We start from the raw sequence: 114,820 nt of genomic DNA, 5'->3' as shown, positions 1-114,820 counted from the left end.
ACTTGATTCATAATGATGAGTGCTCGCTAAGATTTGGAATATATGAGTACCAGTCCAATCAAAGCTACTGTAGATATAAGGTGATTTGACATCATTTTATCTGTAGTCAATAACTCTGAGAATTCTTGGATGTGCACTTCTAATGTAACTCAGGAAATGAAGCTTTGAATGCAGAGGTTATTCTTATTGTACCTACCACTAGAGCACTACTGCTTTCCTGGAGCTGAGCCCTACTTGTGTGATGTACTTTTCTAAACATTGTATTCATTCATAGAGTGGGTGGGGCAATAACTCACTATATTATGCCTGGTTTTGGTTTGGTACATAGTAAGCATAATACTGAATAAACCCAGTTATTATTACCACTTTGACACACTGATTGTCAGCACTGTGACCTCATCTCTATGGCCTTATGTCCTACTGTACCTGGGACGAAGTGAAATCAGTAAGTAAAGTATGAGTCTACAGTATAATAATGATGCTGTAGTGTAGGGGCTGCCATGTATCTGTGTGTATACATATTAACCTCCAAAAGAAGTTGAAATGACAAAAATACAATACTTTATCATGATATTGAAGATAATGAGCAGATTTTTGAGCGATCACAATCAAGTTCAACTCACTCAAAATAACATCAGCCTCCCTTCACTATACAGGTCAGTCAGATACAGTAGAAGATGGCAAAGACACTGATCAATGGCTTATGGCAGAATCTTTGGATTCCATTAATCTCTCCAGAGCTGTGGGCAGTGTGTGTGTATGATGAGAGACAGAGAAGGAGAGAGTGCATTCACATGTTGATGGGTGTAGATGCATGTTTTGCAATTATTGCAGGCCTCTGTTTCTTAATCCTCGGTTAAGGATGGGTGGTGTGTACCTTTTTCTCTCTCTTTCTAAATCTCCATTTCTCTCTCTCACTCTCTTGGCAGGTTTCGGCTGTCACCAGCCCTGTAAATGTGCATGACATGTCCCTCTCCCTGTGAAAAGGTTCATAGTGGGGGTTGGGGTGGCATTGGGGAGGCGGTCTAGGTGCTGCCGAACCTGTTCTACAGCTCAGGTTGCGGTCAGAGAAGGCATTTAACATAATGTATTTAACACAGATCCTCTTAGGTTGACAGAACAGCTAAGGTACAGAGGAGACAACATTGCCTGGGCTTTCAGAGGACGCATATCTAGGAGCATCACAAGGTGAGTCCTTCCCATCCTATGCCCCAATCTGAGCCCAGCACAGGCCCAGCATATATGTATACGAGCTACGCGGCCACATTATAAGGCTTTTGGTGCCATTAGAATAAGATATTTAACAAATTGATGTAATTCGTGCTGATGGTACAATGGGAATTTTAATCATAGTTCAGTGCTCTTGTTTCTGCTGTGTCAACTGATAATAGAATGAACCTTATAAGTCCTGAGACCCCAGCCCTAAACAGTTGAATTCATGAGTTGTATTGATAAAGGTGAATATCCAACTAGTCAGTGACAACTGTGTGGAGTTTGGCATTTGTGACAGCAACTATGTGAGCTTATTACATTATTATAGGTACAAGGTCCTTGGATTTCCTAGGATCTTCTATGTAGAAGAACCCCTTACCTGCTAATGACTCTTGTGTAGCTTGTGAGCATTATATAGTTCGTGAGAGTCTCAGCTTTTCATAGAAAGCTTTTAATAGTTTGTAGCTCAAACCATACAGACGTTTTTATAAAAAGAACCGGCCCCTAGTCTCACAAACACTATTCTACTCAGCCCCCGTTAAACACAGAATAATGGTTGGTACCAATGAATGCAGAATAAATAGACAAATCTAATGGTACAACCCAAAAGTCTGTAGCTCATTGTGTTAACAATTCATTCTTTGTAACACTAATACTAAAAATCCTCTTCTCCTCATAAATTATGTCCGATTCACTTCAGATTTTGTATTTCATAACTGCACATAAAAGAATATGCATACATTATAGAGTGCTTGCTTTTGTTATCCAACTGACCTTGTGTCCTTTCGGTCATCCTGTGAACCCCGTTCGTTGCTGCTCACAGCGATATTATTGTATTTTAAATGTCTTGCTATTCAGATTAAATAGTCCCTCATTTAATTTCCTTGAAAGAAATATACATTTAACATTACATTTAAGTCATTTAGCAGACGCTCATACATGTAAATATATATAGATATCGACCTGTGTAACCTTACAACTTCATTTGAATATGTGACAAGGGAGGATGGTTGTTTTATATGTTGTGCTTTTAGTGTCGTTGTCTCGATCCATTTAGTTTCCTGAAGATACTCCCATAATTGCTCTCTGGTTGGGGGTTTGTGAGTCATCGTCTGAGCAAATTTGTTGTGTTATCTGAAACATTGTGAAATTATGGGGATTATATCGATGTGTGGGTGTAGGTGGTGGATGTAGGGGCATATTTCAGTAATGTATTACAGCACATGGGTTATTGCTGTTGGATGGTTTCTAATGAACTTGGCATCACCCTTGCAAGGCATTATGAAAAATAAACTTTAATGCCCAGAACTGTAAATAAATCAATTAAGTGGATTTTGCTTGTGGGTTACTATTCATCAAACATATAGGGCTGGTTTCCCAGACCCAGATTAAGCATAGTCCTGGAATGAAATTCTCCATTGAGCAAGCTTTTTAGTCCATGACTATACTTAATCTGTCCGGGAAACCGGCCCACAGTGTCTTTTATAGTACCATTGTTACTTGATATCTGTTTGAGGTGTTGCTGTTGTATTACATTCTCCATAGTGGTCAGATGAGAATGAAGCCACCATACAATTATTATCAAATATGCAAATAGACCTCCCTAACATATGGAATGTGTTGCTTGTTGTGATATACAATATGAATTACATACTAAGCCATTCATGTGGGATTTTTTCTGGCCTTTAAACGAAGCCACAATAATAAAGCCACAACTGCTTACTTTCTTCAACTGTCTTACCTCTAGTATTAGTCAGAGATTGAAAACAAACCTTTTCCTTTTCATGAAACACAAAGAGACCAGTAAAAAGTTATAACCCAATGTTTGTGGCCTCAGGTTTTACATTTTCACAGAATGCATTTGTGCTGGTGGACAGGGGCAGACTAGTTATTTGGCAATTCTGGCAAATGCCCGAAGGCTGGTACATTTTGTGGTTGGGTGAGCAGGTCGAAATTGACACACACAAAAATATTTGTTTTATATAAATAAATAAAAATGAAAAAGGTGAATGGCTGGCGGCTTGTGGACCTGTTAAGATTTTGTATTTTGCATTTATTTTTGTGCAATTTCTTGGTTATACTAGACTTGCTTCGACTCTGTCATCAGTTAGACAGCCAAGATCATGCATCATAAAAATGTTTTAAAAAAGGCACCCTAAAATTAAAATAACACATTCTACACTGAACAAAAATATAAACGCAACTTGTAACCTGTTGGTTTCATGTTTCATGAGCTGAAATAAAAGATCCCAGAAATGCTCCATATGCACAAAAAGCAGATTACTCTTACATTTTGTGCATACATACATTTGTTTACATCCCTGTTAGTGAGCATTTCTCCTTTGCCAAGATAATCCATCCACCGGACTGGTGTGGCATATCAAGAGCTGATTGAACAGCACAATCCTTACACAGGTGCACCTCGTGCTGTGGACAATAAAAGGCCACTCTAAAATGTGCAGTTGTATCACACAACACAATGACACAGATGTCACGGAGCATGCAATTGGCATGCTGACTGCAGGAATGTCCACCAGAGCTTTTGCCAGAGAATTGAATGTTAATTTCTCTACCATAAGCTGCCTCCAATGTAATTTTAGTGAATTTGGCAGTACGTCCAACCAGCCACACAACCGCAGATCATGTGAATGGCATCATGTGGGCAAGTGGTTTGCTGATGTCAAAGTTGTGAACAGAATGCCCCATGGTGGCTGTGGGGTTATGGTATGGACAGGGATAAGCTACAGACAACGAACACAATTGCATTTTATCGATGGCAATTAGAATGCACAGAGATAGCGTGAAGAGATCCTGAGGCCCATTGTCGTGCCATTCATCCGCTGCCATCACCTAATTTTTCAGCATGATAATGCATGTCGCAAGGATCTGTGCCCCTTTCCTGGAAGCTGAAAATGTCCCAGTTCTTCCATGGCCTGCATACTCACCAGACATATCACCCATTGAGGGTGTTTGGGATGCTTTGGATCGACGTGTACGACAGCGTGTTCCAGTTCCCGCCAATATCCTGCAACTTCACACAGCCATTGAAGAGGAGTGGAACAACATTCCACAGGCCACAATCAACAGCCTGATCAACACTATGTGGAGGAGATGTGCCGTGCTGCATGAGGCAAATTGTGGTCACACCAGATACTGACTGGTTTTCTGATCCACGCCTCTACATTTTTTTAAAGGTTTCTGTGACAGATGCATATCTGTATTCCCAGTCATGTGAAATCCATAGACTACGGCCTAATTTATTTATTTCAATGGACTGATTTCCTCATATGAACATTTTTGCATTTATAATTTTGTTCAGTATACATTGTCACCTCACTCAAAAGTATGTGGACACCGGCTCGTCGAACATCTTATTCCAAAATCATGGGCATTAATAGCTCTTATTGGAAGGCTTTTCACTAGATGTTGGAACATTGCTGTGAGGATTTGCTTACAATTTTAAGGGGTGTCCACATACTTGTGTATATATAGTGTATAACAGCTACTAATTTCCAATATAGCCTAAGTCGCTAGCTTGGCTTTTATAACGTCTGTTTTATAAGCCTTATAAGGCTTAAGCAGACAGGCAGGCAGAGAACCATAAGAAGCACAGAGTGACAGCAGAGAAGATGCAGAGACAGACAGCACAACAAGGAGGCAAATAAAATGGCTAGCGCAGAGGCACAGTTATTGTCACCAGTGGTGTTTTTACATATTGTGTTTCTTTTGAACATGAGCTGCTTAAAAGAAGTTGAGTAGGGCCTCTCAAGTGGCTCAGTGGTCTAAGGCATTGCATTTCAGTGCTAGCTGTGCCACTAGAGATTCTGGGTTTGAGTCCAGGCTCTGTCGCAAGCCGGCCATGACCGGGAGACTCGTGGGGAGGCGCACAATTGGCCCAGCGTTGTCCAGGTTAGGGGAGGGTTTGGCCAGCAGGGTCCCATCGTGCACTGGGGGCTGGGCGCAGTGCACGGTGTTTCTCATACGGACTCATGATGTTTCCTGCAACACATTGGTGTGGCTGGCTTCTGGGTTGTGTCAAGAAGCAGTGTGGCTCTCGACGTATGGCTCTCGACCTTTGCCTCTCCCGAGTCTGTATGGGAGTAGCAGTGATGAGACAAGACTGTAACTACCAATTGAATACCATGAAATAGGAGGGTAAAAGTAAAAAATAAAAAAAAAATTGTACAAAAAAAAAGTTCAGGGGGAAGTCAGTCACTGTTGAATAACGCTGTACTGTACTGCCAATGTTATGTGTCAGCACTACAGCACTACTGCCTGTGTCCAGGTAGGGTGTGGGGATGGGATGTGTGTGTATGGCTGTGGATGAGTTGGCAGCGTGTACAGTGATGTGGGCTGGTGTGGATGAAATGCCTGTGCTGGATTCTTGTCCCAGTCTGCCTCTTCCGGTACAATAATGTAATGTTTTGAAGCCAATATCATGGCACTCATAATTCCGTTTACACCATTCACTATTTCTGACATGCTGCCCAAACCCTCAGCATCACAATGCAGGTGAATACGTTGACATTCATGAGAGTAGTGGATGTGGCAGTATGTGGCTGTGGTAGTAGGAATGGCATGTAAGCTATCATGCATCTAAACCAACTTGTTTGGGAAACATTCCCCTGAGCATCCTGGCAATGGCCATTCCTGGGGTTCCTAAGGTGTGCGGCTGTCTGTGTGTGGGTGTCGCTGTCACTCCCTCTGTCAATCAGCCAGCAGTAAATTAAAGGCAGAGAGCTTTGTCAAAAGCTTTAGAGTGGTTATCAAGATAATTATTGTCATTATAACAATAGTGATGATACCTTTCAGCAGACATAGTCCAATGACTATTTTGGTTGGTTTTTACATGTTAAGTTATGCAACCTGGTCTCAGAACATTTCATATTATTCTGTATGTAAATCACCCTCCATTTGTGAAATGCTCAAGCATTCATCCAACCTCCTGCCTTATCTTGTGATGCAGCAAAAGTCTAGCAAAGAATGTTTAGGTGTCAGTCTGAGCAGAAATGAATTAACTGTGTGCAACTCTGTTTCTGTGTGGATGTTTCACCCACCGAGCTGGGAGAGGATGTGGTTTTTCTCTGCAAGCTACACCTCACAAATGTTTTAATTATCATATATATCACCACATACAGACATTATAATCATGTGAGGCAGTTTTGTAATTAGTAAATGCAATATTTCCAAAGCTACCCATAGATTTCTCATTTGGCCCCTACAAAATGATAGGGGAAAATCATCCTTAAGGATTTTTCAATGTACATTTTATTGTTGTGCAACATCAAACCCTGTAAGATGAAATGTCTTATTTTAGAGGGATTTTTGCTTATTAAATCACATTATAAACTGATAGTAAAGAAACACTGTACCACTTCTTTATTGTTGTTTTTACAGGTTATAGTGAGGACATTTTTCTTGATATGCCGCTGTAAATATACTTCAGAAATCATGGTGAGTCAAATAATTTATAACGTTCCCTGAAATTTTATAACCTTTCATGCTTCCCATTAAAGCGACAATCTGAGATTGGTACATCCAATCATTTTTGTACTTAAATAAATTATATATTCCATTGATTCATGAAGAATATAACTTGTGAAATCCTCGTGTGCTTAGGTCAACTGTCATAACCCATCAGAACCCAAAATATAAGAAAATGTTACTTCGTGTTAGTAAACAATATCATTGTAAACAAACCCTGTATAGTCAAAATATATTTTAAACTATAATGTTTATATCATGGCTGGTCAGGCATTGTAACCATAGCTCTATCTATGAATTTGAGAGTGATAACATTTCTCCAGACCCATCCCTCAGGCTTTTACAAAAACAATGGCAGGTGACTTCTTTGTTAATGCTTGAAAAGCAGATTGCCCCTTTAAAGAGCAGGAGTCAGCTTGTTTTTACGAGAACAATCTATCCTGGGGTGTATTCACTCTGTTCCGGAGTTCTAAATTGAGCAGCTGCTGAAAAATGAGCTCCTGTATATATTGAGATTTAAATGTTTTTTTAGAGTGAAGTACATCAAAAAAATCAAGAGAAAACTGCAAGACTCAATAGAAGACAAAACAAGGAACAAACCAAAAAGACAGGCTTTTGAAAAATTAACTATTTTTCATAAAATTGTACAGTTATCTTAGCTAGCTGAATTGCTAGCAGAATTGTTTACTTGTTGCTAAGCAGTTGCTAGGGACTCTCCTGGAAGAAGCTAGCTAGCTTACAAAGAATAACAACAAAAAATATCTAGTTAACAGAAGAAAGGAAGACAAAATAAGGACAAAAGAAGGACAGAAGAAAAAGGAAAAGAAAGAGGACAACATAGTGAAACAGTACTTCTATTGCAACTTGTATTTCGTCGTCCTAACGTAGTCTACACTGCTATCTGCCCAGCAGCTAGCCAGCTAGCATACGTCCACCGTCTACCGAATTGCAGCACTGTAGAAACTATTACACTCAACTGAACGACTTGATTAGTGTAGTGTTAGCTAGTTACATAGTTGTCTTTGCTGTCTTCGTATCCAAGATAATTGTGTAGTTTAGAGCGTGTAGTCTTAGAGTGATTATCTTAATTTACTGAGGTTAGCTAGCCAGCTATTTGTCGTCCTTAACGTAGGAGACACTGCTAGCTAGCCAACAGCTAGCCAACGTCTACTGAATAGAACTTCCGCACTCAACAACCCGGTCGCATTCCGCTTCGCTCCACAGGTAGTATCACATTTTTCATTTCATTTCATTACAGCACAACGGTTTGATTTGTTTGATCGTAGCTAGCTACATAGCTAGCTACATAGCCGTCTGTGTATCAAAGAAATTGTTGTCGTTCTTTTAACGCAACGTAACGTAATCAACACTGCTAGCTAGCCAGCTAGCCCCCGAATAGCAGCACTGTAGAAACTATTACACTCAACGGAACAACTTGATTAGTGTAGTGTCAACAACGCAGCCACTGCCAGCTAGCCTACAAAGTCAACAACGCAGCCACTGCCAGCTAGCCTACTTCAGCAGTACTGTATCATTTTAATCATTTTAGTCAATAAGATTCTTGCTACGTAAGCTTAACTTTCTGAACATTTGAGACGTGTAGTCCACTTGTCATTCCAATCTCCTTGCATTAGCGTAGCCTCTTCTGTAGCCTGTCAACTATGTGTCTGTCTATCCCTGTTCTCTCCTCTCTGCACAGACCATACAAACGCTCCACACCGCGTGGCCGCTGCCACCCTAATCTGGTGGTCCCAGCGCGCACGACCCACGTGGAGTTCCAGGTCTCCGGTAGCCTCTGGAACTGCCGATCTGCAGCCAACAAGGCAGAGTTCATCTCAGCCTATGCCTCCCTCCAGTCCCTCGACTTCTTGGCACTGACAGAAACATGGATCACCACAGATAACACTGCTACTCCTACTGCTCTCTTTCGTCCGCCCACGTGTTCTCGCACACCCCGAGAGCTTCTGGTCAGCGGGGTGGTGGCATCGGGATCCTTATCTCTCCCAAGTGGTCATTCTCTCTTTCTCCCCTTACCCATCTGTCTATCGCCTCCTTTGAATTTCATGCTGTCACAGTTACCAGCCCTTTCAAGCTTAACATGCTTATCATTTATCGCCCTCCAGGTCCCCTCGGAGAGTTCATCAATGAGCTTGATGCCTTGATAAGCTCCTTTCCTGAGGACGGCTCACCTCTCACAGTTCTGGGCGACTTTAACCTCCCCACGTCTACCTTTGACTCATTCCTCTCTGCCTCCTTCTTTCCACTCCTCTCCTCTTTGACCTCACCCTCTCACCTTCCCCCCTACTCACAAGGCAGGCAATACGCTCGACCTCATCTTTACTAGATGCTGTTTTTCCACTAACCTCATTGCAACTCCCCTCCAAGTCTCCGACCACTACCTTGTATCCTTTTCCCTCTCGCTCTCATCCAACACTTCCCACACTGCCCCTACTCGGATGGTATCGCGCCGTCCCAACCTTCGCTCTCTCTCCTCCGCTACTCTCTCCTCTTCCATCCTATCATCTCTTCCCTCTGCTCAAACCTTCTCCAACCTATCTCCTGATTCTGCCTCCTCAACCCTCCTCTCCTCCCTTTCTGCATCCTTTGACTCTCTATGTCCCCTATCTTCCAGGCCGGCTCGGTCCTCCCCTCCCGCTCCGTGGCTTGACGACTCATTGCGAGCTCACAGAACAGGGCTCCGGGCAGCCGAGCGGAAATGGAGGAAAACTTGGCCTCCCTGCGGACCTGGCATCCTTTCACTCCCTCCTCTCTACATTTTCCTCCTCTGTCTCTGCTGCTAAAGCCACTTTCTACCACTCTAAATTCCAAGCATCTGCCTCTAACCTTAGGAAGCTCTTTGCCACCTTCTCCTCCCTCCTGAATCCTCCTCCCCTCCCCCCTCCTCCCTCTCTGCAGATGACTTCGTCAACCATTTTGAAAAGAAGGTCGACGACATCCGATCCTCGTTTGCTAAGTCAAACGACACCGCTGGTTCTGCTCACACTGCCCTACCCTGTGCTCTGACCTCTTTCTCCCCTCTCTCTCCAGATGAAATCTCGCGTCTTGTGTCGGCCGGCCGCCCAACAACCTGCCCGCTTGACCCTATCCCCTCCTCTCTTCTCCATACCATTTCCGGAGACCTTCTCCCTTACCTCACCTCGCTCATCAACTTATCCCTGACCGCTGGCTACGTCCCTTCCGTCTTCAAGAGAGCGAGAGTTGCACCCCTTCTGAAAAAACCTACACTCGATCCCTCCGATGTCAACAACTACAGACCAGTATCCCTTCTTTCTTTTCTCTCCAAAACTCTTGAACGTGCCGTCCTTGGTCAGCTCTCCCGCTATCTCTCTCAGAATGACCTTCTTGATCCAAATCAGTCAGGTTTCAAGACTAGTCATTCAACTGAGACTGCTCTTCTCTGTATCACGGAGGCGCTCCGCACCGCTAAAGCTAACTCTCTCTCCTCTGCTCTCATCCTTCTAGACCTATCGGCTGCCTTCGATACTGTGAACCATCAGATCCTCCTCTCCACCCTCTCCGAGTTGGGCATCTCCGGCGTGGCCCACGCTTGGATTGTACCTGACAGGTCGCTCCTACCAGGTGGCGTGGCGAGAATCTGTCTCCTCACCATGCGCTCTCACCACTGGTGTCCCCCAGGGCTCTGTTCTAGGCCCTCTCCTATTCTCGCTATACACCAAGTCACTTGGCTCTGTCATAACCTCACATGGTCTCTCCTATCATTGCTATGCAGACGACACACAATTAATCTTCTCCTTTCCCCCTTCTGATGACCAGGTGGCGAATCGCATCTCTGCTTGTCTGGCAGACATATCAGTGTGGATGACGGATCACCACCTCAAGCTGAACTTCGGCAAGACGGAGCTGCTCTTCCTCCCGGGGAAGGACTGCCCGTTCCATGATCTCGCCATCACGGTTGACAACTCCATTGTGTCCTCCTCCCAGAGCGCTAAGAACCTTGGCGTGATCCTGGACAACACCCTGTCGTTCTCAACTAACATCAAGGCGGTGGCCCGTTCCTATAGGTTCATGCTCTACAACATCCGCAGAGTACGACCCTGCCTCACACAGGAAGCGGCGCAGGTCCTAATCCAGGCACTTGTCATCTCCCGTCTGGATTACTGCAACTCGCTGTTGGCTGGGCTCCCTGCCTGTGCCATTAAACCCCTACAACTCATCCAGAACGCCGCAGCCCGTCTAGTGTTCAATCTTCCCAAGTTCTCTCACGTCACCCCGCTCCTCCGCTCTCTCCACTGGCTTCCAGTTGAAGCTCGCATCCGCTACAAGACCATGGTGCTTGCCTACGGAGCTGTGAGGGGAACGGCACCTCAGTACCTCCAGGCTCTGATCAGGCCCTACACCCAAATAAGGGCACTGCGTTCATCCACCTCTGGCCTGCTCGCCTCCCTACCACTGAGGAAGTACAGTTCCCGCTCAGCCCAGTCAAAACTGTTCGCTGCTCTGGCTCCCCAATGGTGGAACAAACTCCCTCACGACGCCAGGACAGCGGAGTCAATCACCACCTTCCGGAGACACCTGAAACCCCACCTCTTTAAGGAATACCTAGGATAGGCTAAAGTAATCCTTCTCACCCCCCCCCCTTAAAATATGTAGATGCACTATTGTAAAGTGGCTGTTCCACTGGATGTCATAAGGTGAATGCACCAATTTGTAAGTCGCTCTGGATAAGAGCGTCTGCTAAATGACTTAAATGTAAATGTAATGTAAAAAAAAAATCAGGGTCTAAAACCATACAGATACTTTGTTTTACCAGATTCTTAGTCCACTTTGGATGAGTACTGCACACACGCTAATGTAACTGTTACAAATAGTTGCTGCTTGATGATAGTGACTATAATTGTTATTTCATTTTATTTGACATCTTACTAGAATGGGGAAAGTCAGCAAAGACGTTACTCCAAAAGCTTGGTCCTGGAGGATTCAGAAAGAGGAGGAGTTGTCATCACTGGAATCACAGACCCGAGTGTCACTGATAGGATTGGCTTAAAAGAAGGTCAAATGTCACATACTAGTTTATTTCTGATCAAAAACATTCATAATTATAACATACAAAGCATAATAGATCATTATTAGTAAAACGTTTTTCTCTCTACTCTTTTAGACAATGAGATTGTTGCGGTCACCATCAATCTGAATCACCTCAGTAAAGAGGACAGGGTGAAATTACTCAAGATCATGGAGCCTTACAATGACAACATGAGAGTTATGAAAAAGCAGGATCTGAAAGCCAGCGCCAGTCTCGGATCATTGGATGGTGGCCTCAAAGATCCTGGGGATGTAAGTGTCAGAATCAAATGTACTTAATGATTTATGCAAGCAGTCATTGAAGAATTAGAGTGCCTTTGGAAAGTATTCAGACCCTTTTGCCACATTTTGTTACGTCACAGCCTTACTACTCTAAAATTGATTCAAATTTTTTTCCCCTCATATGTTTTTAGAATTGTTAGCTAATTTATGAAGAAAAATAGAAAAATGACATTTACATAAGTATTCAGACCCGTTACTCAGTACTTTGTTGAAGCCCCTTTGGCAGCAATTACAGCCTTGAGTCTTCTTGGGTATAACGCTACAAGCTGGGCACACCTGTATCTGGGGAGTTTCTCCCATTCCTCTCTGCAGATCTTCTCAAGCTCGGTCAGGTTGCATGGAGAGCATCACCGCACAACTATTTCCAGGTCTCTCCAGAGATGCTTGATCAGGTTCAAGTCCGTGCTCTGCCTTGACCACTCAAGGACATTCAGAGACTTGTCCTGAAGCCACTCCTGCGTTGTCTTGGCTGTGTGCTTAGGGTCGTTGTCCTGTTGGAAGGTGAACCTTCGCCCCAGTCTGAGGTCTTGAGCAGGTTTTCCCTGCCCTTCTCCCCCGATTGCTCAGTTTGGCCGGGCGGCCAGCTCTAGGAAGAGTCTTGGTGGTTCCAAACCTCTACCACTTAAGAATGATGGAGGCCACTGTGTTCTAGGGGACCTTCAATGCTGCAGAAATTTGTTGATACCCTTCCCCAGATCTGTGCCTCGACACAATCCTGTCTCGGCACTCTACGGACAATTCGACCTCATGGCTTGGTTTTTGCTCTGACATGCATTGTCAACTGTGGGACCTTATATAGACAGGTGTGTGCCTTTCCAAATCATGTCCAATCAATTGAATTTACCACAGGTGGACTCCAATCAAGTTCTAGAAACATCTCAAGGATGATCAATGGGAACGGGATGCATCTGAGCTCAATTTTGAGTCTCATAGCAAAGGGTCTGAATACTTATGTAAATAAGGTATTTCTGTTTTGTTTTGTTGAAAAAAAACTGGTTTTGCTTTGTCATTATGGGGTATTGTGTGTAGATTGCTGAGGAATTTTTTTATTTAATCATTTTAGAATAAGGCTGTAACGTAACAAAATATGGAAAAAGTCAAGGGTCTGAATCCTTTCTGAAGGTAATAAAATAATGTATTGTGGATCAAAACCTTAATATTTGCCCACTGAGTACCACATAGCACTATGCTTTATTTACTATTTGATTGTCTACAGATGTTCAAGGATACCTACAGCAGAATGCAGCAATCAGTTGAGGCACCAACTATCGAGGTCAATCGCCTCAGTGGACAATTAAATGCTGAAGGGGGGTTGAAGAGTGAAATCAATGGTCCCACTTTGAATGGGGAATTGCCCAATGTGACATTGGACACACCTGGAACTGATGGTGATGCAAAGTTCACAATGCCCACCATTGGAATATCTAGGCCTATAATGAAAGGAGCAGATCTCGATGGCACCCTCAGATGCCTTGAAGACAGTCTATTAATACTAAAGCTCCGCACTCCAGATGCCTCACTTGACTTGGAGAAACCAGAGGTTAAGACAAATGCATATAAGTACAAGGAGTCAAAATTAAAAATGCCTCACTTCAATCTACCACACATAAATGCCAAAGCACCAAAGGGACACGTGAACATATCAGGAGAATTAGAAGGCCCTGGTCTCAGTGGAGAGCTGGAGACACCAGACCTGAAGATTTCAGCCCCTGATGTGGAAATTAAAGCCCCTAATGTAGATTTGAATGATCCAAATGCTGATTTGGAAGCTCCAGATGTTGACATAGAGGCTCCTTCAGGCAAATTCAAATGGCTAACTCAAACAAAGCCCAAGTTTGGATTATCAGGAACAAAAGTGAAGGGACCTGACGTCGACATAGATGCTGGCCTGTCTGCAGCTGATGTGAATCCCTCCACTCTCAACATTGATGGAGAGATAAGGGCATCAGATGTAGATTTGAGTTCACCAAAAGCTGAGGTAGATTTGCAAGTTCCAGATATCAACATTGAGGCTCCCTCAAGTAAATTCAAATGGCCTAATTTAAAGAAACACAAATTTGGTCTTCATTGGCCAAAAGTCAAACCTCCTGGTGTTAAGACCGACCTGGAGACACCACCCGTTGATCTTTCTGCCTCAAAGTTTGAGGGTGAGATGAGCACACCAAATTTAGAATTGAATTTACCCAAAACAGACCTGAGTGGCCCTGATGTTGACATTCATCCTCCCATTGACAAATTTAAGTTCCCGACACTCAAAAAGCCTAAGTTCAGGCTCTCTGGACCAAAGATTAAAGCTCCAGACGTTGATGCAGATCTGAAGGTATCTGACCTCAGTCTCTCTGTCCCTGATGTTGATGCAGGTCTTGACACGCCTGATTTGGATACTAATTTGTCAAAAGCAGATATCAAATGGCCTGAAGTAGACTTTAACGCACCAGAAGTGAACATTGAGCCCCCTTCAGGGAAATTCAAATGGATTACTCTAAAAAAGCCTAAATTTGGACCCTCTGGACCCAAGGTTAAGGGACTCCAAGTCGACATAGATGCTGACCTGTCTGCACCTGACTTGAATCACTCCACTCCAAACATTGATGGAGAAATAAGCGCACCAGATGTATATCTTATTTTACACAAAGCTGACCTCAATGCTCCAGATGTTGACACTAATGCTCCCTCTGGAAAATTCCAGTTGTTCAACCTAAAGAAGCCTCAATTTGGACTCCATGGTCCAAAGGTGAAGGAGACAGAAATGGTTCTGGATGCTAATCTGACTGTACCTGACATGAGTCTCTCTACCCCTAATATTTACAGGGATATAAGTGCACCAGATGTAGATGTCAATTTACCCACAGCTGACTTGAAAGGTCCCGATGTAGATCTTCAGGCACCAGAGGTCAACGTTGAGGCACCCTCTGGAAAACATAGATTTCCAACTTTTAAAATGCCCAAAGTTAACTGGTCTGGACATAAGGTGAAGAGACCAGACCTTGATGTTGATCTGAAGACACCAGATTTGGACCTATCAGCAATTGAAGGTCACATCGCTGTTCCAGATCTCAATGTCAGTTTGCCTGAAGCTGACCTCAAAGGACCAGATGTAGATCTTGATGCTCCCTCTGGAAAATTAAAGTTGCCGAAAATAAAATGGCCAAACATAATTCAAGTAAAAGGACCGGAACTTGATGTAGATGCTGATTTTAACACCCCAGAATTAGATGTTGATTTACCCGAAGCATATCTGAAAGGGACTGAAATTGTTTTGAAAACAGCAGACCTCTTAGCATCAGCAATTGAAGGAGACATCGCTGTTCCAGATCTCAAAGTGAGTTTGCCTGAAATTGACCTCAAAGGACATGTTGTGGATATTCAAGTCTCAGATGTCGACCTTGATCCCTCTGGAAAATTAAAGTTCACTCAAATCAAACTGCCAAATTTGGGTTTAACAGGGCCAAGAGTTAAAGGATCAAACCTGGATGCTAATCTAAAGGCCCCAGAGTTGGACGTCTCGGTTCCTGATCTGGATGTCAATTTGCCAACAGCTCATCTCCAAGCTCCTGTAGTAGAGCTGAAAACACCAGACCTGAACCTTTCTGCCCCTCAAATTGAGGGAGCCATTGCTGCTCCAGATTTGAGTATCAGTTTCCCTGAAGCTGACATCAAAGGTCCAGAGGTAGATCTTCAAGCCCTAGATGTTGACCGTAATGCTCCCTCTGGAAAATTCAATTTTCCTAAAATCAAACTGCCAAATGTTGGTTTAACAGGGCCAAGAGATAAAGGACCAAACCTGGATGTTAATCTAAAGGCCCCAGAGTTGGATGCCTCTGTACCCGATGTGTATGTTGATTTGTCAACAGCTGACCTCCAAGCCTGTGTTGTAGAGCTGAAAACACCTGATCTTTCCACCCACAAAATTGAGGGAGCCATCGCTGCTCCCTGTCTTGATATTAATTTGTCTGAAGTAGACCTTAAAGCCCCTGATCTCAACATTGAGGTTCCAATAATTGAGCTTAAGACACAAGATTCAGGCATATCAGTTCCAAAGGTCGATGTGAATTTACCAAAAGCAGATATTCAAGGGACTGATCTAGACCTGAATGCACCTGACCTCAACTGCTCAGCTCCAAAAATTGAGGGAGACATTGCTGCTCCAGGTATCAATGTCAGTTTGCCTGAAGCTGCCCGAAAAGCCACTGATGACCAGCTGCAAATATCAGAGCTGAACCTTTCTACCCTAAAGGTTGAAGGAGATATCTCTGCTCCAGATTTAGATATCAGTTTGCCCAAAATGCACCTTGAAGGACTAGATGTAGAACGTCAAGCCCCAAATGTTTACCTTAATTTTGATGTTGATCCAACGACACCAGATTTAGACATCTCAGCTCTTGAGGTTGATGTGCATTTACCAAAAGTAGACCTTAAAGTTCATGATCTAGACCTGAAAACACCAGAGCCCAATCTTTCAGCCTCCAAACTTGAGGGTGAAGTGAATGCACCAGAGATGGATATCAACGTACCCAAAGCTGACCTCAAAGGATCTGAAGTAGATCTAAAAGCTCCAGATATAGATAAGGATGCCGCTTCAGGCAAATTCAAATTCTCTTATTTTAGGCACCCCTCATTTGTTCTTTCAAATCATAAACTAGAGGAACCTAACTTTGACGTTGATGCACCTGACATAAATATTCTAGTTCCCACACTTGAGACTGGGCGTGTAGCCCCAAAGGTACCTCAAGCAGACAAAAATCTATCTGCTCCTAATGTTGAAAGTGATATCAGTGCTCCAGATGTAAATCTAAGTTTACCAAAAGCTGACCTCTCCGGCCCGGAGGTGGAATTGAATGCTCCTGGTCTTAATCTATCTACTCCAGAGATTGGAGTAAGTGTCCCAGACATTGATCTTAAAGTGCAGGGAGACATTAAAAGCCCTGGGGTTGAGCTGAAAGCTCCAGATGTTGACATTGAGGCTCCCTCTGCAAAACTGTCTCATTTTAAGATGCCAAAGTTTGGTCTCTCAAGACCTAGAATAAAGGTACCAGAACTTGATACCAGTGCAGATGTGAATGCGCCTGATGTGGAAGTTTCTGTCCCCAAAGTTGAGGGAGAGATTAGTACACCTGAACTGAGTCTCTCTGCTCCTGACATCAAAATAGATGACACTCACAAAAGTAAGTTAAAATGGCAATTAAAGTGGCCAAGGTTTAGATTCTCTGTCTCAAAAGGTAAAGATTCTGACATGGATAATGAGGAAGAGCAGAGTATGGATGAAACAGAGAGTGGTCAGGTAGAAGTACCAATGTTTAACTTTCACAGACTTCCAAAGAACAACAAGATTGAGAGTGCGCTCAAAGATGCTGCGGAGGCCCTTTTTGAGGCCATTGACACACCAAAGCTTGAAGGAAGCCTTGATACAGCTAGTACAGAGGTCAGTTTGTCTAAAGTGAATGTATCTTTGACTGAAGGAGGGAAAGAGACATCACCTTCAGGACCTATTAACATCATGGAGCGGTTGAAGTTGTTCAAAGCAAAAATCACCTCAGATGCACTAGACTCATCGGATGAAAACAACAGGATATCAATAAGCCTCTCCAATATGCTTGGTCTAAATATCACAAATCCCGATGCAGATTATTCTTGGTTTCCAGCCATGTGAACCTTACACTTGGGACAAACCAACATGAATGCAACTTTTTTGTAAATAAGCACCATTCCATTTGTGCATGAGTTGACTCCATGTTGAGGATGTGATTTGTTTCTATGTAGAAAACATAAACATGTCATTATTTTTTTATGTAGATTTGTCTCAGATATCTCTTTGTATTCATCTATATGCTACATCTATATTTAAACAGTTGACATCAAAATGAAGGAAAATGTGCTCATTAGCTCTATGTGTACTCAAACTTATTTAAATTATGGTACTATTTCCCAACTTCTGTTCACTTGGAAGTATACTCATTTTTACAAATGCCTCAATATTGTATCTGTCACAATTCAGACCTATTTCACCCACAAATGGGACACAATCTTTATGGAAGATGTCATCTTTACATTTTAAGCAAAAACAATAGTTGAAAAGTGAAATGTAATGAAACTTTTCATGAGATGTTTTTTCCAATAAACTATTATATTAAATTAATACATCCATTATGTTTCTTTGTCATTTATTGATGATAGACTACTAATTTATAATTGACTACAACCATATGATACTGTATAATTAAATGACAAGCTTGAATTCCTGGATATTCATCACTGAAATCTAGATAAATAAACATTTACCAAGTTATATAATCATATACACAGAAAGCTCAAACTCTCATGGGTAACTTCCAATAGAAATCCTTTTTTTTCAGTGCTGTATTTTTCAATGATGACTTTTGAAACGTGTTGATTAAGAAAAGTTCATAAGATTAGCAAGAAGCTGGAAAACATCTAGCTTTTATTTGCTTCAAGTGGGGGTGGGGGGAATTGTAACCACAAAAAAAATATAAAACGTAAGGGAAAATTGCTAATTAGGATTCAGACCGGAGTGTGATCTCATTTGACAACATTACCTCAGCTTCATCAAACTATCCCAAAATAAGCAAGACTCATTAACTATTAATACAAACAATACAATATTTGGAGATGATTCATGTTTTTATGAGACTATAAAGACCAATACGCAACACTGTCATATTATATACAGTGCCTTGCGAAAATATTCGGCCCCCTTGAACTTTGCGACCTTTTGCCACATTTCAGGCTTCAAACAAAGATATAAAACTGTATTTGTTTGTGAACAAACAACAACAAGTGGGACACAATCATGAAGTGGAACGACATTTATTGGATATTTCAAACTTTTTTAACAAATCAAAAACTGATATTGGGCGTGCAAAATTTAGCCCCCTTAAGTTAATACTTTGTAGCGCCACCTTTTGCTGCGATTACAGCTGTAAGTCGCTTGGGGTATGTCTATCAGTTTTGCACATCAAGACTGAATTTTTTCCCCATTCCTCCTTGCAAAACAGCTCGTGCTCAGTGAGGTTGGATGGAGAGCATTTGTGAACAGCAGTTTTCAGTTCTTTCCACAGATTCTCCATTGGATTCAGGTCTGGACTTTGACTTGGCCATTCTAACACCTGGATATGTTTATTTTTGAACCATTCCATTGTAGATTTTGCTTTATGTTTTGGATCATTGTCTTGTTGGAAGACAAATCTCCGTCCCAGTCTCAGGTCTTTTGCAGACTCCATCAGCTTTTCTTCCAGAATGGTCCTGTATTTGGCTCCATCCATCTTCCTATCAATCTTCTCCATCCATCTTCCCACCCAACCATCTTCCCTGTCCCTGCTGAAGAAAAGCAGGCCCAAACCATGATGCTGCCACCAACATGTTTGACAGTGGGGATGGTGTGTTCAGGGTGATGCGCTGTGTTGCTTTTACGCCAAACATAACGTTTTGCATTGTTGCCAAAAAGTTCAATTTTGGTTTCATCTGACCAGAGCACCTTCTTCCACATGTTTGGTGTGTCTCCCAGGTGGCTTGTGGCAAACTTTAAACAACACTTTTTATGGATATTTTTAAGAAATCGCTTTCTTCTTGCCACTCTTCCATAAAGGCCAGATTTGTGCAATATATGACTGATTGTTGTCCTATGGACAGAGTCTCCCACCTCAGCTGTAGATCTCTGCAGTTCAGCCAGAGTGATCATGGGCCTCTCGGCTGCATCTCTGATCAGTCTTCTCCTTGTATGAGCTGAAAGTTTAGAGGGATGGCCAGGTCTTGGTAGATTTGCAGTGGTCTGATACTCCTTGCATTTCAATATTATCGCTTGCACAGTGCTCCTTGGGATGTTTAAAGCTTGGGAAATCTTTTTGTATCCAAATCCGGCTTTAAACTTCTTCACAACAGTATCTCGGACCTGCCTGGTGTGTTCCTTGTTCTTCATGATGCTCTCTGCGCTTTTAACGGACCTCTGAGACTATCACAGTGCAGGTGCATTTATACGGAGACTTGATTACACACAGGTGGATTGTATTTATCATCAGTCATTTAGGTCAACATTGGATCATTCAGAGATCCTCAATGAACTTCTGGAGAGAGTTTGCTGCACTGAAAGTAAAGGGGCTGAATAATTTTGCACACCCAAGTTTTCAGTTTTTGATTTGTTAAAAAAGTTTGAAATATCCAATAAATGACGTTCCACTTCATGATTGTGTCCCACTTGTTGTTGATTCTTCACAAAAAAATACAGTTTTATATCTTTATGTTTGAAGCCTGAAATGTGGCAAAAGGTCGCAAAGTTCAAGGGGGCCGGATACTTTCGCAAGGCACTGTATACTAGATTAATTATTATTGTCTGGCATTACTATGGTGACTGTTCTAATAAGTAAAAATGTACTAACAGTTCACCATTTAAATCTTCGCTCTTTTCCACTTCTTGATATGCCATGTTGGTTAGCACAGCTCCACTTAAGATTGACCTAGAACCATGATTTCCAATCTCCAACGTAAAGCCCAAAAGATAGGCTACCATTATGTCAGATCATGAAATACGTGTTCAAACAAATGTTTACGTGGTCAAATTATTAGATCGGTCCCAGAAAAATGGTGTTCATTTTTAACGCACTGCAAAAATGAATGTGGACCAGAATGTACACGTTATATTTGCATAGTAGCAGTATGCAAATCAGGGAGCCAAATGAACGTCTCTTTCAACGATGCGATTTGTTTCCTGAAGTTCACCAAAAAGGATCTGTTCATAAAGAGCCGTTTGTTCGCGAACAACCCATCACTATTGGACACACAGCAATTCTGAGGTTGCGGGACCTTTGAAAAATAAAATAATGAGGTGGTTGAGATGCTCAGAACTACATTATTGGTAAAGAGTACACAATGGAAATCAGTCCTATTAAGTCCTCAACTCCGCAGGAGTCATAAAATGTGATCCACCGGTCTTTTGCACACCAACTCAACCAAAATCCTTGAACCACTGGATGTTAAATAAATGGGCTTCTGTTAAAGAAAAAAATGGTCCAAGTCCCTGTTGCTAATTCAATAAAGTGTATAGCAAAATGTAAAAAGTAATATGCATAATTTCTGAGGGATTTTCAGGGGTTGGGGCAAGTGGTTAATGAGCATTTTGCCAGCGTGAGGGCCAGTCGTTATCCATCCAGCGTTGCAGAAGCCGCAGTACATCAATGCGCTGGTACACCCGGCAAAGTTCGGTGAGCTCAGTGACGGTCTTGTGGTTGTTGCGCAGCAGGAACTCTTGTGTGGGGCTGTGGCACATTGAGCCCTGGGTCCGGTGCTCCAGCAGAGTCAGCTCATCATAGCTCATACCCCAACGGCTCGCAAAGTTCTTCCAGTTCTTAACAGTGCAATGATTTGGGTCCAGTTTAAGACGCAGTAAGTCCAGCAAGTCCTTGTCATCCATCAGGTCACTGATCTTTGGAGGTGGAGCTGAGCAACAGCACTTCTCACAGGGGTTGTTCAAGAACTGCAGCTCCTTGGGGAAGTCTAGGGGGTAGGAATTGGGGCAAGGAAAATGGAATTACCAACAGCCTTGGAAATATATACACTGTACATGGAAATGATTAGACTACCATTTTAGGTACACGTATGTTAGTGTAATGCATCTGTGTCGAAAATATGTAGAACATATGCTTGGAAATGTTGTTCGGAAATACAGTATACATCATGATAAAAACGCTAATTTAATTTACCTTGTAAGATGGAGCCTGTGCAGATGCACTCCACACCAACTTCTACTGGCTGTATGAGGTTGGGTAAAACAAAACATTACATTCAGTTGTTGTAATTCTAGAGTGGAATTAACTACAAATATGATTCAGAATACCTCACAATATTCTTATTGATACCATTAAAATAATCACAACCTTTTTAAACCAACTCACAACACCTTTCCTATGGAAAAAAAGTGATAATTCTCACCCATCAAAATGGTCTTGTGGTTTTGACACCAACAGCTAGTTTCCGTTACAAAGGCTCAAACATTACAGATAGCCAGGGTATGACATTTTCAGATGCTGGGTAGGAGGTTTGGAGTTATATTTAAAAAGCTACAGTGTACAGGAGCATCCTGTCAAGACTAGTCACCACATTTTCACATTAATATCATAAACAAAGAAACAATACACTTTAGCTCAGTGCAAGTGACCCCATTACACACCTGTCTTATTCTGCCTGAGGGAGGTGTGAGGTAGCCAGGTGGCATGGACCTCAGCTGCAGTGTCACTGCATCTGGAAAGGACAGATGGACGGTGTAAGTGAGTGCTGTACTTTCTCATCAGAGTGCACAGAAAGGCACATCAGTTGTGTGAACAGATGTACTGAGCTTAGAGCACCCACCTTGAGGTTCTGTGACTTGGACTGGATAGTTGGACTTCAAGGACTAAGAGACACAAAACACACATGTTCAGCTTTGCTGGGAAGTGGCACACTGATGGATTGTGATCTTCATACTATATATCAATGCAGATATTTATGCCGATATACATCTTTTAAGACCGAGAGGTAGCAATGATAAACGTCTGTAAATTGTGTGAGAAAATTATACTCTGTTGGATAGCGAAAAGTGGCTTGTTGCAACTTGCTTCTATATCAGTCCCTGGGCATAAGAAATTCCAGCATAATGTACTCAACTATGCTTCAATGACTTTACATGGCTATTTTCTTCTCAATCTAAACAGGCCGAAGAGTTAGCTCAAAAGAATATAACAAAATTATTGCTAACAAAAACAATGTATCTATTCAATTAAAGGGATAATCCACCCCAAACCTCTAATTCCAATTATTAACAATGTTAAAGAGTGTTAAATAACACTAATATGTGAAAACAATATTTTTTTGTGAACAAATGTTTCATTTTGTCATTATAACAAGCTTGGTAGCAACATGAAAATAATTGTGGGAAAATGTTGCAGTTCAAGTTAACTACAAAACCCACCATGCAATGCTCTCTCTGGGCTGGCTGACAAGTTAGCTAGGTAGCTAGCTAGCAAATATAGCTACACACAATAATACCAAAGTCCATATCAGCATGTGAAGTAGCTAGCTAGCTGTAAAATCACCTAAACAAACTGCACTGTCAATTTAGGAGTGTCTCAGTGAGTTAAATTTGCAGTTCGTCACTACCGAGAGCATTGCAGAGTATGTTGCTATGGCACATTGTGAGATGGTACTTAAAGGAGAAACTGAGTTGAATAATTTGGTACACTGTTTAGATTGAGCACATCTAAGCGAAATATATACTTTGTCATGACGATATAAAACGGATTAATGTGTTCTATTGGCCGATCTGGAGGGCAGGTAATTGTTTTAAAAGCGTTATGAAACGTGATAGTGTGTTATCACCTATCTCCAGTGACGAGAAACTGGTAGCTATGACGAGTTTCTACATGATTTTCAGATTTCCCAGACGGACCATTTAGAAGTTAAATCATTGGGTATAGTTCTATTTTAACCACTGATAGAACATAGGCTTTCACCAAATTGACAGGTGTTTCATGATTTTTTATTTCTGGGGGTGGATTATCCCTTTAAATTCAGATAGTACATTTGTTTACACTAGTTTGTTTCTGATGATATTAGGAGGGTCGTACCATTTCTGCCATGAAGCTACTAGTATCTGTGTCCTCCACTGGTTCAGAGATTATTCTATCTGTCGAGACAAGACAGGTGTAACAGGGAGATTACATGAAGAGAACAATGCACAAAGGACAATATTGCAGATTTGATAGAAAATGATGGCTGATGGAAATGGAATGCAGTTTTTCAACAAAGCAAATATCAGCATGAAGAGGACACATTAAATCTGAACTTATTGAGTGTCCTGGGTCCTGATAGTTGCAGACGTACAAAGCCCTCTTTTCAGCTCTAAAACATACCTCTACAAGGCTATGCAGGCCTCTATCAGTCTGCGTCACTGTGAGGCTATTGTATGAGACCTCAGAGTTCCAAATAAAGAGCTACTCTGACCTTTCTTAGGTTACACTCCATGAAGCTGACACTCACTTCAGCTTAAATGGGAACCTTGGATTTATAAACACATTCTAGTTACCCAAAGACCATTTCACATGGGTTATATTAATGAAGTTGTTGACATAGTTAAAACTACAGTGTTAGTCAGACATAGATCTCAAAACGACAATACGTGGGTGGATTCACTTCCTCAAACAAGATTTTAAAAAATAGCAGGGTTTCTCACATTGGTGACATGAGTAAACACACACACACACACACACACACACACACACACACACACACACTTTACTATAATGGAGAAGGGGCCTGTGTCATTGATTGAACATATCACCAACAAGAAGGGAAATATTGTCAAGATGTCACTTCTTTTGTGGGAGGCAAACTGTGTCAGAGTTTTACATTGCAGCCATACCAGACTAAAATAAATACTAAAACACCATTACCAGCTTTGATTAGCCAGCAGCATAACACCCTGCATACCACTGCTGGCTTGCTTCTGAAGCTAAGCAGTGCTGGTCCTGGTCAGTCCCTGGATGGGAGACCAGATGCTGCTGGAAGTGGTGTTGGAGGGCCAGTAGGAGGCACTCTTTCCTCTGGTCTAAAAAATATCCCAATGCCCCAGAGCAGTGATTGGGGACACTGCCCTGTGTAGGGTGCTGTCTTTTGGATGGGACGTTAAAACGGGTGTCCTGACTCTCTGCGGTCATTAAAGATCCCATGGCACTTGTTGTAAGAGTAGGGGTGTTAACCCCGGTGTCCTGGCTAAATTCCCAATCTGGCCATCAAACCATCACGGTCACCTAATAATCCCCAGTTTACAATTGGCTCATTCATCCCCCTCCTCTCCCCTGTAACTATTCCCCAGGTCGTTGCTGCAAATGATAATGTGTTCTCAGTCAACTTACCTGGTAAAATAACAGATAAATAAATTGAACAATATTATTTTAAACATATCACAGTCCAGAAACTGTGATAATTTCTGTGGAGGGTACAAACAAAATATTGCAGTATTTTCTCAATCGTTTTTGTTGTTACATAGATGATGATGACAGTGAGACAAGAGAGGAGAGGACATGCCAGTTAACTCACCATATGCCATACTCTCAGTTAGATCAATAACAGCAGAGCAGTGATGATCACTGTAATAACCGTGTAATTGCTGATGGACACAAAAATAGAATCTCATTCTAGGTCTGTGGTTACATAGATGTGTACAGATGCTTTGGTAATGCATACTCAATATCATTTTACCTTCCTCTTTATTAGTGCTATGCTGAGACACATCAGCCCCATGTCCCCTACTCATCAACTGTAAGCAGAAACCCATCTCAGCTCAGCATTGTTTCTGCTCCACAGGGAATGCACAGACATGTACCTACTCGCTCTGCAAGAAGTTCAATAGATGAAATATAAACCACATCATAATAGATCCCTCCAGGCCATGATTCCATAGAGATTAACCTAGATTTTCTCCTTTTTGACCACCCATGCCTTTGCTACTAAGATAAGTCGAGTTTCTAAAAGTTTAATCAGACCGTGCAATGTTGCATTTGCTCTGCAGCGACCAAGGCATGCTTTTTTCCACACATGGCTTGAGATGAATGGCGCGCTAATACCTAACTCAATCCATGCAGTTTCTATACCTAAAGCAGAGATGGACAAATGCTTTGAAAGTTGCCTTGTCTATGTACGGTGAATGATTGAGGGTTGTGTGTGTGTGTTGTAAAACTCAAGTTCCAGCAGGACAAATAAGTTCTGTGATTTTGTTGTGTGAGAGGAGGCTTACTTTGCTGGCCTAAAGCCCTCAGCTTCTGCACAGGCCTTGGCTGCTATATGAAGATTCACAATGCAATAGTAATAAAGAATAAAGAGCTTGTTCTTCAAGGCTTGCTGATGAGGACAATGTTTCAGCATTAAAAAAAGCACAGACATTTTTATGAAAGAATCAGAGCATTGTGCAAAATTGGGGTATTATTGTTCTGCTCATTCAACTGAGCAGGCATCCTCAAGACCCAACAGGTATCTGTCCAAACAGATCACTGAGTAAATGTAATTTATATGTATGAGCTCGAGGGGACAGCTCACATTTTCATACATTTTACACAGTGTGCGGGAAGTAGGGGTGCTGAGGGTGTTGCAGCACCTCCTAAAAAACACATTTAAAAAAAAATTGGAATAAAAAAATGTTATAATCTATGATACCAGTCAAAAGTTTGAACACACCTACTCATTCCCGTGTTTGTCTTTGTTGTTACTATTTTCTACATTGTAGCAGCGAAGACATCAAAACTATGAAATAGCACATATGGAATCATGTAGTAACCCCCCAAAAAAGTGTTAAACAAATCAAAATATATTTTATATTTGAGATTCTTCGAAATAGCCACCATTGGCTTCGATGACAGCTTTGCACACTCTTGGCCTTCTCTCAACCAGTTTCATGGGCTAGTCACCTGGAATGCATTTCAATTAACATGTGTGCCTTGTTAAAATTTCATTTGTGGAATTTCTTTCCTTCTTAATGCATTTGAGCCAATCAGTTGTGTTGTGACAAGGTAGGGGTGGTATACAGAAGATAGCCCTATTTGTAAAATACCAAGTCCATATTATGGCAAGAACAGTTCAAATAAGCAAAGAAAAATGACAGTCCATCATTACTTTTAGACATGAAGGTCAGTCAACCCAGCAAAAGTCAAGAACGTTGAAAGTTTCTTCAAGTGCATTTGCAAAAACCCTCAAGTGCTATGATGAAACTAGGACTGCCACAGGAAAACAAAGACCCAGAGTTACCTCTGCTGCAGAGGATAAGATCATTAGAGTAACCAGTCTCAGAAATTGCAGCCCAAATAAATGCTTCACGGAGTTCAAGTAACAGACACATCTCAACATCAACTGTTCAGAGGAGACTGCGTGAACCAGGCCTTCATGGTCAAATTGCTGCAAAGAAACCACTACTAAATGTTAGCAATAAGAAGAAGAGATTTGCTTGGGCCAAGAAACACGAGCAATAGACTTTAGACCGGTGGAAATCTGTTCTTTGGTCCGATGAGTCCAAATTTGAGATTTTAGCTTCCAACCGCCCTGTCTTTGTGAGACGCAGAGTAGGGGAACGGTTGATCTCCCCATGTCTGGTTCCCACCGTGAAGCATGGACACTGTCATTTGTTTTTCAACAGGAAAATGATCCAACACACCTCCAGAATGTGTAGGGGCTATTCGACCAAGAAGGAGAGTGATTGAGTGCTGCATTAGATGACCCGGCCTCCACAATCACCCGACCTCAACCTAACTGAGATGGTTTGGGATGAGTTGGGCCGCAGAGTGAAGGAAAAGCAGCCAACAAGTGCTCAGCATATGTGGTAACTCCTTCAAGACTGTTGGAAAAGCATTCCAGGTGAAGCTGTTTGAGAGAATGTCAAGAGTGTGCAAAGCTGTCATCAAGGCAAAGGGAGGCTACATTGAAGAATCTCAAATATAAAATATATTTTGATTTGTTTAATGCTTTTTTGGTTACCTCATGATTCCATATGTGTTATTTCATAGTTTGATGTCAACACTATTATTCTACAATGTATAAAAAAAGGCAAAATAAAGAAAAACCCTTGAATGAGTAGATGGATCCAAACTTTTGACTTGGTATTGTATATATTATTATTGTTTCAATGTTTTTCCACAAAAGTAGTGCACTGGGCCTTTACTAGTATTAGTGGATCGATATAAAAATTCTGTAGGGCTGGCAACATTTTTTTTCAGCATCTCTGCTTTGGCAGAAAATGTTGTTGTACAATTAAGAACAGTATCTTTCGGGATTCAATAGTTAGAATTACAAGAGTTGTTGCCCTGTCCCTTTCTCTGTTATTCTGGATTCCATTAGAATGACAAAGAACAAAACCTTGTCCTCAAACATTTACATCAGAAGGTGCAAAGTTATGGGCAAAGACACAAAATATCCAAATCAAAGTAAATATTTTCTTGATCATATATATATATATATATATATTATAACATGGAAAATAACCACTTTTGTTCAGTATCAATTTACCATCCTTACAAGCCACTTAATGTAAATGTACAGTACTATATTGTATAAAGGCTGGTCATCTAGGTTTGTACCTGTAGACTTTCCATCACCATGAAGAAAAACAATGGACAATAAAGTTATTGAGTACATTGAGACATCAAGTGGTTTGCGATGATGTGATGAGGCTCAGTTGGTGGAGCATGGCACTTGTGATGCTAGGGTTGTCGGTTTGATTCCCATAGATGACCAGTATGAGGGGTATTTTTATGTTTGGGGAAATCCCACTTGTGAGAAGAGCACATTGAAATTGAATCATTGGAATGCAAGTTATCTTAATTAAATTATGTCAATGTGAAATTAATTATAAAACATTTTTTAAACGAATTATTTAAAAAGTTCAGATAACCAACATTTAAAAAACAAAATTACTTTTACATTTCGATATTACAGTGGGTCTATTTATTTGTAAATGAGAAGGTTGCTCAAAAAGAACCACTAGCAAAAAGGTGGCATCATAAACGACATAGCCTATCTATACCATTTAACGTTTGAAATAACAGTGCAGACTTACCGAATGGCTCCTTAAACGCCTTCAAGCTAGTCATCTTCACACAAATAGATGTGAACATAAGAGAAAAGTCCGTTGCACATAAGAGTAAAATGACAACGGATGATAACGAAATTGAGTCGAATAGTGCAACCGCGTTCCCGAGAGTGCGCTGAGGGGGCGGGAGGTGTAGTTGGTCAAATGACGCTCAATGGGAGAAAAACAAGTTCTGACCTCAATGCTATTGGTGCTTTCAAGACAACTGGAAACTCGGAACAAAACGTTTTGAATTGTCATCAAACTCGGAATTCCAAATCGGAAACTCAGGCATCTTTATAGAGCCCTGCCTTTCCGACCTGAAGATCACCAACGTCATAACCTGATCTCGGTTATTTCCCAGTCTTGAAAGCACCATAAAACCTCTCCCCGACCACAAGTGTCACGTAACTTCCCATACACATAAATAAATGGTAGACATGGAGGCTGACAGACCCCTTCTACAGATTTACCATTCACTTTCCGCCATGTCTGATGACCCGACAATGGGGACTTTTTAGTCTATACTATAGGATGCTATTTTAAGCTATATAGCCAAGGAAACAGACCGATGCTATGCCCCATAACACTGGTGTGGAAAATAGTCTAAAAACAGTTAAGGCTATGCAGTGGCTCCAGTTAACCAGTGGTCCAAATTAAAGCATAGGCCTACTTTTTTTTAATGCAGCCACACTTTCTGGGCTGCATTTACACAGGCAGCCAAATTCAGATCTTTTCTCCACTGATTGTGAATATTGAACAGTAGGAAACATATCAGAATGAAATATGGCAGCCACTCCAATTAATATGAAATGTTACGTTTTGTATGGTATGTAGGCTATTAATTTGTGGATGTCCATCATCCATTTTGTATATGTTACAAGTTACAAGTCATACATTTTACAATTGCAATTCGTACAATATGTTACGAATAGCAATCCATACAATATGTTATACATTTCAAAACGTATGATATGTTACGAATTCCAATTGTGTGGCAAAAGTGGCTAATGTTAGCTAGGGTAGGGCATAGGGTTAAGGTTAGGTTTAGGAGTTAGGTTAAAGGGGAAGGGTTAGCTAACATACTAAGTATTTGCAAAGTTGCTAAATAGTTAAAATGTTACAGTTGTCCATGATGACATTCGAACACGCAACCTTTGGTTAGCTCGATATTTACGTTGTTGTATAAAACAGATGATTAAGTCATCTTCTGTCTTGTGTAACCATACTTAACGTAATATAACATTAAGTTGAGTGTCCTGAATTTACATTGACTATGTTACGTCTACTCTATGAGACCAGGCTGCATCGTATAACAACAGTTCATTTATACTGCATAATATATTAATTATCCCTTTAGAGAGTCCATTGAAAATTCAAATGTAAAGTTGCTGCCATCTGCTGTACTGTATGGGTATGTCCTGCAAAATGTGGACAAAACACAGCTTCTCTTAGAAATTCAATAGACCACATAATTTTATGCCTAGGCATTTATTAAGATTTAAGAGTGTTCTGTTGGGGAGTAACTGATTACATGTAAGCATGTACATGTAATCTGATTACTAAAAACTGTAATCAGGTACATTACCAGCGGTAATATTGTCATCAGATTACAGATATTTTTGAAAAGCTAGTTAATTACTTATTTGATTACTTTTAAAATCAGAAAGGTTTGCGAAAAAATACATGAGGACACCTTTCCGTTTTCTCAATCACATTCAATTAAGCATTGAAAAAAGGTGCAAGTGTACTCCACCTGAGCGAGTCTGACCACAAGGCATACCACTATAAATGACACACCAAATGTGCTTGATGGATCCTTCTCGTCTTCTTCTAATTTACATTTACATTTAAGTCATTTAGCAGACGCTCTTATCCAGAGCGACTTACAAATTGCATGCCATTCAAGGGGCAAGTAATCCAATACAATGAATCAGATTACTTTACTGAGTTTGACTAATCCAAAAGTTACGTTACTGATTGCAATTTGACAGGTAACTGTAAATGATTACATTTATAAAGTAACTTATCAAATTAACGTGGATTGTTTTTAATAATGTCAATAAAAAAGGCATAGAAACCGTAAATTACTTGATAACAGAAAATAAACGTATTTCAATGACACAGTTAAAAATACATTTTTGACTGACCAGTGTTGATAGTTTCAAATACATACAATTTAAAATTCACGAAATTTCGATTTGAAATATTTTAGACAACTGCGCAACCTTGAGGGAATCTTACTTGAGTCAGAAAATGATGTTCATATGATAGGTAAAATGTTCAAAACCTTGCAGTGAACATATTCAATTGAAAATCTCTTCGAAAAAATAAACTATTCGAACCAAGACCTGAAAAGAACTGATGTTGGCACAAAATGGAGGGAAAGTTGGAGCATAGCGAACGAAATTACGGTTAACGAATTTGTACGATGAATCCAGTATAAAGATAATGTATAGAATGTACTATACAAGAGACAAAATTCATACATTTTACATCATAACGGCAGAGGTATGTCCAGGTCCTGCCGCAGAACAAATCAGTTGGACCGGCGTTTTATTTCCATAAGCAGGAAATACCTCACATTTTTTCATGGGTGTAATGGTAAATACCAGACAGCTAATCAGCCTCAATGAAGTGAAGTATTTTTAATTAATTAATTTAGACCAGAGTAATTATATAGTTGTGGCAAAACATACGATTACTTTAGGGGAAGCCAGCACCCGAACAGTGCACTGTGCAATCACCAGCTTTCCTTTCCAATTTGCAAGATGCTGAAACCAGAGATCTGTATATCTGTATATCTATATATATATATTTATATCTATATTTTTATTTATTTAAATTTTTTAAGTTTAACCTTTATTTAACCAGGTAGGCTAGTTGAGAACAAGTTCTCATTTGCAACTACGACCTGGCCAAGATAAAGCATAGCAATTCGACACATACAACAACACAGAGTTACACATGGAATAAACAAAACAAACAGTCAATAATACAGTAGAACAAAATAAAACAAAATGTCTATATACAGTGAGTGCAAATGAGGTAAGTTAAGGAAATAAATAGGCCATGGTGGTGAAGTAATTACAATATAGCAATTAAACACCAGAATGGTAGATCAGCAGAAGATGAATGTGCAGGTAGAGATACTGGGGTGAAAAGGAGCAAAATAAATAAATGCCAGTATGGGGATGAGGTAGGTAGATAGATGGGCTGTTTACAGATGGGCTATGTACAGGTGCAGTGATCTGTAAGCTGCTCTGACAGCTGGTGCGCTTAAAGCTAGTGAGGGAGATGTGAGTCTCCAGCTTCAGAGATTTTTGCAATTCGTTCCAGTCATGGGCAGCAGAGAACTGGAAGGAAAGACAACCAAAGGAGGAATTGGCTTTGGGGGTGACCAGTGAGATATACCTGCTGGATCGCGTGCGCACGAGTGGGTGCTGCTATGGTGACCAGTGAGCTGAGATAAGGCGGGGCTTTACCTAGCAGAGACCTGTAGCCAGTGGATTTGGCAACGAGTATGAAGCGAGGGCCAACCAACGAGAGAGTACAGGTCGCAATGGTGGGTAGTATATGGGGCTTTGGTGACAAAACGGATGGCACTGTGATATACTGCATCCAGTTTGTTGAGTAGAGTGTTGGAGGCTATTTTATAGATGACATCACCGAAGTCGAGGATCGGTAGGATGGTCAGTTTTACGAGGGTGTGTTTGGCAGCATGAGTGAAGGATGCTTTGTTGCGATAAAGGAAGCTGATTCTAGAGTTAATTTTGGATTGGAGATGCTTAATGTGAGTCTGGAAGGAGAGTTTACAGTCTAACCAGACACCCAGGTATTTGTTGTTGTCCACGTATTCTAAGTCAGAGCCGTCCAGAGTAGTGATGCTGGACCGACGGGTAGGTGCGGGCAGTGATCGATTGAATAGCATGCATTTAGTTTTACTTGCGTTTAAAAGCAGTTGGAGGCCACGGAAGGAGAGTTGTATGGCATTGAAGCTCGTCTGGAAGTTAGTTAACACAGTGTCCAAGGAGGGGCCATAAGTATACAGAATGGTGTCGTCTGCGTAGAGGTGGATCAGAGAATCACCAGCAGCAAGAGCAACATCATTGATGTATACAGAAAAGAGAGTCGGCCTGAGAATTGAACCCTGTGGCACACCGAAAGAGACTGTCAGAGGCCCGGACAACAGTCCCTCCGATTTGACACATTGAACTATCAGAAAAGTAGTTGGTAAACCAGGCGTGGCAATCATTTGAGAAACCAAGGCTGTCGAGTCTGCCAATAAGAATGTTGTGATTGACAGAGTCGAAAACCTTGTCCAGGTAGATGAATACGGCTGCACAGTAATTTCTCTTAACGATGGCGGTTAGAACCTTGAGCGTGGCTGAGGTGCACCCATGACCAGCTCTGAAACCAGATTGCATAGCGGAGATGGTATGGTGGGATTCGTAATGGTCAGTAATCTGTTTGTTAACTTGGCTTTCGAAGACCTTAGAAAGACAGGGTAGGATAGATATAGGTCTGTAGCAGTTTGGGTCTAGAGTGTCACCCCCTTTGAAGAGGGGGATGACCGTGGCAGCTTTCCAATCTTTGGGAATCTCTGACGATACGAAAGAGAGGTTGAACAGGCTAGTAATAGGGGTTGCAACAATTTTGGCAGGTAATTTTAGAAAGAGAGGGTCCAGATTGTCTAGCCCGGCTGATTTGTAGGGGTCCAGATTTTGCAGCTCTTTCAGAACATCAGCTATCTGGATTTGGGTAAAGGAGAAATGGTGGGGGCTTTGGCGGGTTGCTGTGGAGGGTGCCGGGCAGTTGACCGGGGTAGGGGTAGCCAAGTGGAAAGCATGGCCAGCCATAGAGAAATGCTTATTGAAATTCTCAATTATAGTGGATTTATCGGTGGTGACAATGTTTCCTAGCCTCAGAGCAGTGGGCAGCTGGGAGGAGGTGCTCTTATTCTCCATGGACTTTACAGTGTCCCAGAACTTTTTTTGAGTTAGTACTACAGAATGCAAATTTGTTTGAAAAGCTTGCCTTAGCTTTTCTAACTGCCTGTGTATATTTGTTCCTAACTTCCCTGAAAAGTTGCATATCACGGGGGCTATTCAATGCTAATGCAGAACGACACAGGATGGATGTTTTTGTGCTGGTCAAGGGCAGTCAGGTCTGGAGTGAACCAAGGACTATATCTATTCCTAGTTCTACATTTTTTGAGAGGGGCATGCTTATTTAAGATGGTGAGGAAGGCACTTTTAAAGAATAGCCAGGCATCATCTACTGACGGGATGAGGTCAATGTCATTCCAGGATACCCCAGCCAGGTCGATTAGAAAGGCCTGCTTGCAGAAATGTTTCAGGGAGCGTTTGACAGTGATGAGGGGTGGTCATTTGGTCGCAGACCCATTACGGATGCAGGCAATGAGGCAGTGATTGCTGAGATCTTGATTGAAAACAGCAGAGGTGTATTTGGAGGGCGAGTTAGTTAGGATGACATCTATGAGGGTGCCTGTGTTTATTGATTTGGGGTTGTACCTGGTAGGTTCATTGATAATTTGTGTGAGATTGAAGGCATCAAGCTTAGTTTGTAGGATGGCCGGGGTGTTAAGCATGTCCCAGTTTAGGTCACCTAGTAGCACGAGCTCAGAAGATAGATGGGGGGCAATCAATTCACATATGGTATCGAGAGCACAGCTGGGGGCAGAGGTCTATAGCAAGCGGCAACAGTGAGAGACTTGTTTCTGGAAAGGTGAATTTTTAGAAGTAGTAGCTCAAATTGTTTGGGTACAGACTTAGATAGTAATACAGAACTCTGCAGGCTCTTTGCAGTAGATTGCAACACCGCCCCCTTTGGCAGTTCTATCTTGGCGGAAAACATAGTTAGGAATGGAAATTTCAAGGTTTTTGGTGGTTTTCCTAAGCCAGGATTCAGACACGGCTAAGACATCTGGGTTAGCAGAGTGTGCTAAAGCAGTGAGTAAAACAAACTTAGGGAGTAGGCTTCTAATGTTAACATGCCTGAAACCAAGGCTTTTACATTTACAGAAGTCAACAAAATGAGAGCACCTGTGGTGTGGGAGTGGAGCTAGGCACTGCAGGACCTGGATTAACCTCCACATCACCAGAGGAACAGAGGAGAAGTAGGATAAGGGTACAGCTAAAGAGTATACGAACCGGCCGTTTAGCACGTTCAGAACAGAGAGTAAAAGGAGATATCGTACTATTTTTGTCAAAACAGCATCAGATACATGGTTTACACATGCTAAGACAGAGGGGCGCTGTTTCGCTCGATCAGATGTTTTATATGAGATTGATGCGTCTTTCTGACGATGCGTGTCTCAGTCAAATAAATCAATATTTCAATATTTTATTTGGACGGGCAAGGAGGTACGGTAGTGTGGGCCAGGCCTCCTAAGGCACTCCAATTATAACGCTGCCCAAGTCATGTCTTAAGTGTAAAGTAATAATGACTCAATAATCAAAAATCCAACCATGCTTTCTGGGAATGCTATAAAGTCCGGAAGTTGTGTGCAGAGGTAGAAAGTTGGATGTCAGAAGTATTATAATGAACATTTACCTTTAACCCGTCGGTCTGCTTATTACAACACATTGCATGTGGGGTGTAGTGAGATACCCGATGGATTGGACAATCCTCTTTTCATCACTCATCTTGTAAGGTATTTTCTCCTCTTCTTCCGAAGAGGAGAGGCGAAAAGGATCAGAGGACCAATATGCGGCGTGGTAAGTGTCCATGGTTCTTTTAATACGTAAATGTACACATGAACAACTGAATACAAGCACCGTGAAAACCCCAAACATTCCTATCTGGTGCAGAGACAGGAACAATCACCCACAAACACACAGTGAAACCCAGGCTACCTAAGTATGATTCTCAATCAGAGACAACTAATGACACCTGCCTCTGATTGAGAACCATACTAGGCCCAAATCATAGAAAAACAAACAGACTGCCCACCCCAACTCACGCCCTGACCATACTAAATAATGACAAAACAAAGGAAATAAAGGTCAGAACGTGACACATCTTGAGAAAATGTAAACAAAAAACGTGGAAATGAATCACTCCGCCATCATTAATTACAATGGAAAAATCAAATGATTTATTATTTAAATAATGAAAGTGCTGGGCTACGGAGAGAAAAAATGGTGCAGTTTCAGGCTTTGTGGGGGAAAGTGATGTGTGCTAGTGGGTCTGGGCAGGTGTGATCAGTTGATGTTTGTTTGATGATGTCGTTTGCATGTGTATGCTTTGTATTGTTTTTACAATACAATATTTATGTCTAGGTTAGGCCAGAATTGATGTACAAAATTGGGTATGTACCACAGCTAAGGCGAGGCGAGGGAACAACCAATGGTGGCGTGATACGTCACCAACAAATAAAAATACTATAACATGGGTCTAGTTAGCGAAGACACTTAAAATACTTATCCAGGAGTTGTAAGATCTGCAAGCGTTAGCAACGTTTAAGCGTAGTTAGCTAACAGCAAACTGACAACATTGAAATGTCCATGTTAGGTATGCTAAGCTAGCCCGTCTAATAGACATCAATACAAATAGTGGGGAGGTTAAATTGTATATTTTGTTGTAGGTGGTACAGAATCTGATTCCACCCACATGCTCTTCCAACCTCTAGCTCTGTACAAGGTGAAGGTAAGTTGGCACATTTACTAAGGTCGCTCAATTTACAGTAAGCATGGTATAAACATAAATTGGGTAGTGTTTGTTATGGGGTTCCAAGTGTTTTTTTTAACCTTTTCCTTTTTTTAAACCCGGGTAATCTGGAGCCATTCCCCAGTGCCCTGCTGAAAAATACCCCAAAGCAGTGACATTTTGGATACACGCATGAGGGAGCGGACACACCTTTCTGTTATGGAGCACAACAAGATTGTGGGACAGAAACCAGAAAGGGGCACTTGAAGGATATAAAATAAAGATAACAGTAATGACACAAACACTTCATTTACAGACAGTACTTTGAGATGAGAAAGTTTTTTTTGGTTGTGCAGGGTTCTGCTTAGACAGTAAATGTATTGTTGTCTATGAGAGCGATTGAGGTGCCATTTCTCCATCTCCAACACAACTATTCATACTGTGTAAGAACTTCCTTTCAAAGACTTTTTACACTTTCTTTAGCCCCCCAGCCCATTCACTGTGTTGACTGATCTTTCCTCTCTAAAGCACCTCCCAATGTCCCCTCATTGTCCCTAAACAATACGCTAAATGGTCCCATTCTGTTGATACCTTTACCAACAAAGGCATGTTGCCCTACATGCCTTCCACAAAAAGTGTCTTTCCAGCAGACGAGCAGTACCAGCAAATCTTCTGCAAGAGGACCAAACAGTTGTTGGTTAAGAAGCCCTACACCACTTTTGGCAGAGTCTTACCCAGCTGGCCACTTACCGCAGACAGGACAAGAACATTCGTCATAAGCGCAAAGTCTCAGCTTCCCCAACCCACCAATGCCGAACACCATTGCCAGTGTACAGAAGCCGGGTAAAGGACTATGGCTGCGTTTACACAGTCGGCCCAATTCTTATATTTTCTTCACTAATTGGTATTTTGACCAATCAGATCAGCTCTGAAAAAGATATGTGATTAAGACCAAATAGTGGGATAAAAGATCACTATTGGGCTGCCTCTGTAAACACAGCCAGTGTGGCTCAGCATAAGACCATGTGTAGAACATGGGTCTCCAAACCTGTTCCTGGAGAGCTCCTCCTTTATGTTTTTGCTCCCACCACAGTTGTAACTAACCTGGTTCAGCTTATGTTGAAGGAATTTAATTCCTCTGTTTTAATTCCCAATTAAAATTAAACACTGTCAATTCATAAGAATTTGTAAGACCCTTATTTTATAGGAATGGACAGAGCCCCGGTCTTAAAGTCAAGTAACAGCCTTTATTCAAGAGAGTACTGAGTACACACACATTTTGCCACAGGTTATAAACTGACAATGACATCAGGGTTTTCTAAATGTTCCATCTCTTCTTGACACTGATAGAAAGGCTCTATAGCTCTCAAGCCTTCCCTCCTCGCCTAGACCCAAGGTCAGTCAATGTAGATAAGCATTCCAGTCAGTCTGGAGATATAGTTAATTCATTTGTACCAAGGAACAGACCGTCATTGTTCTAAACTCTTGACCACATACACACACACATTATTTTCAGTACTGGGATCAAGAAAGAAAACTCATACATATACAGTAACATTTAGTATTCTGATTAGTACATCCTGATTGAAATGTATACATAATTAGTCATTATAGATAAAAAATTCCCTTAACAGCTTATCAACCACCTAATTATTAAAATCAGGTGTGCTAGATTATGGTTGAGGGAAAATGTACAGAACGGTAGCTCTCCATTAACAGGGTTGTAGAGCCCTGATGCAGAATCACCATGAGATAAATATGGATCTTTTCTTTCAAATTATCTTGGAAATTTGTATGCCTTTATGGATTCAGAGAATATATTTATATTGCCTGTACAGGGCTATGTAGCATCAAACAGATGCTCAACATTGTTTTTGTCAAAATCTAAAATGCAAGGGTACACTATTTAATGCTAAATCAAGTAGAAAAACAAAAACATTGTATGAACACTGTATTACAGTTCAGTGTGTCTGGGTGTTTCTCAGGTGTAGAGACACACAAGTGCAGGGAACTGTAGCTACATATTGTTACACCAGATAATGTGATTTACCCAAAGATTCTTACAGACATCGTCTAATTTCAGGTCTTCTCTCATTGATCGAGACAGGTGGGTGTGCACCCCAAAGAGCTGCATGGCATGATAACCGAGACCTACTTCGATTACTGAGAGAAGACTTGAAATAGACAAGATGGCGGCTTACAAATTGATGGATTATGTCATGGAGCAAAAAGTATTTTATTAACAGAGCATTTTTTAAAATCCAAACTGACCCCCTGCAACTGGATGCAGACATTTTATGAGACTCTTGTTTCCCTGAATCAATGATGAAGACGACATCGTTAAGATTGGTTAAATTCTCTGTGCTATGTCAAACATAACCTATCCTGTAACTCCCAGTAATTGAATAGCATAACTCTTTGGTTAAATCACATTATATGGTATAACAATCTGTAGCTATGAACTAGTGGTCATGATGAAATTGCCATTCACAAAGAAACATACAGTATCGTCAGTGTACTAAAATTCAGGGAATACAGTGCATTCGGAAAGTATTCAGACCCTTTTCCACATTTTGTTACATTACAGCCTTATTGTAAAATGGATTAAACCGGGATAAGACAAGCAAAGCCTGCAGGCTATGTGATACAATTAGTAAGAAATAGGTAACACAGGTAATTTGAAAGAATAACCTTCTTCTATAACTATGCACTGGTCGAAGGGATTATAGTGTGGACATGTAGGGCCCAAAGGGATGTGTACAATACATGTTTTGTGGGAACTAACGTCTGGCTGCAGCCAGTACTGTATGTGACAATGACGAAGCAGTCATGTCAACACTATAGAACCTGACAAAAGTGTGAGGTGTGGCACAAGAAGCTGCCCCACATACATCGTCCAATGTAACGACCCAAAGAAGTGTCCAGATGTTGCCACACCTCTAGTAGAATGTGCTTTAAGTCCCTCTGGGGGGAGCCTTGCACGCAGAGGAGTATGCCAAAAAGATAGCTTCGACTATCCAGCGAAATAGTCGTTCTCTGGACAAAGCCTTACCCTGTGCTTGTGTACCAAAGCACATAAACAACTGGTCAGAGTGGCGCAGGCTGCTTTTCCGAGAGCGCACGGACAGAGTGTAAAGACACACCTCTTCCTCAGAGCGGAACGGAGGAGGGAGAATGTAGCCAGATCCATAACCATAGATTTAAAACCAGATGTAATAATCTTAGGCAAATAAGCGGGGTTAGGTGTCAATGTAGCCCTCCACTTGTCCTCTGAGAACACCATGCATGACTGGTGCACGGAGAAGGGCCACCAGGTCACCTACCCATTTTGGTGCCCTTCATAAACCGAGAGGCCAAAATGTGGCTTCCCATCTATATCAGAATGGAAAGCCAATATAGCAGCCAAAATAGACCTTCAATGTAGAAGGAGAAAGGCTTTTATCAAATATGATACCGATACTGCAGTGAAAGAGCCACCTGTATGTGTAGAGACCTTCTTGAACTAGCCTTAGCACTCTGTATAGTCTTTATAACCGCCAGAGCTAACCCATCACTGAAGACGTTCCCGTTCAGGTACACTACATCTCCAAAAGTATGGGGACACCCCTTCAAATTAGTGGATTTGACTATTTCAGTGACACCAACAGGTGTATTAAATTGAGCAGGGAGCAGCCATGCAATCTCCATAGACAAATGTTGGCAGTAAAATGGACCGTACTGAAGAGCTCAGTGACTTTCAACGTGGCACCGTTATCGGATTCCAACATTTACAACAAGTCAGCTTGTCAAATTCCTGCCCTGCTTGGAGTGGCCCGGTCAACTGTAAGTGCTGTTATTGTGTCACTACCAAGTTCCAAACTGCCTCTGGAAGCAATGTCAGCACAAGCGCTGTTCATCGGGAGCTTCATGAAATGGCTTTCCATAGTCAAGCAGCCGCACACAAGCCTGAGATCACCATGCACAATGCCAAGCATCGGCTGGAGTGGTGTAAAGCTCGCCACCATTGGACATTGGAAATGTGTTCTCCGGAGTGATGAATCACATTTCACCATCTGGTAGTCCAGCAGACTAATCTGGTTTTGGCAGATGCCAGGAGAACACTACCTGCCCGAATGCATAGTGTCAACTGTACATTTTGGTGGAGGAGGAATAATGGTCTAGGGCTGTTTTTCATGGTTCGGGCTAGGCCCCTTTTTTAAAAATCTCTTTATTTTACTAGGCAAGTCAGTTAAGAGCAAAATCTTATTTTTAATGACGGCATAGTTCACTACTTTGTTCAGGACCAGAACAACAGATTTTTACCTTGTCAGCTCAGGAATTCGCTCTTGCAACCTTTCGGTTACAAGTCCAACGCTTTAACCACTAGGCTACCTGGCACCCCCTTAGTTCCAGTGAAGGGAAATCTCAATGTTACAGCATACAAAAAAGTTCTTCCCACTAACTAGTCGTTATGCATCCTCAGAGAGGCATCTTTTTAGTTGATTATTTTACCACCTTTTTTCCCCCAATTTTGTGGTATCCTACAGGCTGGCATGGACGTCTCTCAGTTCCCAGTGTTCTGCGTCCTCGAAAGAACCAGCAGTTTGGGGAAGGGCAGAGGCAGAGTCCAGTATTGGAGAGACGCACCTTGGCCGCTCTTCCGTAAGTTCTCGCGGAGCTATACAGGAGGAGCTGGGTGGTGGAGAGATAGAGACCAGGTCCACTCGATGGCGGAGAGAAGGCAGAGGAAGCACGGAGCAGTGGATACAGAAGAAAGGGTCCGTTACATCCACCTCTACGTGGTCCGAGGTATTGGGCGCACTCTCCGTGAAAGTCCCTCCCTGACATGAACTCCCGGCAGGTGACGACACCTCCGTCTGAGGAGAAATAAACAGTTAAAAAACAGAAATCTGAAGGAATCCATCTGGTATCCTCACTCAAAGCTTAAGAACACTGTTTGAGTGTGATTGGGAAGGCGATTATAAAATAATTACCTCAGAATCTTGTCTCCTGCAAGCGTGACGCGTTAGCTAGCTAGCTAGAAGGACCGTTAGCAGTGGCTAGAAAGCTAGCTGACTCAGGCTTTTAAACGGACAGATGTCAAAGGAATCTAAAATGTAAAAAAAATATGTCTTTGTCGCTCGGTCGAAGACGTAGGGTATCTGAAATTGAGCAATTTGGATGAAAAAAAGTAAAGATTAATTTTCAGATGATAAGAATGGTGGCTTCGATAAACAGCGGTGGCTGAATAAAATAAGAATGAGACTCTCTGACAAGGCAGTGCGTGTTATTGTCTCTGGGGTGGGGCAATATGGCCCAAATTGGCTAATCACTGCCTGCTATGGCCAAGACTGGACTTCGGTGGTTTCAAAGTAGAAAATTATTCAGTGGTGCTGTCTGGAGACAGTTTATAGCATAGTACAAACTTGAGTTTGAAATGAAGTAAAACCTGGTAGGTAGGTAGGTAGGTAGGTAGGTAGGTAGGTAGGTAGGTAGGTACGTAGGTAGGTAGGTAGGCAGACAGTAGTCTATCAGGCATGCTTTGGCAAATATTATTTTATAGTAAAACTGGCTTCAGTTTTAGATTTACAATAGTAAATTGTTGTATTATTGTTTCTCCTCAATGTTTGCTAGTAAATTTAGCTATCTAGCTTGGTGGATATACATTAGTTTGGAATCCTATCTTGTGTCATGCTTATAATTTTGTGAGATTGAAATTGTTACACAGGTAGCTAGTAAAATAATTTACAGTTGTTAATGTTACACATTTGCTAACAAGTTACAAATTCAGGGTGCTTGTTTGAATGAATGTATGTTTACTTGCCTGCTTCTGCCTACCACTGCTCGGTCAGATACTTAAGATACTTGTATGCTCAGTCAGATTATATGCAACGCAGGACACGCTAGATAATATCTAGTAATATCCTCAACCATGTGTAGTTAACTAGTGATTATGATTGATTGTTTTTTTATAGGATAGGTTTAATGCTAGCTAGCAATTTACCTTGGATCACTGCATTCCCGTAATAGGCAGGCTCCTTGTGGAGTGTAACGAGAGAGGCGGGTCGTTATTGCGTTGGACTAGTTAACTATAAGGTTGCAAGATTGGCTCCCCCGGGATGACAATGCGAGAATCTGTCGTTCTGCCCCGGAACGAGGCAGTTAACCCACCATTCCTAAACCGTCATTGAAAATAAGAATGTGTTCTTAACTGACTTGCCTAGTTAAATAAAGGTATAAAAAAAATGATTAAAATAGGCAAATACGCACCCAAAAATACCGATTTCCTATTGTTATGAAAGCTTGAAACCGGCCCTAATTAATCGGCCATTCTGATTAATCGGTTGACCTCTAATCCACAAGCACAAAAACGTATAGTGCGATCAGTATAAAATAAAGCATTCACAAAATGCCACAAAGAGGACTACATAAAAAAAAAAAATATGAGGTCAAATCATGACCTCAGTGATCTTCAGGTCGGAAAGTCAGAGCTCTGGAAAGTGGTTTGAGTTCCCGATTTGGATGACCATTCAAATCAATTGTTCCCGGTCGGAGCTCGTTTCCCCCCCCCCAGAGTTCCCAGTTGTTTTGAATGTGCTAAAGTCAGAAGTCGGAGATTTCCGAGATCCGAGTTCCCAGTTGTTTTGAACATGGCATTGCATGCACCAACAGTTTCCCTGGGCTCGGTTGGTGCTTATGGTCATTTCGGAAAAGGCTAAGCGAGAGGCAGAACTTTGCCAGAAATCTTTTTTATTCAGCAGGCGACGTTGTTTAGTTTATTTATTTATGAGGTTTATTTGATCGAATATAAGTTGTGTCATGCTTAGATTGTTACGAGTGTACTGATAAGTAGGATACGTGATATCCCGGCAATTAATTTTTTAAATATTTTTTATCGGAGTTGTCTCGAGATGGCTATACATATTCATGACATAAGGCTAGTAGCGTAACAGATATTTACTACAGGTGGTTGATGTTAACAACTCAAATAATGAGATGTATCCACCAATCCAAAGAGAGGAATAGGGAAAGCTCCGTGCAGCTTTGTGTTAGGGCGGAGAGACAAGTATTGCCGCGTTCAAGTGCTAGTCAAACTCTGACATTTCAGATTTGCTAACTAGTTATAGTCATACAAGTGCCACATTTGAACCAGTTAGCGAGTCGGAAATTTGAGTTTAGTTCCGACTAGCACACGAAGGCGGCAAAATATCCATAATCTTTGGTATGGTAGTGTACACTTTTCTAAATCCGTCATTACGCACAACCACGTAATACGTTCGCCCAATCAGCTGAAGAGCTTGAACCCCAAGAAAAAGGCAGCTAATATGGCAGGTTTGTGAGCAACCAGGTGGAACTTGCTTTGTTATTACGGTTAAACGGCGAAATATGATTGTTTTATAACGCGGAAACGGGAAGAGGCAACTGCTCGAAATGATTTACTTGATAGTAATTTCCGCATTATCTGGCGCACTCATTACGTTGGTATTACAGTTCTTACTGCTTTACTGGAGAAGCCCCGAGCCAAAAACCGGGACAGTGCAATATGTCAAAGCAGTGCCTGATCCCGCCTTGAAGGATTACTTCAATAACCAACATGCCGAATCAGGTCAACAACAAGATATCGCAGCATCTGCTGCATCCAAACAGCAAGAGGCCATCTCTCCCAGGCAACAGGAAGCAGCTGTCACAAGCAGTAGCCCTAAACAACAACCGCCACCGCATTGTCAAAGCGAGCCCCTCCACACCTCCAAACCGGAGACGTGCAATTTTCTTAACGCTATCTTTTTGTTCCTATTCAGAGAACTCCGCGACACTCCTGTCGTTAGGCACTGGCTGACCAAAAAGATCAAGGTGGAGTTCGAGGAGCTATTACAAACCAAGACAGCTGGTCGGCTGTTGGAGGGACTGAGTCTCAGGGATATCTCCCTGGGTAATTCTTTGCCCGTTTTTAAAACGGCCAAACTTATTAATCCAGTGCGTTTAAATGAAGACGGCATGCCCGAGGAACTCAATTTCGAGGTGGACCTAGAATATAATGGGGGATTCCATCTAGCAATTGATGTAGACCTTGTTTTTGGGAAGTCAGCCTACCTGTTCGTAAAGATGACGCGTGTGGTTGGAAGACTGAAGCTGCAGTTCACCCGCGTGCCTTTTACGCACTGGTCCTTCACGTTCCTCGAGGACCCATTGATAGACTTTGAGGTGAAGTCACAGTTCGAGGGAAGGCCCTTGCCTCAGCTTACCTCAATCATTGTCAACCAGTTGAAAAGAGTCATCAAGAAGAAACACACCTTGCCAAATTACAAAATCAGGTAAAACTTGCTCAGAAACGACAGTTTTATATTTTTTTAGGTCTATGCAAGTCAGTAGGCCTGCCGAGAGATGGTCAAAAATGTGTATCAATATTTCAAGCTAACCTAAGGACCATGGAAAGTGGCCCTCAACAGCCTTACTTCTATTTCTATAGTTACCAAGATCTGTAAGATGCATATTTGGACTCCAAGTTGGTGATAATACATAGGCCCAGAGCCTTCCATTTAGCTCAGTTTAAGGCTATGCTTAGGCCTTTTAGCCTACTGCCACCTTTTTAGAAAAATGTTTAGGTTGAAAATGGACCACCATGTTACTGAAAGGTTTAATGACAACAAAACATGCTGTCTTGATGTTTTTTCACTGTCAGCCAGGACATACCCACTTTCAGTATGCACACAGTGTGTTAGTTTAAGGTCTTGAGACATGGGATGGCACCTGTTGCAAAGAAAGCCATTGAGGGACATCATGGTTGCAGACCTATGAAAGGATAGGGTTCATCCTTTTTAGACAGAGGAGTGCTTTCTGTCACTACATTCAGAATGTTTTTAAATAATCACAACCTGGTGTGAAGTAGTGACAGTTAAACATTTAGCCAACACTTGTGTAAAACTGAAAGACAAAAGCTTTCTAGTATTTCCCTGTTAGAAACATGAATGCACATGCAGCATCCTTTCAGCTCCTCCTATTTATTAATCTCTCACTTTTTTCAGGCTCCCTTTTCTAGGTATTTTTTTTACTGGAAGTGTTCCCCTTCACTCTTGTATTTGGTTGCACTCTCATAGGTAAACAATTTAGACTAAGCTAGGCCTGGAAGTTTTCCGATGTCGCATAGCCTAAATGTAGGTTTAACTGATGATATACTGCCTTACTAAATTAGGCTATTTTGTTACACTGTTACACTGTAAATTAGGCTATGTTGTTACACTGTACCATGACTGTAACTTCTCAGGTATAAGAGCAATTTAATGTTAAGCGTTACCTTTTCAACGTGACTAGGCCTTAATGTAGAATAAATCAATGCCTTTTCAAGTTGCGGAAAACTAATCGATTGAATTATGCTGAAAAGGTAGGCCTTAGCCTATCACCTATAATTTGCTATGGTTGATCTTCTAAATGCTTCTAGTGGCTCTGTCAGCTTATCATAAATGCTGTGACAGCACTCTCTGGGCTCAGAATTGGTGGCCCCAATTACATGGCACCCTGTCCCATGCAGCTGGCTCCTCTGTGTTATGTTTGGAAGGGTCACACTGGTGTGCTGGAACTGCAGCGATAGCTGCATTGGAATGTAAAACCTCTATACAGTCAGTCTTCTGTACAGCGTGATTAACATTATTCCTGTCTCATTCCTTTGCTTGGATTGTTAGAATAGCAGTATTCCAGCAAAATGTTATCTTGTTGCCTGTTCTATCCTTTGAAGTGAAATGCACTTCACATCCTGGGTAGGTTGTCTGCAGGTGCGTTGGAGATTCACTAGAATGTAGCATGCCAAAATCACTTTTTTAGTTTGCTATTAGCCTAATATGATTTATTTCAAAATGTGGTCTTTGCGTGTGAGTTTTTTTGGGGGCAAATCCACGCTAACAGAGGGATGCACAGTTCGGTAACAGAATGACTGTACCAACAGCATAAACCGTCATTCTGTTACCAATCTTTGCATCTGCACTGTTCTTCAAGCATGTGTTTTTTTAAAGATTTTATATGGCTGGTTGAACTTTGCAGTAATTCGTTTTTGTTTGACATACATTTTAAAGTGAAAAATCAGAGAAACTTTGCATTTGCACTGTTTTTCAAGTAGTGCTGAGCGATTACCTGAAATTTTGGTTATTTATTTATTTATTTTTAATCAATTAGTTGACCAACATTGTTTATTATTTGAATTACGCTTTATTTGTTTTTTTCTGTGAGCTCAACGCGCACATTGCATAGTTTCTCTAGAGATAAATCAGGTCCTGTCTTAACTGGGATGTAGTAGGGAGTTGTAGTTAACAACAGGCCAATATTCTACGTAGTTTAGCGCATATAACATGGTCATTATTCCGTTGTCGTAAATCACATTCTTTACGGCAATATTTTTTGTCAATTGGATGATGCTTTGTGTTCTTGAAATTTGCAACACAAACAAACATGGAGGAGCATGAACGTGACACAGAGCACGGAGACACGGAGCTCGTACCTAAAAGAGGGGCTACTTCAGTCGCATGGATGTGGTTTGGTAGGGCTGGGCGATATGGCAAATAAATGATCACTATCTATATATATTTTTTAAATTCGATAACGAAAGTTATCACGATATTAATCAAATAATGTTTAAAAGGTACATATCTGCTTCAGACTCAAGAATGCCTGAACAAACCACTAGGCAGAGCGTTTGGCCAGTAACCGAAAGGTTGCTAGATCGAATACCTGAGCTGACAAGGTAAAAATGCATAATAGCAATGCATAATAGCATTTGTGATGTCTTTGTCTTTTCAATGTTTGCTTGTAGGGCATAAACGCTGTCAGTGTTGACTGCTTCGGGCAAACATCCCTAGATTGGCTGGTGCTTGAGGGGCGTTTATCAAAACCGTGGCGCAAACTCAAAACTTCCTGCATGTTCCAAACAGTGACATTGCTTCAGATATTGAATAAGGTTTGTTGTATTACCAGACTTTGTAGCCACCTGTCTACGGCAAAATTTGCACCAAATGTTGCTCTGCTCTTTGTCGGACTTCAAAAAGCCAAACCACTTCCAAATTACTGAAACAGTTTAACCCTTTTTTATAAATTTCTTCGTTGGAAGCTGCTCCTTCTCCATGGCTATCACTGCCACTGTTTTCGCTTACATCAATCATTTTTTGTGGTTAATAGTGGCTACTCCATCACATGAGTGCTAAGTGGTTTTTAGTGGGCCTAGACCTCTCCAAGTGCATATTGTCACTTCTCCTCACGTTCCTGCTGCGTCAGAGGTCAAATTGACTGCTGTACCTAATTATTCTATATCGACATTATCGAAAAATGAATCTAAACGTTTTATATCAATATTGAGGGAAGTAATTACCTTGATTAATTATTGATTTATTGCCCAGCCCTAGGTTTTGGTATGAAAAGTCTGACACAGACCAGAAAACCGTCCTCTGCAAAATATGCCGCAGACCAGAGTTCTGACCACAAGCTCAAACACGACTAACCTCTTTACCACCTACGCAAGAATCATGTGAAATAGTATGGAGTCTACGGATGAGACCCAAAAAAGTACAGTCGAGTGCTCAAAACAAACCCCTGACTCAGACGTTGCAAGAGGTTTTTGCCCACAGCACACCATATGCCAAAGAATCCCAAAGATGGAAGAAGAGAACAGCTGCCGTTACAACTTACATCTGTCCAGATATGGCCCCAATTTACATGGTCGAGAAACGGGAGTTTCTTGAGTTGGTGCTAACAGTCGACCCAAATGCAAATTAATATGTGACAAGTATTAATGCCAAAATAACAGGCAAGCCCCCCAAAATATATCTATTTTAGGCCTATATTTATTTTGTTTGCTACTATAGTTGAAATATTTTCTATTTACCTTTTTTTATTTTTTTTTATACATTAATATTTTATTTTGTTACATGCTTAACTGAAAATTTGCACAAAGGTTCTAAATAAAAGGATAAATAATCAAATATGAGTAAGTACCTTTTATTTGTTGAGTATAATTAAAAATGTAATAAGAAATGTTTATTTATTTATTTTTTTTCACCTTTATTTAACCAGGTAGACTAGTTGAGAAATAGTTCTCATTTGCAACTGCGACCTGGCCAAGATAAAGCATAGCAGTGTGAACAGACAACACAGAGTTACACATGGAGTAAACAATTAACAAGTCAATAACACAGTAGGAAAAAAAGGGGAGTCTATATACATTGTGTGCAAAAGGCATGAGGAGGTAGACGAATAATTACAATTTTGCAGATTAACACTGGAGTGATAAATGATCAGATGGTCATGTACAGGTAGAGATATTGGTGTGCAAAAGAGCAGAAAAGTAAATAAATAAAAACAGTATGGAGATGAGGTAGGTAAAAATGGGTGGGCTATTTACCGATGGACTATGTACAGCTGCAGTGATCGGTTAGCTGCTCAGATAGCAGATGTTTGAAGTTGGTGATGGAGATAATCTCCAACTTCAGCGATTTTTGCAATTCGTTCCAGTCACAGGCAGCAGAGAACTGGAATGAAAGGCGGCCAAATGAGGTGTTGCTTTAGGGATGATCAGTGAGATACACCTGCTGGAGCGCGTGCTACGGGTTGGCGTTGCCATCGTGACCAGTGAACTGAGATTAGGCGGAGCTTTACCTAGCATGGACTTGTAGATGACCTGGAGCCAGTGGGTCTGTTGACGAATATGTAGCGAGGGCCAACCGACTAGAGCATACAGGTCGCAGTGGTGGGTGGAATAATGTGCTTTAGTGACAAAACGGATGGCACTGTGATAAACTGCATCCAGTTTGCTGAGTAGAGTGTTGGAAGCAATTTTGTAGATGACATCGCCGAAGTCGAGGATCGGTAGGATAGTCAGTTTTACTAGGGTAAGTTTGGCGGCATGAGGAAGGAGGCTTTGTTGCGGAATAGAAAGCCAACTCTTGAATTGATTTTAGATTGGAGATGTTTGATATGAGTCTGGAAGGAGAGTTTACAGTCTAGCCAGACCCCTAGGTACTTATAGATGTCCACATATTCAAGGTCGGAGCCATCCAGGGTGGTGATGCTGGTCGGGCGTGCAGGTGCAGGCAGCGAACGGTTGAAAAGCATGCATTTGGTTTTACTAGCGTTTAAGAGCAGTTGGAGGCCACGGAAGGAGTGTTGTATGGCATTGAAGCTCGTTTGGAGGTTAGATAGCACAGTGTCCATGGAAGGGCCAGAAGTATACAGAATGGTGTTGTCTGCGTAGAGGTGGATCAGGGAATCGCCCGCAGCAAGAGCAACATCATTGATATGTACAGGCCTTTACATGTGGTCATCTTATATAAACTATTTATTCATTGAATTTACAGAATGTGCTATATCGTGATATGTATTGTTATCGGGATATGAAATGACCTATTTCGGGATATGAGATTTTGGCCATATCTCCCAACCCTAACAATTACCATGATCCACTTCTACTTGTCTGGTCTGTGCTTATTTTATGCCTGCTACAAAAGAGGCAGAATAATGCACAATCGTGAGGGGATATAGGGCAGCGCACAATTGGCCCAGCGTCATCCGGGTTAGGGTTTGGCCGGGGTAGGCCGTCATTGTAAATAAGTTCTTAGCCGATTTGCCTAGTTAAATAAAATAAATATAGAGAGCAGCTGTTGCTTCGCGAGATATCTCTACCTGAAAATACATGATTTTAAGTGATTCATCATTGGTATTCAGCAGTCATAAAAGTATGCCTTATTTACTTTGAAGAACTACAAAATATACTTTTTTGTCAGAAAGCATAGGCAGTAGCTCTATAGAGATGAGATGATGACTTGGAACAAAATAATAGTCATCAAATAAAACGCATGTAATATACACAACTGAAAATATATAAGTAATGTGAATAAATGGCTAATAAGTGATAAGCAGTAATGGGCAGTCACTAGCGTCATGGGAATTCTATTAATGGTTTTATTCTGTGTTACAGCATTCAACTCAAATGATTGAAGTCGAAAAACCTGATAATTTAAAAAAAGAAAATCCAACCAAAACTGAACCGGCCTCAAAAAGCACTAATTGCTCAGCACTATCTTCAAGGAAATGTGTTTTTTAGTGAAATTCGGTGGAATTGTTAAAAGTTGGCCTTGTGCATGGAGTTGTATGGTTTGCTTAATTTTGCAATCATTGGTTTTTGTTTGGCATACATTTTAAAGTAAAAAAATTGGTGTCTCTGCATCACTGTGTTACTGTGGAATTGACCTTTTTCAGAATGCGTAGTTGTGATTATAGGGTTGTGTAATATGTTCTGGTCCATTTCAAATCATGTTTATCATTGTTCTACCTGGCTGTTGCTTTGAAAATGTTAAATATTTTTTTGCCCTTTTTTTCTCACCAATCTTGTGATATCCAATTGGTAATTACATTCTTGTTCCATTACTGCAACTCCCCTACGGACTCGGGAGAAGCGAAGGTTGACAGTCATGCGTCCCCCGAAACACAACCCTGCCAAGCCGCACTGCTTTTTGACACACTGCTCACTTAACCTGGAAGCCAGCCGCACCAATGTTTTGGAGGAAACACTGGCCAGCTGGTGACTGAAGTCAACTTGCAGGCGCCCGGCCCACAATGAGTCGCTAGAGCGCGATGGGACAAGGAAATCCTAGCCGGTCAAACCCTCTCTTAACCCGGATGACGCTGGGTCAATTGTGACACAGCCTGGGATCAAACTCGGGTCTGTAGTGACGCTTCAAGCACTGTGATGTAGTGCCTTAGACTACTTTGCCACTTGGGAGGCTCCTGGCTGTTGATTTTTACATGTTTTATTTGATATCAACATTTTTAACACTGTAATGCAGCAAATAGTCCCTACAAAACCATCTTTTCTAATTGATTGAGATTATACTTAACTAATTAGGTGAGATTAATCAGGTAATTATTGCTGTTTAAATGCCAGAGAATGTGAGTAGGCACATTGCTTCACTTGAAAATCAATGAAATGCTGTCTTGTGTCTGTTCATTTTGTCAGACTTTCCTTTTATCCACTATGTACTGTGTGGGCTGCAGAGCAGGCAAACAATGGTTTGGTTGTTTTGTGAGAACAACAACTCAATGTAACTATTTTAATGTTCCTCTGTGTGGCCACAGACACCTATTGGCATGGCATAGCCACTTCTTGTGAAAGATCTGTCTCGGCTCATGTGTGGGAGCTATCTGTTAATTGTAGACTAAATGCACCAATCTGGAGGAGTTGCCTAAAAGGGTGCATGTGTCTGAGGTGCCCATGATAAGGACTGACTGGGCAAGCTAGGGTTCTGAGGTGATGTAATATAAAACAGCCTTTGAGGACAGAGCAGTGGACATTAGGATTTGCTGAATGTCACAGATGGCAGAACTCTGGGCCAGACGGTTTACCAGGATGTGTACTCAAAGCATGCGCAGACCAACTGGCAAGTGTCTTCACTGACATTTTCAAACTCTCCCTGACTGAGTCTGTAATGCCTACATCTTTCAAACAGACCACCATAGTCCCTGTGCCCAATAAAGCGAAGGTAACCTGCCTAAGTGATTACTGCCCATAGCACTCACGTCACGAGCCATGAAGTGCTTTGAAAGGCTAGTCATTGCTCACATCAACACCATCATGCCGGAAACCCTAGACCCACTCCAATTCGCATTCCGCCCCAACTGATCCACAGATGATGCAATCTCAATCTCACTCCACACTGCCTTTTCTCATCTGGACAAAAGGAACACCTTTCTGAGAATGCTGTTCATTGACTACAGTACAAAGCTCATCACCTAAGCTAAGGAACTTGGGACTAAACACCTCCCTCTGCAACTGGATCCTGGATTTCCTGATGGGCTGTCCCCAGGTGGCAAAGGTAGGCAACAACACATCTGCCACACTGATCCTCAACACTGGGCCCACTCAGGGGACTAAGCATGCACCCCTGCTGTACTCCCTGTTCACCCACAGAGCTGTCATTGTTATTTAGCTGTTCTATTGGATCTCAGAGAGGGAGAAAAAGAGGTTTATAAAACAATGAAGCTAGTACTACTACAGCCTGTACTACTACTGCACCCCTGCTGTACTCCCTGTTCACCCACGACTGCGTGGCAAAGCACGACTTCAACACCATCATTAAGTTTGCTGACGACACACAGTGGTAGGCCTGATCACCTACAACGATGAGCCAGCCTATAGGAAGGAGGTCAGAGACGAGAACTTCTCCCTCAATGTGAGCAACACAAAGGAGTTGATCGTGGACTGAAGGAAAAGGAGGGCCGAACAGGTGCCCATTAACATCGCCGGGGCTTAATCGGAGCAGGTTGAGAGTTTTAAGTTCCTTTATCCACATCACCAACAAACTATCATGGTCCAAACACACCAAGACAGTTGTAAAGAGGGCATGGGTCCCCAGATCCTCAAAAATCTCTACAACTGCACCATCGAGAGCATACTGACTGGTCTAGGACCAAAAGTCTCCTTAACAGCTTCTACCCCCAAGACCATAAGACTGCTGAACAATTAATCAAAATGGCCACCCGGACTATTTACGTTGATCTGTTCTGCCAGGTAAGGGGCCAATCACTTGGTGGATCAGATCAGAGTAAAATGCACTTAACCATTCACCCTGTTCCATCCTAATCTGAGAGTGGACAGGACAGACCAGATTGGAATCATTTTTTTGTAAGCTTGGGCTTACCGTGCGTCATTCCCTTTTAATTGTCATGACTTTGGGTGGTTGTTGGATTGACTCTACAATATGACTCGTATGTCCTGTGTGAAATTCAGAAATGATTTTAGTTTGAGATGTCCTGGACCATCCGTAATGGGTGAAGTCTCATGGCGTTGGAGCCATTACGGCATCAAACAACCCCCACCTCTAATTTATCCACTGTCAGCTGGGTTGTTTGTTACATAATTGCTCTCCAGACATCTGTTATTCCTTCACTTTTACGTCTAACCTCTATCGCTCTCCCTTTGAGCTCTTTGACTCTACATGCTGAGGGAGGGACACAGCACAGTTTTACATGTAGGTAGCCACTTTTTAATGGACCCTCTTCTCCTCTCTGCTCCACTCTGGATAACCTGGGACTTCAGACACTTCATTGATTGAGCTGTCATTGTTATTTAGCTGTTCTATTGGATCTCAGAGAGGGAGAAAAAGAGGTTTATAAAACAATGAAGCTAGAAGTACTACTACAGCCTGTACTACTACTACTACTACTACTACTACTACTACAGCCTGTACTTCATACAGGACAAATGGCCATGCCCTCGCCCACCAATCTCCCCTTATGTCCAACCTCTGTCAATAGAACAACATATTGCATACTCTTGTATAAGTGTGTGTTTTAGTGACTGGTGCTCAGCTTGGGGTGACCACATTTAAAATACCCAAATGAGGGAGAACAGGATTTTGCGGGACAGTGTAGCATACATTAATAATTTTTGGGGGCCAGCACCCCCCAACACACACACATCCACTTTAACTAAAGCGCACCTAGCCTACTCTTGCCTCATGCCAAATTTGGTGATGCAGAAAACGAGACCACGTGTAGCTGTTTTCTGAAAATGTGGAATATGTGGCCAAAGAACATTTTCTGGTTGGTGTCAGGGAATGTAAAACAGTTAGGAAGTGAGACTAAAAATGGGATTGAGTGAAGTAGAAGCAAATATATTGAATGAGCAAACCGCACTAGTTTGAAATTTACCTTATGTTTCAGTCTAATACGGCAATTTACATACTTCTGTCGCTCTTTGTTAAAAGCACGCTTTTTGTAAGTACTTCACTGTTCAATTTTCTCCAAATTTAGATGGAATTCAGCCCGAAAGGATTTGACAAATGTGATAGGCCAATGTCATATCTCAACCAATGTCTCACCCTGCGCTGTGCATAATATCAGATCTCAACAATGATTGGAGAAGTGTTTAACATCACCAGCACCACATCCTTATGATCTATCGCGTCAAAAGCGCAACGTGATTGCAAAAGGTACAGGTTGGAATGTCTATTTTCTTCGATTGAAGAGGAAGTCTGAGTGAAATGCGTGATAAATGTACATTTTCTGTAAATTAATTTTTGATAAAATGTGGGACACAATTGTTTGGTTGTGGGACAAAGGGACAAAATGCAGGACTTTCCTGCACAATCCGGGATATGTGGTCACCCTATGTCAGGGTAGGGCTGTGACTGTCATGGGATTTTGGATGACACTAATGGGCCATCCACAAAAAGATGTGTGTGTGTGTGTGTGCGTGTAATGTATGTTTTCTCCTCTCCTCCGCTGTATGGGCAATGTGTGTTGCAGCTGCAATATGGGGGGTGTTGCCTAGGCAACCGACAAATCCTTTGCTCCAACCCCGCTGGTCATCATTAGCTTCCATAGCAACAATGTCCAAAATTTATGGCTGAATTCTGCCCATTTCTACAATTGATCTATTAAAATGTGATTTAAAACCTAACCCTAAACCATAACCACACTGCTAACCTTATGCCTAACCTTAAGGCAACACCTTGCTTGTTGTAGCAAGGACCAACAGTTTCATCACGTTGTTAACAGTCTATGTTACCGCAGAAACTGACAAAACTGCACGAATGCCTGGCCGTCCCGTCTTCAGTCAGCTGCTCATTGCACAAAAAAAATCGGAAACCAAAATTCTAAATGGTTATGGCTGTTTTTTATTTTCATTACGGTCTTCATCCATAACCATCGGTTATTCGTAATTGTGCATGACATCCTGATAATGAATAACTTCATCGATTCCTTTTGCTCGAAATTTAGATTTTTATTTTATTTTATTTTTTACAAGACACCTGACCAGTTTTCTTTACTTGCTAAAGTGATAGGATAACTCACTGTCTCTTAAATATGGATCGCAATCTGTTTCAGCTCAATGTTTTCAAGATTTCTATCTAACATCTTTAGATTTCACTGTTGCTAGGGCACCGGGCAGAACAATGAAGTACATTTGTCTCAGAGTACAGTAATAATTTAAGGAGCATGCATGTGATTTCAGTTCTATTTTGAGTGAAGTAGTAGAAAATGCTATGCTACTGTCTTTAGCACACACACGACAAGTTTATGATGACACGTGCTCCCTGATCCTGTAAGGGCATTGAGCAGTGGGGGGGGTTACACAGGTGGTGTTGAGTCCATTTTCATAACATATATAATTGCTGTTATTTTCACCACATGGGCCATTGGCATTTTTTCCAGACATATTCTTCTTCTCATTTTGAGACTGATACATACCTTTACAAAAAAATGTAGACTAGGTAGTGGAAGGATTTTCAGTCTGCTTTGCTCAGTAATGTAGTTTTCATACATTATTTAAGAGAATCACAATGTGTTTGGTTATTCCATCAGATTGTTGCATTTTACTGGTCACCTCTGCTTATCATTTCCTCTCACCTAGCAACCCTCATACAGTCATTTTAGGATTATTGCCTGAAACATCTGTCTGGCTGCATTTTATCCAGTCCTCCCAAAATAGACTTTAATCCTCACCGATCACTCCAGGACTATTAAACGGAGTTTTGCAGATCTTTATTGGGCAACCAAGGCAGTTCAAATCAAATTGGATTCATCACATGCTTCGTAAACAACAACAGGTTTAGACTAACTGTGAAATCTTACTTATGGGTCCCTTTCCAACGATGCAGAGTTAAAGATAAGATATATACTTTTTTAAAATGTACATTTACATTTAAGTCATTTAGCAGACGCTCTTATCCAGAGCGACTTACAAATTGGTGCATTCACCTTATGACATCCAGTGGAACAACCACTTTACAATAGTGCATCTAAATATTTTAAGGGGGGTGAGAAGGATTACTTTATCCTATCCTAGGTATTCCTTAAAGAGGTGGGGTTTCAGGTGTCTCCGGAAGGTGGTGATTGACTCCGCTGTCCTGGCGTCGTGAGGGAGTTTGTTCCACCATTGGGGAGCCAGAGCAGCGAACAGTTTTGACTGAGCTGAGCGGGAACTGTACTTCCTCAGTGGTAGGGAGGCGAGCAGGCCAGAGGTGGATGAACGCAGTGCCCTTATTTGGGTGTAGGGCCTGATCAGAGCCTGGAGGTACTGAGGTGCCGTTCCCCTCACAGCTCCGTAGGCAAGCACCATGGTCTTGTAGCGGATGCGAGCTTCAACTGGAAGCCAGTGGAGAGAGCGGAGGAGCGGGGTGACGTGAGAGAACTTGGGAAGGTTGAACACTAGACGGGCTGCGGCGTTCTGGATGAGTTGTAGGGGTTTAATGGCACAGGCAGGGAGCCCAGCCAACAGCGAGTTGCAGTAATCCAGACGGGAGATGACAAGTGCCTGGATTAGACCTGCGCCGCTTCCTGTGTGAGGCAGGGTCGTACTCTGCGGATGTTGTAGAGCATGAACCTACAGGAACGGGCCACCGCCTTGATGTTAGTTGAGAACGACAGTTTGTTGTCCAGGATCACGCCAAGGTTCTTAGCGCTCTGGGAGGAGGACACAATGGAGTTGTCAACCGTGATGGCGAGATCATGGAACGGGCAGTCCTTCCCCAGGAGGAAGAGCAGCTCCGTCTTGCCGGTTCAGCTTGAGGTGGTGATCCGTCATCCACACTGATATGTCTGCCAGACATGCAGAGATGCGATTCGCCACCTGGTCATCAGAAGGGGGAAAGGAGAAGATTAATTGTGTGTCGTCTGCATAGCAATGATAGGAGAGACCATGTGAGGTTATGACAGAGCCAAGTGACTTGGTGTATAGCGAGAATAGGAGAGGGCCTAGAACAGAGCCCTGGGGGACACCAGTGGTGAGAGCGCGTGGTGAGGAGACAGATTCTCGCCACGCCACCTGGTAGGAGCGACCTGTCAGGTAGGACGCAATCCAAGCGTGGGCCGCGCCGGAGATGCCCAACTCGGAGAGGGTGGAGAGGAGGATCTGATGGTTCACAGTATCGAAGGCAGCCGATAGGTCTAGAAGGATGAGAGCAGAGGAGAGAGAGTTAGCTTTAGCAGTGCGGAGCGCCTCCGTGATACAGAGAAGAGCAGTCTCAGTTGAATGACTAGTCTTGAAACCTGACTGATTTGGATCAAGAAGGTCATTCTGAGAGAGATAGCGGGAGAGCTGACCAAGGACGGCACGTTCAAGAGTTTTGGAGAGAAAAGAAAGAAGGGATACTGGTCTGTAGTTGTTGACATCGGAGGGATCGAGTGTAGGTTTTTTCAGAAGGGGTGCAACTCTCGCTCTCTTGAAGACGGAAGGGACGTAGCCAGCGGTCAGGGATAAGTTGATGAGCGAGGTGAGGTAAGGGAGAAGGTCTCCGGAAATGGTCTGGAGAAGAGAGGAGGGGATAGGGTCGAGCGGGCAGGTTGTTGGGCGGCCGGCCGTCACAAGACGCGAGATTTCATCTGGAGAGAGAGGGGAGAAAGAGGTCAGAGCACAGGGTAGGGCAGTGTGAGCAGAACCAGCGGTGTTGTTTGACTTAGCAAACGAGGATCGGATGTCATCTTCTTTTTCAAAATGGTTGACGAAGTCATCTGCAGAGAGGGAGGAGGGGGAGGGGAGGAGGATTCAGGAGGGAGGAGAATGTGGCAAAGAGCTTCCTAGGGTTAGAGGCAGATGCTTGGAATTTAGAGTGGTAGAAAGTGGCTTTAGCAGCAGAGACAGAGGAGGAAAATGTAGAGAGGAGGGAGTGAAAGGATGCCAGGTCCGCAGGGAGGCGAGTTTTCCTCCATTTCCGCTCGGCCTTCCGGAGCCCTGTTCTGTGAGCTCGCATTGAGTCGTCAAGCCACGGAGCGGGAGGGGAGGACCGAGCCGGCCTGGAAGATAGGGGACATAGAGAGTCAAAGGATGCAGAAAGGGAGGAGAGGAGGGTTGAGGAGGCAGAATCAGGAGATAGGTTGGAGAAGGTTTGAGCAGAGGGAAGAGATGATAGGATGGAAGAGGAGAGAGTAGCGGGGGAGAGAGAGCGAAGGTTGGGACGGCGCGATACCATCCGAGTAGGGGCAGTGTGGGAAGTGTTGGATGAGAGCGAGAGGGAAAAGGATACAAGGTAGTGGTCGGAGACTTGGAGGGGAGTTGCAATGAGGTTAGTGGAAGAACAGCATCTAGTAAAGATGAGGTCGAGCGTATTGCCTGCCTTGTGAGTAGGGGGGGAAGGTGAGAGGGTGAGAAAATGTAGGGTCACCCATTATTTTGATAGTCCAGATTTTCTATCTGTAGATGTTCTACAGATGCTTATCAACAGATAGTATGACCAACTGCTTGCTAAGAGTAGGTTTAGGGTAAGGGTTAAGTTTTTAGGGTTAGTAGATAGTCAACGCTCTACAGATGAACTATCCAAATAAGGTGTTACCAAAAGTAGAATTAGTGACAAGGAATAAATACACAATGAATAATATCAATAACGAGTCAAAATAACCTGGCTATATACTGAGTTGATGTGCAGGGGTACGAGGTAATTGAGGTAGCTATGTACATATAGGTGGGTTAAAGTGACTAGGCAACAGGATAGATAATAGACAGTAGCAGCAGCGTGTGGTGTCAGTATGCATGTGTGTGTGTGTGGGTGTATATAGTGCGTGTGTGGGTAGAGCCCAGTGTGTGTGCATAGTCAGTGCAAAAAAGGATCAATGCAGATAGTCCGGGTAGCTGTTTGATTAGCTATTTAGCAGTCTTGTTTAGAAGTCATATGCCTTGGGGATAGAAGCTGTTTAGGGTCCAGGTTTTGCCCACTGGGGAACGTTTAGCTAAAAATGTTGATAAACACTGAACGAAAATAGAAATCTGAGCCTATTGGTATCCGACCTCATGCTCCGATAGCATCTGCCTGACAGTAAGGGAGAGAACAGCTTGTGGCTGGCGTGTTTGCTGTCCTTGATGAGGCTGCACGCCTTCCTCAGGCACTGTTTCGAGTAGATATCCTGGAAGGGTGGGAGCACGGTATTAACTATGGCTGTATCAGAGTAAAAAAAAAAAAGAGTCATCTGTTCTTCTGATGAAGCGATTGGTTGAAATTTTAAAATGTATATTTTAAAAATATTTTTGGCAAGCCATATGTTTGGCTACTGAGCTTGTCTGATGCGTTAAGCACTGCACATAAGATGAAGACACAGGTCAATATAGCCTAACTAGAAGCTGCTGCTGGCCTTCGCAGATTCTACCATTATGCTCCTGATGTTGCCGGTAATAAGCTACACCAGCATTCGGCAACCTTTTCCAGTTGGAGTGCCAATTTATCGTACCATTTCTACTGATCTGCATGCCAGTTAATTTATTCCTTTATAATAATGTCTTCATATCTCAAAATCAATGTCATGTGGTTAATCAATTATATCTAAATGATTCAAATCTAAAAGTAACATCTATTGCCATATAAAAGTAGCCTATAAAGCCAACAAATAAAAACGTTGAAGGTAGAAACTATCCTGATAAATATCCTGTAAATCACATTGGCTACTCATGGAACTTTTGAATATTGTCAACTATTGTATTAACTTGGTCCGGCCCGAAGCTCGTGCTAGCAAACTTGCAACATTGTATAAAATATTCTGGACCCTCAGAGTTTCCGGGGCCAATAAACTCGGGACAGACACACAGCTGAAGGCAATTTTGCGCAAGGGAAAATAAATAATCTGGTAGATTTACACTATATACAAAAGTATGTGGACACATTCAAATTAGTGGATTCGGCTATTTCAAGCTAACGTGTTGCTGACAGGTGTATAAAATCAAGCACACTGCCATGCAATCTCCATAGACAAACAGGCAGTAGAATGGCCTTAATGAAGAGCTCAGTTACTTTCAACGTGGCACCAGCATAGGATGTCAGTCAAATTCAGTCAAATTTCTGCTCTGCTAGAGCTGCCTCTGTCAACTGTAAATGCTGTTATTGTGAAGTGGAAACATCTGGGAGGAACAAAGGCTCAGCCGCAAAGTGGTAGGCCACACAAATTCACAGAACGGCACCGCCGTGTGCTGTAGCGCGCAACAATTGTCTGTCCTCAGTTGAAACACTCTCTACCGAGTTCCAAACTGCCTCTGGAGTTTCATGAAATGGGTTTCCATGGCCAAGCACCCACACACAAGCCTAAGATCAACATGCACAATGACAAGCGTAGGCTCAACGGGTGCAAAGCTCGCCTCCATTGGAGCAGGGGAAACGAGTTCTCTGGAGTGATGAATCACGCTTCACCATCTGGCAGTCTGACCGACGAATTTGGGTTTGGTGGATGCCAGGAAAACGCTACCTGCTGAATGCATAGTGCCATAGTGTTGGTGGATGAGAAATTATGGTCTGGGGCTGTTTTTTATGTTTCGGGTTAGGCCCCTTAGTTCCAGTGAAGGGAAATCTTAATGCTATAGCATACAATGACATTCGAGACTATTCTGTGCTTCCATCTTTGTGGTAACAGAAGTGGCACTCCTAGTGGCCGGGGACTTCCATGCAGGCAAACTTAAATCAGTTTTACCAAATTTTAACCAGCATGTCACATTTGCAACCAGGTGAAAAAAAATCCTAGACCACCTTTACTCCACACACAGAGATGCATTCAAAGCTCTCCCCCGCCCTCCATTTGGCAAATCTGACCATAATTCTGTCCTCCTGATTCCTGCTTATGAGCAAAAACTAAAGCAGGAAGTTCCAGTGACTCGCTCAATACGGAAGTGGTCAGAACGCGGATGCTACACTGCAGGACTGTTTTGCGAGCACAGACTGGAAGACTAATCCGGACGCTAATAAGAAATCCTGCTATGCCCTCAGACGAACCATCAAACAGGCAAAGCGTCAATACAGGATTAATATTGAATCCTACAACTTCAGCTCTGACGCTCCTCAGATGTGGCAGGGCTTAAACTATTACGGACTACAAAGGGAAACCCAGACGCGAGCTGCCCAGTTACGCGAGCCTACCAGACAAGCTAAATACCTTTTTATGCTTACTTCGAGGCAAGCAACACTGAAGCATGTATGAAAGCACTAGCTGTTCTGGATGACTGTGTGATAATGCTCTCTGTAGCTGATGTGAACAAAACCTTGAAACATGTCAACATTCACGAAGCCGCTGGGCTAGACTACCAGGACGTGTACTCCGAGCATGCGCTGACCAACTGGCAAGTGTCTTCACTGACATTTTCAAACTTTCCCTGATTGAGTCTGTAATACCTACATGTTTCAAGCAGACCACCATAGTCCATGTGCCCAATGAAGCGAAGGTAACCTGCCTAAATGATTACCACCTCGTGGCACTCACGTCTGTAGCCATGAAGTGCTTTGAAAGGCTGGTCATGGTACATATCAACAGCATCTTCCCGGACACCCTAGACCCACTCCAATTTGCATACCACCCCAACAGATCCACAGATGACGCGATCTCAATCGCACTCCACACAGCCCTTTCTCACCTGGACAAAAGGAACACCTATGTGAGAATGCTGTTCATTTACTACACAAAGCTAAGGATTCTGGGACTAAACACCTCCCTCTGCAACTGAATCCTGGACTTCCTGACGCGACGCCCCCAGGGGATCAGAGTAGGCAACAACACGTCTACCACGCTGATCCTAACACTGGGGCCCCTCAGGGGTGTGTACTTTAAGTTTGCTGACGACACAACAGTGGTAGGCCTGATCACCAACAGCAATGAGATGGCTTATAGGGAGGAGGTCAGAGACCTGGCAGTGTGATGCCAGGACAACAACCTCTCCCTCAGTGTGAGCAAGACTAAGGAGCTGATCTTGGACTACAGGAAAAGGCAGGCCAAACAGGCCCCCATTTAACATTGACGGGACTGTAGTGGAGCGGGTTGAGAGTTTTTCAAGTTCCTTGTTTTCCACGTCACCAACAAACTATCATGGTCAAAACATACCAAGACAGTTGTGAAGAGGGCACGACAATGCCTTTTCACCCTCAGGAGACTGAAAAGATTGGGGCTAAGCCTCCTGCCATCCAGGTCCTATATTATAGGCGTGTCAGAGGAAAGCCCATCAAATTGTCAGAGACTCCAATCACCCAAGTTATAGACTGTATTCTCAGCTACTGCATGGCAAGCGGTACCGGAACGCCAAGTCTAGGACCAAAAGGCTCCTCAACAGCTTCTACCCCTAAGTCATTAGACTGCTGAACAATTCATTAAATATACATTGAGTCCTCCCTCTCCTTTTGAACACTGCTGCTACTCACTGTTGTTTGTTACCTGTGCATAGTCACTTCTCCCCCACCTGAATGTACAGATTACCTCAACTAGCCTGTGCCCCGCACACTGACTCGCTACCGGTGCCCCCTGTATATAGCCTCATTATTGTTATTCTTATTGTTACTTTTTAATATTGCTTTTTATTTTAGTCTACTTGATAAATATTTTCTTCTTCTTGAACTACACTTTTGGTTAAGGGCTTTTAAGTAAGCATTTCACGTTTGTCTACACTTGTTGTATTCGGTACATTTGACAAATAAAGTTTGATTTGATCTTTAATTTAAACAGTTTGGGGAAGTCCCTTTTCTGTTTTAGCATGAAACAAAGCGAGGTCCATACAGAAATGGATTGTCGAGATCGGAGTGGAAGAACTTAACTGGCCTGAACAGAGCCCTAACCTCAACCCCATCGAACACCTTTGGGATGAATTGGAACGCTGTCTGCGAGCCAGGCCTAATAGCCCAAAATCAGTGGCCAACCTCACTAATGCTCTTGTGGCTGAATGTAAGCAATCCCAGCAGCAATGTTCCAACATCTAATGGAGTTCCTTCCCAGAAGAGTGGAGGCTATTATAGCAGAAACTCCATATTAATGACCATGATTTTAGAATACAATGTTTGATGAGCAAGTTTCCACACACTTATTTGGTCATGTAGTGTATTTTATGACGTTTCCACCGGATCAGAGCATTACATTTTTTCCTCCTTTCATGCTTAGTGGTTATCGAAAGGGAGAGAGCTGGAAATATTTTTCAAATAGGCTAAATTGAGGAACTGTTGTAATTCTTAATGGATGTAAAAACAGACTTTGTCAGTGAGTTAAGACAATCAGATAATAGTATTAGATCACCAAATGGACACACTTATAGACCTACACTTCTGCGCAGGCCTGGTAGCCTCATCCTACTTCTATATGCGAAATCAGGTGTGTGTCCTTAGTCAAGATTGACAGGACTTCTCCAAGCAAAAACTTGGAAATGGAATGAACCAAAACTTTTTTCTCAGAAGTTTAGCCTAGGGTGTGCTCTCTGCAAACAAGAAATTACCGTAACCAAACAAACATTGTAAATGAGAAATAATGGGAATTGACAGTAAATGTACTACTGGTGATACTGGTGTGCCATCCCCGCAGCCTCTGCAATGGATTAGTCCACTCAGACAGGCGTGAATCAGATGGGTGTCTTGTGTGGCAGAATCTTTTTATATTCAGTGCCTACGTTACAGCCTTATTCTAAAATGGATTAAATTGTTATTTTTTCCCTCATCAATCTCCACACAATACCCCATAATGACAAAGTAAAAACAGGTTCCTATACATAAAGGAAATATCACATTTACGTAAGTATTCAGACCCTTTACTCAGTACATTGTTGAAGCACCTTCGGCAGCGATTACAGCCTCGAGTCTTCTTGGGTATGATGCTACAAGCTTGGCACACCTGTATTTGGGGAGTTTCGCCCATTCTACTTTGCAGATCCTCTCAAGCTCTGGCAGGTTGGATGGGGAGCGTCACTGCATAGCTGTTTTCAGGTCTCTCCAGAGATGTTCGATGGGGTTCAAGTCCGGGCTCTGGCTGGTCCACTCACATATACATATTCTTGTCCTGAAGCCACTCCTGCGCTGTCTTGGCTGTGTGCTTAGGATCATTGTCCTGTTGGAAGGTGAACCTTCGCCCCATTCTGAGGTCCTAAGTGCTCTGGAGAAAGTTTTCATCAAGGATTTATCGGTACTTTGCCCAGTTCATCTTTCCTTCGATCCTGACTAGTGTCGCCACAGCATGATGCTGCCACCCCCATGCTTCACCGTAGGGATGGTTCCAGGTTTGGGCTCCTGAATGGAGCAGTGGTCAAAGGCACTGCTCCATTCAGGAGCGCTAGAGGCACTGAGACACCCTGGTTCGAATCCAGGCTGTATCACAACTGGCCGTGATTGGGAGTCCCATAGGGCGGCGCACAATTGGCCCTGCGTTATCACGGTTTGGCAGGTGTAGGCACTTAACTGACTTGCCTACTTAGATAAAGTTTTTTTTTTTAAATCCTCCAGACATGACGCTTGACATTCAGGCCAAAGAGTTCAATCTTAATTTAATCCGACCAGAGAATCTTGTTTCTCATGGTCTGAGAGTCTTTACGTGCCTTTTTGGCAAACTCCACACGGGCTGTCGTGCCTTTTCCTGAGGAGTGGCTTCTTCTGGCTGAGTGCTGCAGATATGGGAGAACCTTCCAGAAGGACAACAATGTCCACACAGGAATTCTAGAGCTCTTTCAGTGACCACCGGGTTATTGTCACCTCCCTGACCAAGGCCCTTCTCCCCCAATTGCGCAGTAAGGCTGTGCGGCCAGCTCTAGGAAGAGTCTTGGGGATTCCAAACTTCATCCATTTAAGAATGATGGAGGCCAGTGTGTTCTTGGCAACCTTCAGTGCTGCAGAAATGTTTTGGTACCCTTCCCCAGATCTGTGCCTCGACATAATCCTGTCTCGGAGCTCTACGGACAATTCCTTCGCTCTTATGGCTTGGTTTTTGCTCTGATATGCACTGTCAACTTTGGGAACTTATATCAACAAGTGTGTGCCTTTCCAAATCATGTCCAATCAATTGAATTTACCACAGGTGGACTCCAATCAAGTTGTAGAGACTTCTGACGGATGATCAAGGGAAACAGGATGCACCCGAGCTCAATTTCGAGTCTCGTAGCAAATACTTGGGTAAATAAGGTATTTCTGTTTTTAATTTTTAATACGTTTAGAAAAACAAACCATTTTTGCTTTGTCATTGTGGGATATTGTGTGTAGATTACAATGGAATTTTTATTGATTGAATCCATTTTAGAATAAGGCTGTAACGTAACAAAATTGCTGTAACAAAACAAAGAGTCTAATTACTTTCTGGTATAGAGGTCCTGGATGGTAGGAATCTTGGCCCCAGTAATGGGCCATACGCACTACCCTCTGTAGCACCTTATGGTTGCATCACCGCCTGCCATATCAGACTGTGATGCAACCGGTTAGGATGCTCTCGATGGTGCAGCTGTAGAACCTTTTGAGGATCTGGGGACCCATGCCAAATCTTTTCAGTTTCCTGAGGGGGACAAGACTATCTTGGTGTGCTTGCATGTTAGTTTGATGGTGATGTGGACGCCAAAGAACTTGAAGCTCTCAACCTGCTTCACTACATGAGAAAGGGGAGTTTTCAGTCCTCCTTTTCCTGTAGTCCACAATCAATCAAATGTATTTATTAAGCCCTTATAACATCAGCTGATGTCACAAAGTGCTGTACAGAATCCCAGCCCAAAACCCGAAACAGCAAGCAATGCAGGTGTAGAAGCACGGTGGCTAGGAAAAACTCCATAGAAAGGCCAGATCCTCGTAAGAAACCTAGAGAGGAACCAGGTTATGAGGGGTGGCCAGTCCTCTTCTGGCTGTGCTGGGTGGAGATTATAACGGAACATGGCCAAGATGTTCAAATGTTCATAGATGACCAGCAGGGTCAAATAATAATGATCACGGTGGTTGTAGAGGGTGCAACAGGTCAGCACCTCAGGAGTAAATGTGAGTTGGCTTTTCATAGCCGATCATTCAGAGAATCTCTACCGCACCTGCTGTTTCTAGAGAGTTGATAACAGCATGTCTGGGACAAGGTAGTACGTCCAGTGAACAGGCCATGGTTCCATAGCCACAGGCAGATCATTTGAAACTTGAGCAGCATCACGACTTGGTGTACTGGCGACACCAAGGAGTCATCAGGCCAGGTAGTCCTGAGGCATAGTCCTAGGCCTCAGGTCCTCCAAGAGGGAGGGAGGCACAGAGAGAGAAAGTGAGAGCGAAAGAATTAGAGGCCGTACTAAAATTCACACAGGACACTTGCTAAGACAATATAAATACTCCAGATATTAACAGACTGACCCTAGCCCCCGACACACAAACTATTGCAGCATAATTATTGGAGGCTGAGACAGGAGGGAGACACTGTGGCCCCGTCTGACGTTAGCCCCGGACAGGGCCAAACAGGCAAGATATAACCCCACCAATTTTGCCAAAGCACAGTCCCCATACCACTAGAGGGATATCTTCGACCACCAACCTATAATCCTGAGACAAGGCTGAGTATAGTCCACGAAGATCTCCCCCACGGGGTGGGGGGTGGAGCGCCAACCCGGACAGGAAGATCACGTCATTGACTCAACCCACTCAAGTGACACACCCCTCCTAGGGATGGAATGGAAGAGCACCAGTAAACCAGTGACTCAGCCCCTGTAATAGGGTTTGAGGCAGATAATCCGAGTGGAGAGATGGGAACTGGCCAGGCAGAGACACCAAGGGCAGTTCGTTGCTCCAATGCCTTTCCGTTCACCTTCACACTCCTGGGCCAGACTACACTCAATCATAGGACCTACTGAAGAGATGAGTCTTCAGTAAAGACTTAAAGGTCGAGACCGAGTCTGTGTCTTTTACATCGATAGGCAGACCTTTCCATGAAAATGGAGCTCTATAGGAGAAAGCCCTGCCTCCAGCTGTTTGCTTAGAAATTCTATGGACAGTAAGGAGGCCTGCATCTTGTGACCATAGCGTATGTGTAGGTATGTACGGCAGGACCAAATCGGAAATGTAATGTAAAGCCCATGTTATGCTTTGTAGGTTAGCAGTAAAACCTTGGAATCAACTCTTTCCCTATTGAAGTTAGTGGGATATTGGTAATGTTGCACTTCCTAAGGCTTCCCCTAGATGTCAACAGTCTTCATAACCTTGTTTGATGCTTCTACTGTAAAGGAGAGGCTCATAAGGGTTCTTTGAGTCAGTGGTCTGGCAGAGTGCCACAAGCTCGTAACGCTCGTTCACTTGAGTTAGCTTGCGTTCCATTGCATTTCTGAAGACAAAGGAATTCTCCGGTTGGAACATTATTGAAGATTTATGTTAAACATCCTAAAGATTGATTCTATATATCGTTTGACATGTTTCTACGGACTGTAATGGAACTTTTTGAAATTGTCTGCTTCTAGTGAACGGCCTTCGTGAGTTTGGATTTGTTTACAAAATGTGCTAACAAAAGTAGCTGTTTGGACATAAATTATGGACATTATCAAACAAAACAAACATTTATTGTGGAACTGGGATTCCTGGTTGTGCATTCTGATGAAGATCATCAAAGGTAAGTGAATATTTATAATGTTATTTCTGACTTCTGTTGACTGCACAATATGGCGGATATCTTTTTGGCTTGTTCGGTCTCTAAGCGCCGTACTCAGATTATTGCATGGTTTGCTTTTTCCGTAAAGCTTTTTTGAAATCTGACACAGTGGTTGCATTAAGGAGAAGTGTATCTAAAATTTCATGCTTAACACTTGTATTTTAATTACCATTTATTATATGTATTTCTGTAAATTGATGTGGCTCTCTGCAAAATCACTGGATGTATACTGAGATTCTTTTATATAAATATGAACTCTACCGAACAAAACACATGTATTGTGTAATATGAAGTCCTATGAGTGTCATCTGATGAAGATCATCAAAGTCATTTTGTGACTCCTCTCTTTGGCTGAAAAAATTGCTGTGTTTTTCTGTGACTTGGTTCTGACCTAACAATCGTTTGTGTTGCATTCGCCGTAAAGCCTATTTGAAATCGGACACTGTGGTGCGATTAACAAGAAGCGAAAATTTAAAAAGGATGTGAAATGCTTCTATGTTTGAGGAATTTTAATTATGGGATTTCTGTTTTTTTGAATTTGGTGCCCTGCACTTTCACTGGCTGTTGTCATATCGATCCCGTTAGCGGGATCTCAGCCCTAAGAAGTTTAACAGGAAGCCAGTGTAGAGAGGCTAACACTGGAGTAATATGATCTTTAAAAAAAATCCGGATAGGTGGAAAGTAGAGCATTGCAGTTGTCTCATCTCGAAGTGACAAGCATGGATTATATTTTTTGCATACTTTCTGGACAGAAAGCTTCTGATTTTTTGAAATGTTAGATAGATGGAATGTTACGGATACAGTTATCCTGTGTGTGTGTATCCTGTGTGTGTTTCTTTTCTCTCCTTCTCCCCTCACAGGTGAAAATCATCACTCCCCAATCAGTCAACAATCAATCATCAATCAGAAGACACACCACCTCCTATTTCCTGACCTATCACAGTTCCTTCCCCATGGTTTAAAAACCCCATCATTTGTTTGTTCATGAGCTCAGCTCAGCTCAATCTCTAGCTAAATCTCTAGCTCAATCTCTCTGTAAATGCCATGTCTGTAGGTCTCTGTGTTTCACTCTCGCTTTGTATCTTAACCTCTCTTTTGTTTAAAGCACCTCCATAGCACCTTGTCATCACCTGTGAGTATTGTTTGTGGTTATGGTGTTTGTTTGTTGCTCGTGGGAAAAGGGGAAACCAAGACAAGTCGCCCATGGGCATACACTACCCGTAGGTGAACTTTGTTAAATACACTAGGTAGAACTGGGCGGACCACCCACTGTATTTTTGGTTAGTTAGTTAGCTGTTGTTAAAGTAGGCTAGTCTAGCTTAGGGGTGTTTTTGAATACTTATTGTTTCTTTCCTTGGGTCCAGCTCAGCCCCTTTTTCTGCTCCCCCCATTACCGTGTGTTTATAAATAAACCTAGAGTTTGACGGTAGATTTCTGTTGTCGTGGTTATTTCGTGCACATTTTTACTTTGTCACAATAATAATTTGCATGAGTTATGTTACGGGTCTCATTACCATCCCCCCTAGACTGTCGGGCCAAAAGGGATTCGTAACATGGAATAAAGCTGTCCTTGAAACAGTCTTGATATGTTGGTCAAAAGAGAGATCAGGGTCCAGAGTAACTCCGAGGACTGTACAACCATCAAGATAAATTGTCAGATTCAACAGAAGAGTTCTTTGTTTCTTGGGACCTAGAACAAGCATCTCTGTCTGAATTTAAAAGTAGACCTCTCCTTTTTTCTTGATCACATTAAGAGAGAGGTGGTTCTTCTTGCACCACACGGTCTGGTCTCCTTGTTATCGGTGATCAGGCCAACCACCGTTGTGTCATCGACAAACTTAATGATTGTGTTGGAGTTGTGCCTGGCCATGCAGTCATGAGTGAACTGGGAGTACAGGAGGGGACTGAGCACGCACCCCTGAGGGGCCCCCGTGTTGAGGATAAGCGTGGCAGATATTGTTACCTACCCTTACCACCTGGGGTGGCCTGTCAGGATGTCCAGGATTCAGTTGCAGAGGGAGGTGTTTAGTCCCAGGGTCCTTAGCTTAGTGATGAGCTTTGAGGACACTTTGGTGTTGAACGCTGAGCTGTAGTCAATGAACAGCATTCTCACATAAGTGTTCCTTTTGTCCAGGTGTGAAAGGGCAGTGTGGAGTGCGATTGAGATTGCATCATCTGTGGATCTGTTGGTGCGGTTTGCAAATTGGAGTGGGTCTAGGGTTTCTAGTCTAATGGTGGTGTATTGAGCCATGACCAGCCTTTCAAAGCATTTCATGGCTACAGACGTGAGTGCTACGGGTCGCTAGTCATTTAGGCAGGTTACCTTAGTGTTCTTGGGCACAGGGACTATGGTGGTCTGTTTGAAACATGTAGGTATTACAAACTCGGCCAGGGAGAGGTTGAAAATGTCAGTAAAGATACTTGCCAGTTGGTCAGTGCATGCTCGGAGTACACGTTCTGGTAATCCGTCTGGCCCTGTGGCCTTGTTAATGTTGACCTGTTTTAAAGGTCTTACTCACATCAGCTGCAGAGAGCGTGATCACACAGTTGTCCGGAACAGCTGATGCTCCCATGCAAGTTTCAGTGTTACTTGCCTCGATGCGAGCATAGAATTCATTAAGCTCGTCTGGTAGGCTCGTGTCACTTGGCAGCTCTCGGCTGTGCTTCCCTTTGTAGTTTGTAATAGTTTGCGAGCCCTGCCACATCCAACGAGCGTCGGAGCTGGTATAGTATGATTCGATCTTAGTCCTTTATTGATGCTTTGCCTGTTTGGTGATTCGTCGGAGTGTATCACGGGATTTCCTATAAGCTTCCGGGTTAGAATCCTGCTCCTTGAAAGCGGCAGCTCTACTCTGTGTGAATGTTGCCTATAATCCATGGCTTCTGTTTGGGGTATCTACGTACAGTCACTGTGGGAATGACGTCCTCGATGCACTTATTGATAAAGCCAGTGACTGATATGGTGTACTCTTCAATGCCATCGGAAGAATCCCAAAACATATATTCCAGTCTGTACTAGCAAAACAGTCCTGCAGCTTAGCATCTGCTTCATCTGACCACTTTTTTATAGACCGAGTCACTGGTGCTTCCTGCTTTAATTTTTGCTTGTAAGCAGGAATCAGGAGGATGCACTTATGGTCTGATTTGCTAAATGGAAGGTGTGTTAGAGCTTTGTTCGCGCCTCTGTGTGGAGTAAAGGTGGTCTATTTTCTTTCCCTCTGGTTGGACATTGACTTGCTGATTGAGATTGTAAGTTTCCCTGCTTTGACTTTTGGAGATGAGTTAGGCTCACAGAACTAGAATGAGTTATACTTTTTTTCTATTCAATACGTCTATGCTTAGGCTATCCCACATCTTCCATTTTAGATTATTATGAACAGTTACACAAAATCTTATCTGGTTTAGAATGTGAGGGGCTTCAAGCTAGAAATAGCATCAGGGGCCAAAAATAAAGGCATACGTGTGGTCCCAAACAGCATGATGTTCTTAATTACAATGAGTAAAGGGAGTTGCACACTGTATATTCAAGCTCCCAGTAATTTATTGGGTGAACCACCAACGTTTCTGCGTCACTGTTTTGCGCAGTTGGTGCTTTATCCAATTAATTACTGGACGCTTGTATATGGAGTGTGAGGCTCTCTTATTTAATAGCATACAGTTTACTCCCCATTAGTCAGCACCTCAAATAACTATTTTGGGTGAGTGCCAACTCATGCTTTTTATTACCTAATTACAACAACCCATTATTTACGGTTTAACCATCTGCCTTACTGCTGCTTTTAGCCAATGACCATACCCAATTGCAGAAGTCACAGTGCCGGGACCAAACATTTTGTGAGGGAGTCTGTGTGTATGGTCAGGGAGAGAGGTTGTGCGAGCAACGGGCAGGAGAATATCATGTTCGGAGAGTGGGCCAAGTGTGTGAGTAGAAGAGTGTGAGCTAGGGCGAGCCTGAGAGATGGAGAGCCAAGCTGTGAGTGTCTTTCTCAGCCCCGGCATTGGTTGAGATCAGCCTCCCTGCTGTGGAGCGAGAGCAGGAAACAACCAGGGTTTGTTAGATAATCTGATCCCAGCAGGATATGGATTTCCTCCTGCCTTTCTTACCTGCCTGCCAACTGGAACAGTGGGGCTCCTGTAGACACTCCTATAGCATCTCCAACATTTCTTATCTATCTGTTCTCAGTCTTTCCCCTACTTTTCCTCATCTCTACATCATCACTCCTTCATGTTTCAACTCCATAGCCTCTCAATCTCTCCTTTTATTTCCTAAAATGTTTATTTTCTCCTCATTTCTCTTTCTACTTCATCTCTTCTTCTCATTGTCTTCTTCATTCCCTTTTCCAACCCATTCATTCTCTGAGCAAGGAAGTGCCCTTATTACTGTGTAATTATTAATGTAATTTAAATGTAACATATTACACTAATTTATTACACACATTGATTCAGTGCATTTTTTTTGTTTTGTGCCTTTTTATATATGTAGTCCTATACTGTGAGGGTTTGTTTATGTGCAGGTATCGTGAATAAGCCGTCAATAGTTTTATCACTGAGCCTGTATTTCTGTCACTTAATAGAGACAATCCTGAGGATGCTGACAAAGCAGAAATGCTTAACGATTGTGTCTGTTAATCTGTTGCTGTGGGCTAACAGCAGATCATCCTCTGAAACGTAGATGTTACCCCCAATGGAAAAGCCAGAGGCCTATGCTTTGATTGTCAAACATGGCTAAATTTTGTTTTCAGTTAGGCCCCGTGTTCTTTCAAGTGTAGAATTCCTCGGCAGTTATAGTCTCATTGAAATCACTAACAGTATACAACAAATGTATAATAATTTACTCATTGTTTACCGTTTTGTGTTTTTCCAGATACAAACCCTTCTTCCCGTTCCAAGTGCAACCTTCCATTGGATCCTCCGCCTGTGACTTGGACCTCTCTGTTCAGGACTCAGGATTGGTTGAGGGTCGACTTAGGGTCACCCTCATTGAATGTAGCAGGTAGGATGACTCATTCTTGGTAATATTTGAGAGGGGGGTGGGGTGGTATTTCCCTATGCATTACAGCAATCCCCCTTTTATCAGAGAATATATCAAATAATAATTATACTCAAACTAAGTCAACCCTTCCCGTGTTGTATGTAGTTAGTGTTATGGTCCTAACAGGCCTAGGAGACCATAAGAATGAAATGCTATTGATCATCATTATTAATAGTTCAACAGTACTGGTCTCCACAGCTTTCTGCACAGGGATACTATATACTTTATGTAACACACACTATGTTCAGCACTTTTTATGCAGACTCCTAAGGTAGGCCACCCGCTGTGTGTATTCTAGCCTGGTTTGAGATACTTGACAGGTTAGGATATATCTTATGGTGAAAACCACTTTTATTACATAAGTATTAAAAGGACCTAAGATGTCTGGACTATATCTTAACATTGCATTTGTCACTAGTATTTATGCTAGGTGTTCAAGCCTGCTCTTCATAAATAATCAAGGCCTTTTATTCTCTAGCCACAGAAAGGAAATGCAGCACTAATCAACTTAACCAGCAAGGCTACAAATTTACCAGGTGATTGACTTACCACCTGCTTAAACTAACCTAATCCGTTTGGGCGACAATGCCTACCACAGTTTCAGGCTGACTACACCGCTCACGTGTAGTAAATTTAGACATGCATGTTATTCAATTATTGCACCCACACTGCTCACGCGCACCAATGAGCATCTGCGTTGCCAAGGGCTAAAATAGAAGTCAGTTCTATTTCTGATGCAGATCGTACTGCAAGTCCTGCCTCACCCATCTCCTCATTGATTTATAGAAGCAGCTATCCATATGCCATCTCCTCATTGGTTACACCCACGTGGGTGACTGAAAGACGAACGAGGTCAGTGCCGGTAATGCACCTAATTTATAAAAGTTGCCAATCGCCATATAAAGTCAAGAGAAGAAAAAGCCTGGAAGGAGGAGAGATGACTAGAAACGATTTGGTTGACCATTTTATGTTTGGATTAATTGGCGGAGTAGAGGACCTTGTGCATTTCAGGTAAAATATCAACTCAATGTTTATATCCCAGGACAAATTAGCTAGCAACAGCAAGCTAGCTAAATAGGACAAATTAGCTAGCAAGTGCAACCTAGCTAGCTAAGTTGCCATAAATGTTTAATACTTTTCAACCGGTCCCTAAATTAATATAATTGGTTCAGATTTTGTTTTGACATTTTAACCTGCGTGTCGTGATCGCATTTGGGTGGGACAAAATACATTTATGCACGATGGCGCACGCGCGTAGCTGGTTTGGGTTCCATGTTAGAGGGCGCACTTAAAAAGCAGCCCTTTGTCTCGGGGTAGGTGATGTATCCCTTCACTAGTCTCCTCTCCCTTCCTGAAACACCCACTTCTGCACTGGGCTAGGGCTGTTGCGGTGACTGTTTCACCACCTCACCGACAGTCATGACCGCAGTAAAATTCCATGTGACTGTTGAGTCATGGTAATCTCCTCTTATGCACACTGGACATGCTATAGTGGTACCCAACTTGCTAATGGCCTAATGGCCTGGTACTCGGGGCTCTATTGTCCCTCTAACCACTCTGACATCAATGCAAATGGAACGAAACACAACAAAATGGAACAGTGCTTTCAAAAGTGATGATTAATTAAAAACACACATTGGCATATTAGGGCTTATACAGCCGCAGAGGCTTATGAGCGCAAGCATGAAATAAAAACCTGAATTATGACTCTTCCGTTATACAATATATAACCTACAGCATATTACGCATGGCAGAAAAACAAGAAACTAAACTGATTTTAAGATGCCTTTGGTACGTAATTGGTCTAGCCTATACTCCAAAATTAAACAAATTAGAATAATTGCTTTTGAGTGTGGACAGATTTTATTTATTTATTTATTATTATTCATACCAGATGGTGTGATTACCTTATGCTACGTTCCAAAATGTCTATCCAAATCAAATTTTATTGCTCACATACAGATGTTAATGCAAGTGTAGCGAAATGCTTGTGCTTCTTATTCCGACTGTGCAGTAATATCTAACAAGTACCCTAACAATTTCAAATCTACCTTATACACACAAGTGTAAAGGAACTAATAAGAATATGTACATATAAATATATGGATGAGCGATGGCCTAACGGCATAGGCATGATGCAGTAGATGGTATAGAGTACAGTATATACATATGAGATGAGTAATGTAGGGTATGTAAACATTATATAAACTGGTATTGTTTAAAGTGACTAGTGATATATTTATTACATCCAATGTTATATTATTAAAGTAGCTAGAGATGCAAGTCAGTATGTTGGCAGCAGCCACTCAATGTTAGTGATGGCTGTTTAACAGTCTGATGGCCTTGAGATAGAAGCTGTTTTTCCAGTCTCTCGGTCCCAGCTTTGATGCACCTGTACTGACCTCGCCTTCTGGATGATAGCGGGGTAAACAGGCAGTGGCTTGCTCGGGTGATGGTATTTTTGTCTTCCTGTGAGATAGGGTGGTGTAGGTATCCTGGAGGGCAGGTAGTTTCCTCCCGTGATGCGTTGTGCAGACCTCACTACCCTTTGGAGAACCTTACGGTTGTGGGCGGAGCAGTTGCCGTACCAGGCGGTGATACAGCCCAAAAGGATGCTCTTGATTGTGCATCTGTAAAAGTTTGAGTTTTCGGTGACGTGCCAAATTTCTTCAGTTGAAGAGGTGCTGTTGCGCCTTCACAACGCTGTCCTTGTGGGTGGACCATTTCAGTTCGTCTGTGATGTGTATGCCAAGGAACTTAAAATTTTCCACCTTCTCCACTACTGTCCCGTCGCTGTTTCCTGAAGTCCACGATCATCATTATCGTTTTGTTGACGTTGAATGTGAGGTTATTTTCCTGACACCACACTCTCAGTGCCCTCACCACCTCCCTATAGGCTGTCTTGTCGTTGTTGGTAATCAAACCTACCACTGTAGTGTCGTCTGCAAACTTGATGATTTGAGTTTGAGGCGTGCATGGCCACGCAGTCATGGGTGAACGGGGAGTACAGAAGAGGGCTGGGAATGCACCCTTGTGGGGCCCCAGTGTTGAGGATCAGTGGGGTGGAGATGTTGTTTCCAACGCTCACCACCTGGGGGAAGCCCATCAGAATGTCCAGGACACAGTTGCACAGGGCGGGGTCGAGACCCATGGTTGCGATCTTAATGACGAGTTTGGAGGGTACTATGAACAGAATTCTTACATAGGTATTCCTCTTATCTAGATGGGTTAGGGTGTGATTGCGTTTGCTTCGTCTGTGGACCTATTGGGGTAGTAAGCAAATTGGAGTGGGTCTAGGGTGTAGGGTAAAGTGGAGGTGATATGATCCTTGACTAGTCTCTCAAAGCACTTAATGATGACGGAAGTGAGTGCTATGGGGCGATAGTCATTTAGCTCAGTTACCTTTGCTTTCTTGGGAACAGGAACAATGGTGGCCCTCTTGAAGCATGTGGGAACAGCAGACTGGGATAGAGATTGATTGAATATGTCCATAAACACACCAGCCAGCTGGTCTGGGCATGCTCTGAGGACGGGGCTAGGGATGCCGTCAGGGCCGGCAGACTTGCGAGGGTTAATACGTTTAAATATTTTACTCACGTCGGCTGCAGCGAAGGAGAGCCCGCAGGTTGTGGTAGCGGGCCTTGTCAGTGGCACTGTATTGTCCTCAAAGTGAGCAAAGAAGTTATTTAGTCTGTCTGGAGCAAGACATCCTGGTCCGCGACGCGGCTGGTTTTTTTTGTAATCCGTGATTGCCTGTAGACCCTGCCACATACGTCTCGTGTCTGAGCCGTTGAATTGTGACTCTACTTTATCTCTATACTGACCCTTGTTTGATTGCCTTGCGGAGGGAATAGCTACACTGTTTGTACTGCCGTGATTAAAAGCAGTGATTCGCACTTTCAGTTTTGCGCGAATGCTGCCATCAATCCACGGTTTCTGGTTGGAAGGTTTTAATAGTCACCGTGAGTACAACATCACTGATGCACTTGCTAATAAACTCAGCATATACATAAATGTTGTTGTCCGATGCTATCTGGAACATATCCCAGTCCATGTGATCGAAACAATCTTGAAGCGTGGAATCAGATTGGTCGGACCAGCGTTGAACAGACCTGAGCGCGGGCGTTTCCTGTTTTAGTTTCTGTCTATAGGCTGGGAGCAACAAAATGTAGTCGTGCTCAGATTTGCCGAAAGGAGGGCAAATTCCTTTCGATCTGACTAAAATAAATAATGGATTTATTGTGATGGTGTATATTAAATTGATTTATTAGACTTTTTTAAATGTAGATGTTGGAAATGCATGCATCAGCGGCTTGTATGCGCGGAGGCCTTGAGATGCTAAACATGTTTATGTTAATTAGCTGCAAATTACCGTGAGACCGGCAGACTTTTGCATGACAACCAGATGACACAATTTCATGACCTCCAGAGCTCTACTCTGGGCCAATGAAAATGTGTAAACATGCCAGCTCTGGGTCTGAGCTCTATCTCCTCCACCCTCTGCTGACGGTGGTGTAAGCCTTTATGTTGCTTGGGTCTGGTATATTAGTGGAGTGGCTGCAAACAGTAGGACATCCAGAAACCGGCTCCTCATTAATAATGCACAGTCCCTGCCCATTAATGAGGCCAGGCCAACGCTATGACTGGCTGGCTGACACTCCTATCCTCACAGCTGCTGCAAATGGATACCCTATTACCTCACTGTGCCAGCCAGACATGTCTGACAATGACAACCATCCACCTCAACTTACCGTGCCCAATATTGGGTTTGTCTATGTGGAATTCCATTGGGATGGTGCCAACTGCAACCAAACTGCGAGGTCTTAGTTTTTGGGGGATAGGCAATGCATTTTTAAGGGAAAAAAGGTTGTTGATATTCAGAGGAATATCAGGATATTCTACATAGGCCTGAAGTGAACAGTGCACTGGTCCAGATGAATATTTGATCGATTGCAAATTGCAACAGGATCTCTTTAAACTGCCTATCATGTTCTTTATGTTCTCTTAGTTTTGGCTACTTTCTGTCTGGTTACTACCAACAGACGGTGAGAAACCTCTTAAAAGGTAATGATAGCATGCTTGCATTTTTCTTGCCTACCATGTGTCCAAAATACATCGCAAGTGAAAGTCTAAAATTCTATCTAAAAAGGGATTTCAAAGTCAATTTTTTTCCCCCTCCAAATTAATAGAAAATACACATTGCATATATGAATGCATATATTTTCACACCCCAGAGTTAATACTTGGTGGAAGAAGCTTTGGCAGTAATTCAACTGGGACTCATTTTGAATAAGATTTTGCCAACTAAGCACGACTCCTACAGCAGCTATAGTTTTTTTGTCAATATTGCTCAAGCTCAGTCAATTTGGTTGGGAATCATTGATGGACAGCAATATTCAAACGTTGACTTTGGTGTTAAAATCTGTGTAATTCTCCCGCTGACAAATACAACTCAGACTGCTGTAGGTTTTCCTTTTAACTTTTAACCTGGGCTCCTTTTTAATATTTAAATCCGGACAAACTCCCCAGTGGCTGCAGGTGACGAGCATATCTATAACCTGATGCTGCCACCACAATACTTGAAAATACAGAGGATCAACTTTGCTTTCACTCCACATTACTGGCCTGTATGACAAAATGAAAAGAAGAAAGCTGGTGTTAAATAATCCACTCCAAATCATCCATTCTGTTTGCAACCAAGGCCCTTAAAGGTAAACTTAGTGAAATGACATTGCCACGAGCAGTAGGTTGTGTTGATCTGTAGGAATAAAATCCAAATGAATCTCTTTTTTCAGATGTAATTGTAAGGCATCAAAATGTGAAGACTGTGCAAGGGGTTTGTAGACTTTCACTAGGCTCTGTATGAATATAGAGTTACCAGTCAAATGCTTGGAGACACCTACTCATTCACTTTGAATTATTATTATTATTTTGAACTATTTCCTACATTGTGGAGTAATAGTGTTGACTTCAAAACTATGGAACCATGTAGTAACCAAAAAAGTGTTAAACAAATGATTTGAGTTTCTTCATAGTAGCCTTGATGACAGGGCGGCAGGGTAGCCTAGTGGTTCGAGCCAGTAACCAAAAGGTTGCTAGATCGAATCCCCGAGCTGACAAGGTAAAGATCTGTTGTTCTGGCCCTGAACAAGGCAGTTAACCTACTATTCCTAGGCCATCATTGTAAGTAAGAATTTGTTCTTAACTGACTCTCCTAGTTCAATAAAAGTAAAAAAAAAAATACATTTGCTTTGCACACTTTGCATTCTCTCAACCAGCTTTTCCAGGAGTTCCCACATATACTGAGCACTTGTTGGTTGCTTTTCCTTCACTCTGCATTCCAACTCATCCCAAACCATCTCAATGGTGATTGTGGAGGCCTGATGCAGCACTCATGCAGCACTTCTTGGTCAAATAGCCCTTACACAGCCTGGAGGTTGAAAGCACAAACCAGATGAGATGGCGTATTGCTGCAGAATGCTGTGGTAGCCATACTGGTTAAGTGTGCCTTGCATTCTAAATAAATCAGACAGTGTCACCAGTAAAGCACCTCCTCCATGCTTCACGGTGGGAACCACATATACGGAGATCATCTGTTCACCTACTCGGCATCTCACAAAGACATGGCCGTTGGAAGCAAAAATCGCAAATTTGGGAATCATCAGACCAAAGGGCAGATTTCCACCCCTACCTTTTCACAACACAACTGATTGGCTCAAAAGCATTAAGAATGAAACAAATTCCAGAAATTAACTTCTTACAAGGCACTCATGTTAATTTGAAGTACATTCCAAGGTGACTTCCTCATGAAGCTGGTTGAGAGAATGCCAAGAGTTTGTAACACTGTCATCAAGACAAAGGGTGGCTACTTTGAAGAATCTCAAATTTAAAATATTTATTTGTTAAACACTTTTTTTTGGTTATCACTGTGTTATTTCGATGTCTTCACTATTCTACAATGTAGAAAATAGCAAAAATAATGAAAAACCGCTGGTCAAGACAGAAGGGTGTCCAAAGCTTTAGTGGTCGGCTTTTACCCAAATTCAGAGAGGAGCTTGAAGATTTGCAATCAGTCCGTGACAGTATTAAGTTATCAAGTCTGTGTAAAATGTGCTGTCTACTACCACCAGATGGAGACACAGTCAGTATATTGTTAATCCAGAATCCACACATCTTGTATAAATACTGAGCTTGTTGTATACAGTAATTGGGGACTCAATTGATTTAAGTAATGGGTTTATCCAGTGGTCTAATTGGGGAAAATAAAAAATGGTTACTACCGTTTCTTTTATTTGCTTTTTTAAACACTTGTCAGTTGTATTTTTATGACCATAAAATTAAGTTAAAAAATATACATTTTGAAACCATCAATTTCAAATAGGTCTACGTACTGTATATTGTAGAAATGAATCCCACAATACACAAGAATACTCTCCTATGTATTATTTTGGACAGTGAAGCAAAAACTTTTCATTTGGCTCTATACTCCAGCATTTTGGATTTGAGATGAACCGTTTCATATGAGACACTACAGAATGTCACCTTTTTTTTTTAGGGTGTTTTATATAACTGTTTTACCGTTTTAGAAATAACTTTATGAAAGAAATAACTTTATGTATCTATTACCCCCTATTTGAAGGTGTCATAAGTAGTCAAGTGTCGTATTTGGTCCCATATTCCTAGCACACAATGACTACATCAAGCTTGTGACTCGACAAAATTGTTGGAATCATTTGCAGTTTATTTTGGTTGTGTTTCGGATTATGTTGTCCCTAATAGAAATGAATGGAAAATAATGTATTGTGTTTTTGAAGGCACTTTTTTTGTAAATAAGAATAGAATGTTTCTGAACACAATGTGGATATTACCATGATTATGGATAATCATGAATCAGTCTTAAATAATGATGAGCGAGAAAGTTACAGGCATAAATATTATACCCCCCCCAAAAAAATAAATAATACATTGGTAATGGTGAGAGGTCCGTATGTCTTGGGAGTATGATCTTTGTGCGTCTAACTTTCTCATCAGTATTCAGGATTATCCATAGTCATGGTAGCATGACATTAATGTAGAAGTGTTCAGAAACATTTTCCATTCTTATTTACAATAAAAAAAGACTCAAATGACACCATACATTATTTACCATTCATTTATATTGGGCACATCATAATCTGAAACACAACCAAAACAAACTGCAAATGCATCCAACAAGTTTGTGGAGTCACAAGCTTGATGTAGTCAATTTGTGCTAGGAATATGGTACCAAATACAACACTTGACTACTTTTATACACAAGTACATTTGTAAAAATACTTATGACACCTTCAAATTGGGGTACTAGATACATAAAGTGCTGTAAAACAGGTATGTATTAAAAAAAATACCCTCAAATAAAAGTTGGAATTCTGTACTGAAACATTTTATCTTCACCGTCCCAAAAAAATAATTACGGGAGTGTAAATAGCTCAACACTTCAAATGTGCAGATACTACTGCTATACTACAGTAGTTTATGTTTTTCTTGTGTATTTTCATCACTACACCAGGGGGCAGCAATAGCCTTGACAGTGTTTGTTTGCTTTAGTATCATTGCAACCATTGGTCAGGGGTCTCTCTGATACATCTTAGTAGCACCAGAAAACATAGTGGCATCAACAGGTTTACATACAATAGCCGATGCACTATACATAGGGAGACCAGGAGAATCCGCAATGATGTACTGTCTAAATGAGCTTTTTGTTCTGTAATTTCTCCTTCAGGCTGTTTATCCTGGGCTCGTATGACAGAGAGACCTACGTGCACTGCACCTTTGAGCTGAGCAGCCATGAGTGGAAAGAGAAGACTCGCAGCTCCATTAAAACGGTGGGCTTCTCTTAAGATACTGTTCCTCCCCCCTCCCCCATGTAAAACAGCAGTCATCTTTCTTAAAGACCACCCGAGTTGAATGCCTATTTGTTTCCGACAAAGAGCCAGAAGGCTACTGACACGTTTGATCCCCCATGTTCAACTAGGGGAACCGTTTTCCTTAAGAAGAATAACAAACAAAGTATCGTATCGGTGCTCCATGTTATTTTTTGGGGTCCAAATCAATTGTCACATTTTGGCAATGGTGTTTAACTCTTATAGATGAGGTACATTTGTGAAACGTTAATTTGCTAAACAACAAAACACCTAATGGTGACATTTATCGGTTTCACTGATTTGATACATTTTTATTCACAGATATTAACATGATAGAGACCATAGCCATTAGAGAAGAAGCATGACATACTTGATCTATTGACACACATGTTTTAACTTCCCCCATCTGAGAAGTCAATTACCCCCAGTAACATTTTGAAAGAACACATAATCAGGCCTTAGAGCAAACCTTTTCTAATTGCAGCAATTTAGAGATATTAGCATTTTCACATTGGGGTTTTTCGGAAGTAACGCCTAACGACCATTTGGGACTGAAATGTCAAGTCTAGGCTAATTGCTGACTCCACCGCTCACACATCCCAACGCTGCTTCTTTCTGTGTGTATAACTGTCATTTGTATTGGCTCCAAGTTAATTTTAGTTTCATTCAAGAGGTCATTTCTCTGAACAATTATTTCATATTCATTGTAATTAAAGGAGCAGCTTTCATCCTGTCCAGCAGGGGGCAATGCCACTAACATTTGTTCTTCGCTATGTCTCTTCCAATAAATGTCTCAGTAATCCTTATTTACTGATTATCCTCTCAGTAAGCCATGCTTTCTAGCATGACATGATCTGTAAATTACAGTTGTGTGTGTGTGCGATGTTTGTTTTGAAGAGGGAGCCAATGAACATCATTTTTATTTTACCCTCATTAATTTGAGAGATACCTAATTATATCTCTACCATTACATTTTCCCATATTAAGCTTGTTTGAGTTTCACGCTTTGCTTCAAACTGTGTTTTTTTTGTTGCTCTGTAGCCTACAGTGCATTCAGAAAGCATTCAGAACTTTTCCACATTTTGTTACGTCACAGCCTTATTCTAAATTTGATTGCAAAATTCCCTCATCAAGCTACACACACTTACCCCATTCTGACTTTTTTATTTATTTTATTTTTTACATTTTAGCAAATGTATTAAACATTTTAAAACTGATATGACACTTACATAAGTATTCAGACCCTTTACTCAGTATTTTGTTGAAGCACCTTTGGCAGCGATTACAGCCTCTAGTCTTCTTGGGTATGACGTTACAAGCTTGGCACACCCATATTTGGGGAGTTTCTCCCATTTTCCTCTGCAGATCTTCTCAAGCTCTGTCGGGTTGGATGGGGAGTGTTGCTGCACAGCTATTTTCAGGTCTCTCCAGAGATGTTTGATTGGGTTCAAGTCTGGGCTCTGGCTGGGGCACTCAAACATATACAGAGACTTGTCCCAAAGCCACTCCTGTGTTGTCTTGGCTGTGTGCTTAGGGTTATTGTCCTGTTGGAAGGTGAACCTTCACCCCAGTCTGAGGTCCTGATGACTCCGGAGCAAGTTTTCATCAATGATCTCTCTGTATTTTGCTCCGTTCATCTTTCCCTTGATTCTGACTTCTCTCCTAGTCCCTGCCTCCCAGTCCCCACAGCATGATGCCACCACCATGCTTCACCGTAGGGATGGTGCCAGGTTTCCTCCAGACGTGACGCTTGGTATTCAGGCCAAAGAGTTCAATCTTGGTTTCATCAGACCAGAGAATCATGTTTCTCGTGGTCTGCGAGTCCATTAGGTGCCTTTTTGGCAAAGTCCAAGCAGGCCCTCATGTGCCTTTTACTGAGGAGTGGCGTCCGTCTGGCCACTCTACCATAAAGGCCTGACTCCACAGAAGTACTCTGGAGCTCTGTCAGAGTGACCATTGGTTTCTTGGTCACCTCCCTGACCAAGGCCCCTCTCCCCCGATTGCACAGTTTGGCCAGGCAGCCAGCTCTAGGAAGAGTTTTGGTGGTTCCAAACTTCTTCAATTTAAGAATGATGGAGCCCACTGTGTTCTTGGTGATCTTCAATGCTGCAGACATTTTTTTGGTACCCTTCCCCAGATATACGGACATATCCTTCAATCTCATGGCTTGGTTTTTGCTCTGACATGCACTGTCAGCTGTGTGTGCCTTTTCAAATAATTTCCAATCAATTGAATTTACCACAGGTGGACTCCAAGTTGTAGAAACAGCTCAAGGATGATAAATGGAAACAGGATGCACCTGAGCTCAATTTCTAGTCTCATAGCAAAGGGTCTGAATACTTACACTTAAGGTGTGTTTAAATTTTTTTTTTTATATGTTTGCAAAAATGTCAACCTGTTTCTGCTTTGTCATTATGGGGTATTGTGTGTACGTTGAGGAACAAATTCAATTTCAGATTAAGGCTTTAACAAAATGTGGAAAAAGTCTAAGGGTCTGAATACTTTCTGAATGCACTGTGTGTAATAGTGCAAGTGATAGCCGAAGGCAGTAGCCATTTTTGTATAAGCTATGAATCACAGACATGCTACAACACATTTTCCTCAAACATTCCTTCCAATGTAAAACCTCAACTGCAGCTGCTGAGGTAAGTGTTGAACTTGCCTGGTGCGTCCCTCTAATGGCTCCTCTCCAGACAGATCTGTTGCCAGCTCTCCATTAATATGCAATCTAGAGATGCAGATGCAAAGTGGCATTTAGGATGTTTTATCAGCCTCTTCCAGCTTGTGTCCCAACAGGACTCCATGCTAAGGATTAAAGGCGATACCATCTGAAAAAAGGTCACTCTCTCTCTCTCTCTCTTTGCATATTCCTTTGCATTTTTTTTCCAAGAATGATTGCCTGAGATGAGGCCCAACTTTCCTCTGAACTGGGCTCTTTGTGTGGCACACACAAATGGTTCATGGTTTTCATGTGATTGAACTACTTTCTCTCGCTCTCCCTCTCCCACCCTTCCTCCCTTGAGCAGCTCTGTCCTCAGAGTAGCATTTTTCCAGGAGAATTGGTTCAAGCTCCTAAATGATATTATTGACAGTGTTTTTCACAGCCATTTGCAGCTGTCTGTAGATATTTACTTAGTGGTTTCACACAAAAGACATGCACAATACTGGTTTCCATTGCAGAGTGCTGCAAAGCCTGCTCTTGAATAACCTGTTTGCAGAAAGAAAATAGTGTTGTCATTCATACTAGTTGTGTGGTCACAGTTGTAGCTTAGAGTATAGTGTAATTTTACTGGTAAATGATTGTAAACCAGGATAAGGTTTGAGCTATCTGCTTCCGTTTTACTCTCACCTTGACCACCCTCCCCTACATCGAGTTATAGCACGGTTTGCATTCCTAATATTGATTTTTAGATGCGTTTCCCTTCCTATTGTAGACTAGAGGGGGGGGGGCTCGCTCCCTTCACACTCCTTCCTTCCATCACATTCTACCCATCTCAATATGTGTAGGGGGAGAGGAAGTTGCGGACGCTTGGGTAAATTTAGCCTTTTTCCATGACCAAGCTGGGCTGGGTTTATTAGTGACAAGAGGCCTGTGGTGCAGACTGACAGACCTTACGTGTTTGCACATCTGCCCCATTGATTCCATCATCAGCCATCAACTGGCCCCGAGTGCTGATGCTTTCAGACAGCCTACCAGACAATGTGTGTCTGTATGTGTTTTATACATAAGTTTTCATATTTGTGTGTCCATCAGTCCATCTCTTTAGTACCAAAATGTTAATGGTAAATAACCAATTGATTTAAACTATATATTTTTTTTACATGGTCCTTCTGTTGTCCAAATGTGCCTGAAGGTGTGTGCTTAGATTAGAAAGTGACTGGCTGAATGGCTATATCTAAGAACGGATGTCTAGTTCTCCTCAATGACAAAGGATGTCCGGGTTCAGCACTGCACCCCCCCCCCCCCCCCCCCACACACACACTTATTTATACTACACATGGAGGGAAATGCACTGCTCTGTCGATAGGATCACCTCCGCTCAGTGGTTAGGAGATCATGACACTGCGAAAGAACACAGCGTTTCTCACCACAGAGCAGTCCATCTCTACATCTCTCTCACTCTCTCCATCATCATTGCTGTTGGTCATGGGAATGACTCAGGCAGACCATGTCTCTGGCTGGAGTTAGGAGCTGTCTCTCTGAGTTTCACTCTCTTCAGCTGGCTGGAGACTAGTGAGTCTGTCTGTACACAGTTAGATGTAGCACTGTGCACGCACAGCTCGTTCAGAGGAGTTCCCCACAGACTGAGTGTCAAAAACAAGACCAGACGTAAAGGTGCTCACTGGGCATCCTTAATTCCTGTGACCTAGAGAGCTTGTTTGCTTTTATTTCCTTACGATTTTGTTTCTTTTATTCAGCATTTTTCTGTGATTCTGTCCCTCCCCGTCTTTCATGAATAATCAATAAGACATTTCCTCACTTTTCACTGTAAAGGCGTCTGTCTGCATACTAGGTTTGGTTTGCTCCAAGCAGAACTCGGCTGAAGTGTATGTCTGTACTCCCTTAAAAGACCTTCACTTGATAAATGAGAAAAAATAGGCACTAGTACTGTTTGTCCCCCTTGAGATGCCGTAGCCAGTATACACTTACTCAAAATAGTCTGAATTTATCTAAGACAGGGGTGCCCAGACTTTAGTTACGTACAATCTACTTTTCTGCTGCCTCTAAAAAGGCCTCTCTTAGCATTTCTCCATTCTGGAACGGTTTATTGTGCTTTGCTAGTATGCGACTCACCCGGAATTATGGAATTGTGGCTGCCTTTGATTTTGAGCTGGGCCTTGTAAAGATTGATTGTTGGGCAGCTAGTTGAGACTTCTTCGTAGGAGAAAAGTAAGAGTTGATCACTTTGAGCTGGAAAGTCACTTTCATATTTCTTGTGAACAATTTTGAAATGCCTCTCGACATTTCCCTTCTTGGCAAGAGCTATGTTTGAATAGCAGATCAGACACACACATTTTGAATTTGGAAAAAAATCATCTTCCTCCCACTCACTGTGAAAGTGGTAGATTTTCGATTTCTTGCTGCTTGGTCCAGCATTCATATTAAAAATGGAACCTCAACTTCATAGAAAAAAACATAGTAAAATAACAACTACCACTGGAATAACAAAGAATATTCTGTTACAGGTCTCGCAAGCGTGGAAATGTAAACGTACTAACTTCAGACAGTTGCTATGGTAGTTATAGTTTGGAAAACAAATGTAGCAGCTATAGTGCTGCGGGTTGGTCCAATTGTATGTCTATTTTGCAGTTTAAAAAATGAAAAAATATTTTGGCTGTGCAGTAGTATTCGAGAAAGAAGCTAACCTGTAAGCAAAGCATATGGTGCTTCAGAACAGTGGACCTCATTATTTTTAAGCAGACTCGATGGTAATGCTGAATTGCCCCAAAAAATAAAAATTGTGCATACATTTTGAAACTTTTTTATGCGGTCTACTAGAAAGAACGTTGCAATTGACGGGTCGACCGCGATCAACGTCCTGGACACTAATGATCTAAGATATCTCAAGAAATCTGTAATTTTGTTGTTTTTTAGGAGTAGGTCTTAGTCACACAGTTTTACCTCTAACTAAGATGTTTGGTGCAGTATTTCTCAATTTAAGAAATATGCATGAAAACGAGTCTTCCCTCCTTGAATGACAACACACTTAATTGAAGAATCCCTATCAAACAGTGGATAGCCTCAAGAAAAATGTTTGCCCAAACAGTCAGAAAAAACCCTTGCCAAAGACTAAAATGAACAAATAACATCACAAAATGCCATCATAATAGATGCACAAACTGTTTCGCATGGGAAGTATGCGGACGCCTTAAGAACTGTCATTTTTCTGCATCCCGTTTTCACAAAGGATCCTCTCTCATTTTGCCAGTTCACCTGGAACAACTCCATGTGTCCATCTCTGCAGTCTGGCCTTCAGCATCTCACCAGTGCTCGTTTGGAGCAATCGAAAGGGAGCACTTCCTGTGTCCATTGGTGTCATCAGAGATACTCTGACGCACCTCTTCACTCCCCACTGTTTGATGTTCCACTCCAGCGTGTGTGCGTTCCTGTCTCTTTTAATCCACCTTGTGCATGGTTCGCACTGACAGCTGATGAAAGGCAGTCAATTGACAGGTCTGTCTCCCTCGCTCTCTCTCCCCCTCCCTTTGACCTCGCCTGCCCCTGCTCATTCTGCCCTGCAAAGATGAGGTTCATTCAGGCGATGGGCTGCACACAACCCCAAACTCCACCATACAGGTCAGGTATACACAGTGCACTTACTGGCTCCTTTGTTGTGTGGCAGAGCTCTTCAAGCTCTTCTCTTGAGGCAAATGTTTGATTTACATGGATGGAGGATGTGAAAAAGTAGATGGTTTATCAGGTATTTTTTAGTTGCTTTTCATCGTGTTGGTGTGGCTATTCAATTCCCTGAGGGACAGTGATAATATGCAGTGGTTGCGCCACTAAAAGTTTTGTGATTATGCTGCGGGACTTAGGTAATGTGTGGTTTAGCATGATAACCTGCGTCACCACTTCATTGCTCCAGACCAGCGCACGGGGGAGATGGAGCACCGATTATGCTTTTGTGTCCTACTGTGTCTCTGACAATGAATGGGTGACATAAACCTAAATATAAACTGATAATTGTGCACAACTTCAGTATTACTTACGAAAACTGTTGTTACACTAAGGTTTTATTATTTTATTTTGTTAGGATTATTTTGCTCTTACTGTAGGCCACTCCCGATCGGTCACGTTATACTTCATTCAGTGTCTAAGACACTGCATAGTAGTGCAAGCTGTGTTGCTACAGATGCTGGTTCAATACCCGAGCTGGCCTCGACTGGGAGTCACATGAGATGACTGTAGGTTATTGGTTTCTCTCCCTCTAAAAACAGAAATAAATAATTCTAAATAACAAACTGGCTTTATTTACAAATTAGTAACGATGTTTCACCCCATGTTCAAGAATGCCCTTTTTCTCGCTCATTTGATGTTATTTGAATACAAAATCATCTCCAAAATATTATTTTTTTGAACAAAGTTATTATTTATTAGTTTAGAATTATATAAAAGCCTGTTGTATATTCTCACAGATATATTATTAACCCCGTTATTAGCAGGACAATATATATCGGTCATGGCTCCCGAGTGGCGCACAATGGGATTGCCTTGCAGTTCTCCTGCTGTATCCACTGAAAGCGTGTGAGGTTCAAGGCACGGGGTCAGGGGCCACGGGATGGGCCGCAGAGCTGTGCACAGAAGACCGACCTAGCCCGGAGGGAGGGAGGGATGGAAGGAAGGAAGGACCCCCACCTCGCCACACTGGCAACACTTTGAGGCATTGCACTAATAATGTCGCTGACTAGGGAAACGTTCTAGCTGTTTGTTCTTAGTGCCAGTCTGCACGTTCAACCTAAAACAATGTAACTAATAATGGCATCTTTATGCTTTCATAATAAAGTAATTATAAAAATACTCTTTCAAAATGCAGATGTTTATTTAGTTATGGCTCCATAATGAATTACTATGGGAATAAATATCACTGAATTACAGAAATATCCTCCAATCCTCTATGTAATTATTGGAAGAGTCACGTCATATTTTTCGATATACTGAAGGCCAACCGTAGGCGACATGAGTCTCACTAGTGTTGAGTAATGTGCTGTTAAAAGTGGTGTAGGTCTTATTTATTTAAAGAGTATATTGAAGTTAGAAGCAATAGAATTTGAAGCAATAGCCTACAACTATTTTAGCACAGTATCGCACTGCTCTGAAACAAGCATGGGGACTGGTCTTGATAAATCAATTAGATTTTTATTTTCACTGAATTTCCATTTGGGTATTGGTTAGACTACAATTAGAAAATTAGGGAATAAAAATGTTATGCTCGTGTAACCTTTAACTAGACAAGTCAGTTAAGAACAAATTCCTATTTACAAGGACAGCCTACTCCTTCCTCCCTGTCGGGGAATTGAACCCCGGTCTCCCACATGCCCGCACGACACGGGGATTCTTTAGCGAAGTAGTCCAGTACTGTACTCCCGACCGTCATGTTGTACAGTGCCATATTTTCCGTTCCATCCTAACGGAAACCCCAAGTTTTTTTGTGTTTTTCTTGGAATAGAAACATCATAATATGAATCAAATTAAACAAGCAACTTTTCTTAAAATCTGTCCCGTATACTATGTTCTTTCAAAAAGGTTTTAAATTCTCTAGTACAGCCACTATTGAAGGCTATCAAATGCTTCTCAAAGATGCCCTCTGGTGGGCAAACTAGCACTAACTAGCATTAATGCTACCAGTGATTCACACGTAAATAACGTGCCATAAAATTCTGCGGCACCATGCAAGCTGCACCGCAGTACGCTGCAACTTTTAAAGGATGAACCACTGTAGGTAACAAAAATGCCTTTGACACATATTAATGGATCGAAAATGTATGTGGAAAATGTATTGACATGCATCAACTCTCTCAAAATCCAGTAAAATACTTTTATTTCTTAACCCAGTGGGGATAGTTGATGATCTAGCCATTGGAGAACTGCTGTCACCTCAATATCTGTTACATGGCAAACAAATTGACTGCCGGATTGTGTGACACTTATCAGCGCCTTCCTCCTAGGTGTGGCCAATAAATGGCCCACTATAGTTCTGTTTACAGCTGTGTGTCTGCAAGGTGGGAACAGATTAAAGACATAGACACCAGGTCTCGTAGGCTGTTTATCATCATTGAATTTACAATCGATTCACCTCGGAGGGTGAGCATGACAGACCTCGCCACAACCACATTACTGACTTCCTGTCATTTGGGCTCGGAATGCCTTCATCTGATACCTTGGACAGCATCACTCATTCGAGCGTGAATGACCTCACGTTATTTGCTGCTATATGTCAGAATTGACCCAGGTTCTGAAAGAAACATCAATACTGTGAGGAAATTAACCAAATGCGATGCTCTGTGTTTCATGCGCAGGCAGGTTTGGTGGCCACAGTGCCACAAAGAACTACATAACCTTTTAGAAAGCTGTTGTTGTACCCAAACAGATCTATTTACTGAAGAAAAGCATAACACAAGTTTATTACAACTAAGTTTGGTAGAAATACTATGATGTTGGAGAAAAATAAAGAGAAAAATATTGATTTTTGCTGTGGCACAGCAAATCAATGTTTGTTTTATTAGTACCGGTATAAACTCACAGCAGATGGATTTTAGGCTATAGCCTACAGTAGATCACACTAGTTGGCAAACTGCTCAGATGAGCTGAAGGAGAACTGTTTAGTTTTATGATCAGCTTATATTCCTCTGACAAGGGCCATGTTTTTTCTCCTCAGTTTAACTTCATTCAGTATGAAATAAATTGATGGTAATTTCTTTTCTTAGAATTTTTTCCTGCTGCAGTTTGCATTTCCTCTGATCCAAAACTCTGATAGTACACAGGAAGGCTAAGAGACAAATGAAGAGACTGGTGCTGGAGGGGGTTGCTATGGGACTGGCTCCATGTCTGCTCTGGTAGGGTTCAAATGGTTGGTTGGCAGGGGATGTTCTAATACACTGTGGTTGGACCAGACTAATACACTGTGTTGCTGTTTACCTACGGGCTCCAATCAGCTCCTAAGGTAAGCTAAGTAAATGCCAGGAGTTAATCAGGCAAGTCAGGATTGAGAAGTCCCAGAGAGCTGAGTAGCACCTGCGATCCCATAGAGAGCCTCCACTTGAGAAGTTCAAACAAGGATATGATCAGGCTAACACTGCATTTGCCTGATTGACAAGCTGCACGTTGGAGCTCAAAGGACCAAGAATAAATAATTAAATGCCAACGTGATAAGGAAAATAAAAGTGTGTCATTGCTGTTTGAAAGGAAATTGCTGATATGAGAGGAAGGACATTTTGTGTCTTTGTGGTGGTTTTATTTCCATTTGGGAAAACCGCTGCTGATGAGAGATTATTATCTGGGTGCGAAGGACAATAGGTCTGCTATAAACAGACCTGTGGACTACGTGTGGGTGAAGAACCTACAGGGGAGGCTGTATATGCAAGTGCAAATTAGGGGGAAGGGGGGCATGAGTACCTTTTTTGTGTTCGTCTCCATAACAACTCTTTTGTCCCCTTGCTTTTGAACCCGGCCTCCTATCATAAGTCACAGTGGAAACATTAAAATTCAAATAACTTTTGATGACAAACACGATCATAAATTAGACCGCAAGCTTTGTCAACTCAATTTTTCTAGATTTGTATTATTTAAATGTATTTGGGTACATCTTCCCATTCTAAAATAACTAATATAGTAGCTTAATTACTTAATTATTAGTGGAGGCCACTAATGCTTCATTTAAATTGACTACCACCAAGTGACACTTGAATTTACACACACCAAATGATCAATGGAGTCCTCAAATGTATGACATACTAAAAGGGTGTGATTAGCTAATAATTGTATTTAATATAGACAGACCTCTTCCCCAGTAGCAGTTCGCCAATGGAGAGAATGCTCAACGTCCTTGTATATCTTTGTACTGTAATCTGTGATTTTCAAGGCGGTAACACCAATGGCATAAAACTGAGGGACATACATTTCAGTAAAATAAATAGGTATTTGAATAGTTGATTTAGAGCGTTATTTACTTTTCACGAAAGAGGAAGGGCAACCATGACAGGCAACGATAATTATGTCACTTACGTGTGAGGCCTGATTTAGCAAGTACATCTGCAACATGCCCAACCAGTAATGTAATTGGCTTTCTCCTTCAATTAAACGTTTTTGGGTTAAACAGATTGCAATGCTTCACATACAAAACAGAGATTATTGATGAAACATCCATTATGAGACCTCCTATTAAATCTGTTAAACCAGGCAGCTATAACCAGCCATATAAAAATAACCACACAGTCACATTCGCTCTTACACATTCTATTCCATATCGCAGGGGTTGCCAAACTTTTTGGGGGCTGGGGATGCTTTTTGTGATGCCTAATTCATTGGGGACCCCCTCATAATCAGAACACAACTCAAGTGAGGTAAAAATAGCATACTTAGAGTTTTACTATGACTTTTTGACAGTGCATGGCCAGACAAACCAAGGCTCTGGCACTGGGAAGGAACATTTTAAAGGCCCTCCTCTTGGTGTCAGAGAGAATTTAGCAGTTTTCAAGCAAATTTCCTGCAATTCTACACATTTTGTCATGTGGCAGAGATTTTTTTAAATGCAGTTTTAAAGCTAATATCCTGAAATTCGACACATTTTTCCATGAGGCAGAGGGAGAACTTTGCCATTTTAAAGCATGGGGGGGGGAAATATATATATGTATATATATATTTTTTTTTCTAAATGTATTTATTTTGGGGAAAACAACAAGTATTGAGTTGAAAACATTGATAATTGTCGGAAAGAGCAGAAATTCTAGATCCATAATACTGTATTACACCCTCAACTTATTCCCTTTGCCAAAATATGTTTAATCTGTTTTTAATAATATTCATAAACATGTATTTTTAAATATATTTTGAGATCTGGCCGCGGACCCCCTGCAGTAGCTGTCTGCATGCCTTGCAGGGACTTATACCCTATAAGCATACACAAATCGATCTGACATGTGGCATTAGATTAGATTACTGGGCAGCCCAGTGACAGGGAAAAGGATTTGTTCACCCCGACCAGCATCCGGCAGACACTCTGCTCACGTGCAACCCCCTAGTCCAGCCCGAGAGGAGCTTCAAGTTCAGCCATTCTGCAGAAGCCCCAGCCCTCTCAGGTCTTCTAGATTTCAGTTTGTACCTCTAAAAGCACATGTTACACTCTTGTAACATGTGCTTTTAGAGGTACAAACTGAAATATAGATGAAGCTGGTTAAGCTATGACTGTGGCACTACCTGGCCTATACAGGGTATTATATGAAACAATTTGAGGCAGAAGGAAATTAAGGGGCTAGTATCGTTGACATGTTTTATATTTTTTCAGAATAGTGCAAAACCACTGAAACTGTGTTTGTTTTGGCTAACCTTTCTAGTTTTTTACCTCTTGCTGCCTAACGTCATGATATTGCTGCTTATATTTTGGCATCTAGCATGGTGTCAGTCTACACATGGACGTTGATGTAGGGAGTGCTGAAGTTGAACATTTATCTAAAATTTCTCTGTCATAGAATTTCACATAATTTCATTAGGCTACATAATAACAAAGAAGACACGCACACATTATCAACGAACTATTGAATAGATTTCACAGTACAGGCCAATTTAAGTAAAAATCCAACGTGCGATTTAAATAGATACTGTGACGAATCAAAGAAGATAATGGCCAACTGTATTCTTACTCAAGCGGAGGACGAGGCTACAGACGAATGTGTATTTTAATCAGGAATACCTGCTAAATAAGTCATATTAACCTTTCATTTGTTCTTCATGGCAGCACAGATAAAAGATAGGTTTGCTGAAATAGGCAGAAAATTGTTCTATTTACACCGAGGCCATTCACTGTTGCTACGCTTCCTGTTTGTTTTTCTCCCCAGTGAGAAGAAACCAAGAGCTGTCTGTTCTCTGTCAATGTTAACTAGATTACTCAGTCACTTCAGCTCGCGCTTGAGATTAAGCACCCACATAAAATAATAAAACAATGTCATTTGAGGGTAAAAGCCATTTAAAAACAACTTTAAGCACGAAAAGTGCCATAAAAAAGGCCTGTTTGGCACACATGGTTTTTCATTAGTTGAATTTCAGGTCTGTTTTTGTCCAACACCATGGTTGATATTCAGTCTTTCCTTTTTTTTCCCTAAATGATAAAAAAATGTGTTTACTGACACATACTGTAGATGTATATACTTTATATTAATATTTGGATACTAACATCAAGCTGAAAGGAATATAATTGTTTTGTGTCAGCAGCAGCACTGGTGGATTATAAGAGGTTGTGCTGGTTTCTCTTATGTTAGTTGAATGAATCATCGATGTACAGTAGACCATAACTCTGAAGGAGCCCGGGACAAACACTCTTTAATGAACATCTGGGAGAGAACAGCAGAACAACAGTCTTATTTCTAAATTCATTTGGGGTTTTCTTTCTTGTCAGTGTCCACCGTGTGTGTGTGTGTTTATGTGTGTTGTGCACACAGCATGTGGGAGGGGAGAAGGCACTATTTGCACTTCACAAAAAAAACAAAAAACTCTGCTCTCATATGACCCAGGGGGTGGATGAAGAGGTAGATTGAACAGCGGCGTTGCTCGAGCAACAGGTATATATGCAAGGCTACTGTGTTTGAGCACAATAGCTTCAATGACTGTCCGTCAGCACACACACACACCCATCCATGTGCCTCAACTTGGCATATTTGCTCATTTACATTTGACATTTTGGTAATTTAGCTGATGCTTTTATCCAGAGTGACTTACAGAAGCGATTAGGGTTAAGTGCCTTGCTCAAAGGCACATCGACAGATTTTCCACCGCTTAACCACTAGGCTACCCGCCGCTTCTCAATCTCTTGGCATCTGCTACATGGGTCATTTGTTTCTCACCAATGTACTCTGTCAGACGGCCTGTCATTACAATTGCAATGTACAATTTGATGTCTGTGCATTCTGTTCAGAGGCAATGTTGCTTAGCAGAGCATACAATTGTATTTGTGGGGACACTGTTTTTTTTTGTGTGAATCATCCTGCAATTTTATGTTTACGATTTCACTACTTGTTTCCCTGTGAACATTAACTGAATAAAGGACGTAGTGGAGTTGTATTTAGTCATAAATGGTGTTGACTCCCCTCACTTCCTGTACTGAAAAACATATGATTTCCGCTCAGTGCAAGGCGATCATTTTTTCAGTATAACTACTTGAAGTGCTGTAACTGTAAGCATAGATGTATTCAACCCTGCATTATTTTGCTGCAGCCTACGACTTGGTCATCTAACTGTAAAGCTTTTTAGTGTTACATCACCCCTATGAATGTAATCACATGTCACTCAAGACAATGGTACCATGTTGTACACTCAGCTCGAGGGGACATTAATGCTGGTCAATGAATATTCCTCCTCAGGGAGGTGTGTGTTTTGGTGTGCCTCTTTTTAATTCATGGCAGGTAGGCCATCTGTGGGCCAGGCGTGCTGATCTATAGGGACCGTGTACAGCATCCGTTTAAATTGATGTGGTGCGGAGCGCTGCACAGCCCTGGTGAGCTGCAGCATCTGTTTACCTGCTCCCTGAAATTATTGGCCTGGCTGAAACAGTGACATGGACACACACAGGATGTCTATCTCAGGGTCTTGCTGCCAGGGCATGTAGAACAGTCATAGCAGAGGGTATTATCTCTGCTTTCTTCTTTTGTATAGTGTCTCATTTTTGAGAGCCTTCAAGAGGTGACATGCCTATCAGATAAACCGATTTCCTACAAATCCTATTCAAGGCAAACTGATGAGCTTCAAGCCTAACCCTCCTTGACCCGGTGAGCATTCTTAAAAAAAATTTTTTTTGGGGGGGGGATTTTTACCCCATTTTCTCTCCAATTTCGTGGTGTCCAATTGTTGTAATAGCTACTATCTTGTCTCATCGCTACAACTCCCATTCGGGCTCGGGAGAGACGAAGGTTGAAAGTCATGCGTCCTCCGATACACAACCCAACCAAGCCGCACTGCTTCTTAACACAGTGCGCATCCAACCCGGAAGCCAGCCGCACCAATGTGTCGGAGGAAACACCGTGCACCTGGCAACCTTGGTTAGCATGCACTGCGCCCAGCCCGCCACAGGAGTCGCTGGTGCGAGATGAGACAAAGACATCCCTACCGACCAGGCCCTCCCTAACCCGGACGACACTAGGCCAATTGTGCGTTACGACAGAGCCTGGGCGCGAACCCAGAGTCTCTGCAGTACAGCGCCCTTAACCACTGCGCCACCCGGGAGGCCCTTGGCGAGCATTGTCATCACAAAATATTGATAAGCTGCAGTACCATGAAAACAGTTTTGTTTAATGCTTATTAGAAATATGAGGTTTTAGACTGAATGTCTAGTTCAGAGATCAGTTTTTCTTCAGGTTGGATGCTGAAACTCATGAGGATCCAGCTGATGGTTTGCCCTCAATTGAATTTGCTTCGTGACTATAGCAGTGTATAGCAGACCATTCGATCTGATGTTAAATTGTCTTTTGTCAGTCGCAGCCTTGTGTGTGATTTGCATCATAACCAGCGACTGAAGTGGATTGCAATGCTTTCAGAGGCAGACATTCTCAGATGAAAGCCTCCGGTTTAGATCACACAGCGTTTCCGCTCCTGGCACAAAGAAGATATTAGCCTCAGTAATAGTGGCGGCACCCTTGATATTCACTCTGCCATGCTAAATGTTGAGCGTGAATTGCTTTATGTACACTCGGGTCCAAAATGATTGGCACCCTTGATAGATGAACGAAAAAGACTGAATGAAAATAAATAATACAATGAACATTTCTGAGCTATATTGCATGCTACATTTTTTTAAATAATATTTTATACTAATACAATTACTCAGAGAAAGAGATTTTTTTGATGAGCAAGTCCACATATTTTACAGTAGGTATGGTCTTTTCTTTTTATGCAGCTTTCCACCACTGGTGTACATGGCCTAAGAACTCTATTTTCATATAATCTGACCACAGCACAGGTTCCAATCCAAGGCCATTGCCGTTTAGCATACTCCAGTCATTTACGTGTGTTGGATTACATGAAAATATAGCTCTTGGGCTAGTGGTGGGTTTGGCTTCGAAAGAAAGATTAACTCATACCTACTGTAAAATATGGTGGTGGATCTTTGACGTTATGGGGCTATTTTGCTTCCACTGCTCCTGGGGCCCTTGTTAAGGTCTACGTCATCATGAACTTTACACAGTACTAGGACATTTTAGCCAAAAACCTGGTTACCGCTGCCAGGAGGCTGAAACTTGGACGCAGGTGAATCTTCTAGCAAGCCAGTAACCCCAAGCACACATCAAAATCCATAAAGAAATGGTTACTTGACCACTAAATCAACATTTTGCAATGGCCATCTCAGTCTCCAGACTTGAACCCCATTGAAAACCTGTGGTTTGAATTGAAGTGGGCAGTCCATAAGCACAGACGAAGGATATCAAGAATCTGGAAAGATTACTTATGGAGGAATTGTCTAAATCCCTCCCAATGTGTTCTCCAATCTCCTAAAACATTTTATTAAAAGGCCCATTGCCATCATGTTTGCCAGGTAAGGGTATTTAAAGGTAAATGTATTTAAAACAAGGGTGCCAATAATTTTGTCCCCTATTTTTTTGAGAAAAGTAATTATGACTTGTTAAACAATATCTCTTTCTCTGAGCAATTGTATTAGTGTAATTATTTTGGCATAGATTATACAGTATTTTGAGTTTGCTCGTCTTTTATCAAGGGTTCCAATCATTTTGGAGCTGACGGTATGTGTGGTTTCAGACCCTCTTCTGAATCTCACTGGCCTCTTATTTTAGAAAAGGGGGAAAACATGTTTTCTTTGGCAAGATTGGCCCCCATAGTTTGACTTGCCGACAAAATGTGTAGTTTCCTCCTCTAATATTACAAGAGCATGCTGTCAACTCTGTTTGACACTTGCAATTTTTTTTTTCATATATATATATATATATATATATATATATATATATATATACATTAAATTTGTGTAAGAACATTGTGTGTGTATATTTACACAGTTGAAGTCGAAAGTTTTTACATGCACCTTAGCCAAATACATTTAAACTCAGTTTTTCACAATTCCTGACATTTAATCCTTAGATAGACAGTGGTCTTCAATCATTGACTTGTGCACAATTTTGATGACTTTAAAGGCTCTTGTGCACAGTTTGTCTTTAGAGCTACTGTTAGCTTTGCTGTTCTCCTAGTTTCCCCACAAACACCTGTTGCCTTTTAAATGTCGTTAGGGCATTCTAGGAAAGGGGAGCAACGTGGCCAGATCAAGTTAAGCCGTGAGGCAGAGACCTGCATTAAATGAATTTGGAATGTCTCAAATGAAAAGGTAGGTGGGTCCACAGGATTTATAAACAGGTTATAGGACTAACTTTAAAAAACTGCTGTTCACACCATATAATGGTGGCAGGTGACCTAGCAGTTAGATCGTTGGGCCAGTAACCGAAAGGTCACTGGTTTGAAAACCTGAGCTGACAATATTTTATTTTGTCTGTGCCCTTGAGCAAGGCACTTAACCCTAATTTGGCTGACCCTGTAAAACAACACATTTCACTGCACCTATATGGTGTATGTGACGAAACATATTGTTTTTTGTTATTTTTATTATTATTATTATTTTTAAAGCATTCTGTCAGTTGCTTCCCAATGTGACAAGGCCTACAGGCTATTTTCATGGTTCACACCTCAACGGTGTTTTTATTTTTCTGGTGTATTGTAAGTATATTTAAACCATCTGCAACATGTGTGAACATAGTCAAGATAATCTGCAGTTCTTTATGATTGCACAATCATTTGATTTCCAACAATAAAATAGTCAAATAAATGTACGTCAAAAGCACAAGTTACCATTTTACTTTTTCTGATGATACCTGAAACTTTTATTAGAAATATAAACCATTATGATCTGTTCTTGCCTACAGTGTTACATTGTGATGTAGCCACATCTCTTTATCTCCAAAAGGTTCCCATCCCAGGTTTGAAATCATCCGTCAGCTTCAAGTGAATCAACCCCCCTCGGCTTGCCAGCTCATATAGATCATTTGCTTTTTCATCCCCGCCCCTAACTCGATCAGTGCCCTCCTTGAGAATTATGCCAAATGACAGCTGGGAAATTACAGTTGTTCGTCTCAGTCTCTCTGGCTTCTCTGAGTCCTCTCTGTCTCCCCTTCTGCCTCAACTATCAATCTCTCATCACATTTGAACTCTCATTCAAGATCTGACTGACTTCATCAACTTCCTCCACCATTCTATAGTTGTGTTGGTGTGTGCACGATGTTGATAGTTGGAATTGTCCCATGATGACATGGTGTTATGAGTATCTGCATACACTAGAGGGGGACTCCAACTTTAGACGGACTGCACTTTAGCGACACATGCTGTCATGTTGCATTGGGCCAGGGAGACACAAAGCAGGTTGCCCCGACGTCACAACCGTTGAATGGTGGATACGTGACTTGTTCTCAGTGCGCTGTGACAGTGATTGAGGCAGCTGGTAAACTCCAGGAGCCTCATTTACCAATCATCTGTAGGCACAAATCTGTGCGTAAACGATGCAGGGTATCATTTCCACAAAAGGTGTGAGATTTATCAATATGAACGTTTGCTTGAGAGTGTGCGTAAATCTACATCCATGACCATGCGTACGCACAGTGTCGATTGGTCGGAATACGGGAACTGCTGGTCAAGCGTAGCCTAGTGAATGGGTCAAATATATGTTGAAATTCTAATCAATTTTTATTGTGAAGTCATGCAACATATCTTGACAGTGCATTTGTTACAAAAATAATCCTTATAAAGTACAGTTATTTGTTAAATTAGAGGTACGTGTGAAAGGGAAGCCATTGTTGAAATACTATTAAAGGAAATGGGGAAATGGAATGAGAGCTGGCCGATCTTGCTCTGTTGGAAGATTTGGCACAGTTATTGTATTTTGCAGAGAGCACGTTTTTAGAGACAGGTGGGACTTTTTAGCGTCAAGTACAAATTGGATCATCAGACATAGTTTCCCCAAACCAATGTTATAGGATTTTTGTAAGGATTTAATACCTACTTTAGAAAGGCAAGCACATGCCACTCCGGTGCACATCCAAGTGCTCTCCACTCTAGGGTTTTTGGCAGGAGTTTACCGATCGGCATCTCACAGCTCGACGGACTGTGTTTTGGATGTGATCAATAGCAAAACGAACAGTTGCATACAATTTCCATACACCATCTCACAACAGGTTAAAGTTGAGGGGTTTCTTTGCCATCAATAGCTTCCCAAATACGAATGGAGCAATAGACGACACCCACATCGCCATAAAAGCACCCTCCCTAAACAAGTTCAACTATGTGAACAGAAAAGGCTTCCACTCACTCAACCTATCACCTGCACATTGTGTGATGCGCAAAAGACGCTGCTGAATGTGGTGGCCAGGTGGAACACACAACTCATCCATTCTGCAGAACAGCAATGTTGGCCTGAGCTGTTGAGGATAGATGGCTTATTGGTGAGTGTTGCCTACTCATTCGAAGTATATTTGCCATTGCTAAACCAACTTGAATTGTCCTAATGTTCTCTATTTGTAGCTATGCTTTTATTTCTACTTGTCAAGCCACAACCGAGCGAGCCAAGTAAAACAGTTTGGTTTTACGTAACCTCTGACACTAGCACCTCTATCTCTATATTTCATTTTCTTCAAGGCAAGGAAACATTGCTCAATCCCCACACCATTACACCACCACCACCAGTCTGTACCATTGACACCAGGCAGGATGGGCCCATGGACTCGTGCTGACTCTGCCATCAGCATGACTCAACAGGAGCCGGGATTTTTTTTCTTGAGCAGATAGTCAGGGGGCCGGAACACAATTACAAATCATTTGTAGATTGCAAATTGTCCGATTTTAATATTTGACTAAACATGATAATTTCAAACCTTGCTTCCATATAGTTGAAGGCGGAAGTTTACATACACTTATGTTGGAGTCATTGAAACTCATTTTTTCAACCACTCCACAAATGTCTTGTTAACAAACTATAGTTTTGGCAAGTCGGTTAGGACATCTACTTTGTGCATATCACAAGTAATTCTTCCAACAATTGTTTACAGACGAGATTATTTCACTAATAATTCACTGTATCACAATTCCAGTGGGTCAGAAGTTTACATACACTAAGTTGACTGTGCCTCTAAACAGCTTGGAAAATTCCAGAAAATAATGTCATGGCTTTAGAAGCTTCTGATAGGCTAATTTACATCATTTGAGTCAATTAGAGGTTTACCTGTGGATGTATTTCAAGGCCTACCTTCAAACTCAGTGCCTCTTTGCTTGACATCATGGGAAAATCAAAAGAAATCAGCGAAGACCTCAGAAAAAAAATTGTAGACCTTTGGTTCATCCTTGGGAGCAATTTCCAAACGCCTGATGGTACCACGTTCATCTGTACAAACAATAGTATGCAAGTATAAACACCTTGGGACCACGCAGCCGTTATACTGCTCAGGAAGGAGACGCGTTCTGTCTCCTAGAGATTACCTGAAAGGCCGCTCAGCAAGGAAGCTGCTCCAAAAACCGCCATAAAAAAGCCAGACTACGGTTTGCAACTGCACATGGGGACAAAGATCATACTTTTTGTAGAAATATCTTCTGGTCTGATGAAACAAAAATAGAACTGTTTGGCCATAATGACCATGCTGAAGAACACCATCCCAACTGTGAAGCTCGTCGGTGGCAGCATCATGTTGTGGGAGTGCTTTGCTGCAGGAGGGACTGGTGCACTTCACAAAACAGATTGCATCATGATTAAGGAAAAGTCTGTGGATATATTGAAGCAACTCTGACCATGAGAAACACGATTCTTTGGTCTGATGAAACCAAGTTTGAACTCTTTGGCCTGAATGCCAAGGAAACCTGGCACCATCACTACGGTGAAGCATGGTGGAGGCAGCATTATTCTATGGGGATGTTTTTCAGCGGCAGGGACTTGGAGACCGGATTGAGGAAAAGATGAACGGAGCAAAGTACAGAGAGATCCTTGATGAAAACCTGCTCCATAGCGCTCAGGGCCTCCGACTGGGGCGAAGATTCACCTTCCAACAGGACAACAACCCCAAGCCACACTCCCCATCCAACCTGACAGAGCATGAGAGCATCTGCAGAGAAGAATGGGAGAAACTCACCAAATACAGGTGTGCCAAGCTTGTAGTGTCATACCCAAGAAGACTCGAGGCTGTAATCGCTGCCAAAGATGCTTCAACAAAGTATTGATTTAATGGTTTTGAATACTTGTGTAAATGTGATATTTAAGTCTATTTTGAATACATTTGCAAAAATGTTTAAACCTGTTTTTGCTATGTCATTATTGTGTGTACTGTAGATTGATGGTATTTTATTTATTTCACTTTAGAATAATTGTGGAAAAAATCAAGTAGTCTGAATACTTTTTGAATGCACTGTATATGAATCGTTTAAGCTAGTTAAACAGTCAAAAATGACCTTAAACAATTTTTTTAATTTGACCTTTACTATGCAAGTCAGTTAAGAAGAAATTCTTATTTTCCTAGGAACAGTGGGTTAACTGCCTTTTTCAGATTTGTACCTTGTCAGCTCAGGGGTTTGAACTTGCAACCTTCCAGTTACTAGTCCAACTCCCTAACCACTAGGCTACCCTGCTGCCCCATGTTATGCAAGTTAAAGCAGATGTCAATTCTTCATGGGTAGCTAGCTAACATTAGTAGCTAGCCAGTTAGCGCTGACTTACTATGGGCTTGAGACCTACGCACACTACAGTGGGTATTGTATGCGGGTAACCCTGCCAAAATTAACACCGCATGTATTTATTAATGTTTCAAAATCAAATATTGTAGTCAGGCAACATATGAGATGTTTATAGTCGACTGCTATAAATAGAGGACTTCCCAAGAAGTCAAGTGTTTACTTACTGTCTAGAAATGAATTTCTTCATTTGTTGTGAATACTAATATTGTTGAATATTTGTATGCTATAAGGGTGTTAACTGTTCTGTGATACTTTGGTTTACTGTATTTTCTTCAATGTTCTGATATCCATAGCAAGCTTAAAGTAGAATCCTTAGTTGCTACATCCATTTTTGGACTTACACATTATTCTATATACCCATTCATTCTTGTAGAATATAACTTAGAAATGCCTTATGAGCTTACGTACAAACACTGTATAGCCTCAAAACATGGTTAAAAGTATATTTTTTATATCATGGATGGTCAGTCCATGCATCCATAGCTCTATCTATACATTTGAGATGACATTTCTTAGCTTTTTAGCAAAACACTTCGTTATTGTTTTCACTTCAGGATTCTAGTTTTAAAGTGATCCTAGGTTGAAAGTGCTATGTGTGTTTGTTTCTCTCTGTGTGTTTCAGGCAGAGGTGATCAAAGGGCCCTTTGGCAGTGTGGGTATGACATTCAGGCACATCCCCGACTGTGAGGGTGATGCGGTTCATGTCAGCATCGAGACAGTCACTCCCAACTCTCCTGCTGCCCTGGCAGACCTACAGAGGGGCGATCGACTCATCGCCATCGGCGGTAAAGACACTAAGACCATGCAGTATAAGTAAACCGACTGTGGCATGATCTGGCATCCCTGAGGATATTTGAAGTGACTTAAGAACAGCAGCATACAGTAATACTGGATGTATGTTGTTCAGTTGTACTGTTTATATCAATATGAGTCTAACATGTTCTCTATCTCTGGGCAGGTGTCAAAGTGACATCCTCTGTCCAAGTGCCCAAACTGCTGAAGCAGGCAGGGGACAGGGTGCTGGTCCTGTATGAGAGGCCTGTGCGTCACCAGAGCACCACCATTGGCCTGGGAGCCCTCCAGGAGGGGCTGGGCCAGCTGGAGGAGCCCGGGTTCATCCTCCCGCCGGGGGGCTATGAGGAGGACCCGGCACCCATCACCGCCCTCGCCGACATATCCGACAGCAGAGACATGGACTCTGAGTTTGAAGAGTCGATTGCAGACCCCAAGTCTAGCCTGCTTAGCAGCAGCGCCGAGGCCAAGGAGGATTTCCTGTCAGTAAACCAAAGCCCCAAAAGGACTGTGGCCAATTTGGCCTCCAAACCCCTTGGGAGCATATCGCCCATCCTCAACCGCAAACTGAACTTGGCAGGGCTTCAGTCACCGGTCAGACCTCCACCCACACCAAAGCACTCACCACACAAGAGTGGCGAGCCAGGAGAGGGGCCACAGCGCCCCGCTGTCCCCCCTCCACCCCCACCCACTCGCCCGCTGGTGCCCCCTAGACCCCACATTAAATTAACGTCAGCCTCTTCTGAAACACAAAGTCTGCTGGAGGGGAGCGAAGCTACCACTGCAGCTGAGAAAACTCCAGAAAAGACTCCTACACACTCCACTGGAAGCAATGGTGACAAAGGCAGTGCTGTGACGACACCTGTGAAACAGCCCGAACCAAAGCCGGCGGTCAAACCACCCGAGCCCTGCGAAGAGACACCAGGGGCCCCCTCTGCTCCCAGCAAGCAGGAACTGGTCAAAGACAAGGTGTCTGAGAGCTCCATCATCACCCGAGACATCATGGAGGACCACTCAATGTGGGAGTCCTCAGAGATCATGTTCCGCAACCGGACGGCCCATTGGGGCAATGGTTCTGTGGTGTTAGCGGTGCAGAGCAACCATAAGTACCTTAACACGGCCCTGTGGTGCAAAGACCCCTTCAAGCTGGGCAGCCTGCTGTGTCTGGGCCACGTCAGCTTGACACTGGAGCATGTTGCCCTGGAGTGTCTGTCCTCGTCTGAGTACCAGAGCACTTTCAGACTGGAAGCCCCAGAGCCCAGGGCCAGCGTCAGCCGCACCGCCCTGCGCAGCCTTAGCACCCACAAGGGCTTCAACGAGAAGCTCTGCTATGGAGACGTCACACTCAACTTCAGCTACCTGGCTGATGGAGAGTCCGAGACGTGTGGTGGGCTGATGGAGGGTGAAAAGAAGGCCAGCATGCTGGATGAGGAGCTAAGGGAGAGGGAACAGCTTTCCTTTGTTCCCCGAGACGACCTGGCCTACAGTGCCATACAGCTGGTGGAGGTGCGCCACAACTTTCAGGACACCCAGTTCCAGAACCCCACCTGGTGCGAGTACTGCAAGAAGAAGGTGTGGACCAAGGCCGCCTCCCAGTGCATGATCTGTTCCTATGTCTGCCACAAGAAGTGCCAAGAGAAGTGCCTGGCCGAGCACCCTTTCTGCGTGGCCGCCACCGACCGACGCAGTGCCGACCCGGAGGCCAAATCCACCATCAACCGCGCCACTGCGGGCCTCAGCCGCCACATCATCAACACCGGCTCCCGTCTGCTCAATCTGCGCCAGGTGCCAAAGAGCCGGCTGGCAGAGCAAGCGGTTGATGTGCCAGATGTGGTGCACATCCCCGACATCTCTGACAACGAGAGCAGCGATACAGAAACCTACCCTGGGGCCAGCCCCTCCAAGCATGCAGCCGGCGGCAGCACCAAGCTTGTACGGCGGGAGGGAGGACTTGACGACAGTGTATTTATCGCAGTGAAGGAGATCGGCCGCGACCTTTACCGGGGCCTGCCCACTGACGAGCGCTCTCAGAAGCTGGAGCTGATGCTAGACAAGCTGCAGCAGGAGATCGACCAGGAACTGGAGCACAACAATGCCCTGATGCTGGAGGAGAGGGAGACGGGGGATGCCCGGAGGAAGGCCCTGATCACAGCCGCCCTGGCCAAGTCTGGGGAGAGGCTCCAGGCTCTCACCCTGCTTGTGATTCACTACCGGGCAGGCATCGAGGACCTGGAGTCTGTGGATAGCACCAGCACCTCCCCCTCGGAGCCACATGGTTTCAAGGATAAGGGGGTGGCATTGGAGGAGGCCTTATTGGGGACAGAGGTTTATGACAGTGACATATGCAGCCCAGTGGAGGCCCAGCTGCTGGATGACATCACAGAGGAGCAGATCTGTGTGGAGGCGCTCCACTAGAGAGGACAAGGACGAGGGATGGGCTTCAGAACATTTTTCTGTGGGGGTGGTGGGGTGAAGGTTACCTTCTGAAGATCAGCTGAGGAGGTCTGGTGAGGGTGAAATTGTTGATTTGTAAAACAATTGGTCATGCAATTCATACTTGGTTTGGGGAGACCACTCTTGTTGTCCAAAAGAACAGCAGTTTAGTTTTCCTAAAAGTATACTTTTAAAGGGAAGCTGGAAAGTTAGATGGTGAAATTTGCATTGAGGATCAATGTTTCATGGCAATCTGTAAGTGCTTGGGATCACAAACATTTTAAAACATACATATATAAAATTGCCTTCTATAATTGAGCTTTTGTTGACATTAAGGTGCCCTGTAACTTTTTTTCTATCACTTGAAAATGTGAGTTTAAATGTTTGTTACAGTTCAGTGTTTTATCACTAAAGGTTACAGCAACCGCTTTTCCGTTTTGCAGAAGATTGCAATCAAAATGTGGTTGCCGTTGCAGGAGCTATGCACATAGCAAATGGCTCTGTTTTATCCAAATTGTATTTGGGGAATAAATATTAGTTTGATTTGTTTTACTGTGAGTAACACAAGAATATTTTGTTAGACTGGATACCGTGTTGTGCGTCTACAGGAAGACAACAGTGTGGAAATGCAGAACAAAAATGAAATCCTCCACCATATGGAAATGTATGTTTCAGATGATGTACTTTTCATATCTTCACTATGTGAGCACTTTTGATTTGAATGCATAATCTATTTTTAGAAATCACCTATGACTTTCCTCTTCTTTTGGACTTTTTGGATTTTTTTGCAAACTACAAGCTCATGATGATTGAATGAAATGGGCAATAAATAATGTTGTGGGGGAAGATGGTCTCTCCCCTGTCATCCTTGGTTCAGTTTATTTATAGGCCAAACGTGTATGACCCATTTTGTTTCACCAGCATATTAACTGTACATGGTAGTTCTATCTCTGTTACGTTTTCTTAGCTTTTTGGGTGGAGGGAAAGATATATAATATTTTTCTCAAATGTATCATTTTAAAATGTAAGTTATTTGATTAAGCACCTGCTTTTGTGTTCTTGCCCCCCTTCCAAATCATTTTTTTTGTATGGATATAATATCCCTGAACTAAAACATAACTGTGGTGGTTTTATCCAATCACGTTACTTCAGACGGAATGCTTGCTTTTGAAATTATTCTTGATAAATGCAAAGTATTTATGTAGTCGTGGCAGAAGGTTTTTATTTATATGGTTCATCTCAGTATGAATGTTGTTACTGGAGCACATGGATCTCTGTTTTATTCTATGTTACAGTGCCAGTCAAAAGATTGAGCACACCTACTCATTCCAGGGTTTTGCTTTATGTGTACAATGGTCTACATTGTAGAATAATAGTGAAGACATGAAAATGACAAATTTACACATATGCAATCATGTAGTAACCAAAAAAGTGTTAAACAAATCTACATATATTTTATATTTGAGTTTCTTCAAAGTAGCCACCCTTTGCCTTGATGACAGCGTTACAAACTCTTGGCATTCTCTCAACCAGCTTCATGAGGAAGTCACCTTGAAATGTATTTCAATTAACAGGTGTTCCTTGTTAAAAGTTCATTTGTGGAATTTCTTTCCTTCTTAATGCGTTTGAGCCAATCAGTTGTGTTGTGACAAGGTAGGGGTGGTATACAGAAGATATCATTTTACCAAATAGGGCTAAGTCCCTATTCTGGCAAGAACAGCTCAAATAAGCAAAGAGAAACTTCAGTCCGTCATTACTTTAAGACATGAAGGTCAGTCAATCTGGAACATTTCAAGACCTTTGAAAGTTTCTTCAAGGGCAGTCACAAAAACCATCAAGCACTATGATGAAACTGGCTCTCATGAGGACTGTCACAGGAAAGGAAGACCCAGAGTTACCTCTGCTGCAGAGGATAAGTTCATTAGAGTTACCAGCCTCAGAAATTGCAGCCCAAATAAATGCTTCACAGAGTTCAAGTAACAGACACATCTCAACATCAACTGTTTAGAGGAGACTGTGTGAATCAGGTCTTCATGGTCAAATTGCTGCAAACAAACCACTACTGAAGGACATCAATAATAAGGAAACTTGCATGGGCCAAGAAGCACGAGCAATGGACATTAAACTGGTGGAAATCTGTCCTTTGATCTGATGAGTCCAAATTTTTGATTTTTGGTTCCAAACGCCGTGTCTTTGAGATGCAGAGTAGGTGAACGGATGATCTCTGCATGTGTGGTTCCCACCATGAAGCATGGAGGAGATGGTGTGGGGGTGCTTTGCTGGTGACACTTGGTGATTTATTTAGAATTTAAGGCACACTTAACCAGCATGGCTACCACAGCATTCTGCAGCGATATGCCAGTCCCACTAAGCGCAAACCAGATGGGATATCATTTGTTTTTCAACAGGACTATGACCCAACACACCTCTAGGCTGTGTGCTGCCTATTTTACCAAGAAGGAGAGTGATTGAGTGCTTCATCAGTTGACCTGGCCTCAATAATCCCCTGACCTGAACCCAATTTAGATGATTTGGGATGAGTTGGACCACAGAGTGAAGGAAAAACAGCCAACAAGTGCTCAGGATATGTGGGAACTCCTTCAAGACTGTTTCAAGAGTGTGCGATGCTGTCATCAAGGCAAAGGGTGGCTACTTTTAGCAATCTCAAATATAAAATGTATTAACACTTTTTTGGGGGGGGTTACTACATGAGTCCATATGTGTGATGTCATAGTTTTGATGTCTTCACTATTATTCTAGAATTTAGAAAATTGTAAAAATAACCATGGAATGAGTAGGTGTGTCAATGTTTGACTGGTACTGCACATCTTTATTTACTTCGTTTGGTGACTGGTGTGGGTTCTGATTTATAAATGCTCTGTGCAGTTAGGATGTTATAAATGCTCTGTGCAGTTAGGATGTTATAAATGCTCTGTGCAGTTAGGATGTTATAAATGCTCTGTGCAGTAAGGATGTTATAAATGCTCTGAGCAGTTAGGATGTTATAAATGCTCTGTGCAGTTAGGATGTTATAAATGTTCTGAGCAGTTAGGATGTTATAAATGCTCTGTGCAGTTAGGATGTTATAAATGCTCTGAGCAGTTAGGATGTTATAAATGCTCTGAGCAGTTAGGATGTTATAAATGCTCTGTGCAGTTAGGATGCTATAAATGCTCTGAGCAGTTAGGATGTTATAAATGCTCTGTGCAGTTAGGATGCTATAAATGCTCTGAGCAGTTAGGATGTTAAAAATGCTCTGAGCAGTTAGGATGTTATAAATGCTCTGAGCAGTTAGGATGTTATAAATGCTCTGTGCAGTTAGGATGTTACAAATGCTCTGAGCAGTTAGGATGTTACAAATGCTCTGTGCAGTTAGGATGTTATAAATGCTCTGAGCATTTAGGATGTTATAAATGCTCTGAGCAGTTAGGATGTTATAAATGCTCTGAGCAGTTAGGATGTTATAAATGCTCTGTGCAGTTAGGATGTTATAAAAGCTCTGAGCAGTTAGGATGTTATAAATGCTCTGTGCAGTTAGGATGAGGGGAGACGGACGACGACGCTGATTTTTAGGGTAAAGTTCATATAAGGAGAGCATTATTCTCTTCTCAAGGGGCCCAAATCATCTGGATAGGATCAGTATGACATGTATTCTGTTCTCACCAAGCTTATTTATATCGCAGTGTACTTCTGTGGCTGTGCTGCCATTTGCTTCAGCACAGGACCAGAGCTGGTTAAAAGCAGGACTTTTGGGGTCAGACAGGAGGACAATATACAAGGTGTGAAGGGGAAAGGAAGCAAAGCAAAAAGTGTCTGTGCAATAGACGTGATGCTCTTCTAGATACTGTCTTGGCTGCTACTTGTTGATCTCTCTTCAATTGTTGTATATTCATATTTTTGTAGGAAATTAAGACGTGATAATCAGGAAGGGAATCTTCAGTTTGCAATCTCTCCTTTTCAGTTTCTCGTTGTTTCTCTCCGACGCAAAAAAATATCTGGCGTAGTTTAAGGGTCAGTTAGGTAACTTGGGGGACCCTGGGCTGGAATTGAGCTCATGAGGAGAATAAACAAAAAACATTTTTGGTCTGTGTCTTGCTACTTCCATTACTACTGCTGCAGCTATTATAAATCTGTGCTCTCTAATCCCATTCATACGCTGTTTCTCTCCCCACCATTCACATCGTGTTATGGCGTTCTGCTTTTGTGATTTGTTTTGTAAGAGGGATGTTGTACACAGTTCTAGAGGTGGATCATGTGATGAAGCGCTATTGTACATAACCTCAATAAACAAGCTCATCTGAAGCCCCTTCCTGTGTGTTTCTACTCCAAATACTCTTTGAATTACACAATACTGAACTCATAGTCTTACAGTACCTTCAGAATATGGCATTTGCTCCTGTTAAATATTTTCTTAGTGAAACATTACATTGATCTAATGGTTTTTCTCTCACACTGTCCTGTAGACACAGGGAAAGATAAGGCAGCCATCGGCCTTATGGTAACTGTAAAGTTCCTTGGTGGAATGGGAACGGAGCATCTGGTAAGTAATTGGAGCCCAGTGGGGAGACTGACATGATAAGTACAGCGTGTCATCTCAAACATGGGAAACTGGTGACACACCCCCCCCCCCCATCATCATAGCCTGGTCCCCCATCATCCTTGTGTCTCCCACTACTGCTTCGAAGACATCAAGAATAGAAGGCATTTATCCTCAGTCAAAAACAATCATACCATCAAACATGTAACAAACTTAGGTTGATTGAATCTACTGCTTCAAAAAAAAGATATCCAATGTTGACATACTCATATTCAATCCAAACACTTTTTCAGAGCAACATTTATTTTGGGGTTTTCCATCCCCACTGAGTATCGACATATATTACACAATCAGCACACTTTACAGGTAAACAACCAGTCCAGAATATAAAAGGTCAACATTTGTTTTTGTGTACCAGTTAGTAAGTAGTTGATATACACACAAACCAATTACATACATGTCAGAAGGCACACACACCAACATGGGGACACACACACATATGTTTGTGCATGTGTGTAATAGATTTCTAATATAAACAAATGACCAATATATTAATCTCTACACCCCAAGTAAATATGAACAAAAAAGGCTGGGGGAAAAAGTTGTTTATCAGCTTAATCTTACACTCAAAATATATGAATCTAACCTAATCTAAAAACTTTTTTTTAAACAAACATACCTATCACAATTATTGGCACCCCTGCATTTAGTTCTTTGAGCACCCTCCCCTTTCCAAGATAACAGCTCTGAGTTGTCTTGTAATGTTTGATGTGGTGGGAGAACACAGGAAGTGATTTGAGACCATTCTTCCAGATCCTTGGTCCTCGCTTGTGGACTCCCCTCTTCAGCTCACCCCACAGGTTTTCAATGGTGTTTAGGTCAGTGGACTGGGATGGCCATCGCAAAAGCTTGATTCTATGGTCAGTGAACCATTTTCTTGTGGATTTGGAGGTTTGCTTTGGATTGCTGTCCTGCTGGAAGATCCAACGACGACCCAGTTTTAGCCTCCTGGCAGCGGCAGACAGGTTTTTGCCTAAAATCTCATGATGTCATGTATCCTAACCAGTGGTGTAAAGTACTTAAGTCGTTTTTGGGGGATATCTGTACTTTACTATTTCTGACAACTTTTACTTCCTAAAGAATGTATTATTTTTTAAATATATTTTTTTAGCCCATTTTCTCGTTATCCAATTGGTAGTTACAGTCTTGTCTCATCATAACTCCTGTATGGACTCGGGAGAGGTGAAGGTCGAGAGCCGTGTGTCCTCCGAAACACAACCCAACCAAGCCACACTGCTTCTTGACACAATGCCCACCTAACCCGGAAGCCAGCCGCACCAATGTGTCGAAGGAAACGCCAAACACCTGGCAACCGTGTCAGCGTGCACTGTGCCCAGCCAGCCACAGGAGTTGCTAGTGTGTGATGGGACAAGGACATCCCTGCCGGCCAAACCCTCCCCTAACCCAGATGACGCTGAGCCAATTGTGCGCCGCCCCATGGGTCTCCCGGTCACAGCCGGCTGCAACAGAGCCTGGACTCGAACCTAGAGTCTCTCGTGGCACAGCAATGCAGTGCCTTAGACCACTGCGCCACTCGGGAGGCCCTAATTTTGATCCTTAAGTATATTTAAAACCAAATACTTTTAGACTTTTACTCAAGTAGTATTTTTTACAGGCTGACGTTCACTTTTACTTGAGTAACTTTCTATTAAGGTATCTATACTTTTACTCAAGTATGAAAATTGGGTAATATTTCCACCACTGATCCTTACAAGGTTCCCAGGGTTTTTGGAAGTAAACAGCCCCACAACATCACAGATCCACCACCATACTTATTTTCTGCATGACCATGGCTCTCTTTTTACACCGAACCCTTGTTGCCCCAAATCTCTATTGTAGTCTAATCAGACCATAGAACGTGTTTCCAATCAAACTTCCAATGACATTTAGCAAACCCCAAGTGCTTACGTTTGTGGCTTTGTTCTAGCAACCCTTTCAAATAACTTTTTGGCATTGGTGGTGTCTAATTGTAGTTTTGGAGACTTAGTGACTCCAAGATGTTACCCTTCTTCAATTCTCCAACTATTATCCTTGGAGATTTGTTTTTTTGCCACTTGAACCATCCTTAATACACTTACATCCTCTTCGAGGCAGGTTCATCACAGTCACCAGTTGTTTAAAATGTATTATTAATTATTATTATTATTAATTATTGCCATTGGTATTTTCAGGCATGGTCAACAACCTTTTGTCCATGTTGATGGATGACTAAGGGATTTAGCCTGCGTGTCACCTCATATTTATACCCCTGTCATGGATGACCTGTTAAGAGTTCCCAAAGACTCAGATCAGAATATACATACAATTGATTTTGTTAATAAGAATTTTTTAGGTGTGGCAATAATTCTGACGCATGTTTTAGACTAACTTTTTTTCTTGATTTGTTTTACATTTTTGTTTTTAGAATTTTAACTCAATTAAATGTTATGTTCATATGATATTTGGAGTGTAAGAACAAGTTGATAAACAACAATTACATTTTTTCACAGCCTTTTTCGTTCACCTGGGGTGCCAATAATTCAGGAGGGCACTGTATAATCCACTATGTAACCTACATGACCCAACAATGTATTGCAAAATAATAACAATCTCTCAGAATGGTAGCCATCTCGACATGAGTATTTCAATTTAAAATGTTAATATACATTTAAGAGCAAATAATGAAACTAATAGTGAAGGTATCAGGAAACGTTCTCTGTCAACTCCATCACAGACTATTTTGCTTGCATCATTTATTTACAATGAAACCCATTGGGGTGTCCATTCAACCAAACCTTCAATCCAGCAAACCCAGAGTTTTGCAAATAACAGTTCATATATGTAAAAATGCAGTCTTATTTGACATTTTTAACATGTGCCATTGTTTTTCCGTGGCAAGGGCATAAAAGGATTTTCACAGATTTCCAGATGTCAGGTTTGCTCGAACAACCACAGAATGGTTTGTAATAAATGCACTTTGCCAAACAGCACAGAGATATTTGACAGTTATTAGCAGTGCTTTGTATGCCTGGCTGTTTCTGTTAGATCACAGTGGTCTTGACAAAGAGCAGTGGATGAGTCAATATTTTCAGCTTCAGGACAAATAGGAGAGGGGGGATGGGAGGGACACTTCATGGCTCTGTATTGTGGATTAATACTGGTGACTGACTGCACACAAAGTCTCTAATGACATGTGCAGGCCAGGGCCCAGTCAGCCAATCAAATCCTCAGACTGAAGATGCTACTGTATGTATGTGCATGCACATTGCTGCTGGTCAATATAATCTTGGATCTTGGAAACAATGCATATTGATCTGTATATATTGTGTGTATACTCTTTGATCACCTACTGGAAGTATTCACAAATAAGTTCACAAATAATATTAATGCTCTTCACAGGTTAGTTTAAGATTCCAACTGGTCAAGATTGAGACCAGAAATTCAACCTCAGTGTTTGAAAACACATTGCGGTTCAATTTTATTTATTTAACTAGGCAAGTAAGTTAAGAACAAACTCTTATTTACAATGACGGCCTCCACCGGCCAAACCTGGGCCAATTGTGCGCCGCTCTATGGGACTCCCAATCACGGTCGGTTGTGATACAGCCTGGATTCAAACCAGGGACACCTCCTAACAGTGAGATGCAGTGCCTTAAACTGCTGTACCACTCGGGAGTAGTGTTAGGGATTAACACTACTGGGATGTTCAGTGCACTGCACACACAATAAGTGAATTCATCTTAGATAAAACGTTGAGTGTTTTGTTGCTAACATTAGACAAAATTACAAAACATATCAAGCTCATCACCTCAATTCTCTCTCTGCTAAACCAACATCAACATACTAGAACTGTCCATGGAGTTAAATGGTGTGAGTAACTAGACTCTGATAAAGTGCTTTACCATCTCCTCAAGGTGCTGTTTATTCAGAGACGTCAAAGTAAACCAGTATCCATACGTTTACCTTTCAACACAATATATATTTGTATGGCTTGTAATATCAA

General features: G+C 42.1%; 3 protein-coding genes across 3 annotated transcripts; 2 read left to right on the top strand and 1 right to left on the bottom strand.

Annotated features, from left to right (window-relative positions):
• The first annotated feature begins 1,115 nt into the window (after positions 1-1,115).
• LOC124038224 (neuroblast differentiation-associated protein AHNAK-like) lies at positions 1,116-18,180 on the top strand. The gene is made up of 5 exons (XM_046353818.1): positions 1,116-1,188; positions 6,610-6,666; positions 11,605-11,728; positions 11,837-12,012; positions 13,259-18,180. Exons 2-5 carry the CDS (start codon positions 6,664-6,666, stop codon positions 17,690-17,692), a joined length of 4,737 nt encoding a protein of 1,578 aa, XP_046209774.1. The 5' UTR covers positions 1,116-1,188; positions 6,610-6,663; the 3' UTR covers positions 17,693-18,180.
• Positions 18,181-20,253: 2,073 nt separating this feature from the next.
• Positions 20,254-28,785, bottom strand: LOC124037213 (ectodysplasin-A receptor-associated adapter protein-like). The gene is made up of 6 exons (XM_046351881.1): positions 28,625-28,785; positions 23,652-23,710; positions 22,399-22,441; positions 22,220-22,290; positions 21,753-21,801; positions 20,254-21,546 (listed from the first exon to the last, which is right to left on the bottom strand). The coding sequence occupies exons 1-6, from the start codon at positions 28,680-28,682 to the stop codon at positions 21,158-21,160; spliced, it is 669 nt and encodes a 222-aa protein (XP_046207837.1). The 5' UTR covers positions 28,683-28,785; the 3' UTR covers positions 20,254-21,157.
• Positions 28,786-43,336: 14,551 nt separating this feature from the next.
• LOC124038223 (PDZ domain-containing protein 8-like) lies at positions 43,337-107,657 on the top strand. Its single transcript, XM_046353817.1, has 5 exons — positions 43,337-44,598; positions 72,480-72,608; positions 81,409-81,511; positions 103,639-103,801; positions 103,975-107,657. The coding sequence occupies exons 1-5, from the start codon at positions 43,718-43,720 to the stop codon at positions 106,221-106,223; spliced, it is 3,525 nt and encodes a 1,174-aa protein (XP_046209773.1). The 5' UTR covers positions 43,337-43,717; the 3' UTR covers positions 106,224-107,657.
• Positions 107,658-114,820: the final 7,163 nt, after the last annotated feature.

This window comes from Oncorhynchus gorbuscha, linkage group LG06 (assembly GCF_021184085.1).
Source record: "Oncorhynchus gorbuscha isolate QuinsamMale2020 ecotype Even-year linkage group LG06, OgorEven_v1.0, whole genome shotgun sequence".
NCBI classification, from domain to species: domain Eukaryota; kingdom Metazoa; phylum Chordata; class Actinopteri; order Salmoniformes; family Salmonidae; genus Oncorhynchus; species Oncorhynchus gorbuscha.
Note: the sequence above shows the minus strand (reverse complement) of the source record. Positions and strands in the feature narration are given on the sequence as shown.

Excerpts from the sequence above, each read along its gene's own strand:
- LOC124038224 (XM_046353818.1), top strand. Across the intron at positions 11,729-11,836 it reads TAGGATTGGCTTAAAAGAAG|ACAATGAGATTGTTGCGGTC; the intron begins GTCAAATGTCAC and ends CTACTCTTTTAG. Across the intron at positions 12,013-13,258 it reads GCCTCAAAGATCCTGGGGAT|ATGTTCAAGGATACCTACAG; the intron begins GTAAGTGTCAGA and ends GATTGTCTACAG.
- LOC124037213 (XM_046351881.1), bottom strand. The coding sequence starts at position 28,682 with ATGTTCACATCTATTTGTGTGAAGATGACTAGCTTGAAGGCGTTTAAG. Across the intron at positions 23,711-28,624 it reads GGCGTTTAAGGAGCCATTCG|ATAGAATAATCTCTGAACCA; the intron begins GTAAGTCTGCAC and ends TTGTCTCGACAG. Across the intron at positions 21,547-21,752 it reads CACAGGCTCCATCTTACAAG|ACTTCCCCAAGGAGCTGCAG; the intron begins GTAAATTAAATT and ends CCTACCCCCTAG.
- LOC124038223 (XM_046353817.1), top strand. The coding sequence starts at position 43,718 with ATGATTTACTTGATAGTAATTTCCGCATTATCTGGCGCACTCATTACG. Across the intron at positions 72,609-81,408 it reads ACCCTCATTGAATGTAGCAG|GCTGTTTATCCTGGGCTCGT; the intron begins GTAGGATGACTC and ends TTTCTCCTTCAG. Across the intron at positions 103,802-103,974 it reads TCGACTCATCGCCATCGGCG|GTGTCAAAGTGACATCCTCT; the intron begins GTAAAGACACTA and ends ATCTCTGGGCAG.